We start from the raw sequence: 133,168 nt of genomic DNA, 5'->3' as shown, positions 1-133,168 counted from the left end.
TGCAATTTCATAAGTGTATACATTTCCAACAGCACCTTTTCAAAAACAGCTCAATTTGAAATATTCATTTGCATCAGAATAGTCATGAATATTCAAAAGTCAGCCAGTGTTTCAGAACTATTGTCTATTCCTGGCGCTTTCCTCTTCCCCTTGAAAGGCAGATCATGGGTTTTCAAGAAAGGTGGGCTTGGCTGGTCTTCACACTGCCGTAGTTGGCAGGAAAGGGGATGATTATTTTCTGTTTCTTAATATTAAAATAATAAAAAGCCTCAGCTGGTGTTAAATCTTTGCCCTTCCTGTCAGGATACGAGTCATGCCACAGACCTCGAATCAGGCCTAGGGGTGTATTTTTCAAACTGCTGGGCAGAACTTTCTGTTCAGAGTCCCAGACATATTTTCCTACTTGCAGATTTCTTAAAGACAAAATCCCACCTGGGCCATGATCCAGATCTGTGGAATGTGTATAGCCCTAAGACGTGGGAGACTCCTGTTATGGCGCTCAGAACTCTTTGGGTTACTTTGGCCATGCCACTTATCTTCTGTTATCTTAATATCCCCACTGGACAAATAAAGATTCCCATGTGTCCATCTTCTCTCTCTTCTGCCTCAAATTTACAAAGCTAAATAAGATGCTACTGCATGAGTGAAAGTGCTTTGAACTCCTTGGAAGAAAATCAAGAGCTGTAGCCAAGTCGGTGGTTGCATATCAAAGTTTTCATTGCCAGAAAGCAATATAAGCTCACAAGGGATTATCTTAAACAATTTTAATGTTAAGAAAACAAATCCCATTTAAAAAACACAAAAGTACACAAAAAGGAACTCACCAGTCTATTATTTGCTGAGATGATTAGTTGCGATTTTTCTCATTTATGCTAAAATTTGATTTTCTCAACATGTTTTCCTTATGCTCCACACTGATAAGCAGTTCAGTAACAGATTTAAGGTTGGGTTATGAGAGAAGGAAGGTTGAGTTGGCATTGAGCTGATTTTCTGAGAATTCATTCCTCTGCCCCCACCATGTCAGTTGAAGTGCATTACATTGTCACCCAAGCTCTGTCTAAATTGTTCAATTTATATGACAAAGTCTTGATGGTGTCTCTTTAAAACTGTCAGAGGAGCCAATGCAATGCCAATTCCAAAGGGAAGTCATGGTTACAAAAGTGCCTTTAGTGAAAATTGACAATGTGGGAAGTCTTACCTGTTCTCTTGCAATTACTTCCGTATTCAATTTGCAAGATAAAGGATGAGTGCCTCTCCACCCACCCCCATACCTCTGCATCTGGCTATGGGCTTTGTACGTATTCATCAGCTTTCTCAGGGTTGGCCTTAAATCACCAGGGAGAGTCCTTGCATGTTGATGCTGGGAGGACTTTGAAGATTTTCTAGCCCAGCTACAGTAGAGGATCTGAACATTCAAAACATAGATTTAAAACACTTATCTTTGTTAAATGGGCATTCCACTTAAAAAGTCATGCACTGCTATCATAAAACCAAAAAGGATGTGAATCAAAGGAAAAATTCTGGGGATGGGATGAGTCATGGAGGATAAACACTCAGCTTCTGTGCTCCTTAATGGGGCAAGTTTTTGGTGTGTTCTGCACAGTCCCAAAGGCCCCCAGTGATGCTGGCCTCTTGCCACCCACAGTAGTAACCTGCCTGTTAACATACCTTTTATTGGCTTTCCTCCCTTCCCTGACTCACTTCACTAATCCCTCACAATGCTTCCTGAGATGACCTCCCAAATAGGCTACCCATACCTAATTCTGTATCTCAAAGACAGTTTCTGATAATGTGGATGTTCACACATCCAAAGGTATTCTCCCTTAGAGGACTAGTTCTCAATGGGGGCTGATTTTGCTCTGGCAAAATTTGGCAAAATCTGGAGATATTTTTGGCTGTCAGAACCCTGGGAGAGGGAGTGACATGGCATGTGACAGGTAGAGGTTAATATCCTACAATGCATAGGTAAGGCCCCCCACAATCAAGAATCATCAAGCCCAAAAAGTCAGTGGTTCAAGGGTGGGAAACCCTGCCTTAGATAACCTGCTCCACATGTCTCATGCCATCAACTCATTATCTTAAAAATTGTATAAAGGTCCACTGTTGGAGGATGAGCTCACAGAGAGGAACCATCTAGGCCATCTTGGCTCCTCCTCTGCCTATAGTAATAGGAGTTCTTTTCTTTTCTTTTCTTTTCTTTTTCTTTTCTTTTCAGATTTTATTTATTTATTCATGATAGAGAGAGAGAGGCAGAGACACAGGCAGAGGGAGAAGCAGGCTCCATGCCAGGAGCCCAACGCGGGACTCCATCCCGGGACCCCAGGATTGCACCCTGGGCCAAAGGCAGGCGTCAAACTGCTGAGCCACCCAGGGATCCCCTAGGGGTTATTTTCTGGGGTATGATGATGATGTGGCTCCTGCAGCTACAGATGCAAAAGGGGACAGGGCTGGTGTTTAGTTAGGGCAGCATGGAGCATGACTGGTACCTCCTGGGATACCACTGAGGTCCTACAGATAAAGACACTCATTGTGATGATTCTTGGTCATTCCTGTTTGGGCAGATAACTTCTCTTTTCATCACTGAAGTGCAATTGAACATACATATATTACATGCTAACATCATTTGGGGGCTACTTGTGCTATTTTGAACCAAGTTTAATGAACTCTTAAAACAGTGTGAAAGGTACCTAAGTAGATCCCAGATGTTCTAGGAAAACATGATTTTCTAAAGCAGCTTATTTTACAGATGAATAAACTGAGGCTTGTATCAAGGAAGCCATTCTTCATACATATAACTAGCTGGTGCCAAATCGAAACTGAGAGATAGCTGAACTCTCAACTCATTATTTCTTCACCCAAGGACAGAGAGCCCAGGGTTGTACTGCTGGGTGGGTAGGTGATATAAGCCCAGCAGATGGTTAACAATGAAGCAAGACATTTCTCAAAATTCCCAAAGTCTAATCAATAGTTTCATTATGATGAACTGAGCCCATCTTCTCTTGTACCTTCAAAAGGGCAACCACACAACCACCACCACCACCGCCGCTGCCACCACCACCACTGCCACCACATACACACACACACACACACAATCTATATTTTTTATCCTGGAAAACAATATAGGAAATTCAGCTTTATAAAACATTTTAAATTATAGGTAAAGATCAAGAAAAAAGTAAAACTAAGCTTATGCTAGGAATCCTGAAGAATTCTGTATCTGACTTCCTAAGATGTCATAGGTAGATAGAGGTAACAGTCAATAACCAACAGGAGTGCTTTAGAGAACCCTACAATTTTACATCTGAGGAAGATTCCAGATATCATCTCATCCAATGGTCTTATTTTACAGATAAGGAAATGGAGGCAAAGAGAAGACAAGGAATATGTGCAAGTCCACTCAGCAGGGGTTAAAATACTCCCTGCCCATTATTATGGAACACTTTGCTGAAGCCAATTTTCTTATATGGTTCTCATTTTAAAAATTATAGTCATCAACTATATATATATACACACACACACACACACACACACATATGTATATATATATATATATTTCTAAGCTAGAGTGTTTATGTGCAATCCAAGAGACAAAAAAGAAGAGGTAGAGGGCAATTTATTACTTTACAGGAATTTCTGAATTATTTTCTTCCAGAGTCATCTTTAAGTTGCATCTTCTTTATGGCTCTATGAAGAGAAAAGTTCTACCAATATCTGGATTATAAATTTGGGAGAGTTGTTAGTAGTCACTGGAAATGAAATCAACGTGTGGTATATAACCGTATAGGTTTTGGTCATACAGGAGATTGGTGAGAACAATTTCATTTTTATAACTCTATCATTTAATTAGAAAACCAACTGAAAGCAACGTTTTTCCTTAGATCACTGACATTTTTTCTTTAATTTTGGAAAAATGACTAAAAAATTCATGTGTTGGGCTTTTGTTTAATTTTCTCTTCTAACTGGACTACACAGTACTTGAATATTAGAAACAGATCACATTTGTCTTCCTGGCACTTAGCACAATGTCTGGTACTTAGTAATTATTCAACATACTTGTGTTGAATGAATGAATGTCAGTGATGTTTTAGAAAGCATTCTGCCTTGATATAAATTATTAGTATATGCAAGTCTGTTTATATTTCACAAGTGTGTTTGAATTTTCCTATTTTTTCTATTTTTTATAACCCAAGTCAGTCTCAGAACATTCATCTTTTATGCCATAATAATTCAAGGAAGGAATTACTGAAACAGAAGCCTGACTAGGAAGGCAGGTCATCATTTCAAGAATCATTCTTCCCTTCTTATGAAAGTTATCTTTAGCTAGGAAATATACATAGAAAACAAGAGTTATAAAACTTGAGTATTATTTCCCTGTCTCTATTTATCCTTTATCATTGTGGATTGGTTTGTCGTAAGTTCCAGTGGCAGTGTAGTGGTGTGGTCATGAGCAAGGACTTTGGAATCAGGCAAACATAAAGTCAAGTCTCCAACCTGCCACTTACCAGCCATGTGACTTCGGGCAAGTTATTTCACCTCCCTGTGCCTTGGTTTCTCCATCTATATAGTACTACCTATTTCATAAGGCTGTTAGGAAGATTAAATGAATTCTACATATAAACTAACTGGTGTATACTAGATGTCCAATAAATGTTAGAAAAATAAACTCTCCATCTACTTGTTATCTTTCTTTTCTACCATCAAAGTGCACTTAAGACCTTGATAATATCTATTTTAGTTGCCCATTGCAGCAAAAGAAACTCTAAAATTTAGTGGCTCAAAACAATAAGAATTTTTTTTTAACAATTCTAGGGATTAGGGGTGTCTGAGGTGCTCAGTGGTTAAGCATCTGCCTTTGGCTCAGGGCATGATCCTGGGGTCCCAGGATCCAGTCCCATGTCAGGCTCCCTGCATGGAGCCTGCTTCTCCCCCTACCTGTGTCTCTACCTCTCTCTCTCTGTGTCTCTCATAAATAAATAAATTAAAAAACAAACAAACAAACTAAAACAAACAACCAAACAAAAAAAACCAATTCTAGGGATTGATTGGGTGGTTCCTCTGCTTGGTCTGCCTTGGCTCACTCATGGAATGTCAGCTGAGGATGGGCCCATAAGGAAGAGCTAGTCTGCTGGCCTTCTCCAAATGGCCCTTCACTCAGACTTTTTCATGACATCATGGCCACAGAGTGATGTCCTACATGTGCAAAGGCAGAAGCCAGAGGGCCTCCTGAGACCTAGGCTCTGGACTCTGTACAATAGCACCTCCACCATATTCTGTTGGCCAAAGCAAGTCACAGGTCCAGCCCTGTTTTAAGAGGGTATAGCCTACACCTCTGGATGAAGGAGCAGCAAAAGACAAGACAGACGACCAAGCATACTGGAATGGGATGACTTTTTGCCCATAATACCAACTATACCATATCCTTTCAACTTGCCTCATGTACCTCTTCTTGGACTGTACTTTCCTAATCTTCCACTTCCACTTCACAAATCTTCCAGTTGCTGCATAAAGTAAAAATAACTTTGTCATGTAGCCAGTGCCTGATAGATAATCATGCAGCAAGTCTGTGAACAAAGAGCTTGTGCCCCAAAGTAAGGTAGATAACTCAGATCTAGGGAAAAATTCAGAAAGAGGCACTTTTTAAGAAAGAAGCTAACAAGAACCCATGTGCCAAGATTGGGGCCATCTATTGCACCTGAAATAATCCAAACATGGGACTTTGGAATAGTTTTACTCAGAGAGCCATACAGTCCTATTGGTATGAAAAGTAACTAGCACAAAACCTGTTAAAAATAATCTATAAACTTAATGTGGCATGCATGGCTTTAGAAATAAAAAGGGACAAATGAGATAGTAACACATGAGACAGAAATTGATTTTCCAGCTTCCCCTTGACCCAGGCTTGCCCAGTCAGAGGCTCCCATCTGAGACTTCCAGCTGTAAGCCAGTGACACAAATGAGGCAGAACCACACAGATGCCTTTTGAAGGAGGCAGAGATAGCAGTGGCCAGAGCCTGCAGGAGTGGAAATTCTAGAAATCAGTGGTGTGGTCCATGGTATCTATGCCCCAGATGTCAAGGGATCACCTGGGGATTGTTCAGGCTATATACCTGATGAATTGTACTGTCTACTCCTTCTAGAGATTCTGTGAGCTGCCCAAACCTCCTTTAACAAATTCTACTTGTGCTCAACTAGTTAAAAGGGGTTCTGAAATTTACAACAAAAACCCTCCATGGTACATTTGTATTAGTAGGTAGTTCAGTCAGTAGAGTGCTATACTCAAGACAGTTAGTTGGAATTTATCAGAGTTCAGATGAAACCAGGTTATCTCAATCCTAGCACATGGCAGTCATGGGAATGTGTCATTCAGACCTCTTCACAAGAAAGCCTAGTGTGATGAACCTGGGACATACTTGGGATTTTCCACAATGTCCCCAATGAGGCCATGTTCTCCTCAGGCTGTCTCCAGGGAATAACTGAATATGGTGGGAGTGCCAGAGCCCGTTCTGGGCTTTCCCACTGGCCTGGATGAGATTTTCTCAGAGCTGCACTTTTCTTTTTTCTTTTTTTTTTTTTTTTAATATTTTTTTAAATTTTTATTTATTTATGATAGTCACAGAGAGAGAGAGAGGCAGAGACACAGGCAGAGGGAGAAGCAGGCTCCATGCACCGGGAGCCCGATGTGGGATTCGATCCCGGGTCTCCAGGATCGCGCCCTGGGCCAAAGGCAGGCGCCAAACCACTGCGCCACCCAGGGATCCCAGAGCTGTACTTTTCATGTCTCATTTAAGAAATCCTTTCTTTCCTTGCAGGTCAGAAAATATTATTCTGTATTTCTTTTTTTATTCTGTATTTCATACTAATAATTTTAAAGTTTGGTTTAATAATTAAAGACTTTAATTCATCTGCAGGTATCTTGGGATATGTTGTGAAGCAGAGGTCCAGTTTCATTTTTATCCATACAGATAAGCATATTTTTAGCTCCGCTTATCATAGAATCCCTCCTTCCCTTGCTGCTAAACCACTCCTATCATATATCAAAGTTCCATGTGTCCATAGGTCTGTTTTGGAGCTCTTTATTCATTCCATTGGTCAGTATATCTACTGCAGTGCCAGTACCACATTGTCTTAATTACAATAGCTTCATAGTAAGTCCAGCTATCTATAAGTGAGTCTCTCCGTCTTATCCTCCTCCTTCAGAACTACCTTGACTATCTCTGATCCCTTACTCTTTCAGATCTGTTTTAGAATTAGCCTGCTAATTCTATGAAAAAAATCCTTATGAAAAAAAAAAAAAAAAGAAAAAAGAAAAAAATCCTTATGAGGTTTGTTAACTTGGAAATGCATTAAATCTGTAGATCAACCTAGGGAGATTTGACTCTTTTTCTGTTCTTTTTGACGGCAGGGCAGGAGGGTGGCAAGCCTGGCTGTCTACTGCTCTGCCTCTAGTTGTGGGAATCAATGACTCCTTATATAATCTCTGTTTTGAGTTTCCTTTTTTGCCCCCAGCTTATCTGATTCTGAGCACAGAGACTCAGTTATAGAGACCATCTCTCTTCTTTGCTGTGCCTTAGAGGTAGTTTGTATTTTCTCATTTATATCTTTAGAACTTTTCTACAATGAATATGCATTATTATTTTTATAAAATCAACAAATAAAATGGCTCTCTCATTCTTTTGGTGCCAACTCCCAAGACCAGAAGTCAGCTTTTTCAATTACCTTAATGCCAACAGGACCAACATACACATGGCCAGCACACTCTCCCACGTCAACAGCAGATGTTGGTAATCAATCACACACATTTGCCTGATGCACCTCATTATCAGAATCCATCTCAATACAGCTCCATGGGCAGCCACTCCTAATTTATCAAAGTTGTTAAAGAACCTGTTTGCCATCCCAACATGTGACAATGATTCACTCTTCCTTCTAGATCGGTAATCTGCAAACAATTTTGAAGAAGATAGTCTAGTGTGGCAAAAAGAGCACTGCACATGGAGCCAGACACCCCAGTGTCCAGGTCTGGCTCTGTCATCCTCTACCAGAAGATATTCCTCGCCTTAGGCAGTTTCTTTCCTCATCCTCAAGCTTCCTTTTCTGTGAAATCTGGAGACTGACCCATATGCTAGTTAAGGTCTCTACCTGCTGTAACACACTGTAATGCTAAATTCCATCTTTTTTCCTGGGCACTTGACACTGGAAAGGAAAATAAGATGAAGGTAACAGTATACACATCAAAGGCCTCCTCTGTATTAAGAATTGTGCCTTATAAGCCCTTAACATGTATTATTTTCTCATTTACTTCTCACAGTATCTCATGATGGTATTATTCTCCATCTTACAGATAAAGACGCTGAGGGTTAGAGAGGGGAGATACTTTTCTGAGGTCATCCAGCAAGTCAGTGGATTCAAATGTGAACCCAGATCTCACCATAGCAGATACTGCTATGCTCCGTGCATATCACACTCCTCCCCCCAGCACAGTACTCATCCCAATGCATTCTAGAATCGGTCATTCATTCTCCACTCTAGGGCTTTCTCTGATGTCAGTGGGGCAGATGTTCCAGAAGCATAAGAGTTAATGCCCCTGGAAGCAGCTCTCAATGCAATGACAGGAGTTGGGAGAAAATATATTCCAAATCTCTCATCTTTTGGCTGAAATATGACAAGGCATGCTTTTTTTTCTTCCATTTCTCACTTCCTTTCTCCTCTATCTTTGCTTCATAAAATCATGTCCCAAGAAAACTCGTTGCACTCAAATTCCTGCCTCAGGGTCTGTTTCCTGGAACTAAAACCAAGACAACATTGTATGCTGATATCCTGCCATGAAACTGGACAGGGGTGATGTGGAAAAATACATAAAAAAAAATTGTTTCTCAAATCTTACTGAGTTCCCTTTGCATTTGAAGTATATAAGCCAATTGTCTAATGGTCTACACCCCACTGAGAGAGGTAGGTTAGGGGCACTTGGCTTTGTAGGCTATGAAGTATGTTGCTTCATAGAGTAGACCTCTGGGTTCTTGTTTTGTTTTCAGCCATGTTAGCCCTCAAATGAGTGTGGAACCTCCAGAGGTCTATTTCTTCATTTGCCAACAGAAAACTCTGTGGTTCTGCCTCTAAGGTTTCAAATCTTGGATTTAAGTAATCCAGCACAGATTGGCCAATCCATAGTTAAGGCTGGGATCATTACTTTATGTAGCTGACAACTTTGTATAAAGAAATAATGGCCTCAGGACACCAGCAGAGCAAGAAAAGGTGAAAACACAATACTAAACAAGGAAATTAGATGGGTTAGAGATATGGGCTGTGCAATCAGTCCCGGGTGAAATGTTCATTATAATACAGCCTCTTGGAGCAAGATGGAATGTAAATCCCACAAACTACAATGTGCCCAGGGCTAAATATGCAGCCAGTGTGATGATTTTTTTCAAAGAACTATCATATTCAATTATAGCGATGTTTCTTTTCATAGAGATAATACTTTTACACATTGAATAACTTCTTTTTAGAATGAATCTCACTTCTTAGTGGCAGTGGCATTACTGTATACCATATCTTCTAGCCTTGTCTGGGTGGTGGTTGTTCGTGGGATCAGCTGAAATAATTCTTGCTATTTTTTCGAGGAATTTGTGAATAGGAGAAGATTCCCAGTAGAATTTGAGAACAAAACAAAAAAACAAAACAAAACAAAACAAAACAAAAAAAAGCAATTCCATGTGACTTTCCTCCCCTAAAGTTCTCTGTGACTCCCTGCCTGCCGTCAAGCTTCAGCTGTGATGTTCGTTTTTCCATCTGCTTTGGCTGCAGGTAATTTGGAGACACCAACGTCATCAGACCATCTGTTCAGTAAAACCACAGCAATGCTTTCCTCCTGCGTTGTTTATGCTTTGACAACTACGTAGGGCTATTTTCAATATATGCTGGGCAGAGACTAAACTGTGTTCCAAACTATTCCTTAGTATTGCATCCAAAGGTAAGAACTGAAGATTAATTTAGTTTGTAATTATGAAAAAAAATGCAGGTGTAAATAGGGTTACTAAAACTCGTCATTAATCCTAAAACAAGGGAAAGCAGATAGTTTGCATATGAGTGGTTACACAACATGATTTCTTTCTTCCTGATGATTTCCTGACAAACTCAGTTTGTACAAAATTATCATTCCACCTATGCCTGGGTCCTTGATTATCGAAATGCCGTTCTCAAAATGACATTGTTCAATGCTATGCTTTTCTTTCTACTTTTCATAGTGACTTTGAATCTTCTGAATAATCCAATTCAAATGACATTTATCAAGTATCTACTATACTCACCTGAAGTCCACGTAAAGCTGCAGGGGACATTTTCCATGCATACTTGCAGCTTCCCTCCTTCAGTCGTGAGCCTTTCTGTAAATATGCCTATGCAGGAGCTTTCTTGTGGCATCAGTGTGGGGATTACTTGTGCTTGGGATAGCTTGGAAGATTTACCACCCCCAGGAGTAACCCTCAAGCAATGAGGGATAAACTTGGCAGATAAACATCCAATTTCCCTAATCTGCAGTGAGCCAATTCCAAGGCACATTCTATGCAGTTACTCAGAGGGCCCCAGTAGGACTGAGCCCCAACCCATAGCAGTGACTCACTGACTGAGGCACACTTCATTGGTTTTCCTCCTTCCCCATCTCACTGTCTTCTCTCTTTTACTTGTGGAGATAAACTGTGCCCAAGTCCACGTTACAAATTTTGCTTTTGAGGATACTCAAACTTTAATAAATGGGAGATGGGGAAGGAAAACTGGGAGAAGGAAACTAGGGAAAACTGGGAGAAGGAAACTAGGGAAAATAAGTGATGCTTGAGATAAGCCTTGAAAGATAGTTAAGAGTCAGATGCTAAGATGGAAAGGCCTTAACCAGGAATACAAAGAGGCAAAGGCATGGACACAGGCATATCCTGAAAGACATCTGGAGTTTGGAATGTGCCAGAGTTCTTGGAGCATAGGGTGGGCGGAGGGCAGAGATAGCCAGCAGCCCTGAGGGGTCATCCAGGGGCAGCTCAAGTAGACCCTTGCATGCAGAGTGGGTCTAAGACAAAAAACTTTCTTTTGTTGCACAATAGATCTATTCCAAAACAGAACTTTATCAAAATCCTTTCCTTTGAGTCCTTATCCTCATTTGAGTAATCAAAGGTGCAGAGTCATTGAACAGAATATGCACTGGGGTCCAGCCAATTTAGTTCTAACAATCCCAGGATTCTAGAAGCATCCTACCTCTCCTCTCTAAGCAGCTTGAGCAAGCCAACTATATGGTGACACAAAGACTTTGGACTTTTTTTTTTTAAGATTTTATTTATTCATTCATGAAAGACATACATAGAGAGGCAGAGACATAGACAGAGGGAGAAGCAGGCTCCCGACAAGAAACCTGATGCAGGACTTGATCCCAGGACCCTGGGATCATGACCTGAGGCAAAGACAGACACTCAACCCCCTTTTTATTATTTATTTATCAATCAATCTATCTATCTATCTATTTATTAAGATTTTATTTATTTATCCATGAGAGACACAGAGAGATGCACAGAGAGAGGCAGAGACACAGGCAGAGGGAGAAGCAGGCTCCAAGCAGGGAGCCTGACGTGGGACTTGATCCCAGGTCTCCAGGATCATGCCCTGGGCTGAAGGCACCACTAAACCGCTGAGCCACCCAGGCTGCCCTCAACCCCCTTTTCAGACAACAACCACTGTCTCCTACAGCATCACCAGAAATAAAGATGTGTTTATTTAGAGCACATTAAACACCAGTGCTCTTTACCTCCACTGGATTCATGATTCTCACTGATTCCATAAGGGGACCTTTGTGACAGGTACTGCCTGGCCTGGTGTCCTGAATGGGGGGAGAACTACACAGCCTTCTTCTCTACTCTGAAGGTCTCCTGAGACTCTGAGGATCTCAAAGATGCAGCCAATGCTCAGTGATTCTGTTTCCATATTATTAAAAGTTCTGCTTTTCCATACCTTTTCAAAGCTGTTCATGGTTTAGTTATCATTTCCAATGAGCAATAGGATTTAAGAATTATAAAACAGTACACCTATAGCAGCTACTCCTAATGCCCTGCCCATATACTCTTGGCCTCACCTAATTCTAGTGCACAACTGCCTGACTTCCCAACTACTTAAGGGTTTACTTGGGTGGTTGAGCCCACTTTGCCCAAACCTAGGAGGCCATAAGTGCCAGGGAATTAATGCCCATGTCCCTGCAGTAGCCCGCAGCTAACAATAAAGGAAAATTGAAGGATAAATACCCCAGCTCCCTCTCCTTTCAGGTGTGACAACTCTGAAGTGCATGTTGTACATAGATTCCTAGGTTGTTTCCCAGTGGGATTAAGCTCTGGTTACTGGGAGTGATAATTAACTTCATATTTCATCAGAACTTGCCCCTCCCTGTCCCACTTTCCCACTCCCGTCCCCATGTTTTCTGGAATCATCTTCCAAATAAATTACTGCACTCAGTTCCTGGTCCTAGGGTATCCTGGGGAAGCCAAACTCAGATAACATTCACCAGTCTTTCCATTTATTTATTATTATCATATTTTTTTACAGATTTTATTTATTTATTTGAGGGGGGGGAGAGAGGACAAGTAGGGAAGAGGAGCAGAAGGAGAGGGAGAAGTTGACTCCCTACAGAGCAGGAAGCACAAGCAGGGGTGGATACTAGGACCCTGGGATCATGACCTGAGAAGAAAGAAGCTTAACCAATGAGCCACCCAGGAGCCCCCAGTCATTCCATTTTAGCACCAACTCTGATATGCTTTGTTTAATGAAGGGGAAATTTAGAATTTTAAAAATTATTTTGATGTTTTATTGGTTATGTTCAAGTTTCTTTTGCCCTCACTACTATAGAAATTCAAGAGTTACCTACTTAAAAAGAATATGCTGAATGGGGGTGTGGGGCACAGTTTGAGTGAGGAAGACAGTTATTGCAGGATTGATTGGGAAGAGTCCCTAAAAATGCATACTGGGAAGACAGATATAAGAGGAATCAGAAGTGGTTCACAGTCTAGCTAAAAAAATGGCAGGAAAAAAGGGTGACAGGTGGAAATAAATAAAGATGGATTTTTTTTATTGAAATATAATTGATGTACAACATCCTCTTAGTTTCAGGTGTGCATCATAGTGATTTGATATTTTTACACATTATGAAATGATTCCAATGGTAAGTCTAGTTACCATCTGTCACCATACAGAGTTATTACAGTATAATTGACTATATCCCTTACACTGTACATTATATCCCTGTGATTTATTTATTTTATAACTGAAGTTTGTTCCTCTTAATCCCATTTCACTGCCCCTTCCCCTCTGGTAACCAACAGTTTATTTCCTGTATCTATTGAGTTAGCTTTTGTTTTGATTTGTTTTGTTTGTTTGAAATAAAGACGGATTTGCACTAAGAAAAGCACAGTCTCTCAGTTTCTCCTCCTTTGTAGGTAGGTATGTGTGGCAGAAATGTTCATTACTTTTACTGACAGAATTTCATCTTTGTTAGAGTGACAATGTATCCAGCCACAAGTGATGAGTCTTGATTGATTTAAGTCAACTGTGGCAACACTATTTCCCTACTATGCAGTTAAAAATTGCCATGTGATTAGTGCTAGGCAATGAAATGTATTAAAACCTTACTGGGGGATCCAAGGAAAACTTTGCTTCCCTGACCAAAGGGACAGAATGGTCTGTCACTGTTTTATTCTCTTTTTTTTGTGAGTTAAATATAGATGTGATACCTAGAACTGTAGCAGGCATCTTGTGACCATGAGGCAAAAAGCCAACATGCTAATAATGATTGAATAGATAGAAAAGAAAGATGAAAAGAGCTTGTCTGCATTAAGCATTATCCTGGGCTGTTGATGTATATTAAAATTTATTAGAGAAAAATAAACCTCTATTTGTTTAAGCAACCCATAAGTTGAGTTTTCTGCTATTTATAGCTTTCCTAAATTTTAAAAATATTATCTTCCAAGTCCTTTAAAAATTTTCCTAAATTTTAAAAATATTATCTTCCAAGTCCTTTAAAAAAATATTCATACATGTATTTTGAGTCAGTGACAGCCAATTATGAGTATCATTACATCAATAAAATCTTGGTTAATTTGAATTTAATTAAGTTTTGAGAAGGCCCACAGATCAAAGTCCAAAGTTCAGTTAACTGAAGAAAGCATGGTAATTTAGTTGATTCATTAAGAATCAAAAGGAAGAACTAAAGGTTGAAGGACTGCTATCAGAACTGGTCAGTAATCCAATAGGAAAATAGTTAATTTTTAGGGAATATTCAAAGATTATACTGCATATATACATATATAACCTTGTATGTAGTTTTCCTAGATGACATATAAAGTATTTTGCACTTGGCTTTTTATTTGTTAAGAATATACCCTGGATATTGCCCTGCCAACAGTTCAGAGGATTTCCTCATACTTTTCTATTTTTACAGCTTCGTGGTACTCCACTGTGTGGATATCTCATGGTCTTTTCAACAACTGCCCTATAGATGGGTGTTATGGACTTAACTGTGTCTCCCCAAAGTTCATATGTTGAAACCTTAACCACCAGTTCCTTAGAATGTGACTGTATTTGGAGATTAGGCCTTTAAAGAAGTAATTAAGGTTCAATGAGGTCATACCGGTGGGGCTCTAATCCAATAGGACTGGTGTCCTTATAAGAAGAGGAAGTGACACCACAGATGGAAGCACACAAAGAAAAAGCAATGTGAGGACACAGCAAGAATGGGAGACCAGGTACTGACCACTACCGAGAACTCCCTCCGAGCACCAGAATCCAGAGGGCTTTGCTTTGAGACTCCAATCCTCCACTTTGGAAGCCCTTACTTTCTCCCCAGGCAGCTCCTGTGACATCTGTAGCTAGCAGTGCTCCCAGGTTTGGCCTGGGGGGTTAACTTGTGGCTGCTAGTTCCCCTGCAGCTCCATAGCTGGGTGAGGGGAGCATTTATGCATGTGAGTGGTGAGGGGGGTGGGATATTGTCACAGCTTTGCCACAGGCAGCCTTCCAATGAACACTTCCTCCACAGTTTACTATACCACCTCCCACGCTAACTCTCTCTACCTGGTGACTCTGGGCTTCCAGCACTTCTGGGGCTCTTTGGGGAGACAGGCTTCAGGCTGAGCTACAGCCTTCATTCTAGCAGTGGTGAGTTCCTCCATATGTTTACCTGTTAATGTGTTCCCATTTGCCGTCTGCCATCCAAACATTCATTAATAACGCCCATGTAACGATAAACCTGCTCCTACTCTCTACACTGTTGGGGGTTTATTTCCTCTGGAATTTGTGTCATAATTTCAATGGGATTTGGAGAGAGAATGGAGAGACAATTGCACGTGGGTCCCTCATCCTGACCTAAAAACTTGATTATAACATAGTGTAGTGTCAAGGGCACTTGATAAGGTGGCTAGAGACTAATGTCCTTTTCTAATTCCATTGCCATCTATGTCACCGTGTTATTATACTCTTTCCTTATTTGTCCCTTACAGTTCCAATGTTCTTAGATTTTTTTAGTTTTTTTAATTTGAATTTTTAAAATTCCAATATAAGTAACATATAGCCTTATATTAGTTTAAGGTGTACATTATAGTGGCCCAACAATTCTATACATTACTCAATGCTCATCATTATAAGTGTACTCTTAATCCCATTCACCTATTTCATCCCCTCACCCATGTCCCCTTGTTAACCACAAGTTTGTTTTCTGTGTTTAAGATCCAACATTCCAAGATTTGGGGGGGGAATATTTTTTCATATGCCGACACCACCTGGTGACTCTGTGAACCTTATCCCTCACATTTTCTCCTGACACACCAATGCATCAGAAATGAACATCTGTGTCACCTTCCTTTTTTCCAGTCCAAGAACTTTCAAAGATTTCAAGAGGGAAGAAAATCAGAAGCAAATTATTCCTCTGAGAAGTCTCAAAATGATGTGGAATCCTTTTGTCCTCTTCTTATTTTCTAATCCCCTGCTAACAATAGACTCTGCTTTCTTAAGACCTACCCTTTCTATGAATAAGGAGTCACTGAACAAGCTTAAGTGAAAAAATTAGGCAAAGGAGTAGCAGAAGCAAAGCTAACTGGTACTGCCAGTGTGGTGAGAATGTGTCCATTCATCCAAAGAGAAGCTGTTGGGACCCAAGGACACTTAAAACACAGCCATTACCCTCCAGGAATGTACAGTTTCATCAATCAGATTTTCCATCAAGGAGCCACATTGGAAAGGAGCAGTCAAGTGTTGTTTGCTGCTCTGGATAAATGTGAAGCTGCATGAGAATTCATTTGGTGGAGACTGTGCCCTACAGGAGTGCAGTCTGTTATTGCCAACAAAATGCCAAAGATTGGAACGAAAGATATAAATTTCATCTAGAAGGAGTCTTTGAAGCATATGTCACAGAGATGAGCTGGCTCATAGGGACAGAAATGTGCCAATATGGCATGCCAAGGTGATGCAGGAAGAGTGGATATAGGTAGCCAAAGCCAGCACTTCAGCTCATCTTGTACCATTTGCCAATCCAGAAGATGTTTGCTGAGGTTGGGCAAGGATGGCATAGATCTTATGAAGATGTTTATTTGAAGATAGGCTACCATTGTTTAGAATGGTGAGTAAAGGGACGCTTGGGTGGCTCAGCAGTTGGGCATCTGCCTTGGCCTCAAGGTGTGATCCTGGAGTCCTGGGATCGAGTCCCACATCAGAGTCCCTGCATGGAGCCTGCTTCTCCCTCTTCCTGTGTCTCTGCCTTTCTCTCTCTCTCTCTCTCTCTCTCTCTCTTTCTCTGTGTCTCTCATTAATAAATAAATAAAATCTTTAAAAAAATGGTAAGTAAAAAAATTAGGTATGGTTTATTTAGGTCCATTTACTTAGGTATGGTTTATTCACCTCAGGTATCTCTAGTTGCATTACAAATTACCCTAAATATGGCACCTAAGGAAACAACCATTTCATTATTATATCTTATGAGTCTGTGGGCCAGGAATTTGAATACAACACAGCAGTGCAATTCTCCTATTCAAAACGGTCTCAAGTGGGGTGCCCGGGTGGCTCAGTTGGTTAGGTATCTGCCTTTGGCTCAGGTCATGATCTCAGGGTCCTGGCATAGAGCCCCACATTGGGCTCCCTGCTTGGCAGGGAGCTTACTTCTTCCTCTCCTCCCTGCTCATGCTCTCTCTCTCTCTCTCTCTGTCAAATAAATAAATAAAATCTTAAATAGCAGCAACCACAACAACAACAACCCCCATCCCAAAACCCAAAATGGTCTCAACTGAGATCACCTGGTGATTTCAGTGGTGATACTCAGTTGGTGCATGGGCTTCACTTATATATCTGGCACCATGGTGATGGAAAGACGACTGTATCCAGCTGATTGTGTTGACAGAAGTGCTTGCATGTGACCCCTCCAGCATGACTGTTTCAGAATAATTGGACTCCTTACATGGTGGCTCAGGGGTCCAAGAGAAAGGATTCTAAGAGATAGGAAGTGGAAGCTGCCAATGTCTTAAGGCCTGAGCTGGAAAACTGGTACAGCATCACTTCCCCTGTATCCTATATAGTCACAGAACTTCCCAGGGTCAGGAAGGAAATATAGGCCCCATTTCTCGATAGAAGGGGTGTCAAAGACTCTGTAGTCATCTTCACTCTGTTACAGCATTAAATAAAAGATTGGAGGACAAAATGTTACGCTAAACTACTCATAGGGTGGCCAAACATCTTGTTTTTTTCAGGACTGAGGGATTTCCTGGGACTTTTAGGGCTAAAAATGGGACTATCCCAGGCAAACACAGTTGGTTGGTCATCCTACCTACTCAGCTCATTCTTGATTCACCATGACCTTGACAGATACAGCAGGTTCTTCCCATTTTTTGCATTTTGTATTCTTCCTGCAGGAGATGTATATTCATGTGGGTTGTGGTTTAAGGAGACAGTTCAAGATACAGCTTTCTGAAGTTGAGATTGGAAATATAGATATTTTTTAGGAAGGAGAAAAGAATGCACAGTGGTACAAAGTGAGAATAAGGGTACCTGGGTGGCTCAGTCAGTTAAGCATCTGCCTTTTGCTCAGGTCATGATTCCAGGGTCCTGGGATCAAGCCCCACATCAGGCTCCCTGCTCATGGAGGAGTCTGCTTCTCCCTCTCCCTGCCCTGCCCCTCTTCTGCTCATCTTTTCTCCCTCTCTCTCTTTCTCTCTCTTTCATAAATTAAAAAAGAAAGTGAGAGTAAGAAAAAAAAAGTCCCTTGCCATCTTTCCCACTTGTTGCTGTTAGAGCTCATCATTTTTATCATTCTAATTATATTCAGTCATAGCTTACATTTTGTTTGCTCTTCCCCAGCCCCTCCTTAGGCATCCAGGGCTGGATGAATATCCCATTGTAGCAGAAAGAACAGAAAATATAGGTTCAAATTCCTCTTTTGTCACATTTATTATTAATGTGACTGTGATCATATCCCTGGACCTCTCTGAGTCTTAGTTCCCTCATCTCAAAAGCAGAGATGGTTTTATTTAATTTTCTGATGTACACATCAAATGAAAAATCCTATGTTCATTCAACATTTTTTATCAATGGATTGGATGTAAGCCCTGATGGCATGATAGAATGTTTAGGCTACATGCAGCTTTGGAAGGAGAGCTAATAAACCAGATAATGCTCAATATCCCAAAAGATTTAATAGGCTGGAATGATGAGACAAATTTAATGAGATGAAGTTTAAGAAAATGAAAACTTTTGAGCTTTGGCCTTAAAAAAAAACCCAACTCACCAACTCAAGTACAGGATAAGGACCAGGATTAGTAGCAACACATGAAATTATCTGGGAGCTTTAGTAGACCAGAGGCTGGGTATAAGTCAGCAGTACCATGTAACTACCAGAAATAAAAGCCAAAGATGCCTTGGGCTGATTATAGGGAGTCTAGATCTAGATCATAAGGGAAGCTCATCCTTTTCTGATCTGAAACAGAGGAACCACATCTGAGGTATGTATTCATTCATCTGAGAAGAGTCCCAGGGAAATTGACTTTTAAAAATTCCAGTGTAGGGGATCCCTGGGTGGCGCAGCGGTTTGGCGCCTGCCTTTGGCCCAGGGCGCGATCCTGGAGACCCGGGATCGAATCCCACGTCGGGCTCCTGGTGCATGGAGCCTGCTTCTCCCTCTGCCTGTGTCTCTGCCTCTCTCTCTCTCTCTCTCTGTGACTATCATAAATAAATAAAAATTTATTAAAAAAAATTCCAGTGTAGTTAACATATGGAGCCATATTAGTTTTTCAGGTGTACAATGTAGTGATTCAATTCTATACATCAGTTTTGTGTTCATTTTAAGTGCACTCCTAATTCTCATCACCTATTTCACCCATTCCCCCATCCATCTCCCCTCTGGTAGCTATCAGTTTTTTTCTCTATAGTTAAGGGATCCCTGGGTGGCGCAGCGGTTTGGTGCCTGCCTTTGGCCCAGGGCGCGATCCTGAACATTCAGGATCGAATCCCACGTCAGGCTCCCGGTGCATGGAGCCTGCTTCTCCCTCTGCCTGTGTCTCTGCCTCTCTCTCTCACTGTGTGCCTATCATAAGTAAATAAAAATTAAAAAACAAAAAAACTATCATTAAAAAAAAAAAAAAGAGTCTGGTTTGTTGTGGGTTTTTTTTTTTTTTTGTCTCTTTTTTTTCTTTGTTCATTTGTTTTGTTTTTTAAATTCCACACATAGGGATGCCTGGGTGGCTCAGCGGTTGGGTTGAGCATTTGCCTTGGGCTCAGGGTGTGATCCTGGAGTTCCTAGATTGAGTCCCACATCAGGCTCCCTGCAGGGAACCTGCTTGTCCCTCTGCCTATGTCCTTGCCTCTCTCTGTGTCTCTCATGAATAAATAAATAAAATCTTAAAAAAAATAAATTAATGAAATCATATGGTATTTGTCTTTCTCTGACTGGTTTATTTATTTTTTTTTTTAATTTTTTTTTATTTATTTATGATAGTCACAGAGAGAGAGAGAGGCAGAGATACAGGCAGAGGGAGAAGCAGGCTCCATGCACCAGGAGCCCGATGTGGGATTCGATCCCGGGTCTCCAGGATCGCGCCCTGGGCCAAAGGCAGGCGCCAAACCGCTGCGCCACCCAGGGATCCCCTGACTGGTTTATTTTGTTTAGCATTATTTTACTCTCTAGTTTTATCCATGCTGTTGCAAATGGTGAGGTCTCATTCTTTTTTATAGATGAATAATATTTCATTGAATATACATACCACATCTTCTTTTATTCATCTATCAATGGACACTTGGGCTGCTTCCATTATTTATTTATTTATTTATTTATTTATTTATTTATTTATTTATTATTTTTAAAGATTTTATTTATTTATTCATGATAGACACAGAGAGAGAGAGAGAGAGGGAGGGAGGCAGAGACACAGGCAGAGGGAGAAGCAGGCTCCATGCAGGGAGCCCGACGTGGGACTCGATCCCACATCTCCAGGATCATGTCCTGGGTGCTTAAACTGCTGAGCCACCCAGGCTGCCCTGCTTCCATAATTTAGCTATTATAAATAATACTGCAATAAACATATGTGTGAATGTATCTTTTAAATTAGCATTTTTGTATTCTTTGAGTAGTTACTATGGCTTTCTTTTCACTTCAATTGCATGAAAAATGCCTTTTCATTTCTTCACTTAAAAGCTGCATGTGGCTTTAGGTCTGAAATGAGTCTCTTGTAGGCAGCATATACATGAGTCTTGCTTTTTATCCATTCCATCACCCCATAACTTTTGATTGTAACATTTAGTCCATTTACATTCAAAGTAATGATTGTAGGTATGTACTGATGGTCATTTTGTTACTTGTTGTATGGTGGTTTTGTAGATCTTCTCTGTTCCTTTCTTCTCTTGCTCTCTTCTCTCATGGTTTGTTGGCTTTCTTTAGTGATATATTTGAATTCCTTCCTCTTTATTTTTTGCATACCTATTACTGGTTTTTGGGTTGTGGTTACCATTAGGTTTAAACAAAACATCTTATGCATATAGCAGTCCATATTAAGTTTATGGTTATTGAAGTTTGAACCCACTCTTTATACCTCTCCCCCTCACATACATTTTAGGTATTTGGTGCCACACTCTACATCCTTTTATTTTTGGAATCCTTTGACTGATTTTTGTAGATATATGTACCTTTACTGCTTTTGTGGTTTCTATTTTTCTTACTCATGCTATGGTTTTTCCTTTCTACTCAGAGTTCTTTTAACATTTCTTGTAGGATTGGTTTAATGATCATGAATTCCTTTAACTTTTGTCTGTTTGGGAAACTCTTTATTTCTTCTTCTATTCTGAATGATAACCTTGCTGGATACAGTATTCTGGGCTGCAGTTTTTTTGTTTTTGTTTTTTGCTTTCAGCATTTTGAATATATAATGCCACTCCCTTGTAGCCTGTAAAGTTTCTGCTGAAAAATTAGCTGATAGCTTTATGGGGGTTTCCCTTGTATATAACTGTTTTTGTTTCTCTTGCTGTTTTTAAAATTCTCTATCACTACTTTTTACCATTTCACTTACTCTGTGTCTTGGTGTGGACCTCATTGGGTGGATTTTTGCGGGGGATCTCTGTGCCTCCTGGATCTGGATTTGTGTCCTTCCTAGATTAGGGAAGTTTTTAGCTATTATTTTTTTAATTAAATTTTCTGCCCTCCCCCTTCTCTCTCTTCTCCTTCTAGGGTCCCTATAATGTGGATATTATTACACTTGATGGTGTCCCTGAGTTCCCTAAGTCTATTCTCATTTATTATTATTATTTCTCTCTCTTGTTGCCATTACTCTGTTCTCCAGGTCACTGGCCCATTCTTCTGCTTCCTCTAGTCTACTATTTATTTACTTACTTATTTTAAAGGTTTTGTTTATTTATTTGAGACAGAGATAGTAAGAGAGCACAAGCGGGGAGAAGAGGGAGAATCAAGCTCCAAGGAGAGCGTGAGCAGGCAGCCCGATGTAGGGCTCAATCCCAGGACCCTGGAATCATGACCTGAACCAAAGGCAGGCACTTAATGGACTAAGCCACCCATGCTCTCCAATCCAGTGTATTTTTTATTTCAATTATTGAGTTCTTCATCTCTGACTGGTTCTTTTTTATATTTTCTCTTTGTTAAGGGTCTCACTGAGGTCCTCCACTTTTTCTCAGGTCCAGTGAATATCTTTACAATTATTTAAATTTTTCTATTAGGCACATTACTATCTCCATTTAGTTTAGCTCTTTTGTTCTCTCTTTTTCCTGTTTTATTCATTTGGGACATATTCCTCTATCTCCTTACTTTTATCTTACTCTCTGTATCTGTTTCTATGTGTTAGGAAAGTCAGCTACGTCTCTTGCTTGTGAAAATAGTGGTCTTATGAATAAGAAGTCCTGTAGTGCCCTACAGTGCAATGTCTCCTGTTCACCAGAACCTGGTGCTTCAGGGGTGGCAGGGGTGTGTGTTGCATGCATCCTATTGCTGTGGCTGAGCCACTTTTGCTTTCAGCCCAGTCTCTTTGCCTGTTGTGGGCAGTGTTTGGTCCCTCTGGTGTTAGTGGACCAGTATGGGGATGCCTTGGGCCCCTGTTGTTTCAGACTGGGTATTTGCCAGTGATGCAGTAGCACCAAACTGCAGGGCACTTTCCCTGTGTTGTCCCCTGAGAAGCTTTCATTGGTGGGTAGGGACTGCAGTCAAACCAGATGTCTGTCCCCACCTACTGCTGGGGGGCTGCAGTTTGACAGATGTGTGTGGTTATCTTCCCCGAGTCACTTTGGCATGATGCTGGTCCCTGTCAAGACTGCTTACAACCTGCTAGGCTTATGGCACCACTTTGGATGGCTTCTAGCCAAGGGCATATTGGAAAGGACACATCTACAAGAGAACATAGGGGCAAGGTGTGTGGTGTTGGCAAGGTTAACAAGGTACATCTACTGTGAGAGAAAACCTGAAGCTGGGCTGGAGGGGACATGTCTGCAGAACATGGGGTTAGGGAACATTGTAACTTGTTAGGTAACAAGTGTTGGCCTATACTGGTTCCCACAGGTATCTATGTGTCTAGACTGGGGGGCTGGGGAAGGAAATGGCACCTGCCAGCTCTTTTATTCTTGGAGAAGTCTCCCAGTGATTCCTGTACCTATCACATGTGCTCTGAGATTAGTAAACAAATCTCCCTCCTATCTATCCCAGGAGTTTTTCAAACTGCTACTTCTATGCTGTATCTGTGAAGGGCCATTTTTTTGTGCTACCTCCTTCAGGGCAAGAGCTCTGTTTCCTCTTGTCCTCCCAGTTCTCCCAGAGCTAAGCCTGCTGATTTTTAAAGCTAAATATCATGTGCAGATTCCTCCTGCCTTGGGTGCCTGGTTATGAAGGTCTGTTTCTCTCCCCTTTCCATGCCCATGGTATCCCTCCCTCCTTTGGATAGTTTTGTGGGTCTGTTTAGCCCTGACTGCATTGCCCTTCCTATCTTCTTCAGTGTGGCCTCTTCTCTATATTTAGTTGTGGAGAGTCTCTTGTGCCATTCTTTGAGTCATTTTCTGGGCATTTACACTGATGTGGATATTATCTAGTTGTATTGGTGGGCCAAGGTGAGCTTAGGGTCCCTACTCTGCCATCTTCCCTGGAAGTCTTTGTAATATATTTTATTTATGACAAAGGAATATTGACTACAGAACTGTGTCCATGATGTTGTCTATGTCATGAGGCTTCTCTTGGGGCAGGGCACAGAAGAATATCACTCAGCACTAGGAGGATATAGCAGATTGCTTTCTTCAAAGATGGCCATACTAATACACTTTTCATCTCATCTCATCTGTTCTTACAATGTGGTGCTGCCATTCCTCCATCCAGGGATGGGGGCCTATATTCTTGCCCCTTGAATGTCAGCAGATCTTTGTGATATCTTGACTAGCAGAGAAAATAATCCTACGTGACTTCTGAGGATAGGTCATAAAAAGTATACATCTTCTGTCCAGCTCACTCTCTCTCTGTTGGTCTCATCCTTGGATTCTAGTCACCATGCTGTAAGGAAACTAAGCATAGAAAGGCCACATGTAGTAGATATCCTAGGTACCATTAAGTCCCCCTTAGCTATTCAAGTCTACCCAGCCAATAGACAGCATCAACTGCTACACATGTACTTGAGATAATTTCATCTCCATCTTTTGAGACCTCAACTGAGGCTCCAGAAATTGTGGAGGAGGGGTCAGTCAATTCTGTTACACAGTGTTTTAATTCCTGACCCAGAAAATCCATGAATATACAATGATGTTTTTATGTTATTATACTTTGGGATCATTTGTTATAGCAACCAAAGTAACTGTAACAGAGGGATCCTATCCAAGGACTACTGTGGTCCCCCTATCCGGGAAGAAGGAAGAGAGTCTGAGTGATGTTTTGGACTGGAAGGATGAGGCAAGGGGTAGTAAGAGGTAGGCAAGGGTGTAAAGCAAGGTATAGAACAGATGGGATCAGAGGATTCAAGAACTAAATCTGAGAACTGGGGGACTCTTGGCATGTGGTAAGTAGGCATTTACTATCCAAAGAGCCTGGTTTGCCTTGCAGCAAAGAGTGGTTCCAGATCAGAGAGGTGGTAGAGAAGGTTATCTTGGAAGCCAATGGGTGGGCTTCAGCATGCTGTAAAAGGGATTTGGACATCAGATGGGTGGCTGGACTAAATGATAATATTTAGGGGTGCCTGGCTGGCTCAGTCAGAAGAACATGCAACTCTTGATCTCGTGGTTATGAGCTCAAGCCCCACATTAGGTACAGAGATTACTTCAATAAATGAAACTTTGAAAAAAATAAATAAGTGATGAAATTTAATGTTCTTTCAGTTCTGATAATCCATGAAGTTCTTAGAAAAGCATAAAATACTATGCAAATGTATATATTAATATTAATGCATACTCTGTGGGCCTGATAAGAAGAGGCTTAATAGAAATTGGTAGGTAGCTAGGGATACCTGGGTTGCTCAGTCAGTTGAGTGGCTGGCTCTTGATTTTGGGTCATGTCATGATCTCAGGGACCTGGGATCAAGCCTCTTACATTGGGGTCCATGCTCAGGAATGAGGATTTTCTCTCTCCCTCTCCTTCTTCCCTTCCCCTGCTCTTTCTCTCTAAAATAAATAAATCTTAAAAAAAGAAGAATAAAATAAATTGGTATGTAGCTTAAAGTCAAGGCAAGAAGCTAAATAATTATCATAGGGTTAGTGGAGGCATCACTGTATCCCCCTTGTGTGATGGCAAGATATATTTCCACTATACCATCCACCATATGCTAACCTTCAGTTACTCATTAGAGTCCAGGCTCCAAGGAATATTCTCCTAAGATGAGGGGAAGTGAGGAAGAAGAAATAAATCCATATGGGAAGTAGGTGACACCACAGACATGGGAAAGAGGTAACTCCAACTCCTGGAGCCAACATTTATATACATTGTTGGAGAATGGGTGTAAAGGCAACCGGAAATGTAGTAGCTCCTGCCCTACATTCTCCAAATTATTCATAATATCTCTATTGATCCATTTATTGCAATAGCTTTTCATTATCAGTTCAATTAGGCTGACTTTTAATGTCTAAAGGGCAGGGATCAGATATCTTCATGTCCTTGGTGGTTAATATAAACCTGAAAGAGAACAGGAACTCAATAATTGTTTGATAAATATGTAGACAGAGGGAATGGCTGGCTGGCTGGCTGGCTGGCTGGCTGGATAGGTAGATAGATGGATGGACAGATAACATTTCCTGTTGGATATTTAAAGGTTGGCAAGCCTATGAACCAAGTGCTGGCTTGGTATTCCAGTACTTAGGAAATCTGGCCCAGAGTCTTTGAATATGGGTAGGTGAGGGGTACAAAGAAATCTGGACATTTATGAGTAGTCTTCTGATACTTCTGTATCAACTTATCCTCCTTAGAATTGTTCTTTAAACTACTGTGGAGCCCTATGATGGGTCCTCCACCAATTAAGTATATTGTTCCTTTATTCAAAAAATATTTATTGAGTGCCCTAGTCCCCATGCTAGGCATTGGAGATAAAGATATAAACAGGTTGTGACTCTGACTACTCATAATCAAACACAATCTGATAGTGCAAGGACAGTAGAAGAAGATGCTGCAGGGACATGATAAGAGCAGATACATTGATCTATGAAAGATCAAGGAAGATTTCCCATAGAGAATGATGTGGAGTGCTGAGTGAGGAATCAGGCAAAATGAATGGGGATGAGTACTCTAGGCAGAAAGAAAAGCATATGCAAAAGTCTAGAAACAAGCTAAAGCCAGAAAAGCTTCAGAAACAGAGGCATTCTATTGGGCCATATATTAAGCCATAAACAAGTATGAAGACTCACAGAAGATCCCTTTCTATTTGAACTGAAAAAAAGGTCTGTTAGCTGAAAAGCCTATTTGCTGTCCTGAAAGGGCCAAATTGTAAGTTCCTGGTCAGCTAGGACTGTGTTTTTCTCATCTTTGTGGCCACAGCGGGCTAGCTTTCTTACACAGAGAAGGAACTCAGCACCTATTCTACACCTAAAACTTCCCTTAACATGTGAGCAGATTCTAATTTTCTTCTAGGAGATCCTGTGCTCCAAGGTGTTCAGACTGAAGGCAACGGTCTTGCACTCTTGCCTATGGAAACAACTCTGTATAAGCCTTTGGCTATCTCCTAATGACTGTGTATCTAGGTAGCTTTGTCTTGAGTTTCCTAAGAAGGAGATCCTAAGGCAAAGAGCTGGGTGCTAGTGGTTCATTGGAGAGGTAATCCCAGGAAACACTGGTAAGGGTAAGGGGAGGTAAGACAGGCAAGGGAAGGGAGCCAATAAAGGATATGCTAAGTGAGTTTACTGCTATATTACTGCTATAGGGGCTTGAACCTCTGTGAGTCTTTGGGGAATTGTATAGAGAACATCTCAGACTTGGTTCAGAAAAGAGGGAGTGGAGGTATTTATCCCACCAAATTCCATGTCTCATTGATTGATTCGGGGCAGCTCCTGAGAAAGAACTTCCAACATTTCTGGCCTGCCCCCCATGCAGGAAAAGGAAGTGAAGGGTTATGGGTAGGGTACTGAAGCATTTGCTACTGGTTGCCTCCTACTTAGGCCCTAAGCCTTGCTCCTGTGGCTGAGACACACAGGAAGTCATGTCCCAGAGGTCCAGGTCTCTGGATCATCATCTGGTCTTGTGCTAAGGGGGATTTCCCGATGGCAGGCAGGTTGAGGTCAATCCTGTGTCATTGCTCTGTTTGATCTACTGGGGTACTAAAGAAGTCACAAAATTCTTTGCTCACTTTTTTAAAGCTTCTTCCAACCCATATTCCAACTGTATTTACACTTCAGTTAATTTTTCATCTTCTGTATTGATATAATTTTTGTTTTTAATCAACATTACATTAAAATTTTCTCACCCTGACATGGTTCCTTGTTTTCTGCCTCACCCTTCCCCATGTCACAGTGCTGAAGAGATGTGGGACAGTCCAATGGTGATGGGGAAATGAAGTTTGGAAACTAGAAATAATGTCACAAGGTCATGTGGCTAGCTAAAAACAGAGCCAGGACTAGAACTCAAGTCTCTGGGCTTCTAGTTTCAGAAGCTGACAAACTGGTCATTGGGCTAAAACCAGGCTACTGCCTAGTTTTGTAAGTAAACATTTATTAGGACATTTGTTTACATGTTATATATAGTTTCTTTCATGCTACAACAGCAGGGCTGAGTAGTTGCAACAGAGACAGTATGTGCCCCACAAAGCCAACATGTTTACTATCTGGCCCTTTACAGAAAATGTGTCTGTTCTCAGCCACTGTGTATTCCTTTGTCCCCTAATCCCCAACTCTTGCATTATCTGCAGTTACAGTATCATCTCATATACAATTTCTCATTTACACTGCACAAGAACCCAGGTATTTCCATTTTATGGATGATAACATTAGGGCATAAAAAGGCTAAGTTACTTGCCCAAGATTACATAGCTGGTTGAAAGATAGAGGCAAGACTCAAATCCACATCTTCTGACTTTAAGTTTATGTGTTTTTTTCCACCAAGCCTCTGCTCTCTCTTGGGCTGTCATGCCTGTCCCCGGTTTAATTCCTAAATACTCATTCATTCAGGCAAGAGCCTCCTTCAATAGATGTATAGCTTTCTGTAGGGCACGAGTAATCTAGATGTATATCTTCATGTTTTTCTTGTTGCCTTCAACTCAAACATACTGCTGGTACAAGATAAGTTATAAGAATCCAGGAACAAAGTCATAAATTTTGATAATGTAGGTGGTTGTTTTTTATAAACTGTAATTTATTGGGGTAGAAATGTAAGCCTTTCAAATGCAGAGGACTGGGAAGATTTATCTGTGGCATACTGCACTAGAACTCAGTCTCACTAGTTAAATATTCCAGAAAGGTTTAATGTACCCAGTTGTGACCATTCCAAGCAAGAGCATTTTGTCTGAAATATTACAGTGGGACCATATGGTTCAGATAGTTGTCTGACAAATATATCAAGAGATAAAAGAATTACAAAAATTGAACACATGCCTCACTAGAAGCATGTATACAGGTGATTTATATTGAGAATCACTATTATACTAAAAAAGAATTTGTGGTCCCATCATAATTCATCTATAGCTAGCTCTAGACATTTAACATTTAAATGGTAAATTTAAATTATCTTATGATAAACAGTAGGATTCTATGTTTTACACACTTTTGGGTTAAAATTGACAAACTACCTTCAAACTATCACACACACATGACTTACCATGTGAATTTGACAACACTCAAACTGGTCTGTACCCCTTTCAAGGAGAAAAGTCCACTTTTTTCCCACCCTCCCTCTGCTCCCTTGGGCTCATGACTTTCCTTAAGTCTCACTTTTAAAAACCCACCCATTCAGCCAAGAGCCTCATGGCTTTTTCCATGACTTACATCATCTCAGGTGTATGTCTCTCATGTTTTTCTGTTGTCTCCAAACCAAACAAAAAAGGGAACTCTGACACAAGATAAATTACAAGAATCTAGGACCACATTTGGATGTTGCAGCAATATAAAATGCCTATAATCTTTTCTAAATGCTTTCTCTAAATCTCTGTGTTCCTTTCTTTGCAGACCAGTAACCAATAGCCCACAGAACAGCACCAATCTGCACTTTGAATGGCACTCAAAGAGAAAGATTTCCCATTCTTTATTTTCCATGTTGCGCTGGTTTTCTATTGTAAGCTCCTTTCTATATTCCCTCCCATCCTCTCAGAATTGGCCCTATTGCTTCCTTATTTCTATCTGTGAAACAGAATTGCACTTTCATCATAGTATTGTTAAGAAGGTTTTGATTCCCTTGGTAAGGTTTGCCAACCAAAAATGCTGGCTCCCTACTTCATGTACTCTCCTGGGAATGGCAGTGCTGTGCAAGACTCTCTTCTATTCTGAGTTGTGTAAGACTCTCTTCTATTCCACCTACACTTGGGTAGCATCTGCCACTTAGCCAGGGCAAAGGGAGGTACTGTTTAACATCTTTGTGACAGGAAGTGTCACTTCCCCATTGGCATCCAAGTCTAAAATAGATATCCCCACTGGGCAGAAACACTGTAGCCATGACACTACCTGTATCCTGTCATTGCCCTGGGAACTACCCCTTCCCACCCCTCTCCTCTGCCCATGGCTGAAGTCCTATTTGATTGGCTGCATTTCTAGTTGATCATATCATACTGAATATTAAGTAGCTAGAACATTCATTTTTGACAGTTACCTTGCCTGAAAGCCTAGTTGTCCCCATCAGTTTAACCCGCCCCTCCATTAAGATCAGGTTGACAGACACGCTCTTAACTAGAAGAGAGAAGAGCATATTTTAAACTATACCAATCCCATCTGAAGTGTTAATTGCTGATATACACTGTGAAGTAGCATTTTTAAATGGATGAAATTTTAGCCTTTACTCCTGGTTGGTGTTTAGACTTTGATGGCTAAATTTCTCTAGAAGATAAATTATTTTGGGAACAGCTTGGGAATAGAACTGGCTTCTGTTCAAATTAAAGTTTGTCACCATCATACATTTTGCTTCCACATCCTCTCATCTCTACTTTTAGCCGTGTGACTTGCTAATTCCCCTGTATTTCAAAGGTGAGACGTGCCAACATTGACGGAGGTAGTGAGTTACTGGGGGAAAGGAAAGAGACTTTGACCTTGGAGAAAACATTACAAGTAAATGTTACTTTAAATGCTTGGAGGAAAAGGTACATTGTTAGTTACAGGGAATTAAAGAGAATGATTAAAAATACTAAACTTTTTAAAGATGAAAGACATGCCTTATTAAATTAAAATCTTACACAAATGCCAAAAAAAAAAAAATACTGTAGTTTGAGGAACCTGTAAGAAATGTGAAGATTCTGTTTTCTCAATCCATTGCAGTCCCATATCTCAGAAAAACTGAGACTCACAGCTTTCAAAACAATTTAAACTCCTAAGCAATGACATTCGGTAAGCTTCTGGCCATCACCAATTTCAGGAGGTTCCAAGGATTATCTTCCTTCTCCCTCACCTCCCTTCTTCATGTTGATTCTAGCAGCTGATATTTAAAGATGTGGATGACAAGAAATAATGCCATTTCCTCCACTGTTTTAAAAAAAGAATTGTTGAACTCAGACATGACTGTCACTCACAGCCCCAACATTTGACTGACACTTTTTAAAAAGCTATGTTTTTCTTTCAAAACAAGGGTGACAGTTCCTGCATTAAAAAAAAAAAAAAGAAAAAAAAAAAAAAACCCCATCAACTGGGAAACACAATCACTAGAAATTTTTGGCACACTACTTTGGGAGAAAGAGGTGATTGAGAAGAAAACAGGCTAATGTTGAGCACATTTGTTTAGAGCAACTGTCCAAGTCGTATCCCAGAGTCAGGGCAGATTCCAGCAATTTCTTTCTCATTCCATATCTGTTAGTTTTGGTCAGTGATGATTAATGGTTATAATGGTGACTCTTATACACATGAAGATCCCGACCATCAAAGGAAGAATAAATAAATATTGATTGGTACACTGTCCTTACTAAGGCAAGAAATTATACCAAAACATTATTTAAAAGAAAATCACAGGCCCAAAACAGAGTCCCTTGTGCTAGGCCCATGTCACTAAACCATGGTTTAATACTTAACCTAACTGCAGTTTTAATCTTCCTTAAGAATGCAATCTTAACTGGTCAGTCTAGAATTTCCTGGTCAGCAACTGAGAGGTAATTCAATCTAATAAGACCCTTTTGTCTCTGCCAAAGGAAGGTCAACTTTTCTGTTGATGACTTTTTTGTGCTATCATTTCTATGCTTTTAAAAATTTTCCCTTTTGTACAGATCTTTTGTGCTCCTGTCTAGTTGGTAGATGAGATACAGCCTGATTCATGAATAGTTCAATAAAACTGACTAGGTCTTCAAATTTAACTTGATTAAATCTTTGTTATTTAATATTTCAGAAAGATTTTCAACTTTAGTTGAAACCTTCATTTTAACCAATTGATTAAAAAAACCTAGAATCCAGATTCCTTGAATACTCTGGTTAAACTATTATCTCATCTGTAAAATAAGAAAGTTCTAGCAGAAAGTTCCTTCATTTATTTAGCAAAGACTTATTAAGTGCCGAATCTGTGCCAAATACTGTATTAGGTGCTGGAAATACAGTCATGAGCAAAACAAAATTCCTGCACTCACATGACTTATAGATTAGTGGGAAATATATATAAAAAGCAAATAATTGTATAAATACTTTATAATTCCAATTGTGGTAGATCCTACAAAGAGGAAATACAAGATGTTATAAGAAAGTGTCATGCGGACAGAGAAACCTATCTGGGATTCCTAAATCCCAGCAATAAAAGCATGTGCAAAGGTGCTGAGGTGGAGGTGGAGTTCTATCCTTTAGAGAAAAGGAGAGTGGAAAAACAGCTTAAATGGTATAAGTAAGTTGATCAGGGATGACTCCAGAGACCATGCAGTGACTAGATCAGTTAGGGCTTTGTTGGTCATAATGATGAGTTCATATTTTATCCAAATAACAAAGAGAAACTGTGGCTAGGACACCTATTTGTTCCCCAATATCTGTTCATACCTTTTTTCCTTTAGCAATAGAACACCTGAATGTAGGCAGACACACAGCTGCCCAAAATAAAGGCTACATTTCCCAGACTCTTATGTGATGGAGCTCTTGCCGATGAAGTGTAAGCAGCAGTGACAGAAGCAACTTCCAGGAAGTATCTTTAAAGAAAAGGGTGTACTATTCCTTCTCTCAAGTGGGACTGCTGAAGGGATGGCAGGAATTTAAGTAGCCATCTTGGACCATGAAGGTAGAAGTTACATACCGAGGACAGCAATACCACAAGGTGAATGAAACCTGATTACCTGTCACCATAAGGGGCCACACTACTTGTGGTTGGATATCTCTGGGCTTCCACTATGTGAGAGGAGATTACACAGAATTACACATCTACTCAAGCCCTCTTAGACTTTCTGTCAGTCTCTGCTGAATCTATTCTTACTTGATTCAGAACTCATTTCTTAAAAAGAGAGGTTAAAGAAAGGTCTTTCATGATGGGATTATCATCTGTTAGCCCACAAATTTCTCTGACCTTTACAACAGACCTGAATATTTAATCTAAGAAATAAAACCAGAGCAAAGCTTTTGTTTGCTTACTCATTCATTTTTTTATTCATTCACTTAATCACTTGGCACCTGCTACATACAAAGTACTTGTCTTAGGTGTAGAGGACAAAACACAAATACTTTGATGTCTAACCTAAAAGGACTTATAATTTGAAAATACGATGTGGATGACCCAAGAAGACAGTTAAAGAAAAGCTGATGTTAAGAACAGGACAATTCACTGAGATAATAAAACTATCATACATTGAGTCTACTTGTACCTATAAAGCTACGACATGGACTAAACTCCATTCCAATTCAGAAACTATCTAAACTAATAATCGAACATACAAAGTTTCAGAACAACAGGAAACTTTAAAGAAAGCCACTACCTGTCTAATTAATAGGATTCTGCTGACCTCAGCAGACCACTCAAGCAAAGTAAACAGGCAAAGATCATTTCCTCCTTTGAAACTAGGGATTAACAAAGAAAACTCAGCCAAACACTGGGCTTCAAACACCTGCTGATGAAATCTGTTTTATCATTGTCATTGCCAAAGCTAGTCCCCAGTCACAGGTTTATCATAGTTGCTGAGATCTTACTTAAGAATTACTGCTGCAGTTTTATTGGAGAGAAACCTGATATGATATTTAGAAGTAAAGTTGAAGAGCCAAATGTCTCAGCAAACAATCCTTTAAGAACATTTACGAGCATACACCAGCTAAGGGAGGAAGCCCATGGAAGATAGTGTGCTACAGTCTTAGGGAGGGCTATTTTTTTAGCACTTCTGTGCCAGGGATTGTGTAAAGCACATATTATAGGAGAGCTTGCTTAATATTGATAATATTTCTGTGAGATTTGAATGTTGTCTCCTTTAACACATAAAGAAACTGAGGCTGAAGAGGATATGATTTACCCAGATCATGCAATCCAGATGCATTCTATTCATTGAGTCAGGCAACATGAAACTCTGTGGGAGATGGTGTCTTCAACTGTAAATCGGAAGTGAGGGGTGTTAGCAGATGGTCTCTAAGGGCATTTTCCTTGTAAAAGCCAACTATAGTTCTCCACCTAATAGCTAACAAGCCTGTTTCTGAGCCTTGGGACCAGTTCTAGCAAGAGTAAAGTCTTCTCCTTGTACTAAGTTAATAAAACCAGCACAATAAACCAACTGTCTCTCTAGTGACTCTTCATCTTAAGATGAAGATCTTCATTTAAGATTTGAAAACATTTTAAGATGTATGAAAACTGGCACTTCGAGACACTTTGGTGCAAACTTTTATGGAAAAAAACGAGAAACATTTTACAATACTGACACTTAAAAACTTAAATTCTGTAATTCTGTTTGATGATGGGTTACTTCTGTCTTATGTAAAAGTTTGGAGAAAGGCATTTAAGCTAGTGTAGCAGCTCTGCTTGATGAGGTTCTCAGGGACATAGGATTCCCCCAGGCCAGTGCTCTATCATCCCTATGATGTGGCCCTTGTCTTCAAGGTCCAAGAAAGGGGTTAGAGCTCCAGACACATCTGCATACTAGGCATTAATATAAAACATAAAGAAGGAGAAAAGAGTGTTTACCAGTTAAGAAGATATCAGATATTCCACATAGTACTTGTGCTTACATCCCAGAATTTAGTCAGTCCTAGGGCCAAGTGTTCTAATAACAGAGATATGAGATATAGTCGTCTTTATTCTGGGCAGTGAAACACTCAGCTAAAAGTCTAAGGCTTTATAATGAAGGAAAAGGAATAAAACAGGCACTGGTAATAGTCAGTGGTCAATGCAGTAAGTAAATAAGAAGGAAAGGAGTTTGTACATTATGATACTATGTGTGAAGAAAAAATATGTGAATACACATATAAAATATCCTCAGAAACACTCTAGAAACTGACAGCTTCTTAGAGCCCTTCAATACTGTTTAAATTGTCACCATGAGTACAAATTGCTTTTATGATTTGAAATCTTAATTTGGCAATTGATAAAATTTATACAAGAATGGATCAAGAAACTTGAGAGAAATATACACAAATATTAAGGAAATTGTCTGTGGGGGGATACAGCAGCAAGTTACTAATTGTTCTTTTATTTTTTCTGCAATAATTTCTGCTTCTAAACACAGGTACTGGGGCACCCAGGTGGCTCAGTAGTTGAGCGTCTGCCTTTGGCTCAGGCCATGATCCTGGGGTCCCAGGATCGAGTCCTGCATTGAGCTCCCTGTGGAGAGACTGCTTCTCCTTCTGCCTATGTCTCTGCCTCTTTCTGTGTGTTTCTCATGAATGAATAAATAAAAATTTAAAAAAATAATACACAAGGTACTGCTTCAAAAGTCAAGATGAATTAAGATGGAGTTAAATTAAGAGTAAAATATGCTAAGTGAAAGAAGTCAAACTCAAAAGAGTATATAGTGTATGATCTAAACTAAAGGGCATTCAGGAACAGGTAAGTCTATTGGAAGAGGGAACATATCAGTAGTAAAACCAGAGGTTAGAGATAAAGGAGGATGTGACCACAAAATCTCAGATTGGAGAGGCTACAGCATGAAGAAATTTTTTACAGTGATAAAAATAGTCTATATCTTTTTTTATCCTAATCATAGAAATTTTAACCCTATGAAAAATATTCCAGAGTACAGAGAAAGAGGGAACACTGCTCAAATAATCTGATGAGGCTAGCCTAATCTTCATAGTAAAAACTGACAAAGATAACGTGAGAAAAAAATTGAAAGTCAATTTCAAGTCATGAACATAGATATAAAAATCAAAAAATATTAGCAAACTATATCAGAAAACAGATTTTTAAAGATAGTAATATATGACTAAAGTTAAGTTTATCACAGAAATGAGTAGTTAACATTAGAAAATCAATTAATATAACCACAATCTTAGTCTAAAGGAGAAGTATTACACATTACCTTAATAGACACAGTAAAAATATCTCCTAGAATTTAGTATACAGGTCTGATAAACATTCTTAACAAACTAGTAATACAAAGAAACTTCCTTAACCAATAAATGATATCTGCCAAAATCCTAAAGTAAACATTATACCTAATTGTCAATATTGAAAGCATTTCTTTTAAGCTGAGGGAATGAAAAAAAAAAAAACAACAGAGCACCTGCCATCATCTCTTATATTCAACCTCATACTGAAGGTTCTAGCCAATAAAAAAAGAAAAAAAAAAAGAAAGTTAAAGAATAAAGATAAGATGTGATTCACAATAAAACAGTCATTATCCGGGATCCCTGGGTGGCGCAGCGGTTTGGCGTCTGCCTTTGGCCCAGGGCGCGATCCTGGAGACCCGGGATCGAATCCCACGTCGGGCTCCCGGTGCATGGAGCCTGCTTCTCCCTCTGCCTGTGTCTCTGCCTCATTCTCTCTCTCTCTCTCTCTCTCTCTCTCTCTCTCTGTGACTATCAGAAATAAATAAAAATTAAAAAAATATATTAAAAAAAAACAGTCATTATCCATAGTTGATATATCTACACATGAACTCCAGAGAACCTACATACCAATAGTAGAGCTCATTAAAGATATAAGCAAGTTCATCAGATACAAAAATCCATACATAAAAGTCTAGTGCATTTCTATCCATAATCAATACTTAGAGTAATTTTTAAGAGATGCCATTTACAATAGCATTTAAAGAGCATTAAGTACCTGGAAATAATTGTCCTAGAGATATGCAAGGCCAATGAAGAAAATTATACAACTTCTGCGAACTGTATTTAAAAAAACAAAAGTAATAGAGAAATAATACTATGCAGATATATTAAAAAATTTGATGTTATAAAAATATCAATTCTCCCCTAATTAATCTACAGTATCAATGTAGTTTTAACAAAAATTGCAACAAGTCTTTATTTTTAACTCAACGACCTATATTCAAAAGTGTATTTGGAAAAGCAAAGGGTCAAGAATAGCCAAAATATTCCCCAAAAGGAGAATAAGATGGGAACTTGCCTGATCATATACCAATATATATCATAAAGATATAATTGTTAAAACACTATAAACACTATACACTAATGGACACAAGAATAGACAAAAAGTCCAATGAAACAGAATGGAGAGCCTAGAAATAGAACTACACACATATAGAAACTAGATATATGGCAGAATCGGCAAAATAGCCTAGGAGGTAAAGGATGGTCTTTTCTATCGTGCTGGGGCTACTGGTTATCTATTATACACTATACATACTTCTTCATACCATACATCGAAATCAGTTCTAGGTCAAGTAAAGATTTAAATATGAAAAACAGACATATACCAAGTATTTAGAAGACAATATAGAAGTATAGATTTACAACCTTGAAGGAAAGAATTTCTTCAATAAGATACCAAAAGGCACAAAAATCATACAACATATGATTATAGCCTTAGTTACATTAAAATCAAGCTTGTTTATCCAAAGATACTGAAAAGAATAAAATGAGAGGCCAAAATTTGGAAATCTTTGTAACATATACAACTAACAAAGTATCAGTAATAAAACATACTATAAAAGCTTCCACAAATCAATAAGAAAAAGACCATATAACAGAAAAACAGACTAAAGAAGAAACACTTCAGAGAAGAGAAAATATGAATGGCCCATAAACACATGAATAGATGCTCAAGTTCATTAGTAATAAGTGGAATGTAAATTAAAACCACACCAAAATAAAATTTCACTCCTACAAGCTAGCAAAAATTAAGAAATCTGAAAATATCTAATGTTGGAGACATTATTGAGCAACAGAAATTCTCACAAATACTGTTGGGAGAGGATGAATTGGTACAACCATATTGAAAGACACTTCGACATTAAGAGTGTTGAAATTTTGTATACCTTAGGATTCAACTTACATTTCTATTTAGGGCATATGTGCCCTAGAGAACTTTTTACATGTGTGTATAAGAATATTTATAGCTTCCTGTACATAATAGCAAAAAAGCTGGAAATAATCCAAACATCCATCAATAGAAGAACAAATAATTCTTATGTGAAAGATACAGGTGATGGAATTGTATATGAAGTGAAGATAAACTACAGCAACATACATCAACATGGATGAACCTCAAAAGTGTGAAATTTAATAAATATATCAAATTTGCATATAGAAACATTAACATAAATTTCAAAATATGTAAAACCAATCAATATATTATTTAAAAATATAAACATATAAACTATTGCAAAAGAAGGACAAATAGGAGCATGAAAATATGCTCAATATCATTAGCTATCAGAGAAATGTAAATCAAAAGCACAAGATGCCACTTCATTACCCACTAAGATGGCTATCATAAAAAAGACAGATAATCCCAAATGTTGGTAAGAATGTGGAGAAATTGAAACACTCACATATACTTCTGATGAGAATGTGAAATGTTCAGTCACATTGGAAAATGTCCTGGCAGTTCCTCACAAAGTTAAATATGGCATTAGCAATATAACCCAGAAATTCTACTTCCAAGTATTGAAACACTCTAAAGAAAATTGAAAACAAGTCCACACAAAATGTATGTATGCAAGTGTTCATAGTAGTGTTATTCATAATAGTAAAAAAAACTGCAAACAGCCTAAATGCCCTTCACCAGATGAATGGATAAATAAATGTGGTCTATGCATATAATATCATTAGCAATAAAAAGGAATGAATTACTAATGCAGACTACAATGTGGATGAACCTTAAAAACATTACCCTAAGTGAAAGAAGCTAGGCACAGGGGCCACATAGCATATGACTCCATTTATATGAAATGCCCCAAATAAGCAAATCTAAATAGACATAAAGTTGATTAGTAATTGCTTAGGGTTGGGACAGGACAAGTTGGAGAATGGAAAGTAAGGATAAAGGGGTACAGGATTTCTTTGGGGGATGATAAAAATGTTCAAAAATTATTGTGGTGATGGTTGCACAACTCTGAATGTACTAAAAATCACTCAATTATACAAATTGAGTTCATTGCATGCTATGTGAATTATATCTCAAAAAAGCTGTTATAAAAGATTAAAAAAGGTCAAGGCTCATTAAGAGAAAGGTAAATATGTGAGGTGATGGGTATATTAATTAACTTGATGGAGGGAATCTTTTCACAATTCATACATATATCAAATCATGCTGTACATTTTAAATAACTAACAGTTTTGTCAATTATACTTCAGTAGAGCTGAAAAAGATAAGGGCAAGAGAATGGAAACACAAAATTCAGAATGGGGAGAGAATGGAATGGAAACAAGGAAGGACCTACAGAACATTTCATGGTAAGATGCTTTTTACTAAACTAAATGGAGCTACATATATGTATTCTGTATCATAATCTACCATATATATTTAAAATATTTTAATGGCCAATAAGTATATGAAAAAGTTGAAACTCTTCAACATTAATAAAACAACAGTCACATGGTTGTCTTTAATCCTATGAAACTGCCAAGGGTTGGCATTTGCATGATGAAATATATGCTCTTATATACTGCTTGGGGGCTGGCGGTTACACATTGCAGGAGCCTTTCTGTGGGACACTTTGATAATGTGCATCATGAGCCTTAATGTATAAATACTCTTTCTCCTAGTATTTCCTTTTCTAGGCATATATTTATATCTCTCTTCCCTTGAATCTTTGGCAGGCCCTATGACTTGCTTTGATTAACAGAATAAGGCAAAAGTGATGGGACATCCAAGCCTGAGTCTTTTTTAAAAGGATTATCTTTCTCCCTCTTGGGATCCAGTTACCATACTGCAAAGAAGTTCAGGTTTCACTATGAAGTGATAAAAACAAAACAAAACGAAACAAAACAAAACAAAAAACCAGAAAAACCACATGGAGAGTCCTGGAGGTGGTCAGACTGTCTCTGATGATGCAGCCCAAGCCAAGTTATCAGCTGAGTACAGCCACAGGAGTGACTTTAGCTCTATCACATGGACCAGAATTTCCCAGCTGAGCCCAATCAACCCACAGAATAGTGATGAAATCATGTTGTTTTAAGCCACTAAGTTTGGGATGGTCTGTAATGCAGCAACAGAACGAAATAATATCCTAAAGAAATAATGAGAGATATCAACAAATACTTATGTATAAGGCTGTTCACATAAGTAATAGCAAAAAACATTAGAATTAATCTAAACGTCTGTGTTGAACTTCTGTTGTTGCTTTGGCTACTCAGCATTCCATTTCTTTTATTATAATAGTATCCAGAATTTCTTCTATGAAAAGCTCCCTCTTCATTTTCAGTCAATGTGGTTCCAATGAGGTTTCCCTGTGCACCAGGAGTGGACATATGACTCAGATCCAGCACCAGATCTCCCCCCTGGAATTGGTTCAGGGATGGGCCATGACTCACACAATATGGTCACAATCAGAGTGAATCTCAGATTTGTATAGGAGCTATAGGAAAGAATTTTCTTTCTTTTGAGACTGTTGATAGTCTGAATGATTGAAGACAAGAATTCCTAAGAAACTGGGAATTAAGTGAACACTGCAGGCAGTAGAACTGAAGGATGAAGAGAAACAGGTCTAGATGACATTTTTGAGCTTCTAGATCAAGCGATTCCCTGGACTTTCTGGGCATGTATCCCAACAAGAGTCTTTTTTGGCTTGTCCCAGTTAAATGGAATTTTCTGTCTCTTGCAACCAAGATTCCTAATCAATACAAGGCCTGTCTTAGGGAAAGTTTGCTTCTGTTAGGGAAAGGAGCAGACATCCATTCAAAAAAGAGAGGAAGCAAAAGAAGGGAAGATCTTATGGGCATCATGAGACCTGGACAGTTACCAAGCCACAAACCTCTGCATTTTTCATGGTCTCTGTTTTAAATATGTCTGTAGCATTTCTTTCTGTTTTATAGACAGCTTCTTCTGTCCCTTCTATACAGGCTTTGTAATAATCTCAATCTTCAGAGTTTATGTTACCTTTAAACTCATCTCCATAAATATAAGAGACATGGTTTTAGCAGCCAATGTCAAATTCCCAAAGGAAAAAATCTGATTCACTCAGCTTTGGCTGAATGTCTACCTTTGGTGAAATCAGCCATGTCCAAAGGCAATGATCATGAAATCTCTAGGTGTTGCTTTATTTGGAGCTGTTAGCTGGATTCCCTAAAGCAAGATATAGGCAAAAAGTAAATGATATGCATATCTAAAATATCACAAAGTGAGGGAAGAATGTGTGATTAAGGAGTGATACACTATAGGATAGTATGCAGCCACCAAAGACATGTTTCTGAAAAGTGCTTAATATTCTTCAACAAATGGTGCTGGGACAACTAGATTTCCACATGCAAAAGAATGAAGTTGGAGCCTTATTTCACACCACATACAAAAATTAACTCAAAATAGATAAAAGAGCTAAGTATAAGCATTAAAACTATAATACTTCTAGAAGAAAACATAGGTATAAATCTCCATGATCTTGGGTTTGACAAGGCTTTCTTAGATATGACACCAAAGCAACAAAAGAAAAAATAAACTGGACTTCATAAAAAGAAAACATTTTTATACTTCAAATAACACTATCAAGTAAATGAAAAGACATCCTATGAAATTGAAGAAAATATTTGCAAATTATATATCTAATAAGGATTTAATATCCAGGACATATAAAGAAGTTCTCTAAACCAACAACAAAAGAAAAACAATCCAATTAAAAAATGGGAGAAGGACTTGAATAGATATTTCTTTAAAGAAGATATACAAATTGCCAACAAATATATGAAAAGATGCTCAATGTCATTAGTCATTAAGGACATGCATATCAAAATCATAATGAGATATCATTTAACCTCCTTAAAATTCTTATAATAAAACACAAGTGTAAAATTCCATAACCTTGCATTAGATTTCTTAGATATGACATCAAAAATTCAAGTGATGAAAGGAAAAATAAAGTATATGATCAAGAAAGTGAAAAGAAAACCCACACAACGGGAGACAATATTGCACCTGCATACAGAATACATAAAGAACTCCTACAATATATAATAAAGAGAAAATAACCCAATTATTAAAATGGGCAAAGGATTTGGATGGATATTTCTCCAGATAAAACATACGAATATATTCTGTAAAATGTAGATGAAGACATTTTACTAGTATGGATAAAAATAAAAGACAATATAATGTGTTGACAAGGATGTGCAGAAATTGCGACCCTTACACATTGCTGATAGGAATGTAAAGTGGTATAGCTACTGTGGAAGACATTTTGGCAGTTCCTCAAAAAGTTAAACATTGAATTACCATATGATACAGCAATCAGACTCCTAAGTAGATATCCAGGAGAATTAAAAAAAATGTCTACACAAAAACCTATATGTGAAGTTCATAGCAGTGTTATTCATAATAGTCAAAAGTAGAATGAATCCAAATGTCCATCAATTGATGAACAGGTTTTTTTAAAACATGGTATATTCATAAAATTGAATATTCATTAGCAATAAAACAGTGAAGTGCTGATACATGAATGAATATCTATCATGATACATGAAGTGCTATCACATGAATGAATATTGAAAACATTATCTTAAATGAAAGAAGCCAGACACAAGAAACCACGTATTGTAAAGATTCTACTTGTAGGAAATGCCCAGAATAGGCAATATATAGAAACAGAAAATAAATTACTGTTTTCCAGATGATGTGGGGGAAGGAGGACTGGATAGTGATTACTAATGGCTCTGGAATTCCTTTTTGGGGTGATGACTATATGCTGAAATTAGATAGTGGTAATGTTTGCCCAATTCTGATATACAAAAAAATACTGAATTGTATATTTAAAAGGATGCATTTATGATATGTGCTTATATCTCAAAAAAGCTGTCACTTTTTAAACGTCCATACTGATCTTTTCACCTTTTTAAACTATAAAACTAATATATGCTTATGTAAAATATCATACTTTCAATTGTTTATAACACACAAAAAAGAATATAATAGTAAGTTCCCACAAGGAAGCCACAGGTAATTGCTGGGGGGGGGGGGTGGGCATATGCCAACAGAGTTCTCTAAATATTAAGTTTTTACAAAAATTCTACATTTTACACTGTTACATACTGAAAAACTTACATTTAAATTTTTTTAAAGATTTTATTTATTCATGAGAGACACAGAGAGAGAGGTAGAGGCATAGGCAGAGGGAGAAGCAGGCTCCCTGCAAGGAGCCCAGTGTGGGACTCAATCCTGGACCCTGGGGTCACATCTTGAGCTGAAGGCAGACGCTCAATCGCTGAGCCACCCAGGCGTCCCTAAAATTTACATTTTTAACTTAATTTTTTTCTCTTAGAATATATCAAAATGTCATTCTTAAGTCAGTAAATATAACTCTACTTCCTTTGTAATTGCTTTGTAATATTATGGTGTATGAATATAACAATTTATTTGACCACTTCTATATAGTTGTACATTGGAATTGTTTCAGTTTTCCAATGCTCCAGTGCGTATCCTTCATAAGTAATTTTTATAAAAATTTCCATGTGGCTAAAAGTCACAGCAAACTGTGGATGTCTTTTTAGGTACACAGTAGATAGTGGATATCTACTGTTTCAACTTGCCTATTTCCATTCCCTCATCTTCTTGTAGCAGATCTCCTTTTTCTTTGGGGAACTGCCTCTTCCTATCTCCCTAACCAGATATGGTTCTGGTGGGATGGTAAATCAGAGTACTCTGCTCCTTGGGTCATGGTAACCGGTCCAACAGGACCTATTAACCCAAGCAGAGCTATCAGATTCCTCCCATGGGATTTTATACATAGATGGTGGGAAACAGAGGATCCTCCTTTGCCTAGGAGTAGTTAGTTCCCTGAGAAATAGGAATGTGGAGCTTACTAAAACCAGACTACCTCTTCCCTATTCTCTGCATGTAGCCCATTTAGAGGCAGAAAAATAAGGGAGAATTACACTGCACAGAGAGAAAAAGATTGAGAATGAGCTACTGATTCAGCCGTGCCTGAAGTAATATCCACCCCTGGACTTTCCAGTTATATAATAAATTCTCTATTTTCATGTAATGGAAAGCCTTATTGGCTTAGTACATTATTCAGCATCTTTTTCAGAGCCAGATTTCTGACTGGAGGGCTGGATGCTCCGGTTGTCTAGATGCTAAAAGAGAAATGCCCCTAGTGCTTTTACGTATATAGAGTCAGCACAATCCACACAGTCCCTAAGTACCTACAACTGTTTGGTTAGATGGGTTCCCTGGTTTCCTAGCAATCAAGTTCCCCTTCCCCTTCCTCAACACAATTACACTTTTGTGAAATCTCCTTTTAAGGCTACTTTTAATGGGTACATTTGGAAGACAGAAAAGAAGGCATGGAAATACACACAATGTAATTTACCCCAGGTCTTGAGACCTGAGACTATGTGAGAGGTGGTCTAACCTATAGATTCAGAACATTCACTGGCAGACTAAAAATAGCAAGAGATTTTACCCTTAAAATTCTGGTTTGCTTATACCTGATTACTTTTGTAAAAAATAATAGTACGTATTATAAACACCTCAGGATGTCAAAACAAAATACCATGGACTGAGTGGCTTAAGCAACAGAAAATTATCTCTCACAGTTCTATAGACTAGAAAACAGATCAGGGAGCCTCCCTGGTCAGGTTCTGGTAAGGACTGTTCCTGGTGTGCAAAAAGCCACTTTCTCATTGTGTCCTCACATGGCCTTTCTTCTGTGCGTGTGTGGAGACAGATGGGGTGGAGAATCTCTTCCTCTTCTTATAAGGCCACCAATTTCATCATGAAGGTTCCATCCTCATGATCTAATTACTTCCCAGAGGCCCCATCTCTAAATATTATCACATTGGAGGTTTGGGCTTCTGCATGTGAATTTGGTGGGGAAGGGACAGAAACATTCTATCCCTAGTGGTATTGGAATATTATTAAAATATTTTTTAAAGACTTTATTTATTTATTTGACAGAGAGTGAGAGAGAAAGCACAAGCAGGGGAGAGGCAAAGGGAGAAGCAGATTCCCTGCTGAGCAAGGAGCCGACATGGGGCTCGATCCCAGGACACAGGGATCATGATCTGAGACAAAGGCAGACACTTAACCAAGCCACCCAGGCATCCCTAAAATATTTTTTTTATTTTTAATTCATGACATTTACAACAGCCGTGTAACAGGGCAGGCTACATTTATATCACATTACTAATTCATGGACACCTTAAGGGACTTGCCCAGAGTCACACATCAGTGTTCCCCTTACTATGGACTAATCTCATTGTCTTCTGGCCTAAGAGGCTTCTGATAATTTTCTCATCTATATGCAATGTCATATTAGGCATGGCAACGCCAGGATTGAATGATGTTTATGCTACTTTTATTTGTAATGTACAAGGCTCTTGCCCTCTGTCTCAGATTCAATATCAGATTATACTGAAGTCAGTTAATAAACAGGTAAGTATTGTAATAAATGTGGCCACATAGGGTAAACAGCAGACTAAAAATGTCAAAACTAATGTTATTCTCATTCTGTGACACTGCCTGTACTGGAATCTCTGTCCATCCAGGGGCTCACCCAGAATCTGTGTTACTCTTGACCCCGGACTCTTGCCCTCATTCACTAAATAAATGCATTTACAAAGGGTCTACTTTCAAAACAGGAGTGGGATCTACCCCATCTCACCATCTCCACCATCACCAAATCTTGCAATAGGATCCAAGCTGGTTTCTCTGCTCCTTCCTCCTTGCTAGGCTTGCCAAAAAACATTGAGCACCCAGTTAAACTTGGGCAACCAATAAACAATGATTTCAGATACACAATGAACACTTTTTAGTATGAGTGCATCCCATACAATATTTGGAACATGCCTATCCGTTGTTAATGTGAATTTCAAATTTAACTAAGTAAATTTAGTTCATCTGAATTTTTATTTGCTGATGCTCTTAAACCTCACCTCTTTTCTGCCTCCAGTTCTCACAGCAGAGTGAGCTTCTGAAAATGCCAAACTGATCATATCACTCCCATGCTTAAATTCAATATTGTGTCATTGCTCTTAGAAAAAAACAAACAAAAACAACCCAATGTCTTGACAATAAGTTCTGCAGTATCTATTCCTGAAGGTAAATAGTTTAGGTCTTGGAACCAAACTGCTTGGTGCTTGCTTTAAACATCTCACTCAAAGGAACCTTCCCAACATCCTGATCCTAACTGAGGAACTCCTATAATTCCTCATTGTGTCCTTTACTAACCTATCACACCTCTGCAGATCACTTACTCCGCACTCTCCCTATCTTCCACATACCTCTGTTTGAGTAACACGCCACACCTCTTGCCCCGCCCCTAGCAGAGGAACAACGACCCCTCTGATTGGTGGGTTTGAGAGAAGGAACGAGGCAAGCGTGGCCTCATCCCGCACACCTGCTCGTCTGGACTCCTCTAGGCTTGCAAGGTAGGCTTGATGGAATAGGCTCAGCCCTGTGGCTTGAGGATTTGAGGGAGAGGGACGATATGTCCAATGCAGGAGGAAACATTAACAAGCCTGGCTTGCCATACCATCGCCGTGTTCTTTTGATCAGCAATGAAGACGATATTTTTATCTTTATCTGCTTTACTTCTGTGCCTCTTAGTTTCTAAACCAAGTTGGGGGGAAAGGGGGATGTGAGGGTGGGGTGGGCGGGGGTGAAGAATCTGGGTCTTAATTACAAGCCTCCTAAACCTTCAGGAGCATTCACTACAAGTTCTATTTACATGTCTATTTATGTTTGTTTAGTTGTTTTTTTCTAATGTGCAGAGATCATGTCAGGTTTTTTTGTTAACTGTTGTTTCTCCAGTGCCTACTATAATGCTAGGTACAGATTTCTACTTTCTCAATATCAGGATGCTTGAATAAATAAATGAGACTTGTTGCCTCCCATAGCGCTGCCATGCTGCCACTCCATCACACTGAGCATAGTTAAGCCCAGTCTTGGGATGGTGCTGACAGGTGTTTGGAGCTCTGTGGTCATGGCTAAGAGTATCATGAAATTGCACACATGTCAGTGTGGGTAACGAAGGACAGCTTGCACAGATTTGCCCACCTGGGCTTCAGAACATCTAGGACTATGTTGTCCCCACCAGGTATACTTGCTTAGCGCGGTATCAGTCTGAGTGGGATTTGAGCTGCTCTTCTCTTATGGACTCAGATTTGGGTATTTGGTCACCTCCTGCTGGTCTCATCTTACAACTGAGTGAATCCTGCAGGGAAACCCCTAGTCCAGTTCCTGGCTTTCTCCACTTTCCCACTGGGTCCAGTGGAGGCCCAATAGACTGTGCCTGCATGAATTATGAGAGATAGTTTCACAGCCTATAAACCTCACTACAATGGGAGGAAACAATGCACACTGGCTTTAGTTGAGGCAAATTGCAAGCAATTACCTTTCATGAGACAGCCAATTTAGCTGTAATTCAAAGACTTTTTTCTAACACTTGGGGTTCTGCATAAGGGAAGTCTCCTTGGTATGACCATGACCCTGAAATTGATGATTTTCTGACTAATAAATATTTATTGAGTGCCTTCTACTTGGGAGGATCATCGTGTGCACATTTAACAGAAGTTAACACAACTATGCAATAACAACAGTAATATTGGCTAAACCTTCTGTACCACTTAGAATGGGCCAGACACACAGTTTTTACCTGTATTAATTAACTCATTTCATTCTCACAACAACCTCCCCAAGGTTGGTGCCATCATTATTGCCATTTCACGGATAGGAAACTGAGCCACACAGAGGTTAAATAATTTGCCCAAGGTCAAGACACTAACTAATCAGTGATGGAACAGGCCTTCAAATCCAGATAGTCTGTCTACACTGGACAGACTCTTAACCACAACCTCTACACCATATGCTTCCTAGCATGTGGATGACTATTTAAATAATGAGTGCATTTCTACCTACCAGTTTATTTAATGAGTTTGGGGTGAGGGGTCCCCTGTGCCTCTCCAAATAAAAGTATCTTGCTGCATTGAGGGTGCTACTGTTATTTAGAAGTGCAGAAATAGTGATCCGTTCCAATGTTAGGGTAAAAATGACAGTGTTGGCTTTTCAAGAGATGGCATGTTGGCCTCCAACACAGCCAAATCCTAAGGAAATGTTTAAGGGCAATTTTAAGTATATGCAATTTGCACCTTGAATCTTGGCTTTAGAACTGAATTTCCACTTAAGATGTGCATGTGCTGAATACTGGACACATAAACCCAGTCATTATCCTTGCTTTCACTTATACTCTTAGTGAGCCCCTTTATCTTTGCTGACAGAACCCGTTTTGGTTCAGGCCAGCAATGTATCCAGCCACTGCTGATGAATCATTATTGGTCTCTGATAATCACGGCAGTTCTTCCCTAAAAATTCCCAGCCTTCTCTTGTAGTACAGGCCCATGACTTCATTCTGGCCAATGAGATATAAAACTATAAAGCTAAATATGCTGGAGGACTTTTGGAAAAAGGATGACTTTCCTAATAAAGGGAGACAGACATAGCTTGAGCCATACCTTCCCTTTCTTTCCATATTCAGTGCAGATATATGGCTAGAGTAATGGCAACCATGAGGGAAAATCACAGAGACAAAAAGAAAATAATAGAGACACCATTCCTGATATCACTGAGTAGTGAATCAATATCAGCAACTGTCCAGCACCAAACTTCTTTATGTGAAAAATACAAACATCAAATTCTTTACATTCCTTTAACTTGTAACCAGAAGCATCCCTTTACTGATACACCTGCTCTGATGGAGTTCACCATTCAGTTGGGTACACAGACATTAATTAAATGTAGCATATGGATATGTAAACAGATAGATATATCTGTATGTCTGCTCTCTCCTTTCCTCCAAGCCTTGGCTTAGGAGAAATAGGGCACAGTCTCAGGGACCCATTGGAATCACCTTTTCTCCTGCCTTCTCATTCTCTCCTCACCTACCAGCTGATAACCTGGGCAATCCTTAGCTCATTCTGAAGGTAGGAGGCCTTGCTGATCCTCATTCTGTATTCTTCCATTCCTATTGTCTTTGCCAGGCCTTTCTAAGCAGGGCCCAAAGTTTTAAATCTCAAAATCCAAGAGAAGATTCCTTTTTCTGAAAGGTCTACTCTCTCTCTGAGATAGGAAGTATCCATTAATGGTTCCAAATATTATCCCACCACCTAATTACACAAAGAACATATAATTACCAACTGAATGGGTGCCAAGTCAATGATTCAGTGAGAGAATTTAACAAGGAGATCTGATCTGGTTCTGATGAGGAGCTCCAAGAAGGCTGTTCACGCTACCTTTGAAATATATCTAGAGTCTGATCACTTTTCCTCACCCTCCACCACTTCAGTCCCACCTAGCACCATCTCTCACCTGTATGTATCCTGCAGGCTCCCAGCTCCTCCTCTTGTCTCTTTACTTCACAGGAGCCAGAGGGAGTCTTCAAAGAAAAGAGTAAAATCATGTTACTTGTCTGCAGTATTTCCTCTTAGCACTTATGGGAGATGGGGTGAGGGATCCAGAGTCCTTACCATGGCCTACAAGGCCCTCCATGGTCTGCGGCCCCTTCCTTACTCTCTTGAACACTTCATCTCCCTCACTCTCTCTTCGCTGCTCACCTGCTGCAGCCACACTGGCCTCCTTGATGTTTATTGAACAATCCAAAAGCACTCCCACTTGCAGGGCCTCTGTACCTGCTGGACAGTCCCTCAATCCTTCCAGTCTGTGCTCAAATATTCCTTTAGTAGAGAAACCTTCCATATCCACCTGTCTAAAGTAACAATCCCATCCCCACCTTGGCTTCTTCCTTCTTACTGTGCTTTTATTTTTCTTCTTAGCACATCTAGCTTCCTGACAGATTGCATATGTTCATATTTATTTTATGCCTCCCTGCCTGGAATATCCACTTATGAGAGAAGGGACTTTTTCTCTTTACCCAAAAGATTGTGGGGCACTTAGGCGGTGACATATATATGAAGTGACCTTTGAGCTGAGAACAAAAGGGTGAGCGGGGGATCCCTGGGTGGCGCAGCGGTTTAGCGCCTGCCTTTGGCCCAGGGCGCGATCCTGGAGACCCGGGATCGAATCCCACGTCGGGCTCCCGGTGCATGGAGCCTGCTTCTCCCTCTGCCTGTGTCTCTGGCTCTCTCTCTCTCTCTGTGACTATCATAAATAAATAAAAATTAAAAAAAATTAAAAAAAAAAAAAGGTGAGCGGGAGGATGAGAGAGGTGGGGGGACTGTTTCAGGAAGAAGGCAACACTGTACAAAGACCCTGAGGTGAAGACAGCATGGATGAATTAAGAGGTCATGTGGCTGGAGTACAGAGTGAGAAAGGAAATAGTATGCAGCAAAGGGGTAGTAGGAGGCAGCAACTAGATTACAAGGGCATTCCAGGTAATTACCAGGAGCAATGAGAGGCCAGTAAAAGATAATAAGCTGAATGGGTAGGTGATATAATCAGATCTACTTTTTGAAAGCTCATTCTGGATATGCTGGGGAGGGGATAGGGAAGGGACTAGAAGAACCAGGAAGAGATTCTGTACAGTACCCCAGAGAGAAAAGATGGTAGTTGAGAACCTTTGATTCTCACTACTAGAGCTGTTTAAGCACAGCTCTCCAGGAAGACATCTACTATTACACAAGCATCCTTGCATTAAAAAAATGGAAGATAACTGTCTGCAGAAGTACCAGATATTATAGTCATTTTGATAGCAGTGAAATGACATTTTATGAGTGAAAAGATGTCTAAGGGATTCAAATAATCTACTAAGTACTGCAAATAAAGTATGTTTCATGTGAATATATGAATATTCATAAAAATTGCTATATGTTGGATGACCTTTGCCTGGGGATGAATTTTCTTGATTTGCACCTTTGATCTTCTTCTTAAAATGTCTATTCATTTTCTGACTTCTTTTTTTTAAGATTTTATTTATTCATGAGAGACAAAGAGAGAGGCAGAGACATAGGCAGAGGGAAAAGTAGGCTCCAGCAGGGAGCCTGATATGGGACTCGATCCCAGGACCCTGGGATCATGCCCTGAGCTGAATGCAGATGCTCAACCACTTGGCCGGCCACCCAGGCATCCCTCATTCTGACTTCTAAAACCTACTTGAAGGTAATACATTCATTTTCCACAAACACAGACCTTATATAATTCTATTTCTATATAATTGGGTATCATAGGACTTCATGATCTCTGATACTTTGGGTTACCTCTGTGAATTAGATGACCACTAAACCACCTCCTTTGCTTTTTTAGATATATGATGATTAACTTGAAAAGGGCTTCTGTTTTTCAAGGGTTAAAGAGAGAAATTCTAAAAGTGATTTTTTTTTCCAAATTATTTCTCAGGGTTATGGTATATTGCTACTTTATGCATAACATGTTTTAATTTAGTAAGTAGAGCAGTAATTACATATAAAGAACACTCATCCCTCCTCCTGTTTTAGGTTGTGCCCCTGTATCCCTTTTACCTGGCAGTAGTTTGCACACTTACTTTTAGTTAATTACCTCTGTCTATCTCTTCCACCACATTGCCCCAGAGCTTAGCCCAATGCCTAACACAGTAGGGCTATGATGCAGATTCACAGCCTGCCCCACTGGCTACCTCACTGGTCCCTCCCTGTGCCTTCTTACTGGCAGCATGGTGGTCAGTTCTGTCAGCTCACACTGACATTATTACACACCTTCAAAGACTGCCTACTTCCTCTCTGTACCTGCAAGCCATTCTGCAAACTTCTGGTACATTATAAAAATTTCCATGTGGAAATTGCTAAATCCATGCTAAAATCCTATTACATTGTGATTCTCTGATCAGAAATCTTTAATAGATCTTATGGCTCACTGAAGGAAATTTAATGCAGTGGTTAAAATGGGAGTTCTGAAATAACTCTGCTTGAAGTCATATTCTGGTTTCCACATTAGTAGTTGTGTGACATTGGACAAGTTACTTGACCTTCCTTGATCATATTTCTCTCATTGGTAGAATAAGGGTAAGTGTTATAACCTATGGGTCAGAGTTGCTGTGAGAATTAAATAAAATAAAACATATAAAATACTTATAAGCAAGTTTTTGTATTTGTTTTAAAGTCTACTTTGTCTAAGAATTACTACCCTGGTCGGTCTCTTTCTTTCTTTCTTTTTTCTTTTCTTTAAAGATTTTATTTATTCATAGAGACACAGACAGAGAGGCAGAAACACAGGCAGAGAGAGAAGCAGGTTCCATGTAGGGAGCCTGATGTGGGACTCGATTCCGGGTCTCCAAGATCACGCCCTGGGCTGAAGGTGGCGCTAAACTGCTGAGCCGCCCGGGCTGCCCTCTGCCTTTTCTTTCTTTCTGCCTTTCTTTCTTTTCTTTTCTCTTCTTTTTCTTTCTTTTTTTTCTTTTCTCTTCTCTTTTCTTTCTTTCTTTCTTTCTTTCTTTCTTTTTCTTCTTCCTTCTTTCTTTCTTTTTTTCTTTTCTTTCTTCTTTCTTTTCTTTCTTTCTTTCTTTCTTTCTCTCACTTCCATTTGCATGGAACATCTTTTCTTTCTTTTCACGTCCAGACTGTAAGTCTCTTTAGGTCTGAAGTGAGCCTCTATAGACAGCATATAGATGGCTCTTGTGTATTTTTTAATAGTAAGTACTCAATAAATGTCAGAATTATTGATATTATTAGGATTTAAATTAAGTCCAAATTCCTTAGCAGTATCCAAGGCATTCTACCATCTGACCTTAGGGAGTGTTTTTAATTTTATCTTTTTCTATTCTACCATATTCCCTACCCCATGAGCCATCTTCTGAGGCTGATAGGTTTATCCCTATATCTTCAGCTTTCCTACCTCTGGGATTTTGCTCATGTCTTTGATACTACTGAGTGTCCTCCTATTGCTCTCTATTTGTATCATGTCCATCCTTCAGGGTATACAGGAGTCCCACTGCTTCCACAAAGCCTTCCCAGACCTAGTCAGGCCCCACTGGTCTCCCCTACACCTCTGAGAAATCCTGTCCCATATTCTCCAGTTAAACAAACACTTCCCCAGGACAACTCATTTTTTTCACATACAATTGAACAAAATCCTTAGTTCATAACATACTATCATCATTGCTCTATGGAATAGCCCTTATTTTATACTGTATTTTATTATTTGTTTTATTAAAAACATTTTCTCCTTTATCTTCCATTCCCAGTCCCAGTATTCACCCAGTATTATACTGTGTCTCACCACCTTTCCTGCCTCAACTTTTTGTTTATAAGATTTCTCCATGTCGATATATGGATATATGAATCTTGTTTATTTCTTATAACAGCTGAATACTGTTTTGTTTTGTTATGCTTAGACTGCATTTTATTTCTCTTCTTTCACTAAAAGGCACTGAGGCTGCTTAAGGTTTTTGTTATGAAAAATTCTGGGATGAAAATTTTTGTTTAGTTCTCAGTTGTATGCCTATCTATTCCTTTATTCAACAAGTATTTACAGATGCCTACTGTATGCGACATACAGCTAGGTGCTAGGCATACCATAAGGACAAAAATAGATAAAGTCCCTTCCTTTATTTTAGTAGGAGAAATTATAAATAAACAAATGTATAATGCTAGATTATGGTAAGTGCAAAAAAGAAAATAAATCAGGATAAGAGGACAGAGAGCAATGAAGGATGCTCTTGAGTGGTCAGGAAAGGGCTCTCTGGGAATGTAGTGACCTTTGATAGAGACTTGAATAAAATGAGAGTAGGCCGTGCTGATATCTGGAAAAAGAGCATTCCAGGCAGAGGGACCAGGGAGTACACAGGCCTTGAAGTGAGACTATGCAATACATATTCCAGGAACAGCAGTGGGTAGGGCTAATACAGAGGGAGTGAGGGGAGATTACAGGGCTAGACCAAGTCAAATCTGATGGAATCCTGTAGGCCATGGTAAAGACTTTAGCTTCCATTTGGGTGAAATGGGAAGGATTTTGAGGGAAAGAATGACAAGATCCAACTTACTTTTTAAAAAGATACTGCTGGTATCTGAGTGGAGAGCACATTATAGCAGAGTAAGGGTGAGAGGGAAGTCCAGTTAGGAGGCTGGTGCCATGTGCTAGGCAAAGATGACGTTAGTTGGACCAGGCAATAGTTGCTTGAAAAATTACAGTTACACAGTGGTAGGGAGAGGGGGTAGGAATACCAAAGCATATTCTGAAGTTAAAGCCAGTAATATCTGCAAGTCGATTGGATGTGGGCTGTGAGAGGAAGAGAAGAATTAAGAGTGCCTCCAAGAGTTGTGACCTGAGCAGGTGGAAGGATCAAGTGGCCATTTCCTGAAACAAAGAGGATCGGGGGTGGTGGGGGGGGTGGGGGGGGGTGGGGGGTGGTGGGGTGGGGGGGGTGGAGGGAAACCACAGGTTTCAGGGGCAAATCAATAGTTTTATTTTAATCTTTTAAGTCTGAAATGCTTATTTGGATATCCAAGTGGTAACTGTCAAGTAGGTGACTTTGGGGTTTGGGATCAAGGTCTGTGCTGGAGATAAACTTGGGAAGTAATCCTGGTATATGTGATCTTTAAAGCAGAGATTACTTAGGGGTGAGTGCAGATCATGAAGAGAACAGGTCAAGGGACAGGGCAACATGGAGTCTGTAAAGGCTGTGGGAGCCAACAAGGAAAGTGAGAAGTAGAGGCGATGTGACAGAAAAATCAAGTTAGAGAGAAATATCCCTAAACCATTGAAGAAAAGGTTTTAAGAAGGAGGAAACCAACAATTGCCTCAAATAATGTTGACTGATTAGCCCAGCCAGGGGAGGACTGAGAATTATAGACAATTCTTTGGAAATATCTTGCTGTGGAGAGGAGCATAAAAATGGAACAAAGTATGGAGGCAAATGTGTAAAAGAGGGAAGTTTTCATTTTTCCTCCTTTCTCTTCTTGCCCCTTCTCCTTCACCTCCTTCTTCTCTTCCATGTCCTTCTTCTGTGTGAGGACTACAATTACCTGCTAATGTGATAGGGAGAGAAAACTGACGGTGCAGGACAAAGAGAGGACAATCCAGGAGCAAATGTCCTGAGGAGGCGAGAGACATGGGAACACTTAGTGCTAGGAAGGGAGGCAGGCAGAAGACACAGGCACACTTATGAGCAGGTTGCTAGATCTGGTGAGGGGAGCATGTGGACATTGTTTGCTTCCACTCTCTCATTTCAGTAAGAAGTGAGGTCACCAGCTGAATGTGGGGAAGGAAAAGGTTTTAGAGAAGTTGAGCAAGAGAGAGATGGACTTGGGAAATGTGGTAGGATTACCAGGAGCATTGGAGACTGGCCTGATTCGTAGACCAGATAGGATGAGTGTCTGAGAGTTTGTGTGCGGCATTTCCATAGGAGGGGATTTGTGAGACTGTATCATGTACACACATGCAAATCCACCAAACACCAACTGCTCTCCAGAATGGCTGGACTAATAGTGCATACGGTTTTTGTTTCTCTATGTTCACACAAGCACTTTATAAAATCCAGATTTTTAATTGTTGCAAACATTTGGAAGAAAAGTGGTAGTTCTCTGAATAGTTTTCATTTCTCTGGTTACTGAAGTTGAGCATCTCTTCCCACACTTCTTGGCCTTTGCTATTTCCCCTTCTGTGAAATGCCTATTTATATCTGTCCTAATCTGGGTTCCCCTGAAAGTAGACTCTCAGACAAGGACTTGAGTGCAGGTCATTTATTCAGAAGCACAAATGAAGGAGTAAGAACAATGAGACAAAGGAGAAGAACAAAGCAAAAGTAGGTTATGAGTAAGTAACTACTGTGGGCAACCAGACTCAGTCTTGATAGCAACTGTCTGAGGAATGGTACTGAACATTCCTCAGAATTCTCCCACCAAGAAATAGGGAAGCTAAGCTATTTATACACCACTCCCTGGTCCTTACTGGTTGGGGCTGTTTCTGGGAGGATTCAACCACTGGCACTTCCAGTTTGTACTGCATCTAAATGAAGGGTGTCCCACAGTACCTCAGAGAACCTTCAGGCCAAGAAAGAGGTTCCACACTGAGGTGGGAGGCTGTGTGATGCAGGGAAACATCTGCCATCACAGCTGGCAGGTGAACTCAGAGGTAGGCTAAGCAATGTGGGCAGGACATCAGCAGGGTCTACTACAATATCCCTTATCCTTTTCCTTACTTTTATTTATCTGATTTGCAGGAGTTCTCTGGGTATTTGGTATACCACATCTACTTTGCCACTTCCAGTCTACCACCTGTCTGTTAACTTGGTTAATGGTATCAAAAATCTTTTAATTTTTTTAAAAAGATTATATTTATTTATTCATAGAGACACACACACAGAGAAAGAGAGAGAGGCAGAGACACAGGCAGAGGGAGAAGCGGGCTCCATGCAGGGAGCCCGACGTGGAACTCGATCCTGGGTCTCTAGGATCATGCCCCAGGCTTCAGGTGGCGCTAAACCGCTGCACCACTGGGGCTGCCCAAAAATCTTTAATTTTGGTGTCATTAACTTCACTAGTTATCTCCTTTATGGTTTTCACATTTTGACATCTTAAGAAATCCTTTTCCATTCCAATGTCACAAAATATATTCTACATTTTCTCTAATAGGTGTGTAGCTTTGTCTTTCATATTTGGCTTTTAACCTACCTAAAATTCATTTTTGTATATAGAACAAGGCAGAGACCTAATCCTACTTTTCCCCAAATGGTGGGCCAGTTTTCTAGAGACTATTAAATAATCCATCCTCCCCCTACCAGGTTATGATGGTGCTACATACACCAAGCTCCCATATACACATGGGTTGGTTTCTAGATTCTATCCATTTGCCATCCATTCAGCTCTTAAACCAATTCTTTATTTTGGCAATTGCATTTTTTTTTAAAGCCAATATCCTCAGTGGACTCTCCTTAAAAACTACCAATTCTTATTTCATATTTTCAACATCTTACTTAGTTAGGATTAAGATTCATGTTCATATCCCATTAATAGGTCTCCTTCTGCTGTAGGTTGTTCTGTTTGTAGTTATTCTCTCACAGTACTTATTTTTCTTAAATTGTTCCATGATTTTTGGCTGTGGGCTTATCTTCAGTCCTTTGAGATCATGAACCACCTCTGCTTCTGAGGTCTAACTAGAAGATGTAGGAAAAGCCATGACCAGATAGGTGTAGGGAATGGGTGTGAGAGGTGTAGGGAATGGGTGAGATACAACTGACAGGTGAGTGATCTTTCTACTGATGGCCAAGCTTAAAAACACCCAATTTTCCACTGGTTGCCTCTCAGAATACTACCCTTTCCCATCATCCCAAGTACTAATATCCTTGTGGGACAGTCTGCCAATTTGGCCCATAGTGGCAGTCACTATCCCAATCCGACTTTTTCTTAATCTGTCATCTCTGACTTCCTCATGCCTCACTCCCACCCAATACTTCTTTTTTTCCAAACAAAACATTCCCAAATCCTTCAATCATATCATTTCTTACATCATGGCTTTCAAATTCCTGATCACTTGCCAATGGGCATATTTTAATTGTCACTATCCATCCTAAGATGTGATGTCCAGATCAGAATATAATGCTCTGGGTGTTCATATAACATTTGGGTAGGTAAACATCAAGGTTGTAAAAATTCTTTGTTTCCTTTATTTAAATCCAGAAGTTTTCAGTGAAATAGTTTAATTGTTAAGCTTTTTAAAAAAATATTTATTTATTTATTTATTTATTTATTTATTTATTTATTTATTTATTTTAGTCACAGGCAGAGAGAGAAGCAGGCTCCATGCACCGGGAGCCCGATGTGGGATTCAATCCCAGGTCTCCAGGATTGCACCCTGGGCCAAAGGCAGGCGCCAAACCGCTGCGCCACCCAGGGATCCCAATTGTTAAGCTTTTGAGAGGAAATCATAAGATGTGAGAAAATCATCCTAGCAATTGTTTTAATTGTTCTAATGAGAATGAAATTGTTCTCATCACAGAATGGACAGCAAGGAAAACAATGACAGAAACAGGATGATTAAAAGAACAATATTAAGCAGTCTTTTTAGGCAAGTATATCACTATCAGCCATACCTGGGACAGAGAAATCACAAGGAGACTGAGGAGAAGAAATAATGAGATTTTTTAAAAAAAGAAAGAAAAGAACAAAGGGTGTGGGAATAATGGGGAAAAGGAAGATTCTGGAGTTTGGAAAATTTAAGGAAGAATTAGCTTGAGAAATATGAAGCCATGAAAAGGAAAAATTCATGAAATTTCCCCATTCATTTCTGAGGGCAGTTTTAAAAATGAAAAAAAGAATGTATTATCTTTTTAAGTGAATGAGATTCATAATATAAATTATTTGCATATTCCTGCCCAGACTTTGCTCTCCAAAAATTACTTCTAAAAACTATATGATAGGGACATTTGCATGAGAAAATATTTAGAGGAATGTCTGCAACTAAATCAGGGAGTGTGTTTTTGGCAGATAAAACCAACTGGTTTTGAAATTTAAGAATATTTTCATTCTCAAGGATCAGAGAAGATAAAATGAAAAATTTCAGTAAGAAATGGAAAGAATTTTACTGTTAGCTAATTCATACTAATCCCTATGTATTTGTGGAATGAATAAAGGAAAGAATGAATAAATAAGTGAAAAATATGATGAAAGAAGGGGAAGAGGAAAGAAGGAAAGAGTGTTGATAATACTGTAAGAGTTCAGGGCATCAATGTCATGTGAATTCCTTCAGGAGTTTCCTTGCTAAATTGGGATGGTAGAGATGACTTACAAATGAAACACTTGAAGATTCTTATTTTATCCTTCTTCTAGTCACTTCTTTCTGGAGCTCATGAAAGAAGTTGGTCAGTATTTGCAAATATATCAAATTGATATTGATGATGACATCAGATACCACCTCTTCCTCTGCTCCTCTTTTTACCAGAATTTCCTGAAAAAGCTATTTGATGTGTTCTTCTCTCCTCCATTCATAACTCTACCCTCTCCAGTTCCTCTCCTCCTCTTCTCTCATAAAGTCACTCCAGCCAAGCACTTCCCTGACCACCTCACCAGAGCAGAGCACCCAGTGGCCAACTTTCAACCCTCATTTCTTTGATCTGTCAGCAGCAGTGACATGCAATTAAGCATCCCCTTCTAGAAATACTCTCTACTTCTGACTCCCAGAAGTCTGCACTTACTGGGGTTCTTCCTCACCTAGCTGCTCCTCCTGGGACATCTTTGCTGGTTTCTCCTTATCTCCCTCATCTCCATAGTGCCCCAGGGCTCAGTCCTTAGACTTGTTTTTGTATCATTATTTGTTTCTATCCTTATGTTGTCTCCCTATTTTTTATCTGACTGTCCTAAGAGAGTATTAAAATTGAAAAAGTTGTGCATGCTGTGGTAGATAGGATAATGTCTCCCACCCCCAAAAAGATGCATGTCCTAATCCTCAGAACCTATAAACTATATCCCCCACAAAAATCATAAGTTGAAGCCCTAATTGTCAATATGGCTGTATTTGGATAGGCCTAAAATAATGTAATTAAGGTTAATAAAGTCACGATGGGGAGCCCTGATCTGATAAGATTAGATACTAACATTTGTAAAATGAGACACCAGATAGTTTGCTCTCTCAGCCATGTGAGGACATAATGAGAAGACAGCTGTCTACAAGACAGGAAGAAAACTCTTACTAGGAACCAAATCAATAGCCCCTTACTTTTGGACTTCCTAACCTCTAGAACTTTCTAAAAATAAATTTCTATTGTTAAAGCCATCCAGTCCCTGGTGTTTTGTTCTAGCAGCCCAAGAAGACTAATACAATTACTTTACATGACAAAAGGGACTTGACAGATATAATTAAGAATCTTGAGATGTGTAGATTGTTTAGATTGTCCTAGATTATACAAATGGGTGCAATGTAATAACAAAGGATCTTCTATGGGGGAAACAAGAGTGTCAGAGAAGATGTGATAGTAGAAGCGGAGATCAGAGAGAGATTTGAAGATGCTACAGTGCTAGCTTTCAAGGTGGAGGAAGAGGCCATGAGCCAAGGAATGCAGGTGGCTTCTTGAAACTGTGAAAGACAAGGGAATGGACTCTTTCCTAAAGCATCCAGAAGTAATACAGCTCTGCCAACACCTTGAAGTTAGCCAATGGAAGACCCATTTCAAACTTCCTAATCTCCAGAATTGTAAGATAATAAATTTGTAGGTTTTTTAAGCCATTGAATTTATGGCAATTTGTTACAGCACCAATAGGAAAAACTAATAATATGCCAGAATGTTTTGAAGTGAAGTATACTGATTCCTGAAACTTACTTTGATATGCATCAGGATATAAGACAGGTTTACTGGACAGAGGGGATAGGTAAGTGCTTAGGTGTGTGATGAAGCACACACAACAACATGTTAATGGTAGAATCTAGATGGTGAGTACATGGGTGCTAACTTAAATTCTTTCAACTCTTCTGTATATCTGAAATTTTAAAAATAAAATATGTTGGGGAAAAGCAAAAAATTAGATAAATATTATAATTTTCCCAAAATTTGTTATTTGGCTTCCAGGAAAAAAAATACATGTCTTCTCCTTGCCTCTTCCCTCACAAAGACCTTGAATTTCTCAGAAAGGTTTGTTTTTACCTGTCACATTGCTTGGTCCCCTGATGACTAAGTGCATATATTTTAGAAAGCGCTGGAACACAGCAAAGGTAATTAGACCCTGTGGAGACTAAAGACATAACCTTGACATCAATAGCAACAGGCTATAATCAATGGCATTAACTAGCCTAAAGGGGAAAAAAAGCATATAACCCCAGGGGGTGCTAATACATGGGCTTGCAACTGAAATGGCTCAGTAACTTCTCTCTCTCTTTTTTTTTTTTTTAAAGATTTTATTTATTTATGAGAGAGAGAGAGAGAGAGAGGCAAAGACACAGGCAGAGAGAGAACCAGGCTCCATGCAGGGAGCCTGTGGTGGGACTCGATCCGGGACTCCAAGATCAGGCCCTGGGCTGAAGGCGGCGCTAAACTGCTGAGCCACCCAGGCTGCCCAGTAACTTCTCAAACCTGAACTACTATGACGTACTCTGAAAATTGCTAACTATCCTTACTGCAATGGGAAAGAACTAGGAAAAAAACTGATGTAACTTTCAACAAATGTGTGCCACTCCCATCTTTATGAGAGAATTGTTATTTTCATAGTATATACTATTGGGCAGTGAAAACAGCAGGCTATATCCATAGGTCTTTCCATCCATTAAAGAGTGAGATTGAGAGAAAATCTTCAGATGTGACTACTTGGGTTGGAAGTTTGACATTTCAGAAGCCATAGCATGGAGGATATGGGAAGAATTGGCTTCTTTGGAATGTTTTCTGATAGATATGTCAGGGGGAGGGGCATTATTTTAATGTACTAGATGCTGTTTTCTATACCCTGTAGTGACTTTCTTCTTACCCCATACCTTCCCCCATCATCACTGCATGGTGAGGGTGGGCTGAACCCTGTGGGTTTCTTCCTGGGAAAGCGACTACAAAGAATTTGGAGTCTGATTCTGGGCCTCTTGAGTTTCTAAGCAAGCCTTTGAAATTCATAACACAGAAACAAGGGTTTTCATTTACAAAAGCTGTGCTTTTTGAGAGAGAATAGTATTGAGTTACAAAATCTTGGTTAGAGGATCAAAAATAAAGCTCTGAAGCAATGAGGCACAGAATGTACACCATCTTGCCAGGAGTTGAGACAAAGGCCAGACCTCTCTTTGTGTAAGATTAATTATTCACTACACACTTAACCTTTCTGTACCTCAGTTTTCTCATTATGAAATGGAATTCAAAATATTGACCTTGCTGCCTTGTTAGGGTTAAGGGAGATAACATAGGTGAAGTTCCTAGCACAGTGCCTGGCATATACTGGCACTCCCATTCTTTTCCTTCTATTCTCCTGCCTGATCAAGTCATTTCTGAGAGAAAGAAAAGCAGAGTCTATCTTGGGCATGTTGACTTTAAAAATAAAAACTGTCAGTCATGGGACGTCTGGATAGCTCAGTGGTTGAGCACTTGCCTTTGGCACAGGGTGTGATCCCAGAGTCCCAGATCGAGTCCTGCATTGGGCGTCCAGCATGGAGCCTGCTTCTCCCACTGCCTGTGTCTCTGCCTCTCTCTCTTGTGTCTCTCAAGAATGAATAAAAAATAAAATTTTAATAAATAAATAAATTAATTAATTAATTTTAAAAACCTGTCAGTCATTTTACCAGAAAAAAAAAATGAATTTGGGAATAGCAGAGAATTGTAATTTGGGATAAACAAGCTTCAGCAAAACCATTGGCAATTCTGGAAAACAAAGGAAAGAAGCCCTGCCTGATTGAGGAAAGAAGGGAGCTGGGAAGAGCTGTTATAAACAAAAGGTCCATTGGAGTAAACTGGGAGTTGCAAGTATAGTAGCTTTTCATTAGCTGGTTGTGACAATTTCCTCATTGGCTGGACTGTTGCTGGGCAAGGAGGAAATCTTTCTTTCTCTGCCTGGCTAGTAAAGTAGTTGCTAACCTAGCATGGACCTGCAAGGTGCTTCTTTTCCCTGGTGGGTCTGTAAGTGCCAAGGAGTGGCAGGGCATCAGAGCTCCTCCTTCTGGCCTCCATTTGGAGACTACCTGGCTTTATCTTGAATCCTAGCTCTTCAACATAGTGAGCCTGTAACTCTGAGCAAGGATCTTTTTTTTTTTTTTTTTTGTATTTTTTTTATTGGAGTTCAATTTGCCAACAGATAGCATAACACCCAGTGTCTGATCAAGAATCGTAAGCTTTCTGAGTCCCTTTTCATTCATCTGTGTAATGGAGATAATTGCATACCTCCCTCTTGACAGAGTTAGAAAATACATAGGAAGTGATTTATATATTGATTCTTCCAACAAATATCTTAATAAATGGATGTTGTTTCAATCTGTTTTGCTCCACCTTACTTTGATCTCATCCCTTTCCCTTGTAGCCTCTCCCCGTGGAACTGTGAGCCAGTGCTCATTACTGCCACACCCCCATCTCTTTCCCTTTTTAAAAAAAATTTTTTTTTCTTTTTTGTATATTTTTTTATTGGAGTTAGATTTGCCAACATATAGCATAACACCCAGTGCTCATCCCGTCAAGTGCCCCCCTCAGTGCCCATCACCCAGTCACCCCATCCCCCCACCCACCTCCTTTTCCATTACCTTTTGTTCGTTTCCCAGAGCTAGGAGTCTCTCATGTTCTGTCACCCTCACTGATATTTCTCACTCATTTTCACTCCTTTCCCCTTTATTCCCTTTCTCTATGTTTTATGTTCCCCGAATGAATGAGACCATATGTTTGTCCTTCTCCTATTGACTTATTTCACTTAACATAATACTCTCTAGTTCTATCCACGTTGAAGCAAATGGTGGGTATTTGTAATTTCTAATGGCTGAGTAATATTCCATTGTATATATAGACCACAGCTTCTTTTCCTTCTGTCCACACCCTCTCTCTTCTCCTTCTGGCTCCCACTGTGCTGCAAGGAGAGGAGAGGACAAGAGTGAAAACGACAAGAGTGAAAGGGCAAGCCTCGGGGCAGTTCAGTTTCAAACTTAGCCATTTCAATTTGCAGCTTCTCTTGTGTGGAGCATGGAAGGCTTTCACTTCAGATCCCATGGAGCATGCTCTTCACCTCCTCTGAGCCCCCGCTTGATCCAGTCATCATGCTTGCCCTGATACAGTTGCCACTGAGCAGCCCCAGGACCTCTCAGCTCCTTGGTTTACTCCTATTCCCAGCCTGCTCACTTTATGCAGGAGCTGACAGGAGAAAAGAGTTGCTCTCTCCTTTGTCCATAATGATCCGGCCAAAGCCTGAAGATTTTGGCCTGGTTTTGTTCCAATGTACCATATGCCAGTCTTTCTGCTAAAATACTATAAGCAACAAGGACCATTTCTGGAAAGTCAGAGCAAAGATTTTAATGGGCAAACTGTAACCCACTCCACTGTGTTACAGGCCTAAATTTGGTAGGCTCCTCAAGCAGCTTTACCTTTGGGTGCTTGGATTAGACCTGCAGGAAATGTTCTCAGGTTTCCCCAGAGCAAACATTCTGGAAGTCTAGAGGTAGGCATGGATTTTATCTAATCTCCAGACTCAAGGTCCCGTGGGTGATTTGGGGCCAAGTCAGGGCTATGACCCAACACCAAAGATACTCATTTCAGAGCCTCTTGAGTCTCTGCAGCCAGGGGCTCTGGAAAGCCCCAGTTACAATAAAGTGATCAAGAGTTTCTAATAGCAAGACTATTAAGAATAATGGATAACACATACCAGCCACTGAGCTAAGGTATATACCCATTAACCCTTTAATCCTCAGAAGAGCACTAGAAAGTACTTTTACAGAAGAGGAAACAGAGGTAATAATTCCACATAGATGCATATACAGCACTGCCTCAGCCCCAGCTCTATAGGGGGTTTGCTTTTTGGGGGCAGGGGTGTTGCTTTTTAAATGCAGCTGGGGGCAGCCCAGGTGGCTCAGCGGTTTAGTGCTGCCTTCGGCCCAGGGCCAGATCCTGGGGACCCGGGATCGAGTCCCACGTCGGGCTCCCTGCATGGAGCCTGCTTCTCCCTCTGCCTGTGTCTCTGCCTCTCTCTCTGTGTCTCTCATGAATAAAAAAAAAAAAAAAAATGCAGCTGGCAGCAACTAGCTACATTTTAAACCATATACAAATGTTGGGAATTACTGATTTATTATATTAGCACTTAGCTGTTTTAATATAGGAAGGGATGATGTATGAGTATATTAGAAGTATATGGTCCCTCTTCTTAATTATCCACACCTAAGAAATGAGTAAGTGGCTCATCCATATGCCTATAAACCAAGTATCTGACATAGACTGATAATATGCCTCATGCCAAAATAAACAAATTTAATAATTTGAAATTCTAATATCTCTGAACTATAGGCATGCTTATTTTACAATTTGTTCCCTAAAATTATACCCAAGTTTTTATTATAATAATTATAATAATAACATTTCTGAGCATTTCCTATGTGCCAGATCCAGATCTTCAACTCAACATTTATGCTACTTCATTCACTCCCACAACAACTGCCAGTACTCTCAACTATAGAGGAGGGAGGGAGGCCCAGAGAGATTAGGTAGCTTGCTGAGGTCACACAGCTAGGAAGTAACAGACCAAGGTTAGACTCCAGGCTTTGTCTGCCTCTAGAAGCCATGCCGCTAACCACAAAGCATGCTGAGGGAAAGTAGCTGACATACTTTAAAAAATGATTTAAAAATAAAGAGTATTAGGGGCAGAGAGAGCAAAAGGAGGAAATCTGTGAACCAACAGGGTCTAGTCTTTCCAGCATAAATTCTCCTTTGGTTCCCCTGCCGAATGAAAGCCTCAAGCCACAGGGAAGCAAAAGCATGAAAGGGCCAGGGAGACTTATTCAGAAACTTGGTGTGGTGGGGGAGTGGGTAGCTTTGTGTTTCATCTCAACACTTTTCCTTTCTTCAGATTCACTTCATCTTTCCTGAACCCGTATCATTCTGTTCCAACAATGCCCTTTCTCCCTGCCTCAAAAACTGTCATCTGGCCTAGCAGATGATTATTATTGACACTTTCTTCTCTTTGAGACTCCTGACTAACAAGAATGCATATTAGGAATTTATAAACTTGCTTTCAAAGACACCACAGGAACAGTATACAATTTTTCACACATTGCTTTGTGCCCTTCTAAGAAAAAAAATAAGCTTATAATGGAATATAGTGAGTTAAAGGTCTTAAGTGATAGCAATTGATTTTCTGTGAAATCTTTTCTTCGAATGCCTCTTAAGAGACCAGCAGGGATCCCCCCCCCACTTCCCAGGGGTTCTCTGAACCATTCTTTCCTCTTATCTTGCAAGTCAGAGCTGGCATGGAGGTGTCAAGCCACACAGGAGGGCTGTGGGGGCTCAGCCCCAACCTTCATTATCTATTCAGTAAGGATACTATGCTGTTCTCTAAGAGTCGCCTAAAACCAGCTCTTATGTCACATACCAGCAGCCTTTAGTCAGAGAATGTGGACATCATTACCCCTTTTAATCTGGTTATGGGGGCAGGGAGAACTACCAATCAAAAGCTTTGTAATATGGCTTCTGTATTGGGACAGGTTTCAGAGCTTCCTGCTACAGTAGTGAAGCCTCCCTGAGGGTACAGCCCATGTCACTAATGATTTGTGGATCCTTCTCTTCATATTTGAAAAAAAAAAAAACACTAGGGAGAAATGTTACAAACTACTTTCTTCCTAAGAAAAGCCAGTTTTCAAAGGTTTTAAGCCTAAGAGATGTACATTAGAGAAGTGTTTCCAATAGAAATATAATGCAGACCACATTTGTAGTTTAAACTTTTCTAGTAGTCATGTTAAAAATAGGTAGAAATAACAGGTGCCTAATTTAAATAATACATTTAATTTAACCAAATATAGCCCAAACATTATCTCAACATGTAATCAATTTTTTAAAGTTCTCTAATGAGCTCTTCTGCATTCTTTTTTTGACAAGTATCTGAACTCAGATGTGTATTTAACAAGTACAGCACATCTCAATTTGGACTAGTCACATTTGAAATGCTCTACTAAGGATCATGTGAGTCATAGTTATTGTTCTGAACAAGGCAGGAATAGATGTTACTTAATGTCAGGACATATATACCTTGCTTTGTGCAGATCTTGACAATAAAATTCAGGATTCCCATAAATCAGACCACGTATCTATTACTGTTTCCACTTGCTCTCAACCAAATTGCAAACATCTTGGAGGAAAAGACCCAACTCATAGCCAGACATGTAGCATTTCTATGTTTATGAATGATGTTGATAATTTATGATGATTAGATTTATCTGTTTGTATGGTTTCTAGTAATACCAATTACTAGTTTGTCTGTCAAACTTTACATTATTCTACCTCCAAACATTTTATTTTTGGAAGGATCTCCATATTCTTATACAAAACCATCTGTCCAACCTCACCACCTAAAGCTATCTCCAACCCAAAATGTCCAAGACTGAATTTTTTATTCATCCGCTCCTCACCTACCAAAAAAGAAAAAAAATTGCTCTACCTGTAGTCTTCTGCATTTCAGTTGATGGCAATTCCATCCTTGAAGCTGTTCAGTCCAAAAATCTTAGTCATCTTGATTCCTGTATTTCTCCCATACCACATAACTAATCTGTCAACACATTTTGCCAGCTCTATCCAGAATCTACCACCTCTCACCAACATTCCTTTTACTACCCTGGTCCAAGTCATTATCCTCTCAACTTAGGATCCAGAAAACTCTTAAGTCAGACCAGTCTGTCTTGCTAAAAAACAAACAAACAAACAAAACAAAAAAAACAAACACCCGATGACTCCGTTTCACACTGAGTAAAAACCAAAGTACTAACAATGCCTTTTTTTTTTTTTAAATTTATGATAGTCACACAGAGAGAGAAAGAGAGAGGCAGAGACACAGGCAGAGGGAGAAGCAGGCTCCATGCACCGGGAGCCCGACGTGGGATTCGATCTCGGGTCTCCAGGATCGCGCCCTGGGCTAAAGGCAGGCGCTAAACCGCTGGGCCACCCAGGGATCCCTAACAATGCCTTTTAAAACTAGATATGATCTGCCCCTCCTTCCCCGTTTCCTCCCAGACATCATCTACCTCTGCTCCATGCACACTGGCCTCTGCTGTTTCTTGATCTTGATCAAGCCAGGCATGCCATTGTTTAAGGACCCATGCCTTTGAGGACACTTCCTGTAGGTAGCCACACTAAGTGAGCTCACTCCTTCACTTCTTTCAAGTCTTGCTCAATCTCCCCGTCTAAGGGGTGCCTCCTCTGATCAATGTATTTCATCCTACCCTCTATATCTAGTCTATTTCCCATTTCCACATTCCTGATTTTTTTTAAAGATTTTATTTATTCATCAGAGACATAGAAAGAGAGGCCAAGACACAGGCAAAGGGAGAAGCAGGCTCCCAGCAGGGAGTCCCATGTGGGACTCGATCCCAGGACCCTGGGATCACGCCCTGAGCCGAAGGCAGATGCTCAACCACTGAGCCACCCAGGCGTCCCTCCCGATTCTTCTTATCTAGATCTACTTTTTTCTCCCATGGCCCTGGAACACTGTACCCTCAGATAGCCACATGGCTCACTCATGCCCTCACCTGACACATGGCACATAGGAGACACAAAATATTTGATGAATGAACAAATTTCTTTGTTTTGTGCAAAATAAAGTTCAATAGTACAACTTCCAAGAACTTAAAAATATTTGCTGAGCTTTCCTTCCTAGACTCTGCATAGACAATTTATGGGCAATTTTGTTCAGCATTTAGTGGTTTTACTACAACAAAATGCCGGACCAGTTCTTCACAAATTTATGAAATTAATACAATTTTTCTTCCTTACCTTCACACTTTGTCTTTGAACACTCTGTCCTCATCTCTTTTACTTTTTATCTTCTGTTTACTGAACACAAGTTTAGGCCAGTTAACATGAACACAATTAAAGAGTGATGGAAATGTCCCATGTCTTCATTTTCCAGTGTGATAGCCATTAGCCACATGTGGTTATATTGAGCACTTGAGATGAGGCTAGCACAACTGAGGAACCGAACTTTTTATAAAGATTTTATTTATTTATTTGAGAGAGAATATAGCAAGAGAGCACAAGGAGGGGGGCAGTACAGGGGAGAGGCAGAGGGAGAGGGAGAAGCAGGCTCCCCACTCAGCGAGGAGCCTGACATGGGGCTCAATCCAGGACCCTGGGATTATGACCTGAGCCAAAGGCAGACCTTAGCTGACTGAGCCACCCAGGCACCCTGAGAACTGAATTTTTAATTTAGTTGGTTTAAATTTAGATAGCCATACACAGTTAGTAAAAGTGCAACTTCATCCTTGAAGATTTATAGGCTCTTTGAGGAAAAATAGGTCTTCTTGCCACAATGCCCTTATAAAACACCTCATACATCATCATATGAATTAAGAAGAAAATCAATTAGTGTTACCCCTCTTATTTAGAATTGGGTAAAGTATTATAGAAAGAAGTGACTTATTGAAAGTCAAATTTTAGATGACATGCAAACGTTTAAACTAAACCGCAGATGGCCAAGGTTGGGGGCAAGGGAGCCTGGAAGGACAACACAGGTTTCTTTTTGTATCTTTTCCATTTTCACTGCCAAGAACAGAGATGATAATAACCTCCATTCCTGAAGCACTGTGCAGGCACTTTGTTTTAATCAAAACTCTTTTTCTAATGATATTTTTTATTAAGGTTTTAATTTTAATTCCAGTATAGTTAACATACAGTGTTATATTAGTTTCAGGTGTACACTTTAGTGATTCAACAATTCTATACATTACTCGGTGTTCATCACAATGTGTACTCCTAATCCCCCTTCACCTATTTCACCCATCCTCCCCATTTTCCAGGAACCATCAGTGTGTTCTCTATAGTTAAGTCTGTTTCTTGGTTTGCCTCTTTTTCCTTTGCTCATTTGTTTTGTTTCTTAAATTCCACATGAGTGAAATCGTATAGTATTTGTCTTTCTCTGACTGACTTATTTCATGTAGCATTATACTCTCTAGTACTCTCTAGATCCATCCATGTTGTTGCAAATGGCAAATTTCATTCCTTTTATGGCTTAATCGTGTGTGTGTGTATGGCATATATATACCACTTCTTTTTTATCCATTCATCTATCGATGGACACTTAAGTTGCTTCCATAATCTGGCTATTGTAAATAATGCTGCTATAAACATAGGGGTGCTATATCCGACAATTAGTGTTCTTACATTTGGGGGGTAAATACCTAGTAGTACAATTAATCATAGGATAGTTCTATTTTTAACTTTTTGAGGAACCTCTATACTGTTTTCCCACAGTGGCTACACCAGTTTGCATTCCTACCAACAGAGTATGAAAGTTCCTTTTTCTCCACATCCTCACCAACATTTGTTGCTTCTTGTGTTTTTTTTTTTTTATTTTAGCCATTCTGACCACTGTGATGATATCTCATTGTAGTTTTAATTTGCATTTCCCTGATAATGAGTGATGTTGAGCGTCTCTTCATGTGTCTGCTGACTATCTGTATGTCCTCTTTAGAGAAATGTCTGTTCATGTCTTCTGCCCATTTTTTTTTTTTGGATTGTTTGCTTTTTGGGTGTTGAGTTGTATAAGTTCTTTCTATATTTTGAACACTAACCCTTTAGTGGGTATGTCATTTGCAAATATCTTCTCTCATTCAGTAAGTTACTTTTTAGTTTTGTTGTCTCCTTTTCTGTGCAGAAGCTTTTCATTTTGATATCCCAATAGTTTATTTATGCTTTTGTTTTCCTTACCTCAGGAGACCTACCTAGAAAAATATTGCTATGGCCAGTATCAGAGAAATTACTGCTAGAGTTTATAGTATAGTGTGTATACTATAAGAAATAGTGTATAGTATAAGAAAATGGTTCAGTTTCATTCTTTTGCATGTAGCTATCCAGTTTTTCTAACACCATTTGTTGGAGAGACTTTTTCCTGTTGCATATTCTTTCCTTTTTGTCAAAGATTAATTGCCCATATACTTGTGGGTTTGCTTAGGGAGTTTCTATTCTGTTCTATTGATCTATATGTCTGTTTTTGTGCCAGTACCATAATGTTTTGATTACTACAGCTTTGTAGTATAACTTGAAGTCTGGAATTGTGATACTTCCAGTTTTGCTTTTCTTTTTCAATATTGCTTTGGCTATCTGGGAGTCTTTTGCAGTTCCATACAAATCTTTGGTTTGTTCTAGTTCTGTGAATAATGCTGTTGGTATTTTGATAGGGACTGCATTAAATGTGTAGATTGCTTTGGGTAGTATAGACATTTATAGTCTTTCCATTCCTTTGTGTCATCTTCAATTTCTTTCATTAATGCTTTACAGTTTTCAGAGTATAGGTCTTTCATCTCCTTTGTTAAATTTATTCCTAGATATTTTATTATTTTGGTGCAGTTGTAAATGGGATTGTTTTATTAATTTCTCTTTCTGCTGCTTCATTATTTGCATGTAGAAAACCAACAGATTTCTGTACATTGATTTGTACCCTGCGACTTTACTAAATTCATTTATTGGTTCTAGTACTTTTTGGTGGAGTCTTTAGGGTTTTCTATATATAGTATCATATTATCTAGTAGTTTTTGGTGGAGTCGTTAGGGTTTTCTATATATAGTATCATATCATCTGCAAACTGTAAAAGTTTTACTTCTTCTTTACCCATTTGGATGACTTTTATTTCTTTTTGTTGTCTGATTGCTGTGATTAGAACTTCCAGTACTATGGTGAATAAAAGTGGTGAGAGTAGACATCCTTGTCTTGTTCCTGACCCTAGGAGAAAAGTTCCAAGTTTTTCCCCATTGGATATGATGTTTGCTGTTTTTCATATAAGGCCTTAATTATGTTGAGGTATGTTCCCTCTAAACCCACTTTATTGAGGGTTTTTATCATTAATGGATGTTGTACTTTGTCAAATGCTTTTTCTACATTTATTGAAATGATCATATAGTTTTTATCCTTTCTTTTATTGGTGTGATGTGTCCTATTGATTGGTTTGCTAATATTGAATCACCCATGCATCTTAAGAATAAATCCCATTTGATCATAGTGAATGATTTTTTAAAATGTATTGCTGGATTTGGTTTGCTAGTATTTTGTTGAGAATTTTTGAATCTATGTTCATCAGAAATACTGGCCTGTAGTTCTGTTTTTTTGTGGTGTCTTTATCTGATTTGGGTATCAGGGTAATGCTGGCCTCCAAATGAACTTGGAAGTTTACCTTCCTCTTCTATTTTTTGGAATAGTTTGAGAACAGGTATTAACTCTTCTTTAAATGTTTGGTAGAATTCGCCTATGAAGCCATCTGGTCCTGAACTTTTGTTTTTTGGGTTTTTTTTATTACTGATTGAATTGCATTCCTGGTAATTGGTCTGTTCAAATTTTCTATTTCTTCCTTCTTCAGTTTTAATAGGTTATATGTTTCTAGGAATTTATCCATTTCTTCTAGTTTTTCCAATTTGTTGGCATTTACATTTTTATAATATCTCTTACAATTGTTTGTATTTCTGTGGCATTGGTTATTCTCCTCTCTCATTTGTGATTTTGAGTCCTACCTCTCTCTCTCTCTCCCTCACTTTTATTTTTTTTGATGAGTCTGCCTAGAGATTTATCAATTTTGTTGATCTTTTCAAAGAACCATGTCCTCGTTTTGTTGGTCTGTTCTATTGGTTTTTGTTTTATTTTTAGTTTCCCTATGATTTATTTTTGCTCTAATCTTTATTATTTTCCTTCTTCAGCTGGTTTTGGGTTTTGTTTGTTCTTTTTTTTTTTCAGATTTTATTTATTTATTTATGAGAAACGGAGAAAGAGAGAGAAGCAGAGACATAGGCAGAGGGAGAAGCAGGCTCCATGCAGGGAGCCCGATGTGGAACTCGATCCTAGGTCTCCAGGATCAGGCCCTGGGCTGGAGGCAGTGCTAAACTGCTGAGCCAGCTGGGCTGCCCTTGTTCTTCTTTTTATAGCTCCTTTAGGTTATTTGAGATTTTTCTTGCTTCTTAAGGTAGGCTTGTATTGCTATAAATGTCCCTCTTAGAACTGCTTTTGCTACATCCAAAGATTTTGGACCATTGTATTTTCATTTGCTTCCATGTGAGTTTTTATTTCTTCTTTGATTTCTTGGTTGACCCAGTCATTATATAGTAGCATGTTATTTAACCTCCATGTAATTGTGCTCTTTCCAGATATTTAATTGTGGTTAATTTCAAGTTTCATAGCACTGTGGTCAGGAAAGATGCATAGTATGATATTAATCTTTTTGCATTTGTTAAGATTCGTTTTATGGCCTAATATGTGATCTATTCTGGAGAATGATTCATGTACACTTGAAAACACATGTACATTCTGTTTTAGGGTGGAACGTTCTGGATATATCTGTTAAATCCATTTGTTCCTGTGTGTCATTCAAAAACACCATTTTCTTGTTGATTTTCAGTCTGGATAATCCATCCATTGATGTAAGTGGGGTGTTAAAGTCCCCTACTATGATTATATTATTATCAATTAGTTCTTTTATATTTGTTATTAGCTGTTTTATGTATTTGGGTGCTCTTATGTTGGGTGCATAAATATTTATAATTGTTGTATCTTCTTGTTGGATTATCCCTTCTATTATTATATAGCGTCCTTCTTTGATTTTTGTTACAATCTTTGTTTTAAAGTCAATTTTGTCTGATATGGGTATTGCTACCCTGGCTTTCTTTATACATCCATTTGCATGATAAATGTTTCTTCTCCCCCCCTCTTTCAATCTACAGGTATCTTTAGGTCTGAAATGAGTCTCTTATAGGCGGCATATAGATGGGTCTTGTTGTTTTTTTGTTTGTTTGTTTTTGTTTTTGTTTTTAAGATTTTATTTATTTATTCATAGACACAGAGAGAGAGAGGCAGAGACACAGGCAGAGGGAGAACCAGGCTCCATGCAGGGAGCCTGATGTGGGAGTCGATCCCGGGTCTCCAGGATCACACCCCAGGCTGCAGGCGGCGCCAAACTGCTGTGCCACCGGGGCTGCCCTGGGTCTTGTTTTTTATCTACTCTGTCACCCTGTCTTTTGATTAAAGCATTTAATCTATTTACATTCAGAGTAGTCATTGATAGATATATATTTATTGCCATTTTGTTACTTGTTTTGTGGTTTTTTGTAGTTCTTCTTTGATCCTTTCTTCTCTTGCTCTCTTTCATGGTTTGCTGACTTTCTTCATTAATAAACTTGAATTGTTCTCTTTGAATTGTTTGCATATTTATTGCTGGGGTTTTTAAATCAACAATCTTATCAAGTTTTCACAATAATCCTGTGAGGCTGTTTAAACTTATTATCTCCATTTGACACACAGAGAGAGATGAGCCTGTGAAAGCATGACTTTCCCACACAGCCAGCCTGGGATGCTGAGTCTGTCTGATCTGGGGTCTCAGCTATCCTATCCTGTGCTACCTCCCACCCTCCTCTCTCAGCCCTGAGACTCCACATATCTTTAAAATAAACTGAAGTAAATTGAGAGCATCTCAATCATCTTTGCTTCTTCTTCATCAAAGACTAAGTACTCTGAGATTGGGAATAAAACTGGGGAGAAGTTACTTACCCATTCCTTAGCTTATTAAAACAAATAAACAGTGAACACAGGGGAATCAATCAGAGTAGCCTCTTAGACTATTCACGGTTCTAGTCTTGCAAGATGAAGAGTTTTGTCCTCTTCCTTTCCTTGCCTCATATGGTTCTATGAGCAGACTGCAGGTCTTATCTAAATCCTCATTTTTATTCCTCTTTGTAAAGATGTGAAAACAATAATTCACCCATAGTTAAAAGCCAGGAAGAATGTCCCACCCTCAAAGATTCCCACCCTTGCTGTGGGCCTCGCTTCTCCACCCAGCAGGGGAGCCCCAGCATTTTATAATTACACTAATGACGAACAGAATCCTTCCTTGTTTTATTTTGCATTTCATTTCCAGAGTAATTTGATGTGTGTGTGGAGAAGGGCGGGTGTGAGGAAATGTAAACAGTGCTCATTTATTACAGCTTTAATTTAGACCAGATCTCCCCCTAATCCAATTCTGAGTAGCACAGTTTATACCAGTGAGCAGTAAACACTAATAAAGATCAGCTGCAGGATGGGGAGGGCCAAAAATTCTACTGGGTATGCTTGCTAGAAAACAAGCAAAAAACTCTAATATATTCACAATTTACTGCTTAATTCTGACTTATGTATAGAATCATGAAACAATTTTGGTTTTTAAACTGTCTAGTTCTATGAGGTATGTTCTTTCAATAATCTCTTGACTACCTTTCCTCAGACCTCCATCTATGGCCTTAGCCTTGACCTTGTCACTACCAACACTATAAACACTCTAAAATTTCAAGTTCACTATCTGAATTTCTAGCTCCTTCCCTCTGGTATCCTTTATTATTGTTCTCTGCTGTAGCAAATTATCACAAACTCAGCATCTTAAACAATGTGAATTTATTATCTTACAGTTCTGTGGTTCGGAAATCTGCCATGAATCTAACCAGGATAAAATCAAGATATTAGCAGGACTGTGTTCCTTTCTGTGGGCTCTGGATAGGATCCATTTCCATTCCTTTTCTAGCTTCAAAAGGCCACCTGCATTCCTTGGCTCATGTTTCACTCTGCCACCTTCAAAACCAACAACAGCTAGTTGGGTCTTTTTAAAATCATATTACTCTGACCACTTTCTATAGTCACATCTGCCCTGATTCTTCTGCTACCATCCTTTTTTTTTTTTTTTTTTTATTTTTTATATATGATAGTCACAGAGAGAGGGAGAGAAAGAGAGACAGGCAGAGGGAGAAGCAGGCTCCATGCACCGGGAGCCCGATGTGGGATTCGATCCCGGGTCTCCAGGATCGCGCCCTGGGCCAAAGGCAGGCGCCAAACTGCTGCGCCACCCAGGGATCCCTGCTACCATCCTATTTTTAAGGACCCTGTGATTATATAGGGTCCACCCAGATAATCTTCCTATTTTAAGGTCCTTTAATTAGCAAACCTAATTCCATCTGCAAGCTTAATTCCCCTTTGCCATGTAACCTAACACAATCACAGGTTCTAGGAATTAGGATGCGAACATCTTAGGGTGGAAAGGAGAGGGGGACATTATTTTGCCTACCACATGTCTCCAGTAATGCTTCTACCTCTAGGATCTAAAATCCATTGTTTCTACAACTTGGAATTCTGTCATCTTGTTTCATACCTTCACCTCCCTCCTTATCCAGCTGGAATTCCAGGAATAATTATTACAATCATGTCTTTCATACATCTTCAACTTCCTGGTTCTCCTCTCTTATTTTGTGTTCTTCCTTGGCAAAACCTCAAAGAGCTGAATTGACTCCAGCTCTCTACCTCTTCTGCACCTGCATCCATGCCATTAAAAAAAATAGAGCAAACACACTTCCAAGTAGGACTATTAATGCTGCCTACCAATTGTACATTTTCCTGGTCTTTTCATCTTCCTACTCTACTGCATGACAATTTCACACCTTTTTGTCCTTCAGTGTTTGGTTCTACCTTTCCCATTCACACTTTCATCCAATGACCTTTTTTATTGAGAAAATAAAGCAACCAGAGAGGTCTTCTGCGAATTCCCTCCATCACATCAACCAAGGGACAAGCACAGGTTCTCATGTGCTCTGTCTTCCCTCCTAATACTATATAATCTCTATCTAAGGTCAGTATTTCCCTGGTGTCTAAATTCCAGTCCCTCTATTGAATCATTCCCATTAATGTTATTTTTCTTATCCTAAGAGCATACAACAAACCTTCTCTTGATCCTCATTGACTTTTCCAGCTACCATCCCATTTCTCTGCTACCTGTTAAAGCAAAACTGCTCAGAAGAGTTACTTGTAGTTGCTGACTGTTAGTCTTTTCTTTCAGTTCTCTCTTAACCTCTTGAACTCAGGCTTTTGACTCCATCCCCCAATCCAGACTTTCCTTGTCAAAGTCACCAAATGACCAAAATTAATGCCTCTAAAATCTCAAGTTCACTATCTGAATTTATAGCTACTTTCCTCTCATATCCTATATTATTGTTTTTTGCTGCTATAGTAAATTATCACAAACTCAATATCTTAAACAATGCAAATTTATTACCTTACAGTTCTGCGGTTCAGAAATCTTACATGAATCTAACCAGACTAAAATCAAGATATTGGCAGGACTGTGTTCCTTTCTGTGGACTCTGGAGAGGATGGTAAAGCCAGTAGTCAGTTTTCAGTCTTAATCTTACTTTATGTACTGATTGCTGCATCATCCTTGAAACACTTTACTCCATCGACTTTCAGGACTCTCTTCTTGTGTCATGGCCACTTTTCAGACCCTTTGCTGGTTCCTCCTGAACTCAAGTACCAGGTCAGTATTTGGTCCTCAGGTTTTCTTGATCTATCTTGTCTTCCCAGTGAGTTCAACCATCTTTATGACTTTACAATCCATATGATGATGACACTCAAACATATATTCTTATATATTCAAACCTAACATTTCCCCGGACCACAGATTCCTATCCAGCCACTTAAATGTCTGCTAAGCTTCTCAAAACTCAACAAATTCAAAATTGGCTAGTGATCTTCTCTTCAAAACTTGATCTACCCACGCCTTCCACATTTCAGTTTATGGCAGGTCCATCATCTTTTGCTTAGGCTTAAAACCTAGTAGTTATTCTCGACTCCACTCTTTTTCTTATCCATATTTAATCTACCCCAAATCCTTGACTTTTGAAGTATCTTTAGATTCTGTCAATTTTTCACCAGCTCCACTACTACTCTCCTACCTAGTTCAAGCCACCATCATTTGGCCTCAATTATTATAATAACCTCCTATCTATTCTTCCTGATTCTACTCTTGCCCACCCCTACAGTCTATTACAAAACAACAGCCAGGGCAATCCTTATAAAATGTAAATCAAATCTTGTCCCTTATATACACATTGGTTCCCCATTTTCCTCAAAATAAAAGCTATCATCCTTAAATGACATATATGGCCCTAGAACTGCCCACTGTCCTCTCAGTGCTTTCTCCAATTTAACGACAGTGGTCTCCTTGGACTTTTTTCCAACCACTAAACACACCACCAACTCAGGACTTCAGATTTGCTATTCTCTTTGCCTTGACTCCTCCTTCTCTCCCACTCTCCTTCTATCTCATATAACCTTCCACCTCGTATTTTATTCTCCTATTAAAGTCATTTCCCCAAAGAAATCTTCCTGGTCACTATATTCAGAATTGCATCCCTCATCATTTCCTATCCTACTTCTTTGCCTGGTTTTTCTTCATAGAACTTAGAGCCTTTGAAAAAAACTGTAAAACATATATATTTTGTATATTATTTATCTTCACTTACTGAAAAGGAGGCACTGTGTTGGCAGGGATTTTGTCTGTTTTGTCCACTGCTGTATACCCACTGCCTGGTACCTAATAGGTGCTCAGAAAATATCAGTTGGATATGAATGAGTATGTGATTCCTTTTGAAAAGATCATTTTCTGTCAAAAGCTGGACTGTTAAAAAAATTTTCAGGGAAGTTTAACTTATTAAACACCCACACACATTACCCTATTTAAAATATATTTTTAAAAGAAATTTTAGTATATATTATTCATTGCCTACAAAAGCTATTCTCTTCTCGTCCCTCCCTCTCTCTTGCTAATACAACTCTGGCTTTGTTTGTGGTGACAGTGTCTCTAGCTCTAGGAGTTTAATTGCAGTGGGTCTAAGCCAGTTATGGCAATTCTAGAAACTCTTTTTTTTTTTTCAGTCACTTGGCTCCTTCAGGTGTCCATGCATCTGGAAAACATGTTCCTCTCTGATAAAAAGAGAGCTCTTTCATCCCTTTCTTTCCTGCTTTGAATCCCCAGATGTTTGGGGATGTAATGTTTCGAGCTGTGAAAGCAATTTGTGACCATTAGTTGCCAAACTCAGGAAGGCAAGTCTTTATCCTTGAAGATGGCTGAGCAGAAATATATAAAGAGTCTGAGTCTTTGATGATAATATTGAGTCTCTAGACCAAATCCTGGAACTGCCTACTTGCAGACTTCTGTGTCCTAGTTTATGCCTTCCTTTTCATTTTTCTCTGATGACAACTTCATCTTTTCCTCAGCAGTACATGTAGCATAAACATTTGTTAAATGGGTCCAACCACAGTACCTGTGAGGAAACTCTGTGGTACAAACTATTTGCTGTTGAATCACTTTGCAAAACCAGAACAAAATGATTATGTATACAAGTTTATCCTGCTCAGGGGTTGTAGCACCTGACAATGCCTTTGCTTTCACTTCTGTAGCCAGAAGGTCCATCATGGGCTCTTAGCTTTTCTGTTGCAGTTTTCCTCTGGATAGTATTCTTCCTTCCATTGCTAGGATAATGGGATGGACAGGGAAGTGGATACTCAGTGAGAACAAGTGTGTGGGAGAGGCCCACCATAAAAAGGAGCCCCAAACATGGCAAAGCTACTTTGCCATATTGCCTGGAACCAGCATTACCTGAAACTCACATTTCAGGTGTCCCAACTTTCAAAACTGAGTTTTACTAAAATCCATCTTTGGATGAGTGCTGAAAAATTACAACTGACAGGTAAGCCTTAAAGTAGATTTTTAAAAAATGCTTATTTGAATATAACTGATCCAAAACAACCAACAAAGAAAAAGAATAAATGGCCCTAGTGTTATTCTTGATATATTGATAATATATCCATATTGTAGAGTGCCATTTTGTAAAGTGATTCAACACTGAGTTTGTATGAATGAGTGCGGATTCTTCTGATTCTCATTGTATAAATATCATGTGAAAGCAGCAATGACATTAACAGCATATCTTCCTTTCTGTCATCATCACCCACTGGATGGCAAAAGCCAGGCATCTTCCTCCATAGCTCCCTCTCATGTATCTCTCACCTTGAAGTCAAAGCAAAGTTGTATTCAACCTACTTCCTAATGACTCACTTTGTACCATCTCCACTGCTGCAATTCTTGTCAAGGCCTTCATTCACTCTCCTCTGGACTCCCCTGGGCTGTCCCACAGCCCCCTGCCTGCCCTCCCATCCTCGATACTTGCTTCTTTCTAATCCATTTTCCACATGGCAGCCAGAGGGCTCTTTTAAAATTATAAATCAGATCGTGCCACTTTTTAACTTTAAGCCTTCAATGAATGACTCTGTCCTAGGAGCAAAAGCTAAGTTTGGCCTCCAAACCCTGAAGCAGTCTGATCCCTTCCCTCCCCTGTAACCTCATTGCCCTCCTCTATCCTCCTTGTTCACCATACTCCAGCCACTGTGGCATTCTTGCACCTTCATGAATAGACCAAGTTCTTTCCTGTCCCTACTTGGAACTCTCTTCCATTTACTTCTCACCAGACTTGTCACCCTCACAGGAAAGCCATCCCTTACCACCACTGCCATCTATATTTGGCTTCTCCTAGGACTCCCAAACTATTCCTTCATACAACTTGGACCATGTGATTATTTGTGTAATGTGCTTCTCCTTCACCATCAGATCTCCAACACCAGAACAGTGCCAGGTTCATAACACTTATTTTAAAAATGAATAGATTTTATCATAATTCAATCTTATTCTCACCAGTTTTTTTCTTTTTTTTTTTTTAAGATTTTATTTATTTATTCATGAGAGACACAGAGAGAGAGAGGCAGAGACACAGGCAGAGGGAGAAGCAGGCCCCATGAAGGGAGCCCAACGTGGGACTCGATCCTCGGTCTCCAAGATCACGCCCTGGGCTGACGGCAGCACTAAACCACTGAGCCACCTGGGCTGCCCTCACCAGTTTTTCAAGGGGAATTTCATATTTAGAAAATAAAGGCTTTGATCTTAGATGTTTGATAATTTCTATTTCTATATAAAACACTGCATTCTACTAGGTTTCCTAGAAGAGAGTAGATGAACAGCAGAGTATTTTCACTGGTTCAAATGTACAACACACTTCTTACAAATCACTTTGAAAAAATATATATGTTAGAAAATTGTAAAAACAGAGCCTGAAACTATTACCTCTAGGCTTAAATTCTCAATAAAGCAATAAAATCCCTAGTGGTTCTGAATCCCACTGAGATTTTCCACAGCTCTGCCTTAGCTCCAACTCCTTGAAGCCCCAGCATTGCAAAGGTCAGAGTTTACACTAGATTCTGCACCAGGCATAATTCATACAGATTTACAGATATACGATTGTCCCTTTTCCCAAGGCATCATTATCTCACTGGAGGGGGAAGTGAGTAGAGGAGTGTGGGAAGTTGTTGGTATAAAGGGATGAGGAAAAGGAGTGAAATGGTCCCAGAGATTCAGGAAGACACCACCAGTTCTAACGGGGATGCCACTCAGGATTTGATCAAAGAAGCAAGAGTTGTAGACTAGGAAATATACCACTAAGAAGGATATATAACAAGGAATTTATTTATGAATTTTACTTTTTGCAATAATGAGGTTTGGTTATATAGCCTCTGTTAGACACTGTGTCTGGTGTTAGAGCTTGAAGTCATCTGCAGGTGACTTCATCAGGATGATGTATATAAAGCAGCAGTTCTCCAGACACCTGGGTGGCACAGTGTTTAAGCGTCTGCCTTCTGCTCAGGGCATGATCCTAGAGTCCCGGGATCAAGTCCCACATCGGGCTCCCTGCATGGAGCCTGCTTCTCCCTTTGCCTATGTCTCTGCCTCTCTCTCTCTGAATAAATAAATAAAATCTTTAAAAAAAATAAAAATAAAGCAGCAGTTCTCAATCACAGCCAACTTTGCCCCACTCCCTTCCCACTTGACTTCACCCCTGCCCTAGGAATATCTGATGTCTGGAGACATTTTGGGTTGTTACCAAGTGTAGGATGGGGTACTGGCATCCAGTGGGTAGAGGGCAAGGATGCTGCTAAACATACTACAATGCACAGGACAATTCCCCACAATAAAAAATTATCTGACCCAAATGTCAATAGTAGTAAGGTTAAGAAACTCTGATGTAAAGTGAAGAATAAACTGAAACTTGTGAGTATAATCCAGAACTCATGAAGATGGACTAGAACCAATGTCCCTTATTGCTTCCAACCTCAGGAATGCAGGTGTCCTACAGTAGTAGCTGATGCCTTTTGTCACAGAGCTGGCCATGTGCTTGGCTCATGTGTCAGGAAAGGCAAAGAAGGATCCAGGGATAGGTGAAAAAGCTGCAGGCCCAGTTGCTTGTGCCATACCAATGAAGTGGGCCAGTAGAGAGCAAAAAGCCTTGAGCCACAACAGCACCTGGTGCCTCTGTACTGATTACCTGTACAATACTCCTGACTCCACCCCCTACACATAAAAGCAATATGGCCACTACTCCCAAATTCTGGGCGAAATGTGTCTTGTGGCCCCCTTTCCACACACGGAAGCATTGTCAAGTTGACACTTTATAAAGCCACCACAGGATATACATGAAACAGCTGTAATATTATTCAGTGTTCTCCAAAGAAACAGAACCAGTAAGATGGATGGATGGATGGATGGATGGATGGACAGACAGACAGATTTCTTATAAAGAACTGGCTCATGCAATTATAGAAGATAACAAGTGCCAGGATTTGCAGTCAGCAAGCTGGAGACCCATTAGAGCTGATGGAGCTCTAGAGCTGATGAGTTCTAGATGGAAAGACAGCAAGCTCAAGACCTAAGAAAAGCTAATGTTTCAATTCCGTCTTAAGACAGGATTAGACCACTGTCCCAGCTCAAAAGCAGTCAGACAGAAACGTTTGTTCTCTCTCTCTCCCTTATTTTTTAAAATATTTTATTTATTTATTCCGTAAAGAGGCACAGAGAGAGGCAGAGGGAGAAGCAGGCTTCCCATGGGGAGCCGAATGCATGACTCGATCCCAGGACCCCAGGATCATGACCTGAGCCAAAGGCAGAACGCTCAACCACTAAGCACCCAGGTGCCCCAGAAACATTCTCTCTTACTCAGCCTTTTTATTCTATTCAAGCTTTCAACTGACGAGATGAGGCCTACCCCATTAGGAAGGGCAACCTGCTATACATACATGTTAGTGTTATTGAGAAGCACCTTCACAGACACACCCAGAATAATATTTGACCAAATACCTGGGTACCCTGTGGCCCAGCCAAATAGAAATATAACATTTACCATCTCAAATTGCTTAAAGCATTTCCTAGATTGTACATCAATACATATAGGGAACTGGAATAGGGAGACTCTCCAGGCCTCCATAATACCTTGGATTTGCTCTATTATTAGAAGTTGCATTGTTCACCAGACTTCTAAAAAAGATTCTGGTTCTTCTATGTCAACATCTTCTTAAACCTTCCCTGAGATAGTCCAGAAATAACCTCCTAGAATGTTGTGTTAAAGTGAAAAACAAATTGGTCTTTTCTCTTTTTAGGAACATATTAAGAAGTAAAAAAAAAAAAAAGTTAATTCTTTAAGAATTATCAACTCTTCAAGATAATTTTTCTACATTCAAAACATAACAGTTAAGCAGCAAAATAATAAATCCTAAAAATCAGGAATCTACAGGAAGAGAAAAGAGCAAAGGACAACCTCTGATTCTACTCTAAATACAAAAGATATCACTATATTCAATTGGAGGTGAGAAGCTTATAGAGGTGAAAGTCCCCAGAAAAATAAAGTCATTGCTTCCCCGCTTCTTATGAAGGAGAAAAACGAGGAATTCTTCTGAACTTCACTGGTCATCAAGAAAAACCATATTACATCAAAGAGGTTTTTTAAAAATGATACTACATTCAATAGGCTAAATAAAGAAGCAAAACTTCAATTTCTGGAAATTTCATTTTTCCATGATACTAATAATTTCTGAAGTTATTGTGTAGCTTAAAACCTGAAGGTCTTTTGGCAACTCCCTAGTTTCCAATTGGGCTCTACCCAGGATATGCTATCTAGTACCTGTGAAGAAATTACTACCAGGGAAGAAATGTTCTCAAATCCAATTTCCACAAGAGTCAGGTAAATGAATAGAACACCACAGTCTCCACTGAAGGGGTTTCTGTCATAAGAAGTACCTAATAAAACAGGTGAAAGCCCTAACTGAATTGGTTTCAAAATAATGTAAAATGCCTCTGGTTTTAGGGAAAGAAAAAAGTTCTAGATATGGAGTGGGAAAATTAGGGATTTAATTTCTGGCTCTGCCACCTTTCAGCTACATGACCTTCCAAGGGGAAAGGAGGAGTGCTATGGATTGGACCATGTCCCTCCTACCGCCACCAAATTTATATACTGAAGCATCCCCAGTATGATGGCATTTGGAGATGTGGCCTTTTGGAGGTGATTAGATTTAGAGGAGGTCATGAAAGTGGGATCCTTATTTGGGATTAGTGCCCTAATAAGAAGAGACACCAAAGAGTTTACTCTAGCTCCCTTCCTCCCTCCCACTCTCTTCCCCGTTCCCTTCTTTCCTTTTAACTGAACTATAGTTGGCATCTTCCTTCCCTCTCTTTTTGCCATATGACAGCATGGCAAGAAGCAGACGCCTGCAAGTTTGTTTTTTGTTTTTTGTTTTTTTTGCCTGCAAGTTTAGAAGAGAGAGTCCCAACCATGCTGGCACCCTGACCTTGAACTTAAAGTCTCCAGAGCTGTGAGAAAATAAATTTCTATTGTTTAAGCCATCTAGCATTTGTAATGACAGCCCAAGCTGATTGATATAGAGAGGCATTCAACTTCTCTCAGCTTCAGAATCACATTTGTGAGACCAAGATAATGATACCTTTAGCCATAGCGTTATTGAGATATTCAGTGAAATATTATGAGAGCTTTTAATAAGTTGCAGAGAACTGTACAAATACATGGTCTTGTTCCATGAGTACTTATATAATAACATCTTGTAGAGTACAATTTATGATATATTTTTAAATATTTTAATTTGATGGTTAAAATAACTGCATTAGGTATATAAAACAGATGGTATGCTTGTATTGTTGATGAAGAATTGGAAGCCACAGCTTCTGGAAGACACAGAAAACCAAGTCTTCTGATATCAAATCCAGCAATATTCCCACTCTGCTATTACAAAGTATCCTGTTCGACTTCAACAAGACCCCTAAGGGTGTGATGAAGGCTCAGTCAATAATATAGCTCCACACAAACATAAGAACTTTTCTCCCTAGCTCTTGCCCACTGGGATAAGTGCTACACCATCTCTTTCTATTCGGTGTTCACTCGGTGGGGTGGGATAGATTTGCTTCTGGCACAAGTTAGAAGTGTGAACATGAGAATAGGAAAGAAGGTGAGAGAAGGTCCTCTAGTGACTGTAAGAATTACCAGCAATCTGGAAATTGGGTTTCAGCCCACATCTATTCTTTCTACCACACCAGGCCACCTCACTAGGATAACCTCAACTACCAGGGAAAATCAATATATGTCCATTGGGCAAATGAGTAGGCCATAGTTTTGCCTTCTCAACCCTCTCTATATAGCTTAGAAGTGGTTGTTGCTTTGTCAAACTTAAAAAAAAAAAAATGAAAGCCATTATTGTGGTTCTTGCAAATGATTACAGTCTCCACAGCAAATACAGTATTAAGCCTACTGAGTTGGGGTCAGAAAGGACTTGCATTTTACCACACTAAGTCATGATGATCTTTTGAAAGTGACTCATCCATTTTTTTCTGTATGCTTATTAAACAAACATCTTCAGCCTTTAGAGACATTTTATACTTTGTTGATTTATCTTCCACCTTTTCAAAAATACCAGATGGTTTTAATTGCAGTGGGAGGAAAAGAGTAAAAGAAGTAAACAGGTGAATCTAAGGACTTTGTTTCCCAAACAGACCATGCAGTGTGGAGAAAACACAACTTTCTTTCCTAAGAGATATAGAAAATATAAAAGTGCCCTACATGCCAGGTCTTCTTATATGAGGATTATCTTTTATCATTATAATTCTTATTAAAAACAGAGTAAAATGTGATAACGATATAAAGGAAAGAGTGGTTTTTGCTCTCTTTAAATAAAAAAGGAATAGATTCTAAAACTGGATTATGGTCATGGTTGCACAGCTTTATACATTTGCTAAAAGTCATTAAATTGTGCATTTACAGAGTGTGAATTTTATGGCATATAAATTTTATTTCATTAAAGCTGTAGAAAAAGAAAAACCTGTAAGAGGGCAGAGTATAGATGAAATAAATTTGACAGCATATCAATAATTGTTGAAGCTGGGTAATGGAGTTTGTTATAGTAGCCTTCTACTTTTGTGTATGTTAGAAATTTTTCATAATAACAAGTTTTTAAAAAGGAATGGAGTAGAGGGGCATCTGGGTGGCTCAGTTGATTAGGGTCTGACTCTTGATCTCAGCTCAGGTCTTGATCTCAGGGCCATGGGTTTGAGCCCTGTGTTGAACTCAATGCTAGGTGTGGAGTCTACTTTAAAAAACAAAAAAAAAGAAAAAAGGAATGTAGTAGAGCAAAAGAGAAACTGTAGCTTTGGTCCTCCCCATTAAACCTTGAGGATCAAGTGGTATTTTGCCACTATTCCACGTTGTTCTATGCCATTAATTATTATGATGATAATTACAATAATAAGGATAGTAGGTGCCATTAATTGAGATAGTAGGTGCCATTAATTGAGTTCTTACTATGTGCCAGGCATTGTGCTAGGGTTTTGTAAGTGTCCTATCTTTACAAGTATCCTCCCTATGATGGAGGCACTGTTTTTACTCACATTTTGCAAATAATGAAACTGAGGTCCTGAAAGCCTAAAAAAATTTACGGCCACATGACACTATGAAACTGTAGGGGGAGAAAACTTTTTCCTTCTACCCTTTCAGGTTCTCAGTTGGGTCTCTGTAACTAAAGACAGATTAACAAAAGAAAAACATACAAATTTATTTAAGTTTTACGTTATATACAAACCTTCGTAAGGAATGAGGACCAAAGAAGTGGTTAAATCTGAGGGCTTTTAAGCTAGGTTGGATGAAGAGTGGAAAGTTGTGGGAAAATGTGATAGGACAAGAGTGTGAGCTAAGTATAGTAAACTGGGGGGAACTTAGTAAGACCTGTTTGTTCAATTTCTTCTGGGTGTCCCCCTGTCTTGGAGATAAGGATGCTCCTTTCTACCAGGTATAAAGAAGAATCTCTCACACGAGGGTCTTAGGATCTGTTTCAGGGGAAGGTCAAAAGTTGTTCTTGTACTTGCCATTTCTCATATTCCTTCAGTTTAAAATATTCAAAACTCAAAATACTGTATTTGGGGGGAGGTGTCCTGAACCCTGTCAGAACCATGTAGTAAGTGCTATGCTAGAAAGAGAGAGAGAGAGAATCAGTGTGCTTTGAAAGCACAAGGGAGGTGGCAGTTACTTTCGAAGGGTGGTAGGGTGGGGGCAGGGATTTCAGAAGGAATTCACAAGGGGAAAGAAATTCAGGTTGGGAACTGAGAACCAAGTAAAAAGAAGAGAAAGTAGAAGATACTTTCAATCACAAAGAACATCAAGAGTGACTGTGTGGGTGTGAGAAAGTGAACAATATGTTCCAGGCAGGCACAGGTGTGAGAGGTAGGGAGTGGCTTGCACCAGGGATGGGACAGACAGGAAAGGCAGGTGTGGCTCAAGAGCCCACGATGGTCTCTAACCAACAGGGGCCAGGCCTGTGGACCCAGGTCTGAAGATGGGCCGGCAAAGGCATGAAGTGATCCTCAATGACTTCAGCCTGTCTTCTGTTTACGGAGGTCCTGACATATCTCCCACATAAGGTTATACAAGAATGCTGGGGCAAGGATGGGATGAGAACTAGTCAACATGCATCAAATACTTAACCCAGCACCAGCCCACTCGATTGTACTTTGTGGCACACAGAGCCAGAAAGAAACACTCAGCTGTAACAGAACAAAAACACAGGTGTTTTTTTTCAAGTAAACAGCCTCACTTCACCTCACCTGAACTTACATTACATATTTCATTTTGTTTTGCTCACCAGAAATTGATCTAGGAATGTAGGAATTTACTGATAAGATGTTTCAGTTGGAAGGAAAGCTGAACTGCACACTCTTTTGTCCTCTTTTATCATATTTTTTAAAAAATGAGGGCTGTTTCTTAAGGGGAAACTCAACCTGGGTAAGAATTCATGCCCAAAGGGGTAAGAAAAATGTTGAAGTTTAGAGTTTCTGCATAAAGCTTCAAAAATCAATGTCCTAACCTGGATATCAGAGTCCCAATATTTTTTAGTTCCCAATTTCATACTTCTCTGAGCTAAAGGGAAGTCATCAGTTCAAATCAGAGATTCTCATAAAAACAATGTATACTTTTTATGTGGGTTTGAAGAAGGGGACTAGAAAATACTCTACACCTTCAATCTCTGTATGATAAAATACCATTACTAATATTGCCAAGTAATCCTTCTTGCCCTGCAATATCATAATAAATTATACTCACCTAGTGATCTGGTTCTAAATTCCTTATTCCCAAATGCACAGTGACAGTAAATGAACTCTGCTAATGAATCCTGGTATCTTGTCTGAGAAGAGATTTAGAATAATTAGAGGAACTGAAATTTGCCTTGTGAGTGAATTCAGAGCAGACCACAGGAAGACAGTTCTGTTGCCATTGCTGTTGCTCTATTAATCGGCAGGAAAAAAGGCAAGCAGCTGACGTGTCCTTGTCTAAAGAACACCTCAGGCCACAGGGCAACTCAGGACGGGGCAGAGCCTGTGCCTGAGGCCCTTTCAAACTGGGTTCTCCCAGTGCTGAAATCCCTCAGAAGTGTAAGCAAGACCACCACAGTGCATAACCCCATAGAGGTACAAGGATGAGGTCCTATCCTCCTCAAGCATTAGCTTCATCCTCAACCAGACTAGTTCACTGCCCATAGAGCGAAAGGAGGAAGTTTTCATTCTCCTCCCCCTTCACTGTTCAAATAATTACTCTGTCCTCAGAAACACCCTGTGGATTGTTATTCTTATGGACACTGGACTTTTTCCCTGCCTTCAAGTGAAATGCCCAGTGGGATTCCAGTGGCAATGCCAAAAGAGAGAATTCATCAGACCTCCTTTACAGACTCCCACTGCCAACTACACCTAAACCTAAGGGAGATCTAAGTTCTCAGAATCTGCCTGTGTAATTCAACTTAAGGGAATGCCGGGCCTCCTTTTGCCAATAGCTGGTCAGTAATGATGGAGTTTGGTGGCTAGCCATTCTTCTCTTTGGAAAAAAGTGGCCTCAGACATGTTACTCTAGAGCCTACTATACAAAAGGTCCATTTTTCTTTAAAAAAAAAAAAAGAAAAATCCAGTTCTCATCATGATAGCCCATGCTATCCTAACAAGACTCTGAATTTGAGATTTTACAAGGCTCTTTCAAGATTATCTCATCAAAGCATGCCATCGTACAGATGAGGAACCTAAGGCTCAGTAAGGCCTTAGGCCACATGACTCATATAAAGCCTTCCAACTAATCAGTATCCCCTGGAACTGGAACAGAAATCTCCAGGTGCTGGTCCAGTCCTTCTGGAGTTCAAGACAATATGTAGCCAAGTAGCAGAGCTATAGGGTTAACACAGCTTACTTTCCTCAAACAACTTTCATGCAGTAATAATCTATAAATATTATTTTTATACTAAAATATACATATTAATTTTTTTTTATTAAAACAAAGCTCTTCAAGGAAGTTTCAAGTTTATGGTAGTGTTTAGGGCTATGTTCCAAAGCCATAAACACTAGAGCTGCACTATCAGCATGGTAGTCACTAGCCACGTGTCTCTACTGAGCACTTGAAATATGGCTAGCACAAGTTGAGATATGCTAGAAGTGCTTAAATGCACACCTGGAGCACCTGGGTGGCCCAGTCAGTTAAGCATCTGCCTTCAGCTCAGGTCATGACCTCAAAGTCCTGGGATCGAGCCCCTCAGTGGGCTCCCTGCTCAGTGGGGAGCCTGCTTCTCCCTCTGCCTCTATTACTCCCCATGCTTATGTTCTCTCTCATGCTCATTCTCTCTCTCAAATAAATAAATAAAACCTCTAAATAAAATAAAACACCAGAGTTGAAAGACTTAGTTAAAAAAAATAAGACTTCTCAATAATTCCTTATATGTTGAAATAATATTTAGATAAATTGGTTAAAATAAGATACACTAAAATTAATTTCACCTGCTTCTTGTTTGCTTTTTTTTTTTTTTATGTTGCTACTAGTAAATTGGAAATTACATTTAGGGCTTGTATTATTCCTCTATTGGACACTAAGTAGACTACAGGGTAGATATTAGGGCTGGTCAGTGGTTGGGTTCTCTTCTTTCCAGGTACAAGGTAGGATTATAGGTCTCTGCCCCCTTGGAAATTAGGTGTGGTCACGTAGTTTGCTTTGGCCAATGAAATGTGAATGGAAGAGACAGGTTCTTCTGTTCTACGCATTAAATTGCCCAAGCAAGACACTGCAGTGCCCTCCCAGGAAATTGGGGATATGAAGACTGAACTGCTGCCATGCAGACTGCCAGCTGAGATTCTTGCTGACTCACCTAAGATACGGAATGTAAGCTCAAAATAGACTTTAAAAAAAAAATAAACAATTGAGATTTGGGGATTGTTCATTCCTGTAGCATAACCTATTTCTAAATAGAGCTTTCTGGTGTGAAGGTGTACAGAAGGTTGCCACAGCAGCATGGCCCAAACTTGCTTAACTATAGCACAGTTTTAAAAATATAATTTACTGACCAGATATTAGAGCTCATGAGATTTAATATTAGTAAAGACAGAAAAATAAGTCATTTTTGTTAAGAATGAATAAATCAAGATCATTTCTTTTACTTTTCAAGGCCAATTTTGTTTTCATCCAAATTTTTTTTTCTTTTTTTAAAGATTTTATTTATTCATTCATGAGAGACACAGAGAGAGGGGCAGAGGCACAGGCAGAGGGAGGAGAATCAGGCTCAAGGCAGGGAGCCTGATGCGGGAATCGATCGTGGGATCTCCAGGATCATGCCCTGGGCGCTAAATGGCTGAGCCACCCAGGGATCCCTCATCCAAATTTTCTTATGAAAAATTAGACTTTTTAAAAGTTGTCAGCCTGCTTAATATCAGAAACAATGTTGCTGATCAAAGGCAGCAAATAGTCTGTTCCTAAATTTTGCCTTTAATACATTATAATCTGAAAAAATTCACATTTTCCAGAAAATGAAGAACAATATGATCACTGTGCTTTGCTATATTTGGGGACTACTGAAGCAGGCCTCTCCAAAATTCAATTATTTTATCCTGAATAGCTCACTTCCTTCTTTTTGTAGAAAACAAAGTCTGTAATTTTTCATTTTCACTTTGAAGCATATTACTTTTTGCTTGTTTTAGACTGACACAGTTTGCAAGCTATCAAGACTGTTTTTTGTTTAAAACTGCCTTTTTTCAATTTCAGATCCACAGAGAACATACTTATATAGTACAAATATTTTTACAATCAAAACTAAATATTACAAATAAATTTTATCAAGATATATCACAGCCTTTTAAGGTGGTTTTTAATATATTCATAAGTCATGCAGTCATCACCACTAATTTCAGGATATTTTCATCACCCCAGAAAGAAACCCTATCCCTATTACCAACCATTCCCCACTTCCCTCAACCACCCAGCTCCTGTCAACCAGTAATCTTTGTCTCTGTGGGTTTGCCTTTTCTGGACATTTCTAATAAATGGAATTTAAACAAGATGTTGTCTTTTATGTCTAACTTATTCACTTAGTGTGTTTTCATGGTTTATCCATGCTGTAACACGAATCAGTACTTCATTCCTTTTTATGGTTCAATCATATTCCATTGTATGGAAAATATATCACATTTTGTTTACCCATTCATAAGGTGATGGACATTTGTGTTGTTTCCACCTTTGGCCATTATGAATAATGCTGCTATGAACATTCTTTGTACCAGCTTTTATGTGAAAATATGTTTTCATTTCCCTTGGGTCAAATTAAGATTTTGAGACAAAAAATAATTTTTAAGACAAAATACATAATACAGACTTGGGTAAATTCTGCCCTTGCAGCACAGTACAGATTAAATATTCTCATTTGTACATCAGCACAAAGTATTTCTGGGGAATAGGAGAATTCTGGGAGATTCTAGCTGGCCTTTTTGGGTCCCATCCTGGCCGAGGCAGGAATTTTAGCTTCAAGCCCCCATCACCACCCTACCCTCTGCTAGGTATCTATACCCCACTCTGCAATCCAGGAGGTTCCTGAGCATCTGGGCTGTTATCTACCTGCGGTGAGTCAGAGTGGGGGCCCTGAAAAAAAAAAATCTCAGAGCACAGATGGCCATCATTCCTGCGGGATGATTGGCAAACACTGTGCTGGCAACTACGTATCAGCAGTCCTCTCTGGACTGCAACAGCCGGCACAGATGAGCCTGTGAGCCTGTGCTTGGCTTCTGGAGGACCTCCTGGGACCAGAAACATGCTGTGCTGATTCTGGTGGGGGTTTGTGGTCTCTCACTTGTGAGCTGCACCCCTTCCAAATGGTTCCTCCCAATCCTTCCCCGTATCTTTCTCCCCACCCATGGGTTCTTGTTATCTAGTTGCCTTTTACTACCTCTACAATTGTCTACTTTTCACCAGCATATTTTGAATTCAAGACTCAAACATGGCACCTTTATTTTCTTTTCAGTGTCTCTGTCTACTCACAGGAGAAGGTAATTCATGTTTGGCTGCCTGGGTTAGGGGAAGAGGTGAAAAAAAAAAAAAACCCAAGTAAAGGACTTTGATCTTAAAATACAACTTTGAAAAAAAATAAAATACAACTTTGGAGTGGAAGGAAGAAGGTAAGAGCACCAATTGGTTATTCTCAATATTATCCCTCAAGAGCAGTGTTCTCAGAAGTGCCATACCATTTCTTAATGATAAATTATCCCATAAGACCATAGGTTCGATATTTTTCTTAGATATTTAAAAAGAAAGAAATTCACTAGTATCAATTTCCTCCACTGAATCCTAATGATGCCTGGTACAACCTGAATCCTCTGCGGACCCAATTTTGGAAATGAGGCAACCCAAAGCATGTAGCCACAGAGTGTCTATTTTGAGCTTAGCATCATTAAATGCCCTCAATTAGTCCCAGTTAAGGAGTCAGAATAGCTAGGCTATGTTCAAGAAACAAAGGACTCCAAATTTAAACTGGCTTATAATAACAAGGGTTTATTTCTTCCATAGTTGTGTGCCCATGTAGGGCTGCTGTGTCTCTCTTCTGTGTCATCTTCTCTCCAAGATCCCCATGGACAGAGCAGCCATTATTGGGAACATTGCCAGCTGGACCAAATAGAGTGTAATTCACACACTGCCTCTTTGCCTTGCCTAAATATTATACACATTACTTCCTTCTACATTTCATTGACCAAAGCAAATCACTCAGCCATGCCAAAGTTCATAAGGTAAGGCTATATAAGGATATATAATCCTTTTATGAAGAGGGGCTCGATAGTGAGGAGTCCTGAATTTGAGTGAACAGTAAATAAGTCAATTACAGTGCCAGAATCAGCAGGCTCCACAAATCTTTGGACCTTTGTGTGGGACCTGTCACCAAGCCATACTTTCTCTTCCCCTCATCATACTTCTCTTCCCCAGTTCTTCTTTTAGATCATTTGGGTCCTTTCATATTGGGACCACATCTCCTGATCAAAGCCATCTCATTATCCCATCTTTCTCTAACTTTGAATCTTGGAAAGTAGGAATTAGGTTCTCAGACTCTTCCCTCTGAGAAGGCCCTTGGTCCTTATGCTTCTCTCCTCTCAGCAATGGGTACAGCATTCTGTTGACTGCCTATTCTGCTCCCTACTCAGAGGCAATGTCAAGGGCAGGAAAGCCATCTCAGCAATGGGTTACATAGCCAGCTCCGATCCCAAGCTGGGTCATGGAGAACTCCATGGTTTACTCCATATAGTGATGTTGACTAACTATAAGATAAATGTCATATCTTAAATATAGAAACATATGATCAATTAACTAGTGTCGACAAAAGTAATAAGTTGACAGCACTCAAGAAGTTCTCTCAAACGTACATGCTTATGTTTATATATTTATTCTAAATCTAAAATCCTTCCTGTCTTTGATCACTGTATCAATTAAGATCGTATTCACCTGCAAATAACAGGAAACCCCCAAAATGACTTAAATAACTAGATATTTAAGGGAGTATGTTCTTTTTTTCATGTAACATGATGTTTGAAGTTAAGCAAAGCTGGTACTGAAGCCCAGTGATGTTATCAGAAGGTCCAGGCTCTTTCTCTTTTTCTACTCCTCCATCTTTAATGTAATGACTTTCATGTCCACGTTTGTCAGTTCGTTGTTTTCCAATGGTTGCTGCCCCTCTAAGCCTCATGACTGTGTTCAAAAGGAAAAGAGCAAAGGACGACCGAGCTTTCTCTTCAGGAGGCTTGGCCTTTTTATTCAGGAAGTGACACACTAGGGCCCTCCTCATTATGGACTTCTACCTGTATCTCATTAACCTGAAGGGTGTCATTTGGTCCCCTCGTTATAATATAGGCTGGGAAAGAAAGTGTTCAGCTCATACAGCCTCTGTAATTGAGACAGATAACAGAAAAGAAGATTGGTGGTTGAGTTTGGGTCAGCTAGCCTACAACATCTGCCACAATGCCTCTTTTGTGAAGTTTTGCCCACTATCTCAGTCTGATCTGTATGATTCCCACAATGCTACCTACATCTGTGCCCAAATTAAGCATTTATATTATCTACATTATTATACTTTTGGGAGTGGTTGGTGTTCTAAGCTTCCTTGTTTGATGCCTCAGCAATCCTTCCTTGGCAAATACCCTAATACTAGTTGGTTTTCATCTAGTGTGTATAAGTCATATGATTCTTGGGTGATCAAAATTATTGACATAACTACATGTTTGCTTTCTGTTATATTTCAGAGATACCAGTTGGTATTAATCTGATGTGTGATTTTTCACCATCTTTGTATTTTTATTTATTTTTTATTTTATTTTACTTAAAGATTTTATTTATTTATTCATGAGAGACACGGAGAGAGAGAGGCAGAGGCAGAGGGAAAAGCAGGCTCCATGCAGGAACTCTGATGTGAGACTCGATCCCCAGGACTCCAGGATCTCGCCCTGAGCCAAAGGCAGATGCTCAACCACTGAGCCACCCAGGTGTCCCCATCTTCGTATTTTTAATTCTGCTCTTGGTTCAAGCTCAGTTCTCTTCATACAGAGATTAATTTCTAAAATACTAATTGAACCTGATCACAGTTAAAAGTTACAATTTTACTTCTCACTATTTAACTTCATAACATGTACCAATATAGCCCATGTGAAGGGCCTGATATTAACAAGGCATAAAGATTTTTATTGTACTCTCTTCTGAGAGAAGTGGGTGTCTCTAGGTAGATAATGAGGAAGACCATTTTAAATGATTCTTCCCTAAATAAAAAATGTGTTTCAAAATAATTTGCTGTGTCTTATTTACTAGAGTCTTCCAGTTACAAGTAGTGTAACAATTAATTGTAAAAAGAATAGCACACTTTCAAAAGGGGGTGGATAAAAACATATAAATTCAAACAGTCTGCTGTAGCCAATAATAAACAAAAATTAAAAAGAAAAGACAAAGACAAATATAATTACTGTCAAGGTACCTGTGACCAATATTATTTGAATTTAGTAAGATGCAGGAATTTGTGGAAGAAGAAAAAAGGAATTCGTATCTCAGTTTCAAACAAAAATATACACACATATTTAAATTTGAATGTTCCATTTATTTGATGTAACAGAGTTATCTGCAATATGTCCCCACCTGATTCTTATAGCACCATCATTTCCCTTCCAAATTCTGGGTGGCTTCCAACAGACACCTTGATAGCTGTGTTGAAGACAGCCAAAGAGAGAGATTTTCAGGATGTCTATCTTTCTGTCATCTGCTGGTCCTCAGGGAGAATATGGCTTAGTGGCTGCTGTCCTTAGATCTTCTATCTATTGCTCAAAGGAGAAAAGAAATCCCAGATATAGAGAAGAGACAAAAGTGGCCATTTAATTTTGAGTTGCGAAGCTCCAGAAGATTCTGAACATTGGTAGCCAAGCATGATTTTCAGAGAAGTTGCAAACACAAAATGAGGTTTTACTCCAGTCATCTTCAATACCACTTCTCCTCCCTCACCAAAAATATACAGTAAAAAGAAGAAAAACAGATTTTTGAGTTTATATTCTCAGAAAAACAACCTAAGGTAGGAAATATTCCCCATAGAGAACTTGAAGAAAAAACAGATATGGAATTAATATGCAACCCCATATACACTTAAGATGAGGGGCGTACTTAGGCAGTGAGAGTAACTCTGCATTGCCAAAGGACACAGTCAATCTTTTAAAATTTCCAAGCTTGGGACACCTGGGTGGCTCAGTGGTTGAGCATTTGCCTTTGGCTCAGGTCGTGATCCTGGGGTCCTGGGATCAAGTCCCACATTGGGCTCCCCACAGGGAGCTTGTTTCTCCCTCTGCTTATGTCTCTGCCTCTATCTGTGTGTCTCTCATGAATAAATTTTTAAAAATCTTTAATATTTCCAAGCTATTCCCAAGCTTTATTTGTAGATCTAATTTACAAGAACATTAAAAGATGACATTCAGGATCCAAAAAAAAGGCTTAACTAGCCAATTATTTTCTTCTTGATGGTATGCAGTTTTTTTCTAGGGTAATCTACTTAGGCTACATAACCTCAATCTCAGAGACTAATAATATATAACTAGTAACTCCATCTTTTCCTTACTATTTATTATAAACTCAACATCCATAATACCTTTATATCATAATATATATTCATATACCACTGAATATACATATAAACATATATAAATATAACTGTTAATGTAATATAATCAATCATATGAATATTATTCATATTTTTGAACCAGTACCAATAGATAATATGTTCTGTAGTTATCAATATATATATCCATCTTATTATGACCCCTTAGATTAATATGTTCTATATCTGCCAAAAGATCAGTAAGATTTAAATTTAAAAATCAGATCAGGGATCCCTGGGTAGCTCAGTGGTTTAGCACCTGCCTTCCTTCAGCCCAGGGCTTGATCCTGGAGTCAGAAGATGTCAGGCTTCTGCCTGGAGTCTGCTTCTCCCTCTGCCTGTGTCTCTGCCTCTCTTTCTCTCTGTGTGTGTGTCTGTGTGTGTCTCTAATGAATAAATAAATAAAAATCTTAAAAAAATAAAAATAATAAAAATCAGATCAAAGATAATTATAGTCAAGTGTGTAGGATAAAAAGTATGGGGGAGGGGGATCCCTAGGTGGCTCAGCGGTTTTGCGCCTGCCTTTGGCCCAGGGCGCGATCCAATCCTGGAGTCCCGGGATCGAGTCCCGCATCGGGCTCCTGGCATGGAGCCTGCTTCTCCCTGTGCCTGTGTCTCTGCCTCTCTCTCTCTTTCTCTGTGTCTATCATAAATAAATAAATCTTAAAAAAAAAAAGTATGGGGGATATTGGGCAACTGCATTATATTAACACAGTTTTGCAATGTGCATACAGTTGAAGAATCTATGTGCCCATCATTGCCTACCCTAATAAGTTCTGATACTTCTATAAAGTAAAAGAATCATAAAACATAGGTCTTTAAAATTAAGGTTGGAATTGTAGACACAAGTACAATCAGGGCTTCAAGGAACCTTCTGAAGCATCTAGTATAGTTTATTTCATAGAAAAGGAAACCAAAATCAGAGAAGCATTGGCTTCCTCAAAGCCACACAATAAGCTAGTAGAAAAGCTAGAACTAGAAAGTAGGAGTTTTTTTGCTTGTTTTCACTTTTAGTCAAATGTTCTTTTTACATCACCAAAAATTTGGAAATTCAAGAATGTATTCCTGCAACTTGTTTCAGGATGGAATAATGAAAACTTTTCAAGTCAGAAACTTCTGGCTGTCCCCCAATAACCATGTTCTCCTCCTTCTATGTGAAGGAATCCTAATTTTGGGTGGGCACATGTTGGCCCACTATGCAACCTCATTTCACAGCATTCCTTGCAGCTAGGTGTCACCATATGACCAAATGAGATAAGTGTCCTGTGGCAGTTTCTGGAAGCTTCCTTGTTTTTTGTTTTTTTTTAAAGATTTATTTATTTTAGCAGAAGGGCAGGGATAGAAGGAGAGAGAATCTCAAGCAGACTCTGCACTGAGTGCATCCTGATGCAGGGCTTGTTCCCAGGGCCCTGAGATCACAACCTGAGCTGAAACTAAGAATTGGATGCTTGACTGTGCCACGCAGGCACCCCTTCTGAAAGCTTCCTTAAAAGCCAGCTGACATTTATTTACCTGTTGCTCGTCTCTTCCTTCCTTTTTTTCTGGTGAGAATGCAGACATGATGGATGGAATTGGAGCCTCTGTTTTGAACTACAAGATGCCCTTGAGACTAAATGTCACACATGGTATACTTACCAGCCCTGAGCAGCCCTAAGTCAGGGTACTCCCTGGGGGCATATCTGCCCTGGACAGCCCACCTCCAGACTTTATAGGAGAAAAAATCATCTTCAATCTTACTTATGCCATTATTGTTCTGAGGCAGTACTCCAGGCAAGCCTAACCCTGATACGCAGTCGAAATATTTAAATAACTCCCCCATATTTTTATGTTACCTTTTTGAGTGATCTGGCTTTTGCCCATTTCCATCACAGCTCCAGGAAAGGGAGGCAGAGCCTCTGAAAGGTGGAGGAGGAAGTTGGCAGGACAAAGAAAAGGCAACCCCTTTGGCTTTGTATACAAGGTCTGAGAGCAGTATATCCTGACATTGCCACTCCAGGTCAAAGCCCCAGAGGGCCACGATGGCTTTGCCAGAGGAAGGGAGGCAAAGCCAAAAACTGAGGAGTTCTAAAAGGAGTGGCCTCACAGCTGGGCTGGTAGACATATGGTGTAGAGGTGACATTGCCAGGCTGGGAAGGGGCAGGAATAGGTTAGCCCTCAATCTTCCCTGAGCCGGCTTGCTCCCTCTCCTTTTGCTGTGCTTTGTAGTTTGGACTGTGGCAGGGCTCATGGAGCTGTGTTGGGGTGGTGCTGCCCAGACCAGCCACTGCAAAAATCTTAGGCCTGGGATCTCAGGTCAGTGAGGACTCACATGGGGCTAGGTAACCAGGGAGTCACCTCTACCTGAGGACCCAGACAAGAGAGCAGCCTCTGGAGACCCTAAGAGTAGAAGTAGCTGGCTGGCCATACTGCAGGTTTCACTCAGGAGGGCCCAGCATGAATCAGAGGCCCTTCCACACCAACAAGAGGTCTTACAAAATCTCCATCTACCAGCTGCCATTTTTTATTGAAACTGGAGAGAAGCTTTAGTCTGATCCTGACACACAAATCCAATAAATTCACCCCAACAGGGTCCATCAACACCAGAAGAAACCTATTGGCAGGCCAGATTAGAGTTTTCCTCCCCCTTATTCCTTCCTCTACCTGTGACAGCCTGTGACCCCATCCATGGAGGCCTGTTGAAGAAAGTTAAACTTAAGGAAGCTACCTTTTCTTTGCACATCTAAATGTTGCATGGGTGAATACTGGACACCACTAATCCTAATATCAACAGCAGTGGAATTTTAAAGGATTTTTAAAGATCTGTGTATAGGCTGCCAATCCTGTGATAGGAAGGTATGATATTTATATAATATCATGGCCTGAAGCACTTTGCTAAAACAATAGTGTTTATTTACTGGGTACAAGAGTACAATTTTTTGTGGCCTTAACATGAATTCTTAAGTGGCAATTGTTTCTGCTTGGAATCAAAAAAAAAAATGTATTTCCCTTATTGTTATTTTGGATGCATCTGCGGTCCAGTTGTGACATCTGGAATGTGTTGAATCTAGCTTTTTTTTACAAACAAAAAGAATTCTAATATTAATTTGGTTTTTTAAAGAGATGGATATTTACTGAAACTGGAGCTGTTTGATATAAAATGTTCAGAGTGTTAGGAAAAAAACAGATTTGTCTAATTTGTAACTTAAAACAAAAGCTTTTGTGATACTGGATTCTGAGGGAATTTTGTTTTTACTTGTCAGACTTTGCACAAATGCCCATTAAACATTTGAATGATCTGCTAACAAACTAGCATTCCTTTTAAACAATGAGCAGAGATGTAGGAAAACCCAAATGATTTTAGACTAAAAACATAGCCAAGCAGTCTTTTGTTCATTTTAAAATCATGTTTTAAATTAAATAGGAAAAGAAGAAAAAATAAATAGGATTTTTTAAAGCTCTTTAACGGGAAATTTATAATTTGGTATCATGTGAGTTTAAAATTGTGTTAAATTTTCTTAGGAGATTAATATTATTCTAAGTTTAAAAGAGGTTAAAATCCAAATTTTACTCTATACAGTGAAGGCCAAAGTTGGTATCTCTAATGATAAAGTTTATTTGTAACATACTGTTAGATAAAAGAAGGAAATTAAGAAACATATACTAAATGGCCAAATATATCTTTTTCTCTGATTGCCTCATTTGAAATAGACTTGGATTCTGAAAGCAATTCATGTCTTACATGAAAAATTTGAGATTACTATGATGAAGATAAACTCACCAAAGATTATACAACTACTTTATTTATTTATTTATTTATTTATTTATTTATTTATTTATTTATTTATGATAGACAGAGAGAGAGAGAGAGGCAGAGACACAGGAGGAGGGAGAAGCAGGCTCCATGCCAGGAGCCCGACGTGGGACTCGATCCCCGGACTCCAGGATCGTGCCCTGGGCCAAAGGCACCACAGGGCTAGATAAGAAATTACTGATTCTTGAGCTCCTAATTCAGATTATAATGAGAATCTGATTAATTCAGTTTAGTTCACTGTTCATTCCAAATCAGTTGTGGCCAGAAATAAAAAGGTCATGTGGCGTCTTGGGTTGTCCCAGGGGCAGACATGTTGACACCTACATTATAGATGTCCTCTCTTCTTTGATAACAGAACCAGCTTCTATTTTCAGACAGGAATATGCCTAAGCCCAGGGGATGAATCATGACTATTCCAGGTAAGTTATTATAAATGCATTTCCTTTTTGCCAAATATGCATTTATCCAGACTCCCTTTGAGCGGGAAGTGGATACATCACATCTCTAATATCTCTAATGAGATATAAAAAGGAGTCTACACGAAAAAAAAATAAAATAAAAAAAAATAAAAAGGAGTCTACTAGGAAAGACTGTCTTCTCAAATAAAAGAGAGATAGAAGAGAATCCTTTCCTTCCTTCCATACTCTTAACTCTGAGGATAAGTCATGCTTTATGGAACAAACCGAAGAAATCCAGAGGTGCTAATTCAAAGCCCTGTTGTCACTGAGCCTCAGAACTAATGCTAGAACTGCTTACATCTAGAGTTTATATATATATATATGTAAATTTATAAATATATATGACTTATACGTACTTATATGTTTTAAATAAGTATTATTTAATCACCTTTAATCAGGCATTACCTATATCCAAAAAGCTAGGTATTTCTTCTGGGGCTGTGACAGAAGTAGGTTCTTTCAGAAATGAGTATGAGGACAGAAAGGAAATTATTGATATATCCAGTATTGTTTTTTATACTTCCACTGATCCTCTAAGGTAAAATAGTATTATTCCCCTTTTATGGACAAGAAAATGGAGCTTTAGAGAGGGTAAGTAGCTTGTTTAGTGTCATTAAGTGCTAGAGACAATGCAAAATGAATGCAAATCCAAGGACTTGCTATATTTCAGTTTCACAGGTATCGCCATCCAAAATTGCATTTGGACACACATTACATATGTTGGACACTGAAATAGCCACAAGAGAAGATAAAGGTAGAATAGACAGAAAATTTCACAGAGAAGAAACGTGACTGGACCTTCACAAATAGAAGAATTCAGAGAGGAAAAGCAAGGCTGGAAGAGCATTCTAAACAGAAGGAATACAGAAGGCAGAACAAGAAGGGAATGTTAGTGAGAGTCTGATTGGGGCTGTGTAAGGTGAGGTCATATATTAAGGCATTCTAAGAGCCAGGCTTAAAAGGTTAGATTTAATATGATAAAGCTGGAACTAGGGAACACTGGGAAGTTTGTGAACAGAGCAAAAAGCAAAATATTGACAGCAGTCAATAGAGATTTAATTGGCATGGATTCTAGTCATGTAATTATTGGAATCATCCACACACAAAACCAGGTTACCTCCTTTGGTCTAAAAGAAAGTGATCATTTAAAGGAAAAGAACTTGATGACTGACCAGATATGGGAAATGACAGAAGAATGTTTCCTTTAAAATATTTGTCCTTTTTAAAAATATATATATTAAATTTTATATATTTATATATTATATATTATAATATAATATAAAATATATATAATTATATATAATTATATATAATTTAATATATATAATTATATATATTATATATATATAAAAATTAAATATATAAATATAATATTTATTTAATTTATATATTTAATTATATATTATATTATTATAATTATATATATTATTATATAATTATATAATATATTATATATTATAATATATTATTATATAATTATATATTATATTATTATATTATTATATTATTATATATTAAATATATGTATTTTTATATATTTATAAGTAATTAATTAAATATATATATATATACATATATACATATTCTCTTCTTTTCATGTGTCATTTCTTTCTTTGTGACTTTTCTTTCAAGTTATATCCTATTCTTTTGTCTTCTCACTTCCTTTTCCTTGTCCAGGCTGGCTGAAATGCTAACTGCAGCTACATAAAACAAAGCATTTGCCAAAAGGGAAGCCATAGTGGTTCTGAAATTAGATTTTTTTTTTTCGGTCAGTTCCACATAGGACACAGGAAAAATTCCTGGTGGGGAAAAGGAAACAGCTTCTCCTTTTTAAGGTGATCAAAGATTAATTTATGTTTGTTAATGAAGTTATTTTCAGAGCCTTACCTTCTAAGTTGTACATGGTAGGTAGCCCTGTGAATGTTGTATTTATTCACCTAATGTCTCATTTCTTTTCTCTACAGATATTCTCATGCTAAACTGAAGGGACCAGGGGCATGAATAGAACTTAAAAAGTTATTGGACCTCAGCACATTGTTGTCCTCAGCAGATTTGAGACTGTCACATTGCCTAACAAAAACGCAATATATAGAAAAGCTCCACAGAAATCACACCCCTAACAATTCTTCCTCTCTTTGGCAATTCCTTGAGATCCTAAAAAATGTTCTTTGAAAATAAGGGCCTGACTGATTAAAATAAGAGCTTTTATCTGGTTTGTTTAAAAGAATGTCCAGGGAAGGCTGGGTGGCTCAGTGGTTAAGCATCTGCCTTCAGCTAAGGCCATGATCCCGAGGTCCTGGGATCAAGTTCCATATCAGGCTCTCCACAGAGAGCCTGCTTCTCCCTCTGCCTATGTCTCTGCCTCTCTCTCTCTCTCTCTCTTTTTTTTTTTTTCCTCTCTCTTTCTATGTCTCTCATGAATAAATAAGAATCTTATTTAAAAAGAAGAAGAAGAAAAAGAATATCCAGGAAAGAGGTGATGTGCAAAGTCCCTGAAAGGGTCAACAGTTGGTATTTACATCAGAGATTTCCTTTTCTCTCCTGTTTGTGGCTAACTTCTCTTCAGTTTGGGGAAAGAAATTCTTGGAAATGAATGTAACTCTAGTTCATTACACTGGACTAGAACTTCAAGAAGGCACTAACACTGCTGCACTCTTTGCCCTAGAGGCCAAGGAAGAAAAGAAAAGCCAGACTCCCACAAAACAGTAAGAAAAATATAAACAACTCAGAAGAAAAATGGCTAAAGGCTATGAACAGTGCATTCACAGAAGAGGAACCCGAACTGTCAACAAACAGTAGAGAGAGGCTCAACTCCACAAGCAATCAGGGAAATGCAAAGTAAAATGAAAACAGATGCCATTTCTTGCCCATCAGGGTGGCAATTAAAATGTGATAATATCAATATTGGCAGGTGAATAGACAAATGGGACTCTTAGTCACAGCTGTAAATTGATATATATTGGCACAGCACTTTAAAGGGCAGTTTCATGTAACCTATTAAAATTCGAAATGTGCATATCCCATAACCCAGCAGTTACACTTCTTGGTGTTCACTACAGAAAAATACTCATGTGGCTCCAATTAGATAGGTTTGTTGCATGTTATCTGTAAGAATGAAAAAAATGAAAATAACCTAAATGTCCAGGTTTGACCAGGGAATGGCTAAATAAATATGATATAGCCACATTATGTAAAATTATGCCAAAAGGAATTAGATCTATAAAGATTCTAGAATTTTGTTGTTAAAGGAAAAAAAAATCAAGTTATAAGATGCATACAGTATGATACTATTTGTGTTAAAAACCTGTGACAAAGGGCACCTGAGAGGCTCAGTGGTTGAGCGTCTGCCTTTGGCTCAGGTCATGATCCTGGGGTCCTGGGATGGAGTCCCGCATCAGGCTGCCCACAGGGAGTCTGTTTCTCCCTCTGCCTATGTTTCTGCCTCTCTCTGTGCGTCTCATGAATCAATAAATTAAGAATGTTCAAAAAAATAGAACAAAATATTATATATTCTAAATATATGTACTCTACAAATATACAGCATAAGTATACATTTTCTACAAGTATTCTAAAAGAACTACACATTTTCTTTTAGTACAAGTACTTTCTGTAAGTACAAACACCAAATATTTTACATAAGTATACAAAAGGAAAGGCCTAGAAAAAGATCTGAAAGGATTTATACCAAACTACCAGCAGTGGTTACCTCTGGGAAGGGATCTGGGATACAGAGTTGGTAGTCAAAAGAGGACTTAACCTTACCTTTAGTGCTTTTATGATTTTTTTAAAGATTTATTTTTATTTATTTATGATAGAGAGAGAGAGAGAGGCAGAGACACAGGCAGAGGGAGAAGCAGGCTCCATGCCAGGAGCCCAACGCGGGACTCGATCCCAGGACTCCAGGATCGCGCCCTGGGCCCAAAGGCAGGTGCAAAACTGTTGAGCCACCCAGGGATCCCCCAAGTGCTTTCATGATTTTTAAGGGATATATATATATATATATATATATATATATATATATATATTCTCAAAAGTGGGTAAGAAAAGGAAAAAATTTAAACAGAGAGAATAAAATGATGGAAATGGAGGTAAGAATGACTGGGGGTGAGTAATGGAAGATGGTGGGGGGAGTTCTACTGGCTTTTTCTCCCTGTGCCTCTGCAAGTTTTAAACAGCTTTTGCTTTTCTAATTTACAAAAGTCTGCACAGTGATGCCTCTTGACTCAGAAAATCAGTTTCAAAGTGATTGGGAGGAATGTATGTGTGAGTATGTCTCCAGTGGTGTAGACCAGCGCTGGAGATGAGGTTGTCAGACACTTTAGATTTGATTCCAACGCCTGAGAAAAGGACGAAGAGATTCTCCAACAAGCAAAATTCAGAAGGAAATTTCTGTTAAGTGGGTAGCTGTGTGGAGCAATTCACTGGTGTAGGTTGGTTTGGGATTTTTTTTTTTTTTTTTTGCTTCACTTTGAAGGAACATCTAAAGTTCTAATCCTGATCCTTATGAGTGTAGATATATCAATGTATATATATCAGAAATGACTAAAAAAACTTTTTTAAATGGGAAAAGATTCACATAGCCTCCCTCTTTATTTGGCCACCCTCATGGAAACCAGGGATTTAATGCATAACTTTGTCCCACTATGTTAGCTTTCTTCCACCATGTAGTTTGCTAATATAGCATAATGGTTCAGAACTCACATTCAAGGGGCACCTTGGTGGCTCAGTCAGTTAAGCATCTGCCTTTGGCTCCGGTCATGATCTCCAGGTCCTAGGATGGGCCCTGCATCAAGCTCCCCACTGGGCAGGGAGTCTGTTTCTCTCTCTCCCTTTTCTTCTGCACCCAACCACCTCGTGCTCTCTCTAATAAATAAATAAAATCTTAAAAGTAAAGAAATCACATTCAGATGCCTAACTGATTTAAGTGTCACTCTGATAGTTACCACCAATGTGATCTGGGCCAAGTATCTGACCTTTTTGTGCTTCTGCTTCCTTCTCTTTAAAATTATAATAATAATAATACCTATTATTGTCATAAAGATTAGATGAACTAATAGAAGTAAAATGGTTTAGAATAGTATCTATAAGGTACATAGGAAACACCCTATTGGCATCAGTAATTACTGTCATTGTTGTTACTTTTAATAAGTCAGTTGCTTTTCAGTTATTTGTTTAGGCAGGTTTTGTGAAGATTAGGTCAGCTTGGTTCAGACCAACCCCCAAATTTAGGCAACCTGCCTAAGAGATTAAGTGTTGAATGAATAAACTATTATGCAGATGATAGGGTTAAAGGTGAACAAGCAGGGCTTAAGCAACCTTGCCTAGTGGACAGACATCTCTGCGAGTATGCACAAGGCACTGGAGATGTATGCTGGGCCTATGCTGGGCCATGTGAATACAGACCTAATAGAAGCAGGGGACCATACCTTGAGATTTAAATGGAATTGGCTCAATCTACATGCAGTGGGAATAGCACAAATTCCCTATCTCTCTGGGAATTCTGATACTATGATTTATGCTTTTCCAGGTCATTTCTGGTGCCAGGCTTCTGTTCCTGAATTACTTCACCTGTGGATTGCCCTGCTGCCCACCATGCATTCTCTGGCTATATCATGTTGCTGTAGAGAGGGAAAGGAGACCACCTTCCATGATATCCCTCACAATACACCAAAGGCACAAAGCTTTTGTGTTATGGAGCAGAACCTTACTAAAGGTTAGAAACAATAGAAGGGCATTATGTTACCAAGTCACAGAACAAAGATTCATAAATCTTTTACCTGTTAACCCTCTTCTTAAAAGTGTTTTAGCTGACTTCATCACTGATTTCAAAGTTCTTTGTTAGAAGCAATAGCCACAGAAATTTTGGCTGATTTAAGCAGGAAAGGACTAAAGAACCAAGTTGGAAGTCTGTGTCTCCAAAAATGACACACAGAATCATGCTATGGAATTGCTTCAGTGAAGAAGCTTCAGCTGTCCCTGCTGGGCAGTGAAATACATCCCAGCTTGCACACCTGACAAGGGTAGACAGTAGCTCTAATTGATGCCATGGCTGCTGCTGCTGCTGCCACGCTTCTTCTGAATAGTATTCTCTGTAGTCACTGCTTTGTGGCATCATTAGTCCCCTATTCAAAATTTAGGGTGGGTGCACTTCATTGGTGTGGTGCAGGTCGCGGGCAGTTCTACTTGCAAGAAATTCTGGGAAAGCAGTCTCTCCCCAAAATGTGAAGGATTCTCAAATCCACCAATGCAAATTGTTTATTGCAAATGTTCTCTTTGTCAGTGCTTCCCGAACTTTCATGTGTTTGTGAGCCATCTGGAGATGTTGGAATGCAGCTTTTAATTCAGTAAATCTAAGGTGAGGCCTGAGATTCCACAGCATGCATGTGATGTAAAGCTGCCAGTCTGAGGACACTTTGAGTAGCAAAACTCTAGAGCAAAATTTTTCAAATTTAGTTGCATATTGGAGTAACTTGAAAAACACTTCTAAAAAAATTAATGTATATATTTTAAAGATTTTATTTATTTATTCATGAGAGACAGAGAGAGAGAGAGAGAGGCAGACATTGGCAGAGGGAGAAGCAGGCTCCATCCCACGACTCCAGGATCATGCCCTGAGCCAAAGGCAGATGCTTAACCACTGAGCCACCCAGGCATGCCTAAAAATCTAATATTGATTGGATCTTGCCCTCAGCTGATTTAAATTGGTCTAGGGTAAGGCCTGGGAATACAAACTTTTAAGTCTTCAGATGATTACAATGTACTCAGATTGCATCTTGCACTTCAGGCTTCAATTTCTTGTCAGTTTTCCAGATTATCTCTTTTCTCCAAATTCCCATGTTTCCACTTTTCCAGCCTTGCATGGTTTCCCCTTCAAATTCAATTACTCTCACTTATTATGCAAAACAATTTGACACTCTACCCCTTAGGTCCTTGAACCTAATTTTGCATATCCAAAGATTTAAAGTTTTCCTAGTCCAGCCCTTTTCAAAGGTATATAATTTTGTTGCTATGGAAGAGTGTGATGTGAAGTGATCTGTGGACAGTGTTTTTAAGTTTTAATACTTATATGCCTATATTTTAATGTGAATTGCTGAAAAAAGTAACACAGTAAATGTTATTTCATAAATACTACTGCTTAGGACAAGGAGTCATTTTTGTAAAATTAGGTAAATAATATAAAGATTCGAAGCAGATACAAAAATCTTGAAAATGGTTTGTAAATGAATGAAGTTTGAAAGTGCTTATCCTAATTATAAGCCTTCTATTAAAAATCCCAGGCTTTAGGGACACCTGGGTGGCTCAGCGGTTGAGTGTCTGCCTTCGGCTCAGGGTGTGATCCTAGAGTTCTGGGATCGAGTCCCACATTGGGATCCCTGCATGGAGCCTGCTTCTTCCTCTGCCTATGTCTCTGCCTTTCTCTGTGTCTTCTATGAACAAATAAATAAAATCTTAAAAAAAAAAAAAATCCCAGGCTTTAGGAATACAAAAGAACTGGCAGGGGAGTTAATAGCAGCCTTTCTTTCTTTCCCTTCTCTTCCAATCTCTGGAGGATAAGGAAGCAATATAGATTTATTTCTGAATTTATGAATTATGCTACCAGTCTTAATACATTGAAATGGCTACTGATTTCAATAATGGCTATTGATTTCAATAATGGCTACAGATCTTAAATAATAACATTTCTTCTCCTATTAAGTGAAGATTTCATAAAGCTTCAAGGAAATACCACTAACATTTGAAAAAGTCATAATTTAAGACAAAAATAACTATAAGAATTGAAAATAGGTTAAATCCTTTAACCATTTAATCTTTGACAATGGGTGAAATTTTTTAGGATTGTGGAAAGCCAATCCACAAATCCACAAAGCCAAAAAACTCCTAAACAGAAGAAATTTTTCAAACTGCCCTAGTGACATCATTGTGAACTTTTTAGAACACCAAAACAAAATAGATCTTAACCAGGACTGTATTAACAGATTTCTCAGTAGCAACAGAAACTAGAAGATAATAGAATATGTTCAATATTCTGAGGAAAAAAAGACAACTGTAAACTTAGAATTATATATGCAGTAGAATTATCTTCAATGATCAAGAGCAAAATAAAAGCATGTGGGGGGGGGGTAGGAAATCTGGGCACTTGCCACATCACACTCCCATTAAAGTAAACTCTGTAAATTTCCTTTAGGCACAACGAAAATAATCCAGAAAGACTATTTGAAATATGTAAAGAAATGGTAAGCAAAATATTTTTACAAATGTTGTTGGTCTAAAAAATATGTCTAATTTATGGAACGGAAAGAGGATAAAATTAAGTAATGAATAATAACAATATTTTATAAATTTGGAGGGTTAGAGTTTAAAACATCCCAAGAGGGGCGCCTGGGTGGCCCAGTCTGTTAAGTGTCTGCCTTTGGTTGAGGTCATGATCTCAGGTTCCTGGGATTAAGCCCCCTCTTGGTCTCTCTGCTCAGCCAGGAGTCTGCTTCTCCCTCTCTCTCTGTCCCTTCCTGCCCCCCACTCCCGCCCTGGCTTGTACTGCTTGTTCTCATTCTGTCTCTCTCAAATAAATAAGTACAATCTAAAAAAAATCAAAAAGAACCAAAAAACAAAAATCCTAAAAGCTTTAAATTATTTGAGGTGAGTAAACACATTTACTAGTTTTAGACTTTAAGTTTACATGTTAAAATAGTAAAATAGCCTTAAAATATAGAGTGTATTGCTCTGAATAAGTAAACAGTTTTTTAATCTTTTTCGTTGTGAGTGTATCTTGCAGAGTCCGTTCTTAGGAGCATCCTGTTGAGCCTTTTATGAAAACATCCCTCCAGGTTGGTTTTATGTTTGTTTCTGCAAGGCAATCCAGATCCTTTATCTGAGATCTTTTGGGGGAGGAGGAAGGGATTGGGGAATCAATTTCTAGGTTTTGAGACTTGAGATTTTAACAACATGTACGTGTTAAAAATTAAACTCTAAACTGTTATGAGATGCAGGCAATAGGGTTTCAAAATTTCACTGGAGTTAAGTTTTTTTCTTTTCATTCAGAAATGAAACAAGCTTCCTCATCTACTGGGTGTTTTGTATTTCCCCTAATCTACCCTTTTCCTGAGGATGTCTTTCAGGGACAATGGTTTTCTGTAATATACTCAGTTCCAACTCCCACCTGGAGACACTTCAAACCCTTATTTCCTGCCTGTATACTTCCTTGTCTCAAGTTACAGACTAACAACCTCTTGCCCACACTTGGGATGACCACCTATCCTGGTTTGCCGGGGACCTGGTTCTCTGGGGATTGGGGTTTTTTTTCCGTGCTAAAACCAGGAAAGTCCAGGGCAAACTAGTTGATTGGTCATCTTACACCCCAGCCCCTCATATCTAGGGCTAGAGAAGAATCACTTTAGGAATACTCTGGTTTTCAGTTTAATTTCTGGCATCTTGCGATTTCCCTTCATTTCTTAGGGGTTTAGCTGAATATTAAAAATAAGGTTAGTATTTTATCCAGTAATACTAGGTGTTGGTAGTGATAAAGCTTTCAGATTAAGGAAGTCCACCACTGTTCCAGCTCAAAAAGTAACATTTAAATGCTTTTCATCAATACAAAAGTGAAGTTTGAGGATTAAAGTCATAGCCGGTTACCCTCCGTGAGGAAAGAACGCTGGAGGGGTTCCCAAAGTTGTGTGATTTGCTCCACCAACTGCCCTACAGCTCACCCTTGCTCTAGGCCTTGTTTCTTAGACCTTGAGAATGTTCTAGAATTCTCTAAGCAGGCCTCGTTTCCTCCGCTAAGGCCTAGAAAATAAACGCTCGCCCTCACAATCTGAACTCCCTGAGGGAAGAAATGTTTGCCTATTTTCTTGAATCCTGTATCTACCGTACCTGGCTGTTGTCTGTCAATTACCACCGACATGTTTCTTGAACCAGTGAATGCCCTGAACACTAATTTGGTCGGCCCCATCCGAGGTTTCTTCCAATCCAACCCCATCTACCTCAAACTTGACAGAAAGTCTCCCAAGTGTGTGGATTTTGGGGGGTCTCCTTCCCCGTTGCCTACAGACTTGGTTCTATTTTCTATTTCCGCAGGCATTTAATTGATCTTGGAGGCGATGGGAGGGGATAATCGTGATCGGGCTAATCCTATGTGTTCGGGGCGCCATTTTGAAGCTAGAGCCTAGACACATTAAGTTCTTCGTTTAACTTTAACATATATTTAAGGATGCATACTCATTTCAAGGGCGCCCCAAAGGCATTTCGGGGTGATGCCTACGTCGGGGTGTGTGTGTGAGTGTGAGTGTGGCCTTGTCAGTCTGTCCACCCCAGGGCCATACCTCCCGGGCTGCGGAGCGCCGGCCCGCGCGCACCCCCTGCATCCCCCCCCCCCGCTCGGGGAGCGGGCGTCCCCCCAACCCCCCCGCAGGGGGCGGGGGGCTGCCACCCATTGGCTGAGGCGTCTACCACGAGCCCCGGTACCCTGCGCAGGAGCCACCTCCCGGAGCCCCGCGGGCCACGCCTCAGTTCGCCGGCACCCCTCAGCCTCGCCGCTCCGCTGCAGGGCTCCTCCGCCTCGCCGCTCGCCTTTGCCTCCCCTCAGTCCTCGGACGTCTCTCGCTGGGCCCAGCCGAAGCCGGGCAGCGGCACGAGCACAGCCAGCAGCAGCCCCACGGGTGGTGCCGGAAGCGCGGCCTCCACTCCCCCTCGAGCCCCATCGGCGGGAACTGCTAGCTGCCGCCATCATGGTGAGTTGAGGAGGAGGCCTGAGGGGCCCAGGCGGGGGCCCGTCTCCCCGGGGGGCGGAGACGCGGCTTTTGTGGCGCGGCGCAGGGGTCGGGGGCTGAAAGTGGGGCCACCCCGCTTCCCTGTTCCGGGGTGCACGGCAGACGAGGCCTGAGAGAAGGGCGAGGCGGCCAGGAGCGGGGGAGGAGGGGCGGGATGCCCGCGGGTGGGGGGCGCGGCCCTCAGGACCTGCTGCCCCTCCGCCGGCGGCCACGTGCAGGGCCGCGGCCTTCACACCGCCCCGCCTGCCTCCCGCCGCCACCGACTGGGTGGCGGGGCAGCCCGCGGGGGGCCGCCGGGACTCGGGGGAGAACCGCGCGCCCGCCCCGCCCCCACCCCCGCCCCCACCCCCAGGCCTCCCTTCCCTTCCCGCGCTCACCCTGTGGAGAGGAGGCAGCGCGTGTCCCGCGTCATGGCGTCGGGCCGGCGCGGGCTCTGCGGAACTCGGCGGCTGCCTTGGAGGGCGAGTTGCCTCCGCTGGTGGTTCCTTCCCGGCCCTCGGACGTGGGGCGGCGGGCGTCGGGCGTCGGGCCGGGACTGGAGCGCTTCGGCGGCGGCCGCTCGCGCCTGACGTGGCGTCGGGGGCTCCCTCGGGCGGCGGCCTCGGGCGGACGGGCCAGGCCGCCCGACGCCGTGGTGGCCGCGCGCTCGCGCTCCGAGCCGCCCGCGCTGCTGCCTCGTCCTGGGTGGGGGAGCACCTTCCCCTCTAGACGAACGAGGGATTTAAACAAGACGCGCAGACCGTAGTATTTCCTCTCCGAGGTGTACGTTTCTGTGAGTTTGGGTAAATGCAGAGTTGGTTGACCGCGGGATTCAGCTCTGACCACTTTCTGACCCAACCTTTCGTCACAGATGTTTTTAAACACTGTGGATTTGTAGTATCATTAGGATTCTTCAATTTCAGAACTAAAGGGAGGAAATTTAGTTTATATTACTACATATAAATACTAAAAATATAATTATGCGTAATATTCTCTAATACTTATTTGCGTTGTCATTATCCTTGTTACTGATTAATCACCGAGTTACTATGAAAAATCCTAATATTTTTTTCTCTCCATTTTTAGAGGAAAAGAGGGGGAAATGCGAATAGCTTTTTTCCCCCCCTGATTATAACAGCGTATTAACTCATTTTTATTTTATTTTAACTCAGTTTCATTTTAAGAAACCTGGTCCGTCCCAGCACCTTTAACCACTGTTCAACAAGTGTTTTTGCATGTAGAGAGGTGAACTTTATTTTATAAAACTTGTGCCATGCCACATAATAGTATTTTATTATATTCCCTGTGTCTTTCACCTAATAAATATGGTGAACCTTATTTCAAATATAAATTAAGTTATATGACTTCAAATACATAGTGTTAAGACTCTGTCATTACTTATTTTATCAAATTCTCTTATAATGAGTACCTTTTCTGCATAAAACAATACTGTATTAAGTATATTTGTCCAAATGTTTTGACATGCTAATTCATTAATCACTGAAATTAATTGCCAGCAATGGAAACAGCTAAACTGGGTGGGTGTGGAGAGTTATGCCCATTTTATAACAATTTTAAATTGTAGTATATCTTTCCAAGTTAGTCTTAATGGAACCAGGTTACCAGTATGTTTTCCCACTGTATGTAGAGTGACCTCTTCTCCACATTCTTTCGATAATTTTTAAAGTTGCCAATCTAATAGCTGGAAAATACGTTTTGATGTGCTTTTTTTTTTTTTTTTTTATCTTTAATGAAGTTGAAGTTGTTAGCTTTCAAAAAAATTTTTAATAGATTTTTAATGCACCTTTCTATTTAGATGTTTATCTTTTTAAAGGATTTATAAAAACTATTAATTCCTCATTTATAGTGGTAAAAAAGAATTGCCTTTATTCCCTAATTTCAGTGGAAATGGCTGTTTCATTTTAAGCCTGATGTTAGCTTAAGATTACTTCAACAAAGAAGATTCTTCCATTTTACTTAGGTTTAAGTGAATGCTGCTTAAGTGAATTGTATTTAAAAAATACATTGCTGTATTTTTAAAATTAAGTGAATGCTGTATTTTTTAAAATGCTTTTTCATTAAGGTGAATTACAGTTATAGATTTACTAAGAATGAACCATCCTTGAGTTTTCAGTATAAACTGTTAATTATATGTTTTTAAAATCCTGCTGGAATTTTACATCTCTGTGTTAGGGACAGAGGTGAACCATTAGCTTTTGATTAGGTTTTATTATTTAGGTGTTGGTTTTGTAAAATGGAATATTTTTCAATTATGGTGTCTGAATTCTTGTATTTTATTTTTTATTTTATTTAATTTTTTTTAATTTAATTTAATTTTTTATTTTATTGTATTTTATTTTAGTGATCTCTACACCTAGCCTAGGTCTCAAACTCACAACCCGGAGATTAAGAATGTCTGCCACTGAGCTAGCCAAGCACCCCTGAATTTTCTTTCTCCTATGCTCTTTCTTCTGTCTGCCCTTGATTCTGTGTTGGTGTCCTCCATACACACCCCCTACACCTGCACCAGTTACTTTACAGTTTGAAAAAACTCCTAGTGAAACTGAGCTAAAAATCAAATATTCTTTCCTTTCCTAAGATTTTTAAAAATTGACTTTTTTTCTAGAAAGCTGGCCATTTCATCGAGATTTCCGTATTTATTTCTAGAGACTTTTTATACATCACATTCTCCTATAATATGTGGTCATACACCTTTTTAAAAAGACAAACGTAGATTTTTGCTTTCTTGTCCTTTTTCTTGCTTAGCATTGTTTATTGTGTGGATTTTTTCCCCCTAAGAGTCCACTCTTGGATTTACTTATGAGGTTTTATTCTGATTTTCATTTCCTAGTTCACTTTAGCATCTTTGTCTTTTTTTTTTTTTTAAGGTTTTATTTATTCATGAGAGATAAACAGAGAGAGGCAGAGACACAGGCAGAGGGAGAAGCAGGATCCCTGCAAGGAGCCCAATACGAGACTTGATCCTGGAGCCCCAGGATCATGCCCTAAGCCAGAGGCAGATGCTCAACCCAGGTGTCCCAGCCTTTTTATTAGCTACTTCTGTGGATAGAACTCTGATGCCTACAAATTATAGACTTTTTTGTAGTCAGTTCTAGATCTTAGATTACTTGCATGTAGATACAATAGTTGAATGAAGTGATGTTAAAGAGCTGACGTCCCAAGAACTTTAGTGATATTTTTTCCAGCTTTTTGTTTATTTTTGTTATTATTAAAGTATAACAGGGAATACATTACTGTAAATAGTAGTGATAAGATTGTGTATATAATGGCCTCCATGTTCTCCCCTACTTAAGATCTTAGCATTACTCATCTCAGAACCCACCAACTCATTTTGAAGGTATATACAAAAAATAATTACTTCTTATATTTAATTTACGTGAAACTTTCTGTATAGATGGTTAAGATTAATACTTGAACATCAACTTTTTTACTTTAGTCTATGCATTTATTTATGGAGTATTTTTAGCAATAGTTTAAAAGTATTAAAGGTTGTTTTTTGGTTACAGATGTTGTATATATAAATTATAACTGCATGTAAGTATACACTAGAAGCTTAATTCCTGATCAGTCTTGTTAAAATGGAGTACTTTGCTTACTTTGTTAGCTTTGAGTGCCACCTGCTGGTTGAGGACTAAGACAGGATAGTGCCTTAAGATATTAAGACACTCGTAAAATGATTTGATGAATATTGTATTTAATATCTCAATTAACCAAGCAGTAAATATCAAAATCCCAAACCAAAACAAACTTCCTATAATATATAATGGCCTTTACCCTCCCTCAATTATTGCTTAGTCTCAAGTATCCATTTTATTTCTGTAAATAGAATATGAGAATTAGAACTTCGCTTTTTGATTCTGGATACTATTACAGGTTTCTCAACTGTGACTCTGTTGATATTTTGGGACACGTAATTTCTTGTTGTGGGAAGCTGCTTTTGCATTAAAGGATTTTTACCATATCCTTGGCCTCTACCCAGATACAAGGAGTACCCCTTAGGTGTGACAACCAGAAATGTTCCTGGACCACAAAATCTCCCTGGGTTGAGAAATAATACATTATAATAACGTCTTATAATCTGGCACAGTTTTCTTTTATTTTTTTTTTCTGGCACAGTTTTCTGGCCTGATGTTACACTTCTGAATTAAAGTATATTCTTCCATTGTTCACAGACAGATAATACTAAATAGCTTGTCAAAAAGAAAGCTTTCCAAAGTTCATCCACAAATGAAGGGGAAATTGAGAAAGAGAAAAAAAGTCTATAAGAATTTCAGAACCACTGTTTTGTTCTATTTGTTTTGAACTTTTGAAAGAGCTAACTAGAAAGGATTGGTAAGTTTTATAGTGAAGAGAAATCTAGTCAAGTTTCAATAGTTCAAGATGCCTGGCTTATGTAATAATAGATTCATGTAGAAACACTAAAATTAGAAAACTAAGAAAAAAAGATAAATCTTCAGAAAGATATTTTTATACTACTTTGTTGTCATGAAATATTACTATGCTATAGTTACAGAAAAGAATCAGGAAGTACGGTTACTCTTAAACAATGCAGGGATTAGGGACAGTGACTCACCCTCCCTCCACAGACATTCAAAAGTTGGCATATAACTTTTGACTTCCCCCAAAAGTTAACTGCTAGTAGCTCACTGTTGACCAGAAACCTTACTGGTAACATAAAACCATTGATAAACACAATTTGTATGTTATATGGATTATATACTGTATTCTTATAATAAAGTAAACTACAGGGAAAAAATGTGATTAAGAAAATCCTAAAGAAGGGAAAAATGCATTTACAGTACTGTATTGTAGTTTTAAAAATATATCTGTTAATAAGAGGACCTGGGCAGTTCAGATCCTTGTTTTCAAGGGTCAGTTGTATGTACACAAATTAATAAGAGAAAAAACAAAACACATTTGGTGATTGACAGTTTTGATTTCATCTCGAATTAGTATAACAGTTTGTAGAATTTTAAATTAACCAGTAACTTCTAGCATCTAACAAAATAAGAATTCTATCTACCTTAGTATTGTTACTAATTTCTATAAAAATTACCGTGCTCGCTTTTTAAAAAGTAGGTATCAATTGGTTTCTTTCGTCTTTGTTTTTCTGTATAAGAGGAAATGTAATGGGTTTCTCTCTCTTGCAACGGTTCATATTTCCCTCTTAGAACCAATAAACCCTTCATAAATGAATTCCAAATAAGTGGATGTGCCATAAACTAGTTCCTTGAAGTTCCAAATGAAATTAGTTGTTAATAATAAAATAGCTACAAAATAAATAAGCAAACAGTAGAACCAGGGAAGAAACTTTTTAATCTATTGAAAATAAATTCAAATAACAGGACACTAACTTATATTTGCATTCCACATTATACTTTACAAAATGAATTCACAGATGTTATCTAACTTTTTTCTCAAAGCAATATTCCCAGATATAAACAGCTGCCAAGTAAGTGGCTTATAATCTAGTGAGGGACATGAACCTAGATCTGACTAAATAAATTTTTGTTTCACTATGCTATACTACTTTTCCAACATATATATGTTACCAGTAAATTTTGCTTCAGAAAAGTTTACATTAATCTTAGAATGGAAGGACTTAAGATAGAGTTCTGAACCAGAATCCAGAAAAATAATGAGTTTCACATGTGAGTCTCTTTATCTGAAAATAAAGATAGTACCATTTATTTCTATCAGCCCACTGTGAAAATTAGAATTATCAGTTGGATTGATCTGGTATTACTGAAGAAGGAAAATGTTATTTCAAAAGATACTTTGAACATCCTAGAGGAAAGGATTATAAGCCTTTTTTAGCAGGACCTATGGTATGTGAGCAAATAATGTTTTCATGACCATTTCCAAAGTAAATGCATACTAACACATGGAGTATTTAATTATAAAATCCATGTTAATTTTGGTGACTAGAAAGAGGAGGCAAAGCAAATTGGTTTAAAGCTTTGATGTGTGTTTTTGATGCAAATTTTTTTAAAGTTCATTTATCTTTTTCAAAGATTTCCTATGATTTTTAATAAGGTATTCAGTGAAGTGAAAATTTGCTTACTGGAATATAACAGGATGACTTTAATAACAATTTTTACAAATCTGAACTTTCCGGTTCACAAACTCAGTATAAAGTCAGTATTCTACTTTAAGATATGATGATGAGCAACACTGGGTTTAAGAAGGTACTGTAACCTTTTGTTAAAATTTCGTGCTGATCTATTCTAATTATTTTATTTGTGGGTGGGGGGGTGAGAAGGGGCAGAGGGAGAGAAAAATCTTAAGCAGACTCCACAACCAGCATAGAGCTGACATGGGGCTCAAGCTCATGACCCCTGTGGTTATGACCTTAACTGACTGAACCACCCAGATATCCCTGGTCTGATTATTTTTAATCCTAAACCTGAACTAATCTGTACTGCTGGCCAATTTACTATTAAAGTAATTTTGTACTTTAAATACAAAGTTTATATTTTACATCATGTGTGGTTTTTACATGAGTATCTAGTGATGATAACTACTTTCCAAATTACAGTCTGCTGCAAATCCCGAGACTCCAAACTCAACCATCTCCAGAGAGGCCAGCACTCAGTCCTCATCAGCTACAACCAGCCAAGGCTATGTTTTACCAGAAGGCAAAATCATGCCAAACACCGTTTTTGTTGGCGGAATTGATGTTAGGGTATTGTATTTCTATTTCATTTATTTAAAAAAATATTTAGTAAATTATGGGATTTGGGCTCTGTTGTAAACATAAGGTTTTTTTGGTGCTTCATGTAGATTTGGAATTGGTTTTCAACCTATAGAGACCACAAGTATCTTTGACAAAGATCTACAGGTGGTTTGGGGATACTTAGGGGAGATATTTCCTCATCTTCAAATCTTTAGAGTGTAATTGAAAATTTTGAATGCTGAATTTTTACGCTTGAAGTCAAATTCTTCCCTGTAGATGGATGAAACCGAAATTAGAAGTTTCTTTGCTAGATATGGTTCAGTAAAAGAAGTGAAGATAATCACGGATCGAACTGGTGTGTCCAAAGGGTGAGTAAAACATGTTTGGTATGAATGAAGTATTAAAAACATCTGAGCTCTAGTATCTTTATAGAGTAACATAAAAAAAGAATTCAAAATTTGTTTTCTTATATTTGTATAAATTTGTTGCTTTGTTCCTTTCTTTCGTATATAGGATAACAGTTGGCTATCAGCTCTTCTATTTAGTCATTTTCATAGTGTTTGTATATAAACATTTCCCATTTTCGTTTATTTTACTTAAGTGGATTAATCAGTTTTATCAAAGTTGTTTTCTTCATGTATTACACAGCATCTTAAATTTTAACCATCTTAGGTAATAAATTCAGGTTCATAGATATGAATTTTCTATTAACAAATGATGTCCCACACTATTTTAATCCTCACACATTCTGACATAGATTGGGGAAGAAAATAAAAAGCAGTAAAATTTATAGAGGATCGATCGTGTACATCTAACAAATCTTTACCTCAGTATATTCTTCATTCTTTATCATTATCACTTCTGTCAATTATTTCATGGAATACTAGAAAAGTTTTATACTGTTACAGTGGTGATTTTTATACATTATCTGTCTTTCTAGCTATGGATTTGTTTCATTTTATAATGATGTGGATGTGCAGAAGATAGTAGAAGTAAGTAATCTTATGGCAAAGTCTCTCAGTTTAAGGATGCAATGTTTAGTGTTGTTTGAGTCCTGAATATATATAGCCTTGTATAAAATATAGAAATAAACTTCTTGTTTGAAATCCAAACCTAGAGTAATCTTGTAACTTGTCAGACGTGTTTATTTCTAATTGGACATCTGGCTTCATGACCTAGAGACAGGAAAGGTTTCAGACAGTGTAAAGGTTTTTGATCAAATTCCAAGACTCCTTTCAGTACGTGAGTGGTGAGGTTAAGGTAGCTTCGTGCTGATAAATTTTGATTTAGTATGTGCTTATTATTGATCCTCTCTGATGGTAGAAGTTTTAGAAGATTGGAATGTTTACCAAAGTCTTGGAAGTGAAGACTTTGAAAGTGAATTTAATTTTATTTTATTGCTTTATTTTCAGTCACAGATAAATTTCCATGGTAAAAAGCTGAAACTGGGACCTGCAATCAGGAAACAAAATTTATGTGAGTAAAGAGAAGAATGGTTTTTGTTGACATGTGTAGCTTTTCAAAAACTAAAAGTGGGCATTGTTTTTGTTTTATTCTTTAAAAAAGGTGCTTATCATGTGCAGCCTCGTCCTTTGGTTTTTAATCCTCCTCCTCCACCACAGTTTCAGAGTGTCTGGAGTAATCCAAACACAGAAACTTACATGCAGCCTCCAACCATGATGAATCCTATAACTCAGTATGTTCAGGTAAGAATTTTTTTTTAATTAGTAATGGAGACTTTATTGATATGGACACCTTAAAAATGAGCCAGTCTCACTTTTTACTCTCTGTGACATAAATTGTAGAATTTCTGTAATAGTGATAATACTGTCTCTTTTTCAATACTTTGAGTGATGGTCAAGGAAATTTATTACTTTTGTTAGAAATTTGTTGTTCTTAGTGTTTTTTCTTACATCAGACTAAAATCTGCTTATATATAGTTTGTAAACCTTTATCTTAGAACTGACCTCTGTGGCCACAAAGAACATAATCCTCCATTTTCCCCTCCATTGATAACTCATAAAATATCTGAAGATGGCTTTTTTTTTCATGTATTTGCCTGGTTTATTCTTCTCTCAGTTTGGCAATTCTAGTTACTACTTACTTGCTGTGATTTTCAGATACCTTCTCACACAGATTCCTGACTTCTGGATGTATTCTTGTTCTAGAATGGATAGGTTTCTTTTTTTAAATTTTTTTAAATTTTTATTTATTTATGATAGTCACAGAGAGAGAGAGAGGCAGAGACACAGGCAGAGGGAGAAACAGGCTCCATGCACCGGGAGCCCGATGTGGGATTTGATCCCGGGTCTCCAGGATCGCGCCCTGGGCCAAAAGGCAGGCGCCAAACTGCTGCGCCACCCAGGGATCCCTAGAATGGATAGGTTTCTGATGATTGAACTGTATTTGTACATTCTGTGAGTTTCTGGCATATAATTTGATTAGTCCTGGTTTCTTTAATGTTTGAAGTGGGATTTGGAATACTTAAAATCTCCTATTGATAAATAACATTGATTTTCTTTTTCATTTTACTTCAATTTAAAAGACATTTGCAGGAAAAGAGAAATAGTGAAGTCGTTCTGTAGTGTCTCTCATTTGTTTACATTTTTTCCATCTACCTGAAATGTAGGATATATCTTTTATTATTTTTCTTGCTCTAAACATGGTTAGAAGAAAATCTCTATTTGTTCCTAACATTTACTGTGAGGTATTACTTACTTGGGTCTATTCGTATGTGGTATTAATAGATGATTTCAGTCAGTAAGTATTTATTGAAAGATGAATATTGATTCTTTTTTTTTTCTTTTTACAATTTCAGGGTTATGTACAACCCTTACCTTGTAGAAATGAAATACAGAAAGAGCCATAAAGTGTGTAGGAGGACTGTACATTGACTACACATTATCCCAAAGGAATACAAAACTGCTTAAAAATATTTTAACAAAAAGCAGATGTGTTAATAAGAGTTTAACATGGAAATCTATCCTAATGGAGCTTTATCACCAGTGTAAGAAATAAGCTTCCTACTGGGGATAAATATACAAGTAAGATAAATACAGATGGGCAAAGTCAGTCACTTCCCTTATTTTCTCTCTTCCTTTTCCTCACCCAAAAGACTGACATTTGAAAGAGAATTTTTCTGTATGAAGCCAATCACTCCAATAGAATTCTGAATTTGTATATAGAAAAATAAGAGTTCTTTATTTTCATACTTTGGTTGTATTGGGAATAATACTTCTGTATAGTTTTCAAGAATTTTCCTTGTTAATGCATTCTTTCTATAAACTTTTTTCTCAGGCATATCCTCCTTATCCAAGTTCACCTGTTCAGGTCATCACTGGATATCAGCTGCCTGTTTATAATTATCAGGTAACTTAATAGGGAACAAAATGATTTACTTTGGAATACTATCTGAGTCCTTTATTTATATAAATTTATTTTATTGTCATTTAAACTAGTTGAGTATGTGCAAAATAAAGTTAGAATTAGTTAGGAATTAGAACCTTTAATTAGAAAAAAAAAACCTTTATTTAGGAAAAAAGGGAATTTTTTTAAGATTATATTTATTTATTTATTCATGAGAGAGACCAAGAGAGGTAGAGACCTAGGCAGAGGGAGAAGCAGGCTCAGTGCAGGAAGCCCGATGTGGGACTCGATCCTGGGACTCGGGGATCAGGCCCTGAGCTGAAGGCTCATCCGTTGAGCCACCCAGGCATCCCATGGGAATGATCTTTTGAAAGGAATATACTTAGCACAAAGTTTTCTCTTGTACTGTCTTCTAGGATTTGGTGTCCTCTTCTATATTTCAACATACATTCTTCCATTTTTGCTGTCAAATAGCTGAAATGTCCAGATTGACTTTTCAAAGTTTTTCTAGTAGGCTAGATCAAAATAAAATGATTTCTCAGTTCTTAGAGCACTGAATTCCAATTATATTTGGTAGTGTTTATTCCAGCTGAATACTAGAAGGTGCAGTTCTCTCAGTTTCTACCATAGATATGACTGTATCTATGACCCATAACCATTATCTTTGGTGATAAATTCAGAGAACTATTTAAGCCAACATGGAAAATTCAGAAGAAAGTTAGAGTTTGTATGTGAAAGTAACAAACCTTCAGGTATTAGAAACCTAAAGTACTTCTTTCTTTCATTGTTTCTTCTACTGTAAGTTCAAGGATTCAACTTGACAAATCTTTCACATTTCTGAAAACATGTAGGAATGGTTAACTAATTGTTACTTCCTCTCTCTCTCTCCTTTTTTTTTGTTTGTTTTAAGATGCCACCACAGTGGCCTGCTGGGGAACAAAGGAGTTATGTTATACCCCCGGTAAGGTGAATTAGCCAAACATATACTTCCTTTTATTTATCTTTTATTTTTTTAGAGAGGGGGAGAGAGCAAATGAAGGGGAGAGGCAGAGGGAGAAAGAAACTTAAGGAGGCTCCATGCCCAGTGCGGAGCCAGATGTGGGGCTTAATCTCACAATCCCAAGATCATGACCCGAGCCAAAATCAAGAGTTGGACACTTAATGGACTGAGACACCCCTTCCTTTTTCTTATTTTAAAATGTTTTCTTATTTTTAACTGTTAAAATGTTTCATGGCCTTTTGCCATCACATGTATGCCTAGAAATATTTTTTAATTTCCCTTTCACATTATGTGTTATGTTTTATTAATTTCTTGTCAACCCAAGTATATTCTTCCATGCAAGATACTGTGCTTTTTGTTTCTCAGGTTGTTCTTATATGCTTAAGCCAATGGCTGCTCTGCATACAACAGGTGCTAAATTATATATAATCCAAGAAAGGTAGTATTAATACCTATGCTAATTCTAATTCAGTGAATTTGGAATTAGTATTCAATCTGTCTCTATTTTTCTACCCATAAAAAAAATCTGTTGAAGACAAGCGAATGTTTTGTTAATACTGGTATATATTACATGAGAAATAAAACAAGAGGCTGTTATCTCTATAAAACACTTAAGCCTTTGCTACTTTTTATCAGCATTGGACCTTTGAATGATATGAGTTAAAATCCTTAGGCACTGGGAAATTCTCATTCTATTACTACATGTTGGAGTTTCTTTTTCTTAGAGCCCTTCTAATCAGATTTTGTTGAAGTTTAGAAGACTTTTCAAAATAAAAGACTGCCTTAGTGAATTTCACCTATTCAGTTTAGTTTCTGAAACAATGTAAATTGAACTTCAACACAACCCACCTTTAAATCCTCAGTATAAGCTCACTTATTTTGAAGAATATGTTGTTTAGAAATGTATCTAATGTACATCTGTTTGATTATACTTCTATCATAATGTAGGCTTATACCGCTGTTAATTACCACTGTAATGAAGTTGATCCAGGATCTGAAGTTCTGCAAAGTGAATGTTCAGTTCATGAAGCTACTCCGTCCTCAGGAAATGGCCCACAAAAGGCAAACATCTAATTTTGTTTATCTTTATATTCTCACAGTTATTTTTTAAGTATTAACAAGTATTAACAATTTGAGACACAAGCTTCTTTTTTCAAATTTAAATATGGAAGCCAAAATTTACAGAGCTTAAGTAACTGACTAATAATTTGGCAGTTTTTGTAAAAATCGATGAAATTTCAGGCACCCCCAAGCTTTCACTGTTTATATATAGTTTCTGATTCAGTCGTCCTTTTCTCTTATATTTGCATTGTTTTTTAAACCATACTTTAATAACTTTAATAACCAAGCATAACTTGGAATGCAGTAGACAGGTGGGTTTCTTCAAGAATTCTCTCTTCAAAAGAGAGATTAGTATGAATTATATTTACCTTTTTTTTTTTTTAACCAATTTAAACATTTACTTAGCTAAGTAATAGTATCCAATTGTTTGTGGCATTCTCTCCATAACATTCATTATATATGATAGCATTTCTCAAGAGTGGTGGAGTCTGGATTGATAATTGAAATACTGAAATAGGTGGAGTTGCTTCTTTTTTAATATTAGAACGAATTCCTGACAGTGCTCTCTTCAGTGCTCCTGTTTTCCTTGAATGAGTGGGAATGTGGAAGTAGGTGATGTGGTGGGAATGTGCATAACAACCTTGAAGGTTTCCCATTGGATTGTGTGAACTTTGTCCATGTGTTTCTCAGTGGAAAAAAATGAGAACTGCTGAACTATAGAGTAAAAAAGATTCCTTGATCTGAGTGATGATTAGAATAGTTACAATGACCAGTTCCTGGATATTTTTTCTTGGAATGTTGAAGTTCATTGTTGCTTATCTAATAGGAAAAATTAAAGAGCCTTAAGCAAATATCTGAGGGTTTTTACTAAATTGAGCTTTATAATCAATACTTAGGATTCTGAAATATTTTAAAAATTTCATGAAAGGTACATATTAAGTGACATGTAATTACATGAAAATGTAATGTATTGTGAATTACACTCATAGTACCTTATGGATTACATTAAGGATTCTTTAGGGAAAAGTACATGTATTCTATTTTCTTTAAAAAGCTTGTTACAGGGCAGCCTGGGTGGCTCAGCGATTTAACGCCAACTTCAGCCCAGGGTGTGATCCTGGAGACGGGGGATCGAGTCCCATGTTGGGCTCCCTGCATGGAGCCTGCTTCTCCCTCTGCCTGTGTCTCTGTCTCTGTCTCTCTGTCTCTCTCTCTCTCTGTCTCTCATGAATAAATAAATAAAATCTTTAAAAAAAAAAAACTTGTTATAAAAAATAAAAAGCTTGTTACAGTGAGTAAAAGCTATAATCTTTAGATTACTGAGAAAACTTCCCTTTTTTTCAGAAATCTGTGGACAGAAGCATACAGACTGTGGTATCTTGTCTATTTAATCCAGAGAACAGACTGAGAAACTCTCTTGTTACTCAAGATGACTACTTTAAGGTATGAAAAAAAAATAGTATACAGAATAAAAGGCATATTTGTCAGCTATGAAGCATATTTTTTTTCTGTGGTATACACATACATTTTGAGATTATATAGAACATTTAATTGAGCATTAATTGAACATTTTGGCATTTGACTGTAAGTCAAAAAACCTTTGTGAGTGAGTTTTACCTGGCCATGTATTTTATGCTGCTCAAACCTTGATACAGCTTGTCCTTAGGGAAGAAACCTTTAGCAGAAGCTTATAATTGAAAAGGTTTGTGTAAAAGAAGAGAGTTGGAAGAGAATATTGGCTTGACAAATGGAAAAAGAGGAAATTTTAGGTTCACAAGGCAGAGAACATACCTTGGATACCACAGGTTCAGTTTCATACAACTGCAATAGGGTGAATATGCAATAAAGTAAGTCAAATGAAATTTTTTCCCAGTACATATAAAAGTTATGTTTACATTGTACTGTAGTCTATGAAGTATGCAATAATAGCATTCTATATAAAAAATACAGTACGCCTACCTTTAATTAAAATATATTTTATTAAAAAAACAAAAAAACAAAAAAATATATTTTATTGCTAAAAATTGTCATCTGAGCTTTCTCAGAATCACTGACCACAGATTACCATAGCAAATAGAATAACTAATAATAAAGTACAAAATATTAAGAGAATTACCAAAATGTAACACGGAGCAATTGCTGGAAAAATGGTGCCAGTAGACTTTCAATGCAAAGCTACAAACCTTTAATTTGTAAAAAATGCCTTATCTATGATATGCAGTAAAATGGGTGACGCCTGTGCATGGATATTAAAGAGAAGAAAAGAAATCAATCATCCAGATGACATACTTGAACAATGTAGGGGGAAAAGATGTAAAGTGAAGCAGTGAAAAGAACTGAGTAGAAAATGAAAGTTGATTCAGAATTGGTGAGATGTGGGTGTTTGAATTTAAGAAAGTTCTGGTTTCTGATCCTGGTTCTGTCACATTGGACAAATTACTTAAGTCTTACAAAGGCTCTAGTTTTTACAAGTCTAAAATGAGACATAGGACTAAAGGTTCTTTAGATCTCTTTAATTCTGAGTCTGTGATTATGGAAAGGAACTAACTGTCACTCTAATGGGGACAAGAATATTGTGGTTATTAGTAAAGGGAAATTTGTTTTATAATAAGTTTATTAAGATGAACCACAAACCATGCAATAAACCTATTTAAAACACGAACATAATCCACGAACCATGCAATAAACCTATTTAAAACAAAACAATTCCATTTTTATAGTTATTCAGAGTTGTGCAGTCATGACCACAATTTTGGAATATTTTCATCAGCCCTTCAGCCATTAAGTGGTCACTTTTTATTTCTTCCCAACTCCTCTACCTCTAGAGAACCACTAACTGCTTCTTTTAGAAAGATTTTCCTATTCTGGACATATCATATAAATAGAATAATACAATATGTGGACTTTTTTGACTGGCCTCTTTCACTTAGCATAATGTTTTTAAGATTCACCTATGTTACAGTGTGTGTAAATACTTTATTTTTATTTATGGACATACCACCCTTTGTTTATTCATCACTTGATAGACAATTTGGGTTGTTTCCACTTTCTGACTCTGATGAGTAATGCTGTGAAAGTTCATGAATAAGTTATTCTGTGGACTTAACGGTTTTATTTCTCTTGGGTATATACCTGGGAATGGAATTAATGAGTAATAATAACTATGTTGAACCTTTTGAGAAATGGCTAGAATTTTTCCAAAATGACTATACCATTTTATATTCAAAGGGGAGTTTTTTAACCATGGCTTTGTGTCTTAAAACAGGGAAAGGAGAATAGCTTTTTTCTATCATTGGATGGACATAGGATGAAACTTACAGTCCTTTTAAAAGGGTATACTAAGGAATTCCTATAATACAGAAGAGTAGAGCCATAGCAGGATTAAGTTCAACAGAAAGTAAAACATATTTCTTTAACGTTGACATTTGTTCTTTTATTGTCTCATTATATACAGACAGTATAATTTAAAAGGAAAGAACTAGGATTGTATGACAGCCTACCTTGCCCAAAGTACTGAAGGTTAAATAGTACTTAAATGATTTGTTTGCAAAGCAGAAAGTAGTCTTTAAACTTGAGTTTTCACCTGATACTAGGCAAAAGCTACACTTTGAACCTTCAGTTTTCCGTCCCTCTGGGCTAGGAGTCACAAGTTGGTAGTTTGAGGTTGTCTGGTATATACACCTATTTTGATTAGCTAAATGTTACTGTTATTTTAATCAAATTTGAATGCATTGAGGAGGGCATACACTGTTTCTCTGTTGTCCTTACAATTTTTTACATCCTACCTGACTTGTGAAGATACTTGAGTTTGTGACCACTTTTCTGAGCTTTAACCGAAATAGGATATTATCCTATTGACAGATTGCATAATTTCCAAAAGCCACTATTCTTTATATGACAACTGAATTTTAAGTCTCTAGGAAAAGGGCCCAGTTAAGCTCTTAGAGAAAAGAAAATACCATCGATGTTATTGGTTCACTCCACTCCATTTGTTTTTTAAGGCCTTACTTCATAATATCTGCACACATTTGCAGGCAACATAAAGTGAAAGGAAAATTTTACATGTATTTTTTATTTATATCCTCATTTCCTAAAGAATGATAGATCTTCATCACAAGTTAAGGATATGCCTTTAAATATGCCCAAGCTTTTATTTTTTAACCTAAAAACATAGCATTTCAGTTTGAAGTGACATGCTGTATTCAAGCTATGATTTCTACCAGATGCACTTGTTAGTAAAAACAGTACTTTTAAAAATTATGTTTTCCACCAGCTGTCTCTGGGGCATCACTGCCAGATCATTAATTAAGAATCTTCATAAAATGATACTGACTCCAAGTCCTCTGTTTCTGAGTTTACTGAGATTTCTTTTTAAATTAAATTGTTGAATAAAACTAGTCATTGATACATTTGTTATCTTAAAAGTTCAGGAAAGACTTCTCAGAAAGGATCACTTTTATTTATAGTTTTAAAAACCCAAAATAAATGCTTTAAGTATTTTGCAACTATCATAGTGATAATCAGAATTTTCAGTGAAGTAAAAAGGACTGTTTCTGTTTTTTCTAGGATAAAAGAGTGCATCACTTTAGAAGAAGTCGGGCAGTGCTTAAATCTGTGTGATCCACTTTGCTAACTTTCTAGTCTCATGGGAAGTTGCTCGTTTTGAATATTAAGAAGAGACTGAAAGTTTTCACTATTACAGAAATTTAATTCTGAATTTTGACCAATCACACTCAGACTTTCTTATAGAAGTTGTATTAGATTGCCTAGTTTTACTTTACATTGAAACTGTTCTTCATTAGATGTTTATTTAGAAACTGGTTCTGTATTCAATATATAGTTGAAAGTAAAAAATAATTGAGACTGAAAAGAATAACATTTATCTGTAAGGATTTTTTTTTATTGAAATTGACATTTTAAGAGTTTAAAAGCAATTGCTGATTTTCAGGAAATTATTTTAGAAAACCTATTTTGAAAGGTCAGAATTTTGATATTTTGAATTCAAGCATTTCACTTCTCTGACAAGTACCTGTGAACAGTACGCTATTTACAGTATTCTTTACATTTATGATTTGTCTCGAAATTTACCACAAAAGCAGAGTTTGTAAAACTGTATTTTTAATCAGTGGAACTCAATATATAGTTAGCCTTATTGAAGTCTTTCTTGTCTAAACCCAGTAAAAGATTCTAAACAAACAGTCCAATCAGTGGGTCTTATGTTTATTAGTTCAAAATACTTGTCTTTTTATCTAGAATCCAAACATAGATATCCTATTTGATTGGGATGATAATTAGGATAACTAAAATTCTGGGCCTAATTTTTTTAAAGAATCCAAAACAAACTAAACTTTACTAAGTACATAAGCTTCTCAGTGAGTTACCATTCTCCTTTTATCTTTTCTTTTCCCTTGAAATGCTAAACTCAATGGCTGTATCTTAAATTGTGCAAAATACTGGTATTAAAGAATGCTGAAACTTTTTTTATGTTGCTTAAAGGTTAATCAGAGTACCTGAAAGGAATTGTTTTTATAAAAACATTAAAATATTAGTTATTTGTTAAAGAGCAAATATATTTTATTTTTGCTTGTTAGCCTATTTCCTGTTTTAAAGTAAAATATGTTTAGAAGAGTCAAAGTAGTTGTGTTTCAAAACCACTAAAGTTGTGTGTATCTGAAGAGCATAACTAGAGCACAGTTAACAATCATTTCTAGATTAGATAGTCTCCTTGTTAAATTGTGACAGATAACTAGAGCCTCTTTGCTGTCCCTCCAGTCTTGATTTTTTCAGTTGGTGGCACCATTCTTCTAGAGATTTGCTCCTAGAACAGGTGATACAGAGAAGAGAAGTAGCAACATGAACAGTTTGAGGGCTAAGCCTTGGAAAGGTGACAATGGGATAAAACCTTCTAAGGGAAACACTTGTATCAGCATCATTTGACCTGCCATTGAAATGAGTTTAAAGTGGCTTCTTAGCCTTTCTTTTCATTGGTCCCTTCACTAAAACATGGAGACTCCATTTAGCCCTAAAATAAGGCAACTACCATGGGCCATATCATCAGTCCCCATAGTTGTTTTATAATCCCCAATAATTTTCACTCTGAATCTGAAGAGAAGAATCTTTTAGCTTAAGGATCCCCAAGAAGACTTTCTCATGCCTCAGAATTTGAAAATGCCCTGAAATTTGTCCTTTAAAAATTCTTCACACTTTTTATTGGGTGTGCTATAACATTCTTACGTGTATCATTCTGTGATTAAATTTCCAAGCTACTCTAAATGGTACCTAAATTTGAAAGAGCCAATTCTAATTATCCTAGTATGACCTTCAGAAAAGTAAGAGAATAAACTTTATTTTTCTGCTTTTTTGTTGGACTTGAAGTATTTAAAACAAATAAGAGACAAAAGTCCTGAACCTTTCAAAATGGAAAATTAATTTTAAACTTATAAGAATGTTATTATTACCTATTGTTGATACTGTCTTTGCATAAATGAATAAATAGAAATAAAGAATTTTTTTTTCCCAAAAACATTTTCAACCTATTTATTCTTGTCATTATCTAAAGAGATGGTGGGGAATTTGGTAGGTAGTCATGTGACAAGGTTTAGATCCTTGAAATTCAAAAGTGTAAATATTTTTGTGTATATTAATCTGGTGGAGTTCGTTTTTGAGAGCAGATATTGGTACATTGCACTTTATTGCTTTCTCATGAAATTAAGACCTAGGTTTTCCTGAGAAAATAATCCCTTTTAGGTTGAGTTGGAAATGTTAACAGTGGGTTCCAGTGCCATGCATTAACAGAGCAGTGCCTACTGGGAATGCTGTTGAGTCATATGTGACTAGTTTCATGGCCAAGGTCCCTCTCATTTTGGACTCTAAATATTTTGTATACTGCATACTTTGGACCTCATCTCTGTGACCCTCATTTGGGAGTATTGCAGTTGTCAGTGATAGAGCTTAAATTTTTCATATTGTATTTATTTCATATGACGGTGTATCCAAAAGATCATTACTCACTACCTCTTCCAGTTCAAGCTCCGGTATACCCAGTTGTATAAGCTGAGGCCAAAGAGAAGAAATTCTGCCCTTTGGACACTCTAATGTGATCTTTCATAACTGTCGCATGATTAGAAAGTGGATATTGATGTTGTTTCTCTAAGATAAAACAGAATGCCTTCTGAATCACCAAAGATTAAGTTTTGATGTTTATAACAATCTGGGACACTTGGGTGGCTCAGTGGTTGGGTGTCTGCCTTCGGCTCAGGGTGTGATCCTGGGGTCCCTGGATCGAGTCCCGCATTGGGCTCCTTGCATGGAGCTTGCTTCTTCCTCTGCCTGTGTCTCTGCCTCTCTCTCTCTTTGTGTCTCTCATGAATAAATAAAATCTTTAAAAAATAAAGTATAATAATCTGCTAAAGATTAGTATTCCTGAAATGTACATGTGTATACACATACACGTATACTGAACATTTTCCAGAATATTTGATCAGCCCTGACCAAGCTAAATAACTGTATAAAATTTTTAGACCCTAAAACTAGACCACATATATCTTTAAACAGTTGTTTTAAACCTGCTTGAGGGATGCCTGGGTGGTTCAGCAGTTGAGTGTCTGCCTTTGGCTCAGAGTGTGATTCCCGGGTCTGGAAATGGAGTCCTGCATTGGGCTCCCTGCGAGGAGCCTGCTTCTCCCTCTGGCTATGTCTCTGCCTCTCTCTGTCTCATGAATAAATTTCTAAAAATATTTTTAAAAACCTGCTTGATATTTTAAGCATATTTGCAAGTTGAGGATTTCCTCAAAATTCTCAATACAGAACCAAGTCTTTGGGATTGAAAAAGATTTCATACAGCACTTTTTATTTATTTATTTTTTGGTAAAAAGTTGCAAGTTATGACAATAAAGATTTGGTAAAGATACCAAAAAGATTGGTCACCTGGTAAGAAGTATATTGTGTGCTTTTTCCTCCTAAGAACATGTAACTTTTGTATTGTTTAAAATAACTATTTAATATTGATTAGCGTACTTGAACTGCAAGGAATTTGTTTGCTTTCAAAAATAAATACAGCAGTTCCTTGTAGTTCTAAAGCCCTCTATCCACTTCTCTAAAATTCTCTTGGTTGTCTTTAAAGGTAAATGCATAAAAATGGGCTGCCACATTGCTTAATCGTCTTGCCTGTTTTCATTACTGTCGTTTGAGGGTAATAAGGAGTAGCAGTGATAAGGCAGTGTGCCACTCTGCTTTCGCAAAGATGACAATAGAGAGGGTGGGGAACCATAAGGGGGAGAAAAGCGGCAATGTTTTCCATTGACCAAATCTTGCAAATAGGCCCAGCTGTTGAGTATGATCATTTGGTATCCCTGAAACACTTCTTCTAGATGAGGATTGCTCCTGTACATATTTGATAACTGTATAATCTAGCTCTTCCCGACATTACGTGTAATACGTCTCTCTGTGTGTAACTGAATCTTTCTGAGCAATTCCTCACCACCCATCATCAAAGACTCTGAGTTTTCCATCTGTAGATAGTACATTTGGTAGTAGAAAACAATAAACATAAGAAGTTCAAACTATAAACATGCGTTTTTGAATGCTCGTGCAAAATATTCAATCTGCGTAGCAAAGAAATGATAGGTAATTCTGCATTGCATTTAGAGTTAAAAACATCTGTCCAATATGGCTGTAGCTGTGGGCCAATCCCACGGAAATGCAAAAAATTGTCTCTTGATACAGAACTTGAAACAAGCACTGTACAATTAAGCTCTATGGTAGCTATATTTTATGTTTTTAACTGGTCTGAAACAGAAACTTTTCCACTTGAGTCTCTAGTATGGAGGCTTTGTATCTCATGTGTACCTCCATTAAGGCTGCGTGCCAGGAATATGCCTTTTCCTGCATAAAATTCCCAGATACCAGTTCATCAGGTCTTTAACAATAGAACAAATGCTTGCATAACTGGGATATTGGGGTCATGAAAGCTCTTTGTAAATTTGAAGCAATAGTAACATTTCATGCGGTTCAGAAAGTTGGAAGTTTTATAATCCTTAATCAGTTCTTTTTATAGAAAACAAGTTTAGCAGAAGTACATAAAGGTTCTAATCACGTCTATTGCCTTTCCCCAAAATAAAATGAATAGAAATATACACTGTTCTGGCTCAATCTTGGGTGAAACTATTTACTGTAGAAGAAAGTCAAGGTTGACAAGTCAACTGATGTGTCTGGTATGGCCAGATTAACTATTTACAGTGAAGTGATCCCCTCAGTCCTTGCAAACACTTGTTAAAAAATTTTAATATTACCAATCTACCATCATCCCCCCAGAATAAATTGCTGGACTAGTGGGAATGGAGAGAAATAATATAAAATGCAGAGGCCATGGTATCCCTGGGTGGCTCAGCAGTTTAGCTCCTGCCTTCAGCCTAGGGCATGATCCTGGAGTCCTGGGATTGAGTCCCACATCGGGCTCCCTACATGGAGCCTGCTTCTCCCTCTGCCTGTGTCTCTGCCTCTCTTTTTCTCGGTGTCTCTCATGAATAAATAAATAAAATCTTTAAAAGAAAAATGCAGAGACCATTTTCTCTTTGTTTTTGCCTAAGCTGATCCCCTACCTAGTGTTTAGTTGCTTCAGAGTATTTAAATAATACACCTGCTAAATGAAAAAATTTTACAATTTTTTTTCTAAACATAGTTTGGTTGCTGTTCATCATTCTGGGTGAAATATGTCTTTGACAAAATAAAAACCTGTACACTCAGCATCCAAGGTTGTATCTATAATTAGATCAACTATATTTGATGGAACAAGTTTCCTCAGTGATATAAGGAGTCAGAACATCAGAACCATCATCTGGAGGTACTTTTCAGAGATTCAGACTCCTAGACCTTAACCTAAGATGCTTTTACTCTGTAGACCTGGGTGGGCTCAGAAATCTGTATTTTTACCACGCTCCTCAGGAGATTCTGATCTCTGTGATACTCACTTTGAGGAATACAGAGGTCTCAGTATATCACCTCAGGCTACCCCTAACCTTTGGGATAGTTGGATTTGGAGATCAACTCTGTGAGGTCCATTTTGACTCCTTGATAAAGGATTTAGTTGGCTTAAATAATCTTTTCCTGACAAACCTGTGCTCAGGAATGCTAGTTGTCCACAGGCAAAGGAGATTGACAAATAGGCTGAAAAGTGAATTGGAGGAGGCCTGAAAGCCAAGACGTGGCTGAAAACGAATGGGAAGAAGGAGTGACGGCAGAAGAAAAGCTGGATTCTAAGGCCAAGGGCAGGCAAGCCAAAGCTATTGAACTA

General features: G+C 38.6%; 1 protein-coding gene and 1 long non-coding RNA gene across 4 annotated transcripts; one reads left to right on the top strand and one right to left on the bottom strand.

The window, feature by feature from the left end:
- Positions 1-20,389: 20,389 nt before the first annotated feature.
- LOC140614076 (uncharacterized) lies at positions 20,390-111,369 on the bottom strand. Of its 2 annotated transcripts, XR_012014966.1 has the most exons (4): positions 111,151-111,369; positions 48,920-48,986; positions 24,966-25,134; positions 20,390-24,033 (listed from the first exon to the last, which is right to left on the bottom strand). It is a non-coding gene; the product is annotated as an uncharacterized lncRNA (long non-coding RNA). The 2 variants fall into 2 exon arrangements; XR_012014965.1 differs by lacking the exon at positions 24,966-25,134 and having other exon boundaries at positions 111,151-111,350.
- Positions 110,243-129,399, top strand: DAZL (deleted in azoospermia like). Of its 2 annotated transcripts, XM_072792879.1 has the most exons (11): positions 110,243-110,734; positions 117,312-117,458; positions 117,726-117,817; positions 118,390-118,441; positions 118,862-118,925; positions 119,016-119,155; positions 120,747-120,818; positions 121,726-121,776; positions 122,764-122,877; positions 124,222-124,320; positions 127,444-129,399. In XM_072792879.1, exons 1-11 carry the CDS (start codon positions 110,258-110,260, stop codon positions 127,495-127,497), a joined length of 1,362 nt encoding a protein of 453 aa, XP_072648980.1. In that variant the 5' UTR covers positions 110,243-110,257; the 3' UTR covers positions 127,498-129,399. The 2 variants fall into 2 exon arrangements, with proteins under 2 accessions (XP_072648980.1, XP_072648981.1); XM_072792880.1 differs by lacking the exons at positions 121,726-121,776; positions 122,764-122,877.
- The last annotated feature ends 3,769 nt before the right edge of the window (positions 129,400-133,168 follow it).

This window comes from Canis lupus, chromosome 22 (genome assembly GCF_048164855.1).
Source record: "Canis lupus baileyi chromosome 22, mCanLup2.hap1, whole genome shotgun sequence".
In the NCBI taxonomy this organism is placed as follows: Eukaryota; Metazoa; Chordata; class Mammalia; order Carnivora; family Canidae; genus Canis; species Canis lupus.
The sequence above is the reverse complement of the archived record's forward strand: the minus strand, read 5'-3'. Positions and strand labels throughout refer to the sequence as shown.

Excerpts from the sequence above, each read along its gene's own strand:
- DAZL (XM_072792879.1), top strand. The coding sequence starts at position 110,258 with ATGCCTACGTCGGGGTGTGTGTGTGAGTGTGAGTGTGGCCTTGTCAGT. Across the intron at positions 117,459-117,725 it reads TTGGCGGAATTGATGTTAGG|ATGGATGAAACCGAAATTAG; the intron begins GTATTGTATTTC and ends TCTTCCCTGTAG. Across the intron at positions 122,878-124,221 it reads CAGGAAATGGCCCACAAAAG|AAATCTGTGGACAGAAGCAT; the intron begins GCAAACATCTAA and ends CCTTTTTTTCAG.